General features: G+C 45.9%; 1 protein-coding gene across 2 annotated transcripts; it reads left to right on the top strand.

The window, feature by feature from the left end:
• Nucleotides 1-25,114: 25,114 nt before the first annotated feature.
• On the top strand, nucleotides 25,115-121,124 carry BRINP1 (BMP/retinoic acid inducible neural specific 1). 2 transcript variants are annotated; one of them, XM_039507086.1, is made up of 8 exons: nucleotides 25,115-25,464; nucleotides 53,235-53,502; nucleotides 82,748-82,938; nucleotides 93,126-93,295; nucleotides 94,662-94,767; nucleotides 105,352-105,588; nucleotides 110,180-110,402; nucleotides 117,230-121,124. In XM_039507086.1, exons 2-8 carry the CDS (start codon nucleotides 53,285-53,287, stop codon nucleotides 118,368-118,370), a joined length of 2,286 nt encoding a protein of 761 aa, XP_039363020.1. In that variant the 5' UTR covers nucleotides 25,115-25,464; nucleotides 53,235-53,284; the 3' UTR covers nucleotides 118,371-121,124. The 2 variants fall into 2 exon arrangements, with proteins under 2 accessions (XP_039363020.1, XP_039363021.1); XM_039507087.1 differs by lacking the exons at nucleotides 25,115-25,464; nucleotides 53,235-53,502 and adding an exon at nucleotides 79,599-79,634.
• Nucleotides 121,125-144,179: the final 23,055 nt, after the last annotated feature.

Raw genomic sequence — 144,179 nt, 5'->3', positions numbered from 1 at the left:
TATTGACTTGGCCTCTATTCATGCAGACAAGGAGCTTTGCTACCTTTTAATTACCATGGCTATCCTTCTCGGTATCAATGGGCCCGCTAGGCGAATGCAAGCAAGGATCCGCTGGCCCTGTCGCGATGGATTTCGGTCTATGGAGCTCTTCCTGCCACATGGCATTGGAGGAGATGTTTTGTTTTGCTGGGGTGTGAATCTCACGGTGGGGATGGCTCCTCCCAACTGCAGTTGATGCACTGGACGGTCTGGCTGTTGCTGTGTTTTCAACCTTCTCGACATGTTCAATGAGCGGTGTTATTTGGCAGAGTAGGCATGGCCGCCCGGGAGCGGGAGGGGGGCAAGTGGGGCAATTTGCCCCAGGCCCCGGGTCCTGCAGGGGCCCCCACAAGAATATAGTATTCTATAGTATTGCAACTTTTTTTTATGGAACGGGCCCCCGAAATTGCTTTGCCTTGGGCCCCCTGAATCCTCTGGGCGGTCCTGAGAGTAGGTGTGGCCCATTTGCAAGGGAGTGGCTTTGTACTTTGCAGAAGAAATGGAGATCACAGGGGAATGAGGTCAGTAGCAGCAGCTTTCCTCTGCACCAGAGATGTTGGGAAGGAGAAGCAGAGGACCTATAAACTGGAAGGTACCCTGTCAGCAACGTTTCTCTCTCACACACACACACACACCCCGCCTTTGTGTTTGTGCACATCGAGGAAGGGCACGCTGCTGCAGACTTTCTCAAACAGCTGCATGAGCCAGTCTGGTGTCTAGCAAAGTGTCTGGGGCAAATCATGAAATCTCTGCTTAGGGAGGTAGATGTTCTGTGGTTAAGGCTTAGGAAGGGAAACCAGGGGAGAATGGGCCATATTCTGCTTTGTGAGCACGCTGTAAATTGGGATTAAGCCAATTGACTTTAGTGGAGCTGGTTTGGGCTTCACACGTTGGATTCTGCTCCTGGCCTCGCCCACAGACTCACTGGCCAAGCCAAAGTGCCGGTTGCTAGTGTAGAAAAGTTCATTTAGCACTTGTGCGAGCTCTGGGCTTGACACCCTGAAGAACGAAGTCCTCCCTTCATCTACAGACCTGCTGTCCGCAGCACCAGGAACAGAGTCTCCAGGCCCATTCGGTCCTTGGTGTCTCTGCTGGGACGTCTCATCACGATGCTAATAAGGGCCAGACATGCTGGGTTTGTGTGTTAGATGCTCAGCGACTGGGGAGTTGACTGAAACCAGCCACACAGGCCACCGCCGGACAGTAACAAACTGCAAATCACTCGTTCCCTTGGAGTTGGATTGGTGAGCTACAGGCTGTGTTCCAGGGTCCATTCATTTAATCTGTCATTTTCCTGGCTCACTGGCATGCAGCAAGGTGTGATCTGGGTGTCAGCTGTTTCAGATGGCAATGGGCAAGAGGATGCATATTTTTAGTTACCTACAATGGGCAGAAATTCCTTGGGTTGGGTCTAATTTTTGCAGCATGTCCAGACACTAAGGACATGGATGCAAAATACATGTAGATATATTTCTCCCCCTACTGTCGTGGATTCAAACCGGTAGCCTAATAGCGAAATCATCCCATGTCTATCATCAAACCCCTCAGCTGTCCTGTCGGCTTAGCACTAGTCTCCTGGATCCCCTTTTGAGGAGGTGGGAGTGTAGCCTGTAGCCTGGATTTCTCACTGACCATTGCAAAGCACAGGTAGCTTGAGCTCAAGGCACAGAGGTATAAGGTGAAGGCCCCTCCTCTTGCCCTTGCAGAGAGTCACTTCCTCTTTTCGCAGCATCCCAGAGGGGAGAGGTGAATTCCAGCACTTTACTACTCCGGGGGAGACAATGAGCTGCCATAATCTCCCCCAGTTTCTAGCTGTTAAAATGAATTCTTCCCACATTAGTAAGGCTCCCCGAGGCCTTGCGAGAACAGGTGCTCACTTGACCCAAGTGTCACCTCCATCTAATATATCGCATCAGCCCCAGGGGAAAAAATGCAGCCGCAGCTTCTTCCCAACCGCCACCCTCCACCCCAGAAGAGGCCTGGCTCAGCGCAACGGCAGGAGGAGAGCTGTGTGCTGTCTTTGAAAAGAACAACAACAAACCAACAACAACGACAACAAGCAGCACATCATCCTGGAGGGAGGGAGGATTTGCCTCTCACACCACTCAGCCATCTTGGCTGGTTTCCTGCCTCCAGTGATGGATACTTCTTCAGAGGGCAGCAAAAACTACCATGAGGCACTGAATTGTGCAATGCAATTTATGGAGGCAAGGGGGTGCATGGAGAAATACCTTTCTGCCCCGGGGGGCAATCAGTTGAAATCCTGCCAGAGCTTGTTCTTCGATTCCTCTGATCTTATCATGCAGAGCTATCAGTGCTGGTATTGGTTCCAATGCTGGGAAATCCCCAGGTGATAAACACCTTTCTTGGCACTGGGAGAGGCATTGGAGGGAAGCAGGCACAGGAATCTGTTTCCTTTAGGAGACACCTCTGCTCTGAGAAAATCCCCAGTTCGCCAGGCCTCAACAGACCCTAGTGACTGGGAAGAGAGATCAAGCTATTACCCCTGCAATGGGTCTGTGTGAGGACAGGTCTGAAGCGAGACAACTCAGCTAAGGAAGACCAGGTCTAATCACCACAGAACATCGCTAACTAATGTCACTAGAAAAGCCCTTTGACTGGGTTCTTGTGGGGCAGAACCTGCAGCATCGTCTCAGGCAAATCATGCTGGGGGTTAGTTTGAGTAAAAACAAAGGGCCTGGGTGCTCCTCAGAGAGACACACACAGAGAAAGGACCTTCTGTGCATGGAGACGGGGCCCTGCTGCCTCCATGTCAGGATTACGCCTTCCCTGACAAAGCTCTGCAGGTTGGGGTATCCCCGTGTGCGGAGGGGTTGGGCAGACCGAGAGAGGAGTGGGTGCATTCTCCCCTCACCAGCCCCACAGCATTCAGGGCAGGAGTATAAACAGCCAAGAGCTGTGTTACATTTCCATAGCGCTCTCTCCTCAGCCACGACAACTGCCAGCAATGGAAGTACTGCAAATGCATCTGCTTCGGCCCTACGCTAGCACTGAGTGAGCACCAGAGGTCCATAGCTGGCTCGGAGGGCCAGAGCCTCTGTATAGATGGCCTTAGACTCCATCAGTTGAGGTCTGGGCGGGGGCAAAGGGGGGTAGACCCAAAGCACAGAGAGACATCAGGACAAACCTTGTCACCCATGAAGGAACAATTGAGGAAAACTTCACAAAGGGAGTTTCCCTTCCCTTTAGCCACAAGGGAGTAATAGGACTGCAGGATGAGGCACACCCTGCTTGAATAAGGTGACTAGATCCTTGCCACAAACCATGTTATACTGATTGCACGGAGGCGAGCCCAAGCCATAGAGTTTGGATTCTGATCTGTCAGTTAGTTGGGGCAGGAACTATCTTTTTTTGTTCTGTGTTTGTGCAGCACCTAGCACAGTGAGGTCCTGGTCCATGACTGGGATTTGTGTGAGCTACGCTAATACAAATAATTGATCATTATTATTAACATCATCATCAATTAATTTGAATACACCATACTTAAGGGGCATATGAGTACAGGGTTCTGGTTCTGGGCCGAAACCCAGTTCTGTGTCCTAACTGCTTGATCTGATTAGCATGTTCAGGCGCCTGTATGAATTAAATGCCATATTATTATATAATAATATGGCATTTAATTCATACAGGCGCCTGAACATGGCTGGTGCAGCCAAATGACCCACAACATGGGTTGATTCCACATTTCATGGCATGTTTACAACAAAGCCAAAAGGTGTATTTATTTATTATGATGGACAAGAAAGCAACATAGAGAGGTGACTGCATAATGCCCGGTGGATAATGCAAACAAATTCCTGTGAACTTTTGTTTGACTTTCTAATTTAATTAGCTCTTTTTGTGTTCACTTTATGACTGTCTGAATTTGAACAATCAATGGCTTAGGGAAAAAGTCTCACAGTTACGTGAGGTCTCACAGGAACCAATTTTTGAACCCACAGTTGCAAGTATTTGTCCTGGGAGCATTGGAACACGGATTCAATAGGGAAGCAGAATTGATATTGAGCCATGTGACTTAATTGACCAATCACAACTAAGAATGCAGGATCAAATTGTGAATGTTTACAACCAGTGGTTAGAGGGATTAAAAATCTGAAAAGATATTTGTTTGGTTAACTTGAATAATGAAGAAATCTGAGGAAATTGGGATCTGGTCACAGAATATTCCACCCTGAGAAAAAGAGGTTAAATTTGCTGGGAATTCTTCATTGAGCTCTAAGAATATCAAAGTTAAACAAACATGTAGTAAAAATATAAGATGACTGGAGAAAAAGTATAGGTATCTATACAAATAAACAAGAGTCATTCACTTATCTGGAGTAGTTTGGTGACAAATGCAGATAGAGAGCATGTACACTGATGCTTTAGGGAAAGCTGAGGCTCTGATCTCGCTGGGTGATTTTTGGCCATTTGCTGCACTGTGCTTCAGTGTCCCCATATGGAAACTGCAGATAATACTTAGACTCAGTAGTGTAGACACAGCCTATGTCAGCATAGCTAGGCTGGCGTAGATGCAGCGTACACATAGGGTATGTGTACATTAGAAATGCTACAAAGACACAGCTGGGAGCGCTGCTGCTGCACCACTGTAGCACAGACACTACAGCGACAGAAGGGGCTCTTCCATCGCTGTAGTAAATCCACATCTCCGAGAGGCTGTAACTCAGTTTTGCTGACATAAGAGGTAATGTAGACGTGGTCTTAGTCGCACAGGGTGTGACATTTTTCACACCTCTGAGTGATGTAGGTAAGCCGAGCTAACTTTGTATTGTAGAGCAGTCAGGACTGAAGGAGCCTTTCTGCCAGCGTAAGAACACCACCTCCCTGAACATTAGCTATGCTGACAGAAGCCCTCTTCTGTCAGCATAGCTGTGTCTACACTGGGGTTTTGTCGCCGTAGCTAAGTTGGTCAAGGATGGGGGTTTTTTTTCCATGCACCTGACCGATGTAGCTATGCTAGTATACATTTTAAGTGTAGAGCAGGCCTTATACCCACCATTGTAAAGCATATTGAGAGCCAGCAATGTTCTTATGACTCTCATCCCTCTGCTGTTACCAAGGCTGTGTCTACACTAGAGGTAATTCAGTGGCCCAGCTACGGCACTGCAGCTGGGATGTTGTAGCACCATAGTGTAGACACTTCCTACATCACCGGAAGGGTTTTTTCCGTCGCTGTAGTTCAGGGGTCAGCAACCTTTCAGAAGTGGTATGCCGAGTCTTCATTTATTCACTCTAATTTAAGGTTTGCGTGCCAGTCATACATTTTAATTTTTTTAGAAGGTCTATTTCTATAAGTCTATAATATATAACTAAACTATTGTTGTATGTAAAGTAAATAAGGTTTTTAAAATGTTTAAGAAGCTTCATTTAAAATTAAATTAAAATGCAGAGACCCCCGGACCGGTGGCCAGGACCCAGGCAGTGTGAGTGCCACTGAAAATCAGCTCGCGTGCCGCCTTCGGCACGCGTGCCATAGGTTGCCTACCCCTGCTGTAGTTAATTGACTTCTCTGAAAAGGTGCTACTAGATCAACAGAAGAGTTCTTCCATCTATCTATTGGTGTCTACACTGAGGATTAGGTCGGCTTAACTACTTTGCTCAGGGATGTGAATTTTTCAGACCCCGGAGCAACATTTTAATGTGTGGACCTGGCTGAAGGCATTAGCAGCAATTGAACGGGGTACCTCTCGCTAAAAGCATGATCCTCTACTGTTCATGCTAAAAGGTGACGCCCCCCTTCTGGCAGCTGTAGCAGACTCACTAATCTCTCACTCAGCCAAGCCTCACAGGGTAGCAATCTGGGTTACGCTATGGAAGTGCTAAGCATTAGTTTTATTTATTTCCCTTCCTACCATAAGCAATTAAACACGGACTATCATTCTATCCATAAACAGCAACAGCCTGAGGAGAGTGGGAAGGACAGGCGCAGAGAAGAGGCACTTTATCTTTGACACATGCTCACGGGCAGAGGGGTGAAGGTCAATGGTATTGCACTGATTAAAATGTTGACAACCATACATTAGGTTTTATGAAATTACCAATTGATCTGTGATTGCAGGGTCCAATCAATGCTCTGAAAATATACGGTGCAGAAAACCAGACAGGGCTAGGTTATCCTTTTGCATCTAGCTCTGTGTACGGGGCTGAGGCAAGATTCATCCCGATCTTCCCCTTCGCTCCCGGGGGGAGAAGTAATCTGCCACTGGCCCTCTTGCCTATTGTCTGTTAGACTACCCTGTCTTTTTGTGGTCAGTTTAGACTGGAAGTTCTTTGAGGAAAGGAGCATGTATATAAAGCCATGTGCACATCTATGGTGCTATACAAATAGTAGAGCCCCAGTTGAATTAGGGATCAGCTGGTAACTTTATCCACAAAAAGGAACATTTGGCAATATTTTAATCTATCCAAGGTCTCTGGAACCCGCTAATGAAATGCAGCCACCTCTGTTGCGGAACTTGGCAGCTGCTCAACGGACCAATAGAACTGAACACATCTGTATTTAAAAAGGGAAGGATAACATCTGTAAATAAGACTTCAGGGGGAATGTAGAGAGACCGAATGCAAATAACTGGAGATAGAATTTGACTAAGGAACTCTGGCAATCATGCAAAGTGCCATCCGATCTTTAATGAGTACAAAAGGACAGAAGAGCTCAAGGCAGGTGGAGCGGGGAAGATATCTCACTGACACCACGAGGGGCATTGGTTTAATAGCAATTCAGAATGTTGCCAACTCTATTTTATCACGGTTCTCATGATAGTTCATATTTTTCTCAATGCCTCAACTCCTGGAGTCCTGTTATTACCTGGAAATCTCATCTTTTATTTTTTTTTTAAAGCATGAGTTTCTAGGTTTTGTAACTGTGGAGAAAAACTTGAAACTGTGATTTGAGCGCACACTAAAGGCTCCAAAATCAGAAAGCAACTACAAAGGAAGCAGCAAACATATTTCTGTTTTCCTTTTAAACGGCTTTACATTTTAACAAAACCAAAATCAAGCTGCAAAAAATGATTTTAATGAGCACCTTTGTGGACAGAGGGGTCTGTGGGACAATAATGTTTTTATCTCTGTTGGTGAGTCTTTGGGCTGCTCTAAATGTGTGTATTAATAATAAGCCGTTCGTGGCTTCACAATGTGCGCATTCTCACAGGATTACTGTATTCAATGACTGCGTTAAACGGCCAGGGAAGCCATGATATATCTTCTTTTATTAGCTCTGCCAACACAATGGGCCACAGCCTTAGCTGGTATGAACTGGCCAAGCTGCACGGACTCGAATGGAGCTTAGCCTGTTTCATGTCTGCTGAGAGGCCTCATGGACTTTAAGGCCAGAAGAGATCATCAGGATCATCCAGTTTGACCTCCTCTACGTTGCAGGCCACAGAACCTCACCCACTCACTCCTACAGAAGGTTCATCAACTCTGTTTGAGTTACTGAAGTCCGCAAATCTTGATTTAAATACTTCAAGTTACATAGAATCCACCGTTTACTGTAGTTCAAACTAGCAAGTGACCCATGCCCCATGCTGCAGAGGAAGGGTCTCTTCCAATCTGACCAGGGGGACAATTACTTCCTGACCCAAAATATGGTGATCAGTTAGACCCTGAGCATGTGGGCCAGACCCACCAGCCAGACACCTGGGAAAGAATTCTCCATAGTAACTCAGAGCCCTCCTTGTCTAGTGTCCTATCTCCAGCTACTAGCAGTTGCGAATGGGCCATTGACCATTGTAGGAAAGCCCCTCATACCATCCCTGCCATAAACATATCAAGCTCAGTCTTAAAACAAGATAGGCTTTGTGCACCCGCTGCTCCCCTTGGAGCACTACCTCGTACTGATGAAATTCCTCAGTCTCACACCGTTCAGGTCTGATTTCAGACTTGCAAACAGAAGGAAATTTAGGGTAAACAAAGAACCGTTGGGACCAGATTTTCAAAAGGAAGGGGCCTCCTTCTGCAGGGGAGATTTGCATTTGCAAGCTGGGGCACCCACATCCGCGCACCTGCGACGGGCCTGTGGGCACAAGTGAAGTATTTACAGATCCAGCCAATCAGATTTCCACATATACCATTCGTTTTACATGGGACATGTTTTGCAGGCACCAAAAGGATACTTTAGAATCATTAGAACAGAAGAACGGCCACACTGGGTCAGACCAATGGTCCATCTAGCCCAGTATCCTGTCTTCCGACCATGTTCGGTACCAGAAGCTTCAGAGGGAATGAACAGAGCAGTGCAATTATTGAGTGATCCATCCCGTCTTTCAGACATAGCTTCTGGCAGTCAGTGTTTTAGGGACACCCAGAGCTTGGGGCTGTATCCCTGACCACCTTGGCTAATAGATAAGTTCATGGAGGACAGGTCCATCAATAGCTAACTCTTTTTTGAACCCATTTATACCTTTGGCCTTCACAACTTCCCCTGGCAATGAGTTCCACCGGCTGATTGTGCATTTGTGAAGAAGTATTTCCTTATGTTTCTCTTAAACCTGCTGGCAAATAATTTTATTGGGTGACCCCTGCTAGACCAATCTATTACTCCAGTAACACACAATCTAGGAGAAGGGAAGTGCCTGTATTTGTCCCAGAGGGATTTTGAAGCTACTCTAAAGGTCAAATTATGAGGTCCTTACTCAGGGCCAGATTCTGCCTGGGTCTCATGCTGGTACACAGTGTGAGGAAGTCTGCCACAGCACACCTTGCACAGCTGACAAAAGGATCAAGTAGAATTGCACTCTCTGGGCTGAGCAGAGCACAGAGGTAACGTTGTCCCTATTGCCTAGGGGACTGATACTGTCCCAAAGGGTGCATAGAAGGGAGGAGCACGTAGGATGGAACCAGCTCAGAGGGCGGAAGAAGTGGGCACTCCGTGAAGTGGCGTTATCAGTGGGCACGCTCCTTCTATGTGTCTAAAAGCTACTGGAGGAATTCTGCTTTCCAGGGGCAGAGTACCGCCTGGTGGTCTCACTGAGGCGCTGCACCTCCACACCGCCCCTTACCATGGGCTGTGCCTAAAAGATCTGATCTAATTATTAGTCAGGCAAATTCCCATTGGCCGCCACAATGGAACTGTATGAGGCTTGAGTGAAAAACAGCTGGCTGGGAATTTTTGGTGAAATATTTTTTCACTGGAAAATGCTGATTGGTCAAATCCTGAACTTTTCATGGGAAAGGAGTGCTTTAGACAAATTTTTTGACTCAAAAATTTTCTTTGAAAGAAAAAACGTTTTGAAAGTGTTTTGACATTTTCCTATTTTCAGGTTCGAAACAACTTTTTCTTTTGAAATGTAAACTAATTCTAATTTTTAAAAAAATTAAAAGTAGTCAGAAAAAAATGAAATATTCTGAAATGATTAAAATTAAACATTTCAATTGACCTAAACTATTTTTTGTAAGTGAAAATTTGAGATTTTGATGGATTCAGGATAGAAGAATTTTCACAAGAATGGGAAAAATGTTTCCTGACAAGCTCTAGTAAAAAACAACAAAAGATCTCAAGAGTTTGACTTCTTGGAGAAACCTGCAACTCCCTTTCACCCAATAATGAGGTCCTGACTCTGTTTGCAATTGCCTTGACTTGACTCAAGCAAGATTCCCATTGAAGTCATCAAGTCTGAAAACTGAATAAGAACCTAAGAATGTTTCCAAAGTGTTGGGATCTCTATTAGGTTACAGTCTCGGGAGAGTCACCTAATCAAAGTGACTGTCTTGAGGGATTACACTATTGAACAGTCAAGAATCCGGTTTCATTTATTTTATGATCTGTGTTACAGTAGCACGTAGAAGCCCCAATAAGGATAAAAGTCCCATTGTGCAAGATGTTGTAAACACATTTAAAATAAAGAACTGAAAATCTTAGTATATGAAGAGAGGAATGAGGTGGATATAACAAATGAATTGCGGGAGGACACAATACCAGCGAAGCAATCATGATTAGTTTAATAAGCAGCAGTCTCATGCCTGCTGTCTAGCCATTGTTGAGCATTCTGTAGGCTTAAGTGAGTTTTTATTTTTATGACAATTGTCTTGACGGAGCATATTGTATACAGTGAATATTATCTGATTGGGGAATCCATGCTTTTGATGGATCATTCGCAGACTCCTTTCTTATTAGAGATATTTCTCAGTTTAGACTATAAGTGGGGGGAAGTTTATTCTTAATAGTAGGAAACAGATAGATTAGCCTGTGTGGGGAATAAATCTCTTCCCAGTCTAAGGGCTCATTTGCAAAAATTTCAGACCAGGGTGTGTTTGGGGGATTTTTTCCCCTTTTCTTTTAACATATGAATCATCTGAAAACAGAACTTTACACAAAAATGCTGACAGACCCTTAACAGTAATAGCGGGACTGCCCAGTTTTCCTTAGGGCCTAGAGAAATCTTTGGTGCACACATGTTTTATTGCAGATTCTGTTGGAATTCATGGCATGACATTTTCAGTTCTGAGGCAAGATAGGGAGAAGCAGGAAAGGAAGGATGGTCTAGTGCACGGGTAGGCAACCTATGGCACGGCTGCCAAAGGGAGCACACGAGCTGATTTTCAGTGGCACTCACACTGCCTGGGTCCTGGCCACCGGTCCGGGGGGCTCTGCATTTTAATTTAATTTTAAATGAAGCTTCTTAAACATTTTAAAAACCTTATTTACTTTACTTACAACAATAGTTTAGTTATATATTATAGATATGGTAAGAGACCTTCTAAAAACATTAAAATTTATTACTGGCATGCAAAACCTTAAATTAGAGGGAATAAATGAACACTCGGCACAGCACTTCTGAAAGGTTTTCGACCTCTGGTCTAGTGGTTAGAACCTGATTCTTCTACTGGGAGGCCTTGGGTCAGTTCCCTGCTCTGACATATATGTGACTCAGTTTCCCCTAGTGCAAAACAGTGATAATAGTACTGCCCTACATTGCAGTGATGTTATGAGGATAAAAGTATTAAAAGACTGTGAGGTGCTCAGGTACAACGGGGGCCCTATATGTACCATAAATAGATCCAGTCCCTCCTACACCGGATCCAAATCTCCTACGGGGTGAATGTAATAGTAAGAGGTTGTTGCCATTGCATTATCTCTCAGGAGTGTGGTGAGGCTAAATTAATGTTTTTAAAGTGCCTTCGGCTGCTCAGATATAATGTGCAATAGCATGCAGCAGTACAGCACACACACACACACGTCTTAGGACATGAGATTATAACCGGCTGCATACTAGCATCCTGGGAAGGATTGAACATGTCTGATCTTCAGATCCCTGCTTCATGCCCCAGCCAAGTAAGCTATTATAAAAACACCCACTCCTTACCCTATGCTGTTGCTTTATGCAACTGTGTCTAGTTGTCCTCGTGACAGCATTTTAACCCAGGATAAAGCAAGAATCTCAAGATGCTGATTTATATCACAAGAGCCATGAGGAGGAAGCACCTGATTCACTGTTATCCTACTACACTCTCTACTATTTTCTTGCACGGCTGCAGTGATCCCTTGGCCCTGTATATGTACCTGATCAAAAGCCCACTGAAATCAATAGGAGTCTCTCCTCTGAGTGGGGACTTAATACAGTCGAGCATATGGAACCTTGGGTCTCTTCATCTTGAAAGATACTGTATAGAAATGTGAGATTTACTTTTAATTAGTATTATATTTCCTTCATTCACATATCCCATTCAGAGACGGATAGAGATTAATAGAAATCCTACAGCATATAGGTATATCCACCCACTGCAGTCCACTGAAATGAATGTCTAGTATGAGAATAAACCCTATCAAAAGACTAAGCACACTACAATCAGCCTTCTGTGCAGCAGCAAAACTTTCCTGTGCAGCTGAGAAGAGAATAAAACCCACTAGAGGAAGATAGAGACTCATTAAAAAGAGTTATAACAAATCAGTTATCAGTCGTTTAAAGAATAAACCTGTTAGAATAAACCTGTTAAATAAATCTGCAGCAAAGCTAATTAGGTCAGTGTAATACCAGCACAATGGCTTCCCTTTCTTCAGTGAATCCTTAATGATGGCATAAGCCTGTTAAAGGAATACACCGAGTATACAATAAGCCAGGTATTTAAAAGAGCACGTCGGTTAGTTCATTCTCCAAATTTGATCTATCTTAAAATTGCTACAATTTAGTGAAGAATGGCCTCTTGATGCAAAATAGCTACGGAAAAATCAAACTAATCTGTCATGCAATTTATGAAAAATGAAACCAAGGATGCACCCCCCAGCTATTATTTATGTAGGACCTGCAAAATGTGATTTTTCCCCCCCGCTCCAGAACCAAACTCCAGATTAACCATCCAAATCTATTCTCAGAACTTTAATGACTGATAATTCTTTGCTTTGCTTCTGCACCAATGGTCCAGCAATACTGACATAGATGAACACGATTTGCTGAGGAAGAGTCAACATGGATTTTGTAATGGGAAATCATGCCTCACTAGTCTATTAGAATTCTTTCAGGGGGTCAACAAACATGTGGACATGGGTGGTCCAGTGAATATAGTGTATCTGGACTTTCAGAAAGCCTGTGACAAGGTCCCTCAAAGGCTTTTAAGCAAAGTAAGCTGACATGGGATAAGAGGGAAGGTTCTCTCACGGATCAATAACTGGTTAGGAGGCAGAAAACAAAGGAGTCAATTTTCAGAATGGAGAGAGGTAAATAGCGATGTCTCCCATGGGTCTGTACTGGGATCAGTGCTGTTCAACATATTCAGAAATGATCTGGAAAAAAAGGGGTAAAACAGTGAAGTGGCAAAATTTGCGGATGATAGAAAATTACTCAAGATAGTTAAGTCCAAAGCAAACTGTACAGAGTTACAAAGGGATCTCACAAAACTGGGGTAACTGGGTAACAAAATAGCAGATGAAATTCAATGTTGAGAAATGCAAGGTAATGCACATTGGAATTCATAATCCCAACTATACATACAACATGATGGGGGTTTAAATTAGCTGTTACCACTCAAGAAAGAGGTCTTGGAGTCATTGCGAGTAGTTCTCTGAAAACTTCTCAATATACAGTGACAGTCAAAAAAGCTAACAATGTTAGGAACCATTAGGAAAGTGATAGATAATAAAACAGAAAATATCACAATGTCACTATATAAATCCATGGTACGCCCACATCTTGAACACCGTGTGCAGTTATGGTCTCCCCGTCTCAAAAAGGATATATTATAATTGGAAAAGGTATGGAAAAGGGCAACAAAATGATTAAGGGTATGGAACAGCTTCCGTATGAAGAGAGATTAAAAAAAGACTGGGACTTTTCAGCTTGGAAAAGAGACGACTAAGGGGGGGTATGACAGAGGTCTATAAAATCGTGACTGGTATGGAGAAAGTAGATAAGGAAGTGTTATTTACTCCTTTACATAACACAAGAACAAGGGGTCACCCAATGAAACTAATAGACAGCAGGTTTAAAACAAACAAAAAGTACTCCTTCATACAGTGCAAGTCTACCTGTGGAACTCATTGCCAGGGGATGTTGTGAAGGCCAAAACTATAATGGTGTTCAAGAAAGAATTAGATAAGTTCATGGAGGATAGGTCCATCGACGGCTATTAGCCAAGATGATCAGGAGTGCAACCCAATGCTCTGAGGGTCCCTGTCCTCTGACTGTGAGAAGCTGAGAATGTATGATAGGGGATGGATCACTCGATGATTGAAGCACCTGGCATTGGCCTGTCTCAGAATACAGGACACTAGGCTAGATGCACCATTGGTCTGACCCAGTATGGCTGTTCTTATGTTCTTAAGCAAGAAAATCAAGAAAATTATAATAATTGCTTGGCACCAATATAGGGTCTTTTGTTACAGCATGTATAAGGAAGGGTGGTTTTGAGATTCCGACACTGCACTGAAACTGAGTTCTGTTCCTGGCTCTGACACAGACTTCCTATGTAACCTTGGGCAAGTCATTTAATCCCTGAAATTTAGTTCTTCACCTGTAACATGAAGATAATAATACTCCTTTCTGCCTTTGTCTATTTAGATTTCAAGCTAGGACAGGCACTGTTTCTTACCACAGTTTACAGAGCACCTAGAACAGCAGGGTCTTGCTCTCAATTGGGTGTTTAGTTGCTACTGTTATATAAATAACAATAATAGCAACAGTATCCCTGAGCAGCAGGTCAGTATTACTACTTTTATTTTACATATGATGAAAAATGGAGCCAAGACTAGAATTCAGATCTCCTGGCTCTCTGCCCTGTATTCTAGCTACTAGAGCACACTGCCTCCAGAGCTGTGCTGGCTTATTTTCTTCCAGAAATGCAGCAAAAGTTAAATGCTGGGCACCTGGGGGAAAGGATCTGAAATGGTAGGCAAGAGGAAGAAATGTTTCTTTTCCCATTTCTGGAGAAGGTGTTGCCAGCCAAAGAAAACGGTGAAAACAAGAATTGAAAACTACATAAAGAAGCATTTGACAGCAGCAACCTTTTTAAGTTGCCTCCAGTGTATGTGTGCATAGCTACTGCCAAGCTCTGTCAGTTCCAGAGATTGAACACAAGGTGTGAGTCTGGCACAGAAGCAACAGAATATTGAAAATGACAGTGCTCTGTGAGATAGCTATGGCTTGGCTTGGAAGCCTCTACGGAGAACAGGCCCAAGCTGCCCTGGCAGCAAAGAGATGCAAGGATAGGAGGAGGGGAGATAGGAAATGAAGTCTGACAGAGCCCTGGAAATGAAAGTGCTGTCCAGGGTCCCACCCACCTATCACAGAACTGAGCAGCTGAGCAAGGGAAAATGGCAGCCCTGGGTAGCAGGAGAGAAGGAAGCAGATAGGCAATGTTAAATCATTATCGTCTGCATTACCACAACACCTAGAGGCGCCAGCTAAGCTCAAGGCCCCATTGCCGTCGGAGCTGTGGAAGCACACTGTGAGAGACAGGTTGTGGCACTCTGGGGGTTTACCTGGACCAGTAAGGGGATCTGTCACTGCCTGCCCTGTAACCCTGGGTGTGTCTCTGCTGTGCAAATTTGGCTCAAAGCCCTGCCACCAGCAGCCTGCTCACAGCACAGTGGCCTCACCCTGGCTTCCACTTGCCTGGTTACTCCTTGCAGGGGGACACCCACAACCCTTCCAGTCCAGAATCTCCCCAAAACCGTCTCCCCTGCAGCGTCCAGCCCTCCTTGCTAGATACTGAGAGAAGTGATTCTGTGTGCTGCTCCGCAGAAAGAGAGTGCACCCCAGCCTGCTAGCTGTACCTGAAGACTTCCCCCTTCAGTTTAACACACAGCACTGAGGTGGCCTTGTAATTAATCAAGGATGAGATTATTAACAAAAGCACAGAGGTGTAAGTGATAACAAGTGAGAAGGGAAGACACAGGCCTGGGTACAAGTGAAACAAAACAAGCTTCCCAGTGACTAAAACTTAACTTCAGCAAGTTACAATCTTTGTCTAAGCAGTTTTCTCACCTAGAGTCAGTGACAGCTGCTCTTGGTTTTCAGGCCAAGAGGATCCACTTTTCATAAACTCAAAGGGGCTCTGCTCCCCATTTGTCCCCAAGTGATGAATGCCGAAATGGCTTTCTGTTTCTACTTATATTTCCCAAAGTCTGTTATCTCTGTTTCAAGACCCAAGAAGTCTTCCTGGAGATGAAGGCTTCATTCCCCATTGTGATCATTAAACTGTCTTCCCTCTAGTTCTTTAGCTTGATGGCTTTGTTTACCTTATATGCAGATGCACTTTTCATTGTCCTCTGAGGTATTACCTGTCTCATTTACATTGGAGACACAGAAAAAACAGCAGGACAACATTCCTTTATCGATTGACAGACTGGGCTTAGGCACTGCTTGCAAAACTCCTTTTCAGACCATATATCCAGCATACATCTGTAATTCTTTATGCCCCACCTGTACATATGTCATGCAATAACATTAATGACCAGCAAATTACTGGTTTCCATATGGTACCTTACATGACACCTTTTAGATATAGATTATGACAACAGAGGGTTGGGGCACTGAGAATGTCAGGTGTTATGTGTTATGGCTAATGTGAATCTCTGGGTCACACAGGTCCTTGACACAATAGGTTTGCAATCAAAACAGATGAGACAGAATTACGACCCCTTTTGGGGGAATCAAGGCATAGAGCGATTAAGTGACTTTCCCAAGGTCACACAGGAATTCTGTGGCGGAGCTAGTTACTGACCCTAGATCTCCCGAGTGCCAATCCACACCAGGTCACCTCTCCTCTCTAAGCATGAAGACATTTAAATCATAACAGAGATAGTTGTAAAAATATTTGCTGATTATTATTTTTTCTGATTGAAAAAAAAGGGACAGTTTTCAATGAAAGGTACCACCATTTTTTCCCTGTTTATCATCAGCTATAGAACTGGCCAGGAAAGTTTTCCAATGAAAACAGAATAGTTTTATCTAACAAATATTTTTTTTTAAATGGCCATCTCTAAATCATATCGAACTTGAAAATAACAATATTTAGCCCTCTTATAATACTTTCAATCCCAGGGTCTCAACGTGCTTTGAAAACTTAAATCAAGGCTCACAGCACCCTTGAAAGGTAGATAAGTAGTATCACTTCCATTTTTAGAGAGGGGCAAACTGAGGCATTGGGTCACCTTCAGCATTTCGTCCCTATTGAGCAAAAAACTTAAACTTATGAGAGGCAGCATGAGCAGTGGCTGGTAGAATGGCTGGGGACTCAGAGGTCCTGTGTACTATTCCCAACATTGCCACTGACTTTGGGAAAGTCGTTTGACCTTCCCATGCCTCTGTTTTCCCTCCTACCCTTTACACTGTAAGATCTTTGGGACATATGCGGTCTACGTAGCTGTACAGCACCTAGCACAAGGGGACCAGGGTCTCTAGAAACTACTGAAATAGAAATAATAATACTGTGCTTCGGTCCTACTGACTTCAAGCGCTTTGCAGAATAGGGGCCAGGGAAACTAACTGAATGGTCCAAGGTGACAGTGAATCAGTGGCAGAACCAGAACACAGGAATTCTGACTCATCTTCTTCTGCTTCAGCCACTACTATCTAAAACAATATGTTTGTATACAGCTATTTGTAAATCTCTAGGCAAAGACCTTTCAACACAGTTCCTAAAAATTGATGGCATTTATTTTTTTTTTTAAATACGAGATGAAAATCGTCTTTGTATGAGTGGAGTCGAGGAGCCCAGGGCATGTGGCTACTGTTCACTAACAATAATCTGACTTCTCAGGGTGCTGGTATACGTTAGATATCGACCTTGTGACTCACAAGCTACCTGAGGCAAAGTGAGGCTATCTCAGAGGAACAGGAAGCTCTGAAATGTGTCATTCCTTAGTTGTATTCATTTCTCCCCCAGATAAATAGGGAAAGTGTTATTTTTTTCCCCATCTTTTTCTCTTTTTGAACCTTGTCCAGTGTATTGGTTTGTGGGAGGGTAACAGTGTTGGTTGGTTCTTGCCTGAGCTGTTGTCGTTCAAAAATTGCACAGACCACAACTCTGGTTTTGTAAAATCTTCAGAGTTAATTGAGTCCCCGTGTGAGACACTGAACTGACTTCCATGGACACTTGGATCCTCTATCCCCGTGAGATGAAATTCACCCCGTGAAGTGGACCAGCAGAAGATCTAAGGACCACTTCAATGCTTGTGCTGCCCCTACGCACAGAGGTGAATTGCACCATTGAGTACAGCGCAGGCATCAGGACCTCCCCAACACACACAAACACAGACACACACCCATCCACCAATGTACCTTGACCCTGTGATTCCATCTTACTGGGATGGGGAATGAAAAACCCAGCAAGGATGTTTGGTTTGGGGACTTTGACACCCAGCCACTAGAATTCCACCAACTGACTGACATAGGTCAAAAAGATAGCCACCAAAAGGCTCACCGCCGACCACAAGTCACCTGTGACCTGGCTCGGAATGAACCTAGAAATGAGACACCAGGGGTCAATGATAATCCAATCTCCCTGCAAATGACTTAAGGGCAGATCTAACTCCCACTGATTTCAGTGAGATATGGATCAGGCTCTTAATTTCTCTGTGCCTCAGTTCCCTTTGTGTAGGGTGGGGGAAATAATACTTCCTTTCTTCTACTCTTTGGATGTCTTGTCTAGCTAACCTGAAAACGCTTCGGGTTAGGCACCATCTCTTATTCTGTGTATGTACAGTGCCTTGCAAAACGGGGACCCAGTCATGGTTATATTTTCTAGGTGCAACTGTAATAACAAATAATAAGATTAATCACAATTTAAAGGGGCCTTTTAACATCTCCTCAGCTCACAAAACAAAGGAGACACTGTGGGCCAGATCCTGAACTGATGTAAACCAATGTAACTCCTGTGAAGTCAATTCAGCTACACCAATTTACACCCGTTGAGGATCCAGCCCAGCATAATTAGATTAGATGACTCCCATTTTAAATTGTGTGAAGCTGCACTTTAAGTGGAATGAAAGTTCACTGAAATGCATCAAAACAACCAGGGTTTTCACTCCACTCTATTGTAGCCGTGGTGTCACTACAACTGAGTTCATAACTGGGTTTCCCAATATACATACATGGTACAAGATGCACCAGTAACCAGCAAAGCCTTTCTGAGGGCCGTCAGATCGGTTTAAGTTTGAGACAGAAAAAGCAGTTCAGAAAAAAATGTTATGATCCTTCCTTCGATCCACCACCCAAACTCCACCCCTTCCTAGAACTGAACTGGCTCCAATCCCCATTTTTTTTTTTTTTTTAAGGCTCTGTGATTTTCAGATGGCTTTATTTCTTTTTCACACACCTTTGAACTTCTGGTTTCCAGCCAGGATCAGCAGTAGAAATGCTAGAAATCCGATAAGAAAGCCTTTTCTCAAAAGGTTTATATCCCAGTTCTGCAAATCCAAGAGGGTCAAGAAGCTCAGCTGTAGCAGATAAAATGTGAGCGCTTACTCAAACTGAAGTTGAGTTTTGAATCTCTGGAGCTTCACCCATCACTAGGGTGACTATTGTGACAAAGTTCCTCCTCTACCTTGGTGGGGCCTGCACTTATTGGCAGATTTGCTCGCCTCACAGATTCACCCTGTGGGTCGGGAAACAGCCCAGAGACCTTCCCCTCTGGTAGAAGCCACAGACCAGGTCAATTCCTCCTGTGTTTGTTCAGGAATTGGGAGGTTTGGGGGGAACCCAGGCCCGTCCTTTACTCTGGGTTCCAGCCCAGGGCCCTGCGGACTGCAGCTGTCTAGAGTGCCTCCTGGTACAGTTGCTCAACACCTACAACTCCCTGGGCTACTTCCCCATGGCCTCCTCCCAACACTTTCTTTGTCCTCACCACCGGACCTTCCTCCTGATGTCTGATAACACTTGTACTTCTCAGTCCTCCAGCAGTTTGCCTGCTCACTCTCAGCTTCTTGCACGCCTCTTGCTCCCAGTTCCTCACACGCACTTCCTCTCCTCTGGCTCCCCCTTGGCCTGACTGGAGTGAGCCCTTTTATAACGACAGAGGAGCCTTAATTAGAATCAGGTGCTTAACAACCTCACCTGACTCTTAGCAGGTTAATTGGAGTCAGGTGTTCTCATTAGCCTGGAGCAGCCCCTGCTCTGGTCATTCAGGAAACAGAAAACTGCTTATCCAGTGGCCAGTATATCTCCCTTCGACTACTCCACTGTTCCCAACTGGCCTGGGTCTATCACACTATCTAAAAAGGGATCCATTCCCAATATCAGAAGGATATTAAATTTAGGAATAGTGCAAGGCTGAATGAAGCCCAGTGCAAGAGTTCAGCACCACCCGTCCGGATTTGCAAATGGCAATGAACCCAAATGCATTTATAAGCAATGGTTTATGATCAACAAATAAATATGGCTAGTCCTAAAGAGACGGACATCCCTGCAATGAACACATCATGCCATCTAACTAAGATCAACACTTAGTGCAGTATTGTTTACAGAGGAGAAACAGGAAAAAAATATTTCATAAGAGACCAAGAGAGCACCAGAATATCAACACAGCACTCACAAAGCACATTTCATCCATTTTTAGCCTGTAATAAACAATGAGAGCTGCAAAACTTTGACAATAATACATTCTGCATCCTCAAGGAGGGAGACACAAGAGGATATATAGAAAAAAAAATGATTTCATGATAGCAACTAGTAGAACTCAGGGATAGGTCTGATTTTATTCAATAACCCATGGGACTCTGAAGTGAGCTTTTGCTGTAGAATCTCAAATACAAATAAAATATCTATAGTTTATTGTGGGCATATGTGGCTCTTTTCAAGTTTTAAAAGGGAACTTATAGCACACAATGGAATCCCATCTGCCAATCTTCCTTCGTCAGCTGTTTTGTGAACAATCTGGAGGCTTTTTCTGCTGCATGGATCATCTCTGTTTCATACCGTGTCCTTATAAACTTCTAATGCAAAGAACATGGTATATTTTGTTCCACTATTTTTCTTTTGCTCGCTGCCTGTGAACAAAAAAACTGTTACATTGTGTGTATTGTGCATTCATATCCCCATTGTGCTCCTGTTGATTAACTGGTTTCCATTTTCTCCATGGGGAGAGAGAGATGTGCCTTCAATGGGTTTTCTCTACCACAGAAGCAATAGATCTACTAACTATTCACTTGCCCTCTGCTATGCCCTGTTGTGCATATTTTAATATTATTCCTAAAAGCAGGCTAGGAGCACATCCAAATACAACTCTTCAGACACTGACACCAAAAGGGAAGATTGGACAGACCAAACATTTTGAGACCTCAGAAATAAGGTCTGAGGTGGAAAATTCTGGGCCTAATGGAGCTAGGCTGCTTTACACCGGGTGGGAATCTGGCCCTTGTTCATTGCACAAAGAAGGCAAGAAGCTGAAATATCCAAGACTAAAGAGAAGAGACCATTGAAAAGAAGAAGCTACTGGAGTAAAATAATTTTGCTTTTAAAAACCACATTCAGAAACCTTCTCTTCGACACATAAGAACAGACACATAGCTAAATATGCTGTAACCTGCTTAGGTTTCCAAAGCAGCAGATTAAAGCAGTGGACTATGCACAGAGTGTCCATTCAGATGGGCAAAGCTCATTGCTCACAACACAGCTGCGAGAGAACATGTTGAATACCCAATGCACCAAGTAATCCTCTTGTGATACAGACCCAGTGGAGGCTTTGCCTGTGCGTGGCTCTTACGTTATCCTTAGAGTATCACAGGTAACTAGCATTTCATGCAGCATTGGCATTCTGAGTTTATTTATTCTGCCCCTTTGGAAGAGGGATGGTAACTTGTAGAGAATGCTGGTGTGATGGGTAGAGGTGTAGTCTCATCTGGGTCCTGTGAGACCTTTGAAAGTTTGGGATTCGGATCCTGGTGGGTCATCCCAGCTCACTTCACTGTTTTCCATTGGCTTTTTCAGCATTTCAGGCCAACAGGGCCAGAGAATACTGAGTAGGAGTTTCCCAGCAGGTGCCTACTAGGCCAAGGGCCATTGCAATCCACAGATGGGTAATACCCCCTCTCATACTTGCATTGTCTGAAACAGCAACTCCCAAATGATTAGTGGTGGTGGGGAGATGTGCTTGGTGCCCTCTCTTCATTTAAAACAACCGAGTATAAAACAGAAGGAGCCACCTTAGATTGCAAGTAGATGCCAACAGGCACAATCAAAGAACATAGTAGTAACGTCATCAGGCACTTTAGTTTATTTTTTAAACAACTGCTTTGTAGACATGCAGCTTGTTTAGGGTCCTGGCCTTGAGGGTCTTAGTCCCTGTGAGTAGTCACTCACCTCTGCCAGTTGTCCCATTGAAACAAGTGGGGCTAATTTCATGAGTGGTGCCACTCCCTGTGGCAGAAGCAGGGGATGGTTGGAGAACATTTTTCTTGCAGTGAAACACTCATCGGGAAAAGTAAAACTCTGGTGTAGGGGCACAGTGTAAATGGGATAAGCTAAGCCTCAAACCTACCAGGCCAGCCTGGAGTTTAACCAAACAGCTTTTAATTCTGCTGGGGAAGTTTTGCAGAAGATTTAGCTTAAGACCATGCGTTGTAGCCTTGGGAGGTAGAGGGTGGGGGAGCGAAGGCTTATAGGACAGCCTGTCCTTGCAGGCTGTGAGAGGGGGTGGGGTGGATAACAGCACCACTGCTTTAGGGGAGGGATAGCTCCAGGGGCGGCTCTAGGAATCTGGCTGCCCCAAGCAGGGCGGCATGCCGCAGGGGGCGCGCTGCTGGTCGCCGGTCCCGCGGCTCCGGGGGACCTCTTGCAGACGTGCCTGCGGAGGGTCCGCTGGTCCCGTGGCTCCGGTGGACCTCCTGCAGGCATGACTGCGGAAGGTCCGCCGGAGCCGCCTGCCGCCCTGCCAGCAAAATGCTGCCCCAAGCACGAGCTTGGCGCACTGGGGTCTGGAGCCGGCCCTGGATAGCTCAATGGTTTGAGCATTGCCTCCCCCCCAAATAAACCCAGCGTTGTGAGCTCAATCCTTGAGGGGGCCATTTAGGGAACTGGGGTAAAAAGGTGTCTGGGGATTGGTCCTGCTTTGAGCAGGGGGTTGGACTAGATACCTCCTGAGGTCCCTTCCAACACTGATATTCTATGATTCCCCATGTCCCTAGCAGAGGCATCTGATTGTTGCTCTCTCTGCCAGGGCAAGATGAGCTATTCATAGAATCATAGAATCTCAGGGTTGGAAGGGACCTCAGGAGGTATCTAGTTCACTCCCCTGCTCAAAGCAGGACCAATCCCCAACTAAATCATCCCAGCCAGGGCTTTGTCAAGCCTGACCTTAAAAACCTCTAAGGAAGGAGATTCCACCACCTCCCTAGGTAACCCATTCCAGTGCTTCACCACCCTACTAGTGAAAAAGTTTTTCCTAATGTCCAACCTAAACCTCCCCCTCTGCAACTTGAGACCATTACTCCTTGTTCTGTCATCTTCTACCACTGAGAACAGTCTAGATCCAGCCTCTTTGGAACCCCCTTTCAGGTAGTTGAAAGCAGCTATCAAATCCCCCCTCATTCTTCTCTTCTGCAGACTAAACAATCCCAGTTCCCTCAGCCTCTCCTCATAAGTCATGTGCTCCAGCCCCCTAATCATTTTTGTTGCCCTCCGCTGGACTCTCTCCAATTTATCCACATCCTTCTTGTAGTGTGGGGCCCAAAACTGGACACAGTACTCCAAATGAGGCCTCACCAGTGCTGAATAGAGCGGAATGATCACGACCCTCGATCTGCTGGAAATGTCTGAACCTCCCCAGGGACAGGGATTATTAATGGCTATTTACAGCTTGGGCAGCCTTCGCTGCTCAGTCCGTGTGTATGCGGTGCCTCCCTTGGAACCAGAGAGCCCTGACCTCACGGCTGACCCCTTCGTGCCTTTTTTTTTTTTTTTGCGGGGTGGGGTGGGGAAGAGGGGGATAAATCGCACCACTGCAGCTGCCTTTTGCTGTCCAGAGACCCAGGAAGGGAGAGGGAGGAAGGGAGAGTTCCCCCCCTCCCCCGCCCAGCTCCAGCCGTTGGACCTTAGCCCATCTTGGGAGCTTGGCCGTGGAAGCAGAGGAGCCTGAAGGCACCAGGATTGCAGCTCGGGCTGCCGGCTGCCTCCTGATGCTGCTGGGCGCTTCAGACCTTTTCCTAGCACAGCGAAGCTCCATCCTCCGCAGGCGGCTAGTGCCTCCCGCTGCCCGGGCAGCGCTGGAGAAGCCCCGGCCGCCGAGGCTGGCTGGGTCGCCGAACGCCAGCCGGAGCTTTCCGGCCGGGGAGCCGGGTTCAGGCGGATGCCGGCGAAGGAGGAGGAGGACCGGCTGCGGAACGGACCACGGTCCCCAGCGGGGCCGAGCGGCGGCCTCTCTCCAGCCGGGCTCTGGCCGCCGGAGGGCTGAGCAAGGGGGACGTGTCCCCTGCGGAACTCTCCTGGGTGCTGAACGGGGACCCCGGGTCTCCGCAGAGCTGCCAAGCGCCCCGAGGAGCCGGGGGACGGGCCGGGGCGCCTCGCCTCCAGCGGGGGCTACGGGGAGTGCTGGCCACCCGGCCGAGTCACTGCCCCCAGCCCTGCCGCCCACCCTGCCCTCTGCTGCCTTCCCGTCACCCAAAGGAGGAGGACGCAGCGAGCAGCCAGCGGCCTGCAATCGCTGCAGGGACTCCAGATACACACACACACACACACAGTGGGGGCATTGCCCTGCACCCCCCCTCGCCATACACCCCCCACACCCCGCAGTGCTCTGGGGGCATTGCCCTGCACCCCTCCATACACCCCCCACACCCCGCAGTGCTCTGGGGGCATTGCCCTGCACCCCTCCATACACCCCCCCACACCCCGCAGTGCTCTGAGGGTATTGCCCTGCAACCCCTGCACCCCCCCATACATACACCCCCACACACACAGCCCCCCACCCCGCAGTGCTCTGGGGCATTGCCCTGCACCCGCAGTGCTCTGAGGGCATTGCCCTGCACACACCCCCATACACACACACCCCGCAGTGATTTCCCTGCAACCCCCCACCCACCCCCGGCCCATTCAGTCTGTGCCCAGGACCAGGCTGCACTCTCCGTGCTCCAAAGGAGTTTGCAAGAAGGACTTTAAATGTGAATCGAATCGAATCCCCAGTGCAGTGAGCGCCCGCAATCCCCAGCTCCTCTGCTCTGCGCTCCAGCTCCTTCCCGAAGCATAAGCTCGCAATAAAATAAAATAAAATGCAATGACCAGGGAGGGGAACTTTCGTTAGAAATCCCCCCCTCGCTCCCTTCTCTCCCCCATGCCCCCCACCCCAAATTCAACGCAAGCGAACCCGCCAGTCCCACCCACGGCTGGCCCTGGCCCGCAGAGCGGCCCCCTGCCCACCCCACAACCGCTGCCCCAGCTCGAGTCTGATCCGCCTTTGACACGTCCCGAGCTCTGTCTGCCCTGCTCCTCCGAGCCGGCCCCTCCCCCCCCTCGACCCCTCGCCCCAATTATGTACAAAACACTTTTTTAGAATAAAATCTCCGGGTTTAGGCTCCTCCCTGTTCCCCCCCCCATTCATTTTATCCAGGCTGCTCCAAGCCCCGCCCCTCCCGCGAAGCCCCGCCTCCCGCTTCTCTCCCGAAGCCCTTTCCATGTTCATTTCCAGCCCCCTCTCCATTCTCCCCGCTGCCTCGGCTGCTCCTTCCCCGATGGCTACAGACTGATCGGCAGAGGAGAGGGGAGGGGAGAAAAAAGGAGGAAGGAACAGACCAAAAAAAGAAAGAAAGAAGGAGAGAGAAGGATTTGCCTCTGCCCTTAATGCCTGCGATCTGGATCCAGGGAAGGGATTTTCTGTCTGAGCATGAAAAGTACTGCTAGAGCCCCAGTATTCCCACGCCTGCATGATCAGCACAGCGCCCAGTATGCCAGCTGGCCACAGCAGCGAGCCCACCACTTCCCGTCGAGCCCAATAAACCCCACCGGCGAGCAGCTCTCGGCCAAAGAGGAACAGTAACCTCAGGTAAGGGGAGGGTTTCGTTTCATCTGCATCGAATCCCCTCAGCTCCTTGCCCCGGTGCCCAGCTTTTGGACTGCGTTTCATGCCTTCGTCGTGATCCCTTCTTTACTGTAATGTCATTTTCTAGGGTGTCCTATTGAATCCCATTCCCCCCCCCCCCCCCGGAGTCGGTGCCGTTGAAACCACACACACACACACACACTTTGCCTGGCAGTCTCTTTCCCCTTCTCTCCCCCCACCCCCCCTTGGGTTTGCATGAAGTTAATGTGCTGTTTCAATGCAGAAGTCCTGTAACCTAATTAGCTTCTGGGGTGTGTGTGTGTGTGTGTGTGTGTGTGTGTGTGTGTGTGTGTGTGTGTGTGTAAGTAACACGTTTGTGGCTGTCCGGACATTTGCACGCATAGGAGTTGCTTCATGCAATGGGATCACGTAGCTAGGACAAGGTACATTTCTAAAATGTACGGGAGGAAGGGTGCAGCCTTCGGCTGGAGCAGGAGGTGGGGGTGAAAATCTACCGCTCTGTCTGGATTGCAGAATACTGATACATCCCGGGAAAACGTCCCCAAAGAGATGGTGTCATCTCCACTTAATCCACTGCTCCATTTGTGCAAGTGACAAGCAAATCCCGTAGAAGGGAGACGTCTGTAGCTTTAAATCCCACCCCGGGTTGATTGCTTCTACCCCGAATGGGAATTGGACGAAACTGAAATACAGCAAGGAAGGAAGGGGAGTTGGGTGGGGGTGGGACATCTGTATGTGCGGGGGGAGGGGGAGAGGACCATAGATCTGGGGGGGGGTTGTACCCCCCTCCTCTCCTCAGGGATGGGGATTTTTGTATGTATTGATGAGCCGCTCAGTGGTGAAGGCTGCTTGCAATGCTGCCTGGTAAAGGAGCATAAGTTTGCTTTTCCCAGTCCATAGGGGATTTGGGGAGGTCAAGTGAGAGAGCACTTCCACACCATTGCATCATCATCGCCGACAGGTCCAGCACAGATTCCAGTTTTTGGAGGAGCCAGGAGGCGTGTGGGGATGTGGGAGGTGTCCCTCGATAAAATACTGTGGGGGGGGGAAGGGGTGTAGGAGCCCTGGAGAGGGGAAAACAAACTGCAGACAAAATGCTGATGAGCTTCATGGATGAATGTAGACTTGAGATTGGCATCTGGAGTCGATGCTCTCGAAAGGACAGTAAGATTGCTCGTGTTAGCCCGGCTTTCCATCTGGGTTTATAATAATAATTCGTTAATGGGAGTTAAGCTGCTTTCGGGAGAGTTGCAGAGAAGTGTGTGGTGTGTGTGTGTGTATGTATGTGTGGGGGGCTGGCAAGTGGAGAGAAGATAATCAAGGTTTTGGCACAAGAAAGGTGCAGGGTTTTTTTTTTTAAATATGTATCCTAGTTTCTAGTGATTATCTCTCACCCCCCCCACCACACCTCACAAAACTTGGTCTCTTTCCCTCCCCCCTTCTTGTACACAAGCCACACACCATCTTGGACGCACACAACTCCCCACCCCATTCGCATGCACACAATCTTGGTTTCTCTCTCTCTCTCACACACACACACACACACACACACACAATTTTGGACTAACAATCTCCCACCCCCATTCTTGGTCTCCCGCACCCATCTACACACACACAACTGTCACTGCGTTGCCATTCTCACCGTTAGTGCAAATCAAATCTCCAGGCAGGTCTGGTGCCCCCCCCCACACTCCTCTTTGCACATCTCTAGGTAAGCAACTCGCTTGGAAAGCACAGTGTTCTGCTTTGGATTATCTTCCAGGCACTGATTTGGGGGTTGTCTGCTTCCACAGCCCATTGCCACTCAGCAGAAAATGCTTTGCACGATTTGTTGCGTTTTACTGCTCTTTGCATGGCCCCAGGACTCGGTGATTACTTCACCCCAGTGAAGGCAGACAGGCTTCCCAGGAGAGGGAACCATCCTGCACCCTACAGACTTTGGGCTAGAGACTGGCGGGATGGCTTGCAGAAATCACACCTTCCCTGTTATAGTTGTGTATATCGCTGTGTGTGTGTGTGTGTGTGTGTGTGTGTGTGTGTGTGTGTGTGTGTGTGTGTGAGAGAGAGAGAGAGAGAGAGAGAGAGAGAATATCTCTGTATTTGTCCACAGGACACACATAGTTTTCCAAGGTCCCACTTTACTCTAGTTCTACCTATTGGGGTCAGAGCAAAACCCTCCCGTCCTTGCAGCACAATCCCTCACCAACAGTCCTTTGCTTTGCTGCCCCCCTGGTTCAGGGATGAACACACTGGTATGGTGCTTGAGGGGAAGATGATGTCACTGGTTTAAGATGCACTAACCACCACCACCCCTCCTCCCTCCTCTCTCTTCCAAGGGCCTAGTTAGGAGATTGTGTAATCTCCCTAAGGGCAGGAATCTAATGAGGCCAGCTGACTGTCCTGGTAAAACTTCTGATTTCAGGGACACATTGAGAGGGTACTGCTACTTCTAAAAGCTGGTTCCAAGAGGGATTGTGAAAGGTTTATCCATGGTCTCCCCTCCTGACTGCCTCCCCCACCATGTTTAATACCTTGGAAGTATGTATAGAGCTAAATGGAACAGAGATGACATTCTGCTTCTGGTGACTGTTAGGTGGAACTGAGCATGACCATTGAGGGTTATTACTAAGATGGTCTTTATAACACAAATCTTGTTGTCCTCACTCAGTCGAAACTCCCATTGCCTTGCCCGAGAACATGGCTTGAGGACGCTCTGAAGAATTTGGCTCAGAGAAAAAACTGTGCGTGTTGTTGTGTCTCTCTGCTGTACTGAGACATCAGTTTGAATTTCCAGATGTGACCCAGACATGTACACTCGTATAGTCACATATGATGCAAAGGCAATGAAAAAATCAGATTTGGGGTTGCGAAAATCGACACTTCTAGATTTATGTCAAATATCAGCAAATAAATGTAAAAGGAAACCCTGAAGGGACAGGAGGGTGAATAAATAAATAACCCAACAAGTAAACAAATGCACGTCCCTAGATGAGAAATTAGAGCAGCTGAACTATGTTCGGGGGGAAAAAGCATGCAGCAACGTACGTGTGTGATATCTAATGTCCTTTGTGTGTGTTTGTGTGTATGTTAGAAACAAATGCATATACAATTTAAAACCTTTCTGGTAACACTGATATTTGCTAGCTCAGAGTCCCTGCGCCTAGTATCTTCATTTACACAGGGAATCAGTGTCACAGGATGGAATTGTGACTCCCAGAAGGGGGCGCTCTGACTCCATTTCAGTTGTGGGAATGCTTTGCAAAGCAGGAGATCAGCTGGCTCCACAGCAGCTAGGTTTCCAGTCAGGTTAGACATACAGTGTTTGCCTAGAATAGGTTTGGTTGGAGGCATGCAGACCTGCATGCGCTGCCCTTCTCGGTGGCGTTTTCACTCCTCACACAGTTGCAGCCAGTAGCTAATAATAATAGCAGGTAATAATAATAAATAATGACATATACACTGTCTTTAGTCTGCAAGGATCCCAGGTGCACTAACAGGCTCTGGGCCAAACCCTTTGTTGGTGTAAATCAGCAGCCCTCAGCTGAAATCAATGGGGTTATGATGAGGATCCGGCCCTGTGCATAAAGGAATCCCTTACCCAGTGCTGAAATGCAGCCACTTCTGGGATGGAGGCCAACAGCTAATCTGGGCCAGAAACACTACAGCTTTTAAGAGGGGGAGTGAAAAAAAATAGCTTCTCACATTGAAAGGGCAGAGATGAAGTTAGGGATATGGAGTATAATCACCCATAGTTGGGAATGGCCAGGCTTGATTAACAGCTCTACTCTTGCAAAATAGGGGTGGGATCTTAATTAGATTAAGCAGTAAGGACCTTGTGTCAGATCATCCCAGACCATGCAGAGGCTCCTGGGCATTCAGAAGTTGAGCTGGCTTTCTCTTCGGAGGGGGGAAGATCATGGTATGAAGGTCCTGTCTGGGAGTGGTTCATGGGGCACAATCTGGTCCATTGGTTTTATTTATCATCTGAAAGATGGCTTCTCCCATGAGCACCATATCTATGCTCAGATTGGTTCAGAGTTGACTCAGAGAAAAGGGCCCTTCCTACAGAGTTACACTTGCCACTTCCTGCAGTGTCCTGAATTTTCTGTGGAGGTTTCCGATATGGCTCTTTATGGGCCCAGCAGTGCTTTGTTTATGAGATCTGAGAAGAACGCAGCTCCGTCTGGCACGGCTGCAGGTTGTAACTTTGGTGGTGGGGACCCTTGGGTTCCCCTGCTGAGACTGAATCTAGGTTATGTTTTGCCCTTGTGTGCGGGGTTAGAGTGAGTTAATCTGATGACTTCAGTTTGGCATATGAGAGAGAGAAATAGTCGTTGACATCATCTTTAGACATGACAGTCTGGGCTCTTCCTTTTAATCCGGGAAGAGAATCAATGTAATTAGAAAAAAGAAAGAAAGAACGAAGGGCCTGATTCACTGCCCACTGAAGTCAGGGGAAGGACTCCCATTGACTTCAGTGAGCAGTGGATCAGAGCCTAAGCGAGGACGGAATCATCTGTGACATGTTTCTGTGAACAGTGGCTGGGGCTACAGACTAGGGGTCTCCTTGATACTTGTGTGGAGGGGTTTTAATACAACATATCTACCCCTTTGCACCTTCCCTTTGCAACAAACAGCTTTTTGTGCGCTGATGACGCAAGCGATGGAGCAGAAATCTCCTGAAGCACAACCAAAGGAGGGAAGGGTCCTTCTTTATTTGTTCAAATGGAGCACGTGCTGTAGGCAGAGCTTAGTGTTGTCTATCAGGTGTAGTGGGCAGGCGATGGGGCTTAGAAGTGGAACAGTGTTATTGAGGGGTCTGAACAATGTTGAGTGATGATGCCAGGTCAGTGTCCACAGCACAACTGAGTTGACTGGGTGATGTTGACTAGAGTATTGCTCCAGTCTGACAGCATGCAAAATGGAGCCCTGGCAGGTGTTGATTCTAAGGCCCCTGTTGACAGGGTTGGTTCCATTGACTTCAAAGAAACAACTCATTTAAGAGCTGCTGGATGTGACCCTGTGACAGTCATGGGAGCAGCAGCCCCGTCCAGAGCAGCTCTGACTGCTGGTCTCCAGACAGTGACTGGTTAGATGGGGTTCAGACTGCGTTCTCTTGTTCAGACGTGTGTCATTGTTGCACACTGTTTATACTGGTGAGATAAATACTTTACAGAGTACGGAAGCCCGGACATTAAGAGGACGTCCGACTGCTAGGCAAACGCTGGGCGCTGTTGTCTGGACAGGCTCCAGTGTTGGGCACTGGCTACTGAGGCACTAACGCAAATAGTGACCCTCGTGTATCGATGCAGTACTTTCATCTCAGAGGGTGGCAGGATGCTCTACAAATCACGTCACCCATCCCTGGATTATTGTGAAGCCAACCTGAGGTGAAACGTAGCGGCTGTTTAGCAGCTACCCAACAGCCCGAGGGCAGAAATAAAAGAGGGTTCTGTGCCTAAATGAAACTCTAGAAATACAGGACAGCAGTTTCATCTAGCTCTTTTTGTTTAAAAGGAAAACATAATATCGGAACGGAGAAAGAAGTCATGACATTGTTCATACTCGCATGCTGACCTGCACTCTCCAGCTGGGATGCTTAGTCTCTAGCGATCATGCTTTGCAGAGAGCCTGGCATGTCATGCAGCTCGCATAAAAGCAGCAGATCTTATCAGCACTCTGCCAACTCTGCTTTGAAATCAGGCGGAGTGAGAGCAGCACTGGCCATCCGGTAACAACATCTGATGCTGTCCCTGAGAGCTTGTGACGTGTTTGGCGTGGCTCAGAGGACAGAGTGTCGCCTTTTGCAGGCTGTTTCACCTGCACTAGTACAAGCGGAAGCCTTGTAGGTCTGACAAGTATTAGTACTGGTTGCACTTTTTTAACTCGGCCCAGTACCGCCAAGAGTTGTAGCACAGAGAATATACAGGAAGGGGCTAGGATCTCAGCTGGTGCCAATGGAGCCACTGGCCAGGGCCAGCCTTAGGAGCAGGCCGTTAGGATGGCCACTCAGGAAATCCCTGGTTTTGGTTGGAGTGAGGGTTATGCCTGACAGGTCAGTTCTATTTATTTATTACATCTTTTGGTTGGGTGGGGGTGGGGCACTGAAAACTCTTTTTGCTCCCTGGATGACAAACCCTCTCGTGCTGGCCCAGCCAGGGGAGCGCTGCCAACTTACACCAGCTGAAGATCTGTCCCTTAGGGTTGTCTTTGGACCCAGTATCACTCGGCCCCCTCATTCTGGAGTCTGCAATTCTGTAGGACCTTAATGATTCTGGGTGCAGTTATGTGTAAGCCCAAGTGATGTCATTGAGATGTCTATGGACCCCCACTGGGACCACGGGTGAGGTTGATAGACATACCACTCACAGCAGGTACTGACATCCGCAGCCGTTTGTCCCTGCACACGGTGGGTGCTAACCATGGTGGGGAGGCTGGGTTTTAAAAACCTTGCCCTTAAATGTGCTGTCATTACAAGTGCAGCCCGTGTGCGTCAGTCACGCTTGCGGAGGGACAGAAGAACAAACCAAGGTAGCTCGTAGAGTAGTTCAGAGTCAGGGCTAGAGAGGGGTAAGGAACGGAAACTAGTCAAAGAAGTAGGCAAAGAGATGAACTGTGATGCAGGTTGAGTCTTGAGACTGCAGGGCAGGTATGGACACTGGGAGAAGCAGGAGTGAAGGATGCCACCATCGGACAGTTGCGATTTGCAGTGGGAAGACTGTGAATGCAGGAATTGCAACATCATTATCAACACATGACTTCTCTTTAGAGCATGTAACCACGGTGAGAAAGTAAGGGAAACATCAGAAGCAAGCGAGATCCTTATGTGGAATGTAGAAAGAGGTGCTGAAGTTGTGTAGAAATTCCATTGATTCTTTGCATTAGTCTGTACTGTGAGAGACTTGTAAATATCGAGGGGGGGCACTTTTTTGCTGGCAATTGTGGGGTAACACCAGCAGAAGCTGAAGTTTACATGAAGCACCCTGAGGCAATGAAGAGCAGTAGCTTGCAACAATTGCATAGTGGTCATGGTAAAATTGCAAAAAGAAATAAAATATGAAATCACGGCAATGCTGCCGAGTGTGTATAATGTATCCTTCAGAGCACAGCTGTTCCTGGAGCTGCTGGCATGGATTCATATCCTGCCTCAGATTTGCTTAAACAAATATATATATATATATATCTCCTGTTGGCTTCACTGTTTCTAAGCACAGAAACCGTGATAACATGTGGCCCTGGGTGTTCATCTTGCTAAAGACAGCCTAGGAAATTACAGAGTGATGAGTTACACCCAAGTTCCAGGCAAACCAACTGAGGATATTTTTAAAGGAGAAAATAACACAGCACTTGGATAAGTCATAAGGGTTTGGGTCTAACTAGCACCTCTTGTTAAAGGGTAAATGAGGCCTTTCAACCCATTTAGAAAATTGTGACAATGTTCATAAAATAGTGGATAAAAAGGGACCTGGTGATTATAATTTATCTGATTTCCTCTCAGTCTCACATGTCTTTTGAAAAGGTCCCTCTTTAGAGACGTTAATCCCTCCTGTGAATTAAAAGGTAGCCAAGTACTATGAATTAAGGAGTCATCATGAAGAGCTGCAGCTCAGAGGGATGGAAGTTAATAATGGGGAAACCCATTGGTCGATATCGGATCAGCATTGCTCACTACTTTTGTTTGTGATTTGGAAGAGGATGTGATTAGCAAATGGGTGATGATGGAAAAGGCTAGTTAAAAGCAAGGACATTATGGGGCAATTTAAGAAGAATCTGATCAAACCAAAGGATTAATATGACATTTTACTTGGAGGAATATAAAGTTTAATGGACTTTGGGGAAAATAACCTTAACTTGCAGGATCCTCTGAGGAAAAAATATTTATGTCCTAGCTTAAAGAGAGCCCCTTAAATTAAGGCACTGAAACTGCATAGACCCTGATTTGGCAAAGTACTTATGCATCTGCTTGAATCTGTCCCCATGCATCAAAGCTCACCTTTAGGGATGTACTTAAGTCCCACTGACTTGAACAGGTGCTTCAGTGCTTTCCTGAACTGGGACCCCAGGACTCACTAACGGTGCAGTCCTGCAGACAGATCCATGCAGGCAGACCCCTCACACCTATGCAGAGCCCAATAGACTTCACAAGGAGCGGATTGCAGGGTCAAGGCCCAAAGAAAGTCCCCATGCCCTAGCATGTACTAGGTTCAGTGTGAACCCTGTGTAATAATAATAAATAACATAGGGAGATATACCGATCTCATAGAACTGGAAGGGATCCCAAAAGGTCACAGAGTCCAACCCCCTGCCTTCACTAGCAGGACCAAGTACTGATTTTGCCCAGATCCCTAAGTGGCCCCCTTAAGGCTTGAACTCCCAAGCCCTGGGTTTAGCAGGCTAATGCTCAAACCACTGAAGTTTAGTATCTTTGGTTGTTCCAAAATCCAGGTCAGGAACGGTGACAGGAAATTCCCCATGGCATTATAAAGACCTACATATCTTCACTGATAGAATCAATGGAGATGGATGGCAGCTTATAGAAGGATACTTGAGGCATTAAAAGGAAGGGTAGAAAATAACAGAAAATACATTATAACTGAATGATACTAATGCATTTTCAAACTGCTTTACAAATATTAACCAATTAAAAAGGAGAGAGGCTGAAAAGAATGGGTTATTTAGTCTGGAAAAAGAATGGCATTGAGGTACATGATATACAGTTATTTGAAGGAGACAGTAGAAAGCAATCAGAAATATTTGTACTCTGTGATGCGACAAGAATTAGGGAATATATATCAAAGAGCACAACATTTAAAACAAATGAAAAGGAAATATATTTTTTCAGTGAATATTCAAGCTAAATAATGCTCTGCTGCAGGGGGTCATTGTACGTGGCTGGATTTGAAATGTAAAGGTTGGGTTGTGGCAACTGGCAACTCTGCGATCGAAGAGAATGAGAATCAAATCTCATGGTTCAGAGCATGAACTGATCATTTTCTGGGGTTAGGAAGGAATTTCTCTCTCTGCACAGAGCCTTCCACAGCTGGTAAGGGGCTTGATGCTGCTCCCACTGAAGTCAAAGGGAGATTAGGAATTGACATCTCTGAGTAAAGGGTCATCTTCTGGGCATTATAGGAAGGTTTCAGTCACTGAAACAGGCAGGATACCAGGCCACATGGACCAGCAGCCTGATCTGATGTGACCACTCCCATGTTACTATGTGAGACTCGCTCATTCATTGACTTCAATAGGGATTGGAGCAGGTCCTAAAATGGGAGCTCCTAAGTAGCTGTAATGAGCCTGAGCTGCAAATCTCAAATCCACGGTATCATTATTATTATTTTTATCATGGTAAGGGCCTCAAGTGTGGGCACAGCACATACACATGCTGCTGGACACGGTACATACACATAGAAACATACAGCCCCTGCCATGACGAGGTTACAACCTAAGCAGACAAGGCAGGCAAGGAATGGGGGAAAGGGTCTGCCACCACCCTTCTTTTACAAACGAGGGACGGAAGTGAGAGCTCAAGGGCTCAATCAAACTCCCTTTAAAGTTCACTAAAAATCTGTCCACGGACTTGAATGGGCGTTGGATCTGGCTGCATGGGACAGGTTTGCTAAAGAGTGTTCAGCACGTTGGGGTGTCAGTGTGGGAATGACACGGTTCTTGAAAGTCTGTCCCTGAGATCTCTAAAAGAGTGAGGTCTATGTGACTTGCCCAGGGTCACAGAGGGAGTCAGTGGCAGAGCCAGATCTCTAGACTCTCAGGGTAGAGTCTTAAAAAGACTCTCCTTCCTCTCCTCAGAGCCGAAATTCAGGGGATTCTTTGGATCTGGGATTTCGGATTGGGCCCACCACTACTTACAGATGCCTCTATATATAGCGATTCTGCCTTTGTCATTGCAACTCTTTTAAGGCAAGTGCGGATGATTACACTGCAAAGGTGGCACCACACATCAGGTGTATAAAAAAGATACATAGACATGCAATCAGCTGTAGAGACAGCGACAGCAGTGAGGGAGCCAGGGAAGAAGGCAGGGTAACTTTTCAGAGCAGGTGGAAAGGATGAAAGGGAAGCAGCTGCAAAGAACGCGTGAGCTCTAGATGGAATAATCAGCCGACAGGAGACATGCGATCTGGGGGATCTGACAGGTAGAACATGGAGTTCATTGGCAAGGCAGGTGTAAATGCTGAGATAAGCTGCCGTTTAGGGGTGAATGACTACTCAGCTTATAGGATAGGAAATAAGGGGGAGATGCGATGGGCAGGTGCAAAACCCACGATAAGGTATTATGTAGGTTTGAATGATTACTGTGTTTATAGAGGCTTGCATGGAAAGGGGAGGGCGGAGGAGAGGTGCGAACAGGGAAAGCTTTCCTCATGCAAAATTAATAGGAGAGATTCAGGCAAGAAAGTAATCATTGGGTAGATTGGCCTCTCCCTGCATTCCAGGAAGCTTGTTTGCCGATGATGGAGGCTGGGGGTGGAAGGGAGTGAGGATTTACAGACAGGGATGGCAAGAATGGGAATCTGTGCAATTCTCCATTGTTGTTTTTCTTGAACAAATGTAGTAACAGCAGACTGGGGGGGCCAGGTCCAGATTTCAATCACACGGATGGCAAAGCGGGAATAACTCCATAGGCTTCAGTGACATTACTGGGGACTCACCCCCATACAAATGAAATCAGAAGTTTGCCCCTTGTCTCGGTGACTGGGACGGCGCCTTAGCAGAAAGCATAACTTCTTCGTCGGATACCACTCTAGTGAGCCTAACTGAAGTATAGGAAGGGGGCAAGGGAGGGATTCATTCCTCCCCATGGCTGCTGATCAGCCAATGCCCTGAAGCATGAGGCTCGATGGCCCTTAAACATGTAGGTGAGGGATCGTTACTGTGAAATGACTCTCAGCTTGGTCATGACTTGAGACCAAACCCTGGCACTCCAGAGCTAAGAGCTCCTGCTGCTGCTAAAGGATTAAGGCCCAGGTCCTTAAATATATTTAGATGCCTAACTCTCCTCGCTGGGAACCAGAGCAGGCTCATACACTGTGTGGATCAGGCACAGTGGGGGAGGCTGAGCCCACTGAATGGTGGGTAACATCTGTAAATGCTATTCTTGCCCATATGCTAGTCTTATCCATAGCTGTCCAGCCCTTCGTTTGGAATACTGTTTAACCCAGCGATGTCTGATTGCTGAAAGCAGGGAGGCACTGACCCTCTTTGCTTCATATCAAACCCACTCAGCAATCCCAGGTTCCGGTTTTTCACTTGAATCCCAATATTCTTGGCCTCTTGTGCCATTGAGGAGAGGGCAGGACAAAAGAGGGGAAGAAAGAGACAGACCCCAGTGGAAACATCGGGTGGAAAAGAAAACAGAGACTGGAGCAGAACAGGAAAGGAATTTGGAGGGGAAAGGAAGGAGCAGAGATAGGAAATGGGGTAAATTCTAATGAAAAACGCTTTCGAATTTGAATTCCAACTCACTTTTATCATGGTTTTCCTATCCCTCAGAGAAGGCACTGGCACAGGTAGATTTTTTTTTTTCAAATTGACTCACTCTTGGATAATAAACGTAGGTTTAAATTACAGGGGAGAATAGGTTCAGGAACTCAACAGCTCACCAGATTCACAGAGCTTCAGTCTCCCTGCAATTCCCCATGCCTGGCAATGAGTTTGTACAGGCTGTTATTATTAATTATTAATTATTATTATTATCTGTTTTATCATAGTGCCTAGCAACCCCACCTAAGATGGGGGCACCAGAATGCTAGGCCCTGTACAAACACACAGTGAGAGACTGTCCCTGCCCAGAATTGCTTAGACTCTAAATAGACAAGACAGAGAACAGGTGGGAGAGGGAACAGAAACGTGGCAGAGAGGAAGTGACCAAGGTCACACAGCAGGTCAGTGGCAGAGTCAGGTAAAGAGTACTTGTTTTTTCTGACTCCCAGGCTAGTTCCCTCTCCACTGAACCACAGGCTAATTATATGCACTTTCTATCATCCTTCATTCCTCCTTTTCCTGCACTCTCTCTCCATTCACCCGTATCACTGTCTGTCCCCCTCCTCGCTCCTTTTCATCCTGCTTTCCACTCCCGCTTTCTTCTCGTCACTCTCTCCTCCTTTAGATGCTCATTAATGCTCTAGCATGTGTTAATAATGAGCCTTAGCCAGCATCATCTAAGATGCGTCAAGGAACAGGCCGTGGTGGGTAGAGTGGGAGAGAGGGAGGGGATGGAGGAGGAGAAGGAAACTGATTTGTGGGTGGCTCTGAACTTATTTCAGTGTCTGGCCCTGGATTCCAGCTGAGGCTCTGTGGTAAGATACAGGACCCAGTCATATACGCAGAAGCTGCTACAGCACAGCACCCTGCATCACTATGGAAGCAGCTGAATCCAAATGGAATAAGAAAAGAGCAGAGTTTTGGACTTTGGCTGTGGCTAGAAAGCTGGGTGGATTTATCTCCTGGGGGCAGCCAGCCGACAAAGGGGAAACAAAGGTTCAAATGAAGCATGAGGGAATGCAAGACATTTTTTTTATGAGGTGGGAGAGGGGAAAGCAGAGCCTATATTATCTATGCAGTGAAAAGATCTAGAACTTGGCTACAATGTGTGTCTGGGATTTTAGTCATCCGTGTGGGTTTCTGCATGGGGACTTCTTCCAATCCTAGAATAAAATCAGACGTGAGTGTGAATATTCAATCAGACACAGGGGTTACGGTGCTCTCTGCTCACTGGGTTTTGCATGCTGGCGGGGATTAGACTACCATCTGGTTTGCACAATGTACATCAAAGGATTAGTACCTGAATCCAAGACACTGCTCTAATTCCTGCTGACTTTCTGAAGTTCTGCAAAATTACTTTTTTGTTATTATTTGGCTAATAGATTGATGTGGACAAAAGGACATGAATGTTGGGATGAGGCACATCTATGGGACAGACAGGCAAAAGAGCTGGCGGATTAAGATATTTTCGTTGCTGTTAGCGACCTGTAGAAGTGAGCTGTAAAAATATCCGATGTGATGTAGGAAGGCTGGAGGCAAGCACCTGCTTTAGTGCTTAGAGTGCTGGGAAAAAGGTGTTGCCTAGACTGTCATTTCAGTTGCCCAAACAAGGAAGGATGAAGCTGGTAGGTGTATGTACACCTACATGATGAGCTGCCTGTGACAGAGCAGATACAACTTTTAGATAATGTTTTCACCTCTTAGCTCATAGAGCCACCTTTGGAATACTCTGTAAATGGCCTTGTAATGTGATAGACAACTTTTGGCCTTGTCTATGGATATAACTGCTCCAAAGCACCCTTCTTTTCTTGGGGTAGCCTCACAAGACACCTTTATGTACACATGAGAGAAGGTGATGGCAGAATACGGGTTCTGCATTTGATTCACCCCATTGTGAGAGAATTTTCTTTTAAGTTATGCCAGGGTTGTGACTGGAGAGGAAGAAAGTTTTCTCCTTTTCTGCTGCAGTCCCCATCATGTCTCCGCCAGCACAGCTGTCCTGGCTGGTAGATAGTCTAGCCAATGTGGAAATCTCTCCCTCTGGAGGAATTTTCTAGCTACTTTGACCACACTTGGACTTTGCCCACTGACTTCAGAGGAGCAGATTTTGGCTGGGGTCAGGCAGCTGAAGAAGCAAATGTGATGTCTTCTCTGGGTCGGTTTCAAGCTGACTCACTCAGTGAGACACCAGAAGTATCAGGGACACGCCAAGGTGTGATTTCCACCTCTACCAGTGGTGCTGGTAACATCTCGCAGAGGTCTATTCCGTGCATTATTGGTGGAGGATGCCAGCGGGCCAAGGTGCCCATTTAACCTACTGGTCAGTGTATTTTGTGTTCACTTTGATGCGCAACCCACAGAGGATACGAGTCTGTCAGAACCCCCACTACAGCACCTTGTTAGTTGTAGGGCTTATATGCTATTGAGATCCCTGGTTCAATGCCTGGTGTGTCAACCAAAAGGTTGTCCCTCACGCCAGCATTTCGCAAGCCAACGACTGCCAGGCTCCTGCTCCAGGACCCACTTTTAGATTCTGATAGTCTAGCAAATTGCTCTCTAACATTCTGCGGAGGCAGTAGCCTTTGCATTTTCAAGGGTCCTAGGCCTTCCCTGACCTCCTTTTCCATTGGGGCATGGTACAGAGAATCCACCAGCCTTCTTGGTCAATGATAAAAGAATCAGCATGGATACTTGGCCTTTCCCCCTTGCCAGGAGGAAATCATTGGTAGTCTCTTTATATTCTCTGTGGATTGGGCAAAGAAGGAAATACATGAAACACTGGGCTGGAAGGCAGCTTTTCATTCCTCTGTCAATGCTTGACATCAGCACCTCAGTAAATAATAAATGGTATCAGCTGAGGTCTATTTTCCCCAACAACTTCTTTTCATCCTTGAAAAACTAAAATAAATAAATAAAAAAAATAGTTCAATGGATTTTACTCGAACTTGCCAGAATTATCCCCCTGAGGCCTGAGACGAAGCATGCAAAACTGCAGCCGAAAAGGAGAATTTTTCAGAAAGTTACAAACATGGAGAAACGTTGGCCTACAATGGAAGTCTCAATGTAACCTTAACAATGGTACGGTTCATTATCAGCAAAAAGCTGTAAGCCATAATGCCAGGCCATCTGGAGCAGCGGTAGACCAAATGGGGAGGGATGGGGGAGAGAATCTGCATGCCAAGGTGGAGTTTAAGCATATGTGTGGGGTAATTTATTTTGGAAATAGACATGATTGGCCAGAAGGCCAGGCTGCAATCCAAAAGTAACCAAAATATTAAAGGGTGTATGTCATCCACTGTAAAGGGTAAGCAAGTTTTCCCTGGCTTGTCGAGAGCACCAGCCAATCCATCCTTCCTGGGTAGCAAAGCAGAGGTGCAGATATCTGTTCTGGGTGCCATGGAAACCTAGGGTTGCCAGGTGTCCGAGTGAGTGACGGTGAGGAGAGCGAGAGATGGGGGGGAGGGAGGAAGGAGGGAGGAGTGAGCACAGGTGGGGCCTCGGAGGAGGGGCGGGGCAAGGGTGTTTGGTTTTGAGCAAGTAGAAAGTTGGCAACCCTATGTAAACACCTCCTTGCCAAAGACTAGGATGCTAGGAGCCTCAAGGTACCTCTTTGCCCTCCTGGTACTGTAGGATGTGCCATGAGGAGGAGGAGTGTGGCCATGGAAACCTCCTTTGCTCTGCATAGCCAAGCCCCTCCACGTCTCAATACCAATGCCTCGCTTGCCTTTCCCACCCCAGAGATCTCTGTGCCCGATCACGGCTGTCTCCTGTGTGCTGTGGGAAGAAGGGATGTTCTGTGTCCTCTCTCCCCTCTGGCGCATCCACGCAGTGCCATGCACAATTTAGCCCTTCATGTCGCATTCGTGCCCTTTCTTTGTATACATTGTGCTATACACTTTCATTTAAAATGGAGTCCCTGTTCACACACAATTCAAGCCCTGCACACAGATGCTGGCAGCCCGATAGCGCATAAATATCAGTCCCGAGACCCCGGTGCCCTCAATCTCTTATCGAATCACAGTGAACACACAGAAACTCTTGGAGATATTTTCCTCCATGAAGACAAAGAATCAATACAATTTCCTTGTTACCACCTCTGCTCTGAGCTGTTGCTCTCTTTCACTTATGTCTCTCTGCTGCACTTGTTTTCAGCCCCATACTTCCCTCCACCCTACACAGACAGGGTGGTCTAAATTCACATGTATCCGCACTGCAGGCAAACAATCATGACACAGAGATTAAACGAAGCCATCATTTGTGATAAAGACACCAGGTAAAAGTTTTAAAAGAAACTAAGTCCTATTGAAAGTCAATGGGATTTAGGATCCTAAATCACTTAGGCTTCTGACAATGTTACCCACACATTTTTACATGGCATGTGAAAATGAATATGAATACTGAATGGTCAAGCATACTTCGCCCTAGACAAAGGATACTGAGGATATGGTACATGCCCAAGGAGCTTAATATTAGGATGGATTCGAAAATGGAATTTCCTTTCTGCAGGAAATTCTGCCATTTAACCAAAAATTCATTCCAAGTTAGGACAATAGTTCTACATTTCCCACAGAACAAATATTCTGAAAATGAAAATTCTTGATTCGGGACTACAGAAATGTTTCCTTTAGATAATGTCAAAACACTATAATAGTATAAAATCATGTATAAATATAATGTAATATTAATATTTTAATATGACATGAAAGTCCAAATGAAATGTTTTGACATTATCAAAACAAAAAGAAAGACTAAATAGTTTGTTTTGATATTTTTTCCTCAGAGAAAACTTCGCTGAAATTGACACATTTCAATGTTGAGGACAATGCATTTTCAAACAGAAAAACTCTCATATTTTTTTTTTTACCAGCTTTACTTACAGTCTATCGAAACAGACAAGCAACACAGCACAGACAATAAAATTCCAGAGCAGAGCAGTTTCAAGGCCTGGTCTTTGTGCTGTGTCAGGGTTGGGTGCAGCCTCAGTGCTGAGTCCATATTCCAGGAGTCAGCTGCACAGTGATCTCCCACCTCTGGGTAGCCAGTGCCCGCTGCTCCTCACTGCCAGGCTGGAGCCTCCACATTTATTTGACAAATAAAATTTGCAGAATTTTAAACTATTGTGCATAGATTTGGGGGGGCGGTTTGCAGAATTTTTACTTTTTTTGGCATAGAATGGCCTCAGGAGTAGAAAAGTAACAGATACATATTTTTCTAGTAATTAAATAATCCTCTGCTGGTCCTGGGTTAATTCAAACTTTTGATTTAATTTAGAATGAAGTTTAATACAATATTCCACTGTATTCTTGCAGTTAGATCTAAACCATGCCCACTGACTTTAATAACCTTAATGCCAGACTCTACAGCACTAGGAGCAGTAATTTAGGCAGTGCAGACTTGTGGCTAGAGCAGGGATCTGGCAATCAAGATTCCTGAGCTTCTATTCCATAATCTGCCACTGGATTTGTGTTACTTTGGGCAAGTGATTAAGGACAATTTTTTCAAACCTGGGTGCCTAAGGTAAGGCCCCTCTGTCAGTATGTAGCCACCTAAATAAGTGGCCTGAATTTCAGAGATTCTGAAAATTTGGAGCTCCCAGGGAAGCCAATGTTGTGGACCCTGATTCACCCTCATCAGCCTTTACTCCCTCCAGTGGGATTATTCCCATGAGTAAGGGTTCACCAATGAAAAAGGGCTCCACATTGCATCCCACTGTGTTTCTGTTTCTTCATCTGTAAAATGGGAATAACTGATATATATACACACACATATTATACTTGTTTGGCTTCTATCTCTGTGCTATCTAGCACCTCACAATCTTTAATGCATTGATCCTCCCAGCACCCTGGGAAGTAGAGCAGACTATTATCCCCATTTGACACAAAGGGAATTGGGGCACAGAGAGGCTAAGTGACTTAGGCAGGGCCACACTGGAAATCTGTGGCAGAGCATGGAACTGAATCCAAATCTCCGGAGGCCTAGTATGGTTCCCTATTTACTAGATCACCCATCCTACACCCCTACTTACCCACCTGTTGTGATGCTTGATGTACAAGACATCATGACTCTTGCAAGCATCATATTCAACACTGATCAGTTACCAAGGGGAACATTAAACACATGCCAATGACCCTCACTAGCCTGGTCTCCATGATCTGAAATACTTCTGTGTTCTTTCTGCAAAGGGCTCAATCGAAGACCGGCTAAAGCTTCCTCAGCTTGTTTCCAATACCCTGACAGGAATGTTGCACGCAGGGAAAAGGCAGTGGCTGGCAGAGCCCATGAGTCTAAATTCATATGAAGACTTTATAGCCAGTGCAAATTATTCAGTCATTCCATGTAATAGCACAGGCGGATCAGCCCTGGGCCAGAATTCACATCAGCCAACAGTCCAGACTCCTTTTCCCCACCCCTCCACATCTATCTCTGGGTTCATTTGCATTTTCCAGTGTGTATAGTGACAGAACCTGATGTCCTTAGGAAGTGCTGAGTTAAACGGGGCTTTTCATCCCAGCAGCCCGGCCTGTCATTATCCAAGCAGCAGGAGCTCTACCTGGAGAAGTGATGGGCTGTGGATTTTAACCCTTTGTGCTCCTCAACCCACAGCTGAGAAGAGAGGAAAGATCCTGGTGATTGCTTAGCTAGGTAGCCCACCTGGAAGGTGGCGCTGAGTGCTGGGAGATCAGGAAGCTCTTGTATTTAAAGGGATCATTGATTTATTCCAAACCCTTGGGACGCTAATATTAGTGGTGTCATGGTAGAGTCCCCAACCGCTCTGGAGCAGGGACCATGTCTTTGTGTCTGTGCAGTAATGAACACTAGGACAGTAGAAATGTCACTATGAATATCAGGCTAAAGACAATGTTTGCAGCTTTCATATTGTTCATTTTGGAGCAGAGAGTCAATTCTCACTGTTGGGTGCAATGCCAGGTCTGTTTTCCCTCTTCCCACACCACTCCCCATCGGCCCGAGTGGTTGCAATGGAATGGTGTGCAAAAAGACAGAGTAGTTTTCTTGTGAGAATATCTGGATCAAGCATGATAGTGGGAGCCAAAACCTCTTGAGCTCTAATCTGGGCTGTAACATAGTTTCTGTGTGACCTTGGGCACATCACTTAAACACACTCTGTGCCTCAGTTTCCCCAGCTGATAGTGAAATAGTGATATAGTTTTACCTAGCTCATGGTATATGGCTAATAAAGTTGGACGGGAACCAGATTTTCCATGTGGTGGAAAATTCCAGAATTTTTTTTTCCATTTGAAAATGGAACTAAAGAAAAAAAAACCTAAAAAACAAACCAACCAAACAAATAAACAAAAAAACCCGCTGAAATTTCCACCAAAAGAAAATTCTGAAAAAACAAACACATTTTATATTGCTCATAACATTTTGTTTCAGTAAAACTGAAATGTTTCATTCTGATTTTGACTTTTTAAGATGTTTATATTACATAATATAAAATTTAAAACTTTGAAACCAAAAGTCATTTTGAAACAGCAAATTGAAACTGTTGGGTCTGGATTACAATACCCTAGGAGCGGAGATACTTGGGTTTATTAATGCAGATCTGATTTGAACCAAAAGCATGGCCTTGCATTCACAATTGCTATAAAAGCAATGAATGCCAGATGTACAGAAAAAGATACTGTCCAATTACCTTCTCTTGGGGCGTAGGCATGTCACAATGGATTTCTCCTACGAGGCTCCAGCTATGCTTTACACTCTAGCATATTTATACCTTTTTCACATTAGAGCAACCATCCAATCAATTATTAAACATTGTGTCTTGCATAACTTCAGTTTACATAACTTTTGCTGTCCAAGCTATTTCCATGTTACCTCACTCCACACAGAGACCTTCCTTGCTTTCAATATGGTGACTTTTTGTCAGCCCCTTTTGTATATTTATTGTCCTGATTAACTTTCTCTTATCTATGCCATTTAACACAGTACAAAACATCACCTTTTCATCCCACATAGCAGATTAATTTAGCAAGCAATGCTCATGCTAAGCAAAGAATAGCCTGAAAGCAGTTAGGTTAGCATAAATATTACCCTGGTCTGTCCAGACTCATTCACTATACATGACCAACACTTCTGATATTTCCAACAAAACATTCCATTTTTCTCTTTCTTTCTTTCTTTCTTTCTTTCTTTCTACTGGAATTTTGTCAAAATTCACATGTTTCTGTGAAACATTTTTGCTTTTGACAAATTGGCATTTTATCATGAAAAAAAAAAGTTTAATCAGAAAATGTCCAATCAGCTGCAGTAATGAGGCTAAGTTAATTTTGGAACAGCAGCATGAAAGAAAGATAATCTAATGGGTATAACACTGGACTGGAACTCAGGTGACCCAGTTCAATTCCTGGCTCAGTCACTGGATCCCTGTGTGACCTTGGACAAGTCACTATGGGTATGTCTACACTAGAAATGGTGCTGTAGCTGCACCACTGTAGAGTTATAGTGTAGAAACTACAGTGATGGAAGGGGTTCTTCTGTCACTGCAGTAAATTCATCTCCTCGAGAGGCAGCAGCTAAATTGACTGAAAAATTCTTCCATCAACCTAGCGGTGTCTATACCGGGGCTTAGATGGCTTAACTGTGTCTCTTTGGGGTGTGAATTTGTCACACTCCTGAGTGACATAGGTTGATCTAAGGGTATGTCTACACTACCCGCCGGATCGGCGGGCAGCAATCGATCCAGCGGGGAGCGATTTATCACATCTAGTCTAGACGCGATAAATCGACCCCCTAAGCGCTTTTCCGTCAACTCCTGTACTCCACTGCCGTGAGAGGCATGGGCAGAGTCGACGGGGGAGTGGCAGCAGTTGACGCACCGCGGTGAAGACACCACGGTAAGTCGATCTAAGTAAGTCGACTTCAGCTACATTATTCACATAGCTGAAGTTGTGTAACTTAGATTGATCCCCCACGCACCCAGTGTAGACCAGGGCTAAGTTTTATGTATAGACCAGGCGTTACTCTCTCTGTGTCTCAGTTCCTCATCTGTAAAATGGGTAGAGAACTATTTCTCTACTTCATAGGGATGTTGTGAGGATAAAATCCATTAACGTTTGTGAGACCGATATTCTGGTGATGTGCGGGCACATAAGTGCCTAGATGGATGCTAAAAAATCCTATGTAAATACTAGCTCTTATTATTTCGGTGTAACCTAACTTATCACGAAACTATGGAGGAGAGGACTAGATAATATTTGGATAATATTTTAGATAATAATTTCACATTATTAATAATAATTTCAGGTTCAGGACAATGTTTGACTGAAAACCACCTAGGCCATACTTTTGTGAGGCTCAGAAAAGTTTGGTTAACTTAGTGTTATTATTATCTATTTTCATTTTGTCCCTGCCACTTCACTCCCTGGCTCTCTCTGGCACCAGAAACAGAAGAGCCAACATACTGGATGCAAGGTTATTGGCAGAGTGTTTCCAACTCAGATGGAAGCAGGAAGTACCGCCGGTCTTGCAGAAAGGCTAGTCCCATGTGGTTGCCAGCATTGCAGAGCTAACTGGCTAAGTAGTGGAACTGGTGGGACTTATCTGAATGGAACTTCTGAGACCTTTGAGGTTCATCTCTTGCTACCTGGAACAGATGAGTGTGCTTGGTGTCAATCCGCATTTCCAGAATATAAGTAATTGGTGTCTCCTGGGATATCACATTTGTAACTATGGAGCACACTCAGAAATTCATGGCAACAGCTGGGCTGCGCCTTCCATCCTTTTACAGTAGAACCTAAGAGTTATGAACAGCTGAGGAATGGAGGTTGTTCGCAACTCTGAACAAAACGCTGTGGTTGTTATTTCAAAAGTTTACAACTGAACATTGACTTCATGGAGCTTCGAAACTTACTATGCAGAAGAAAAATGCTGCTTTCCCTGGTTTTACTAGTTTACGTTTAACACAGTGCTGTACTGTATTTGCTTTTGGGGGGGGTGTCTCTGTTGCTGCCTGTTGTGTACTTCTGGTTCCAAATGAGGTGTGTGGTTAGCTCGTCAGTTCATAACTCTGGAGTTCGTAACTCGGAGGTTCTATTGTATTCCAAACACACTGATCCCCTATCATTTGAGATATAGGGACATCTGATACTTACCCTAGGGTGTAGGATAAAGACTTGAGCAGCTCCAGTTGCATCCAGTTGAGGGCAGTGGCATGCATGTATACCAGCCATTATACTGAGAGTGTGATCCTGCAAGGTGTGGCCCCTATCTAGCAAAGCACTTAAGCGCGTGCTTTAAATTTAAACACAGGGGTAGTTCATTAGGACTTCAATGGTGTGAGTGCCATGCTTAAAGTTAAGCATGGGCTTAACCTGTTTGCTGAATTGGGGCCAGAGTGTTTAACCTCTTTCAGGATGTAGCCCTAATGTCTCCCATGACTGTCTCCTTTGCTAATTTATCAGCATCCTGTGGCAAGTTGTGAAGTTGCCGCAGCACAGAAGTATTTCAGATACAAATAGCATTTGTTATTCCCTTCCCTCTGGTAAAGTGCAGCAGGCAAAACACCTCGCTCAGCCTGTCAAGAACCAAATGTGGGACACAAGGAAAAATTATTGGTGCATGAAGCTAAAAGAGATACAGGACTCATTTCTTTACTGCAAACAATGTGTGCTGTAATTTCTCTTTCTTGAGGCTGCATTTCTGATGGCAATAGTCTACAACAAGGAGCATGAGGGAACACTGGGTAGGTGTGAAGGATCTCTCTAATTTATCAAATATAAGGGATAAATTGGAGGCGAAGAGGTTAGAACAAGGGCCTTGGTGGTATTCCAAAGAGGGTGTTTAGAGCTGATAATTGGGAGTCAGGATCTCTGGATTCTTGTTTCCCCCCTTCAACTGGCATCTTTGGCAAGTCAATGTCCCTCTGCAAAATAGGGATAATAGTTTTGTTCTCTGTAAAATCTATCACCCGTATCTATCTCACATGGTATCTGAATACCTTACAACCATTATCTTCAGAGCAGTCAAGCACACACCTGTTTTTTCACTATTTTTATTTCAGAAACAAACGGGGATCGCGGTGGTTAGGTACCTCACTGAGACATTGAGAGCTTCCATTTATGTTTGCAATGCAATTCCAACTCCTTGGATCAAAGCTGCTGTCTTATGGCAGCAGAAGTACAGAATATCATGAGCAAACGTGCAGCTATCGGTCATGATGAAATTAAATGTAAATTCAAACATAGGTAACTTCCATTTAACACAATGGATTGGCCTCTTTTTGCTACAAAACCTCAGAGTTCTAAAAAAAAAGAGAATTACAAGGCAGGGGACAAATTTTAAACATTCAGGCCTGACTTCCCATCTACACGAAGACCACTTTACATCACTCTGGCAGTGCAAAGGGGCCATAATTTGGGTGTAAATTTACACCAACTTAAAGGCAAGTTTACATTAGCAAAATGGTGTGATGGAACTTGACTGTAACTGAGAAGTGGGCCCTCAACATGCTGTCCATACCGTGTGGACTGTTCATCTTAACTCTGATCAGTATCCCACTCACCTTTCATTCAGATTCTTTAAGGAACATTATTCTGGCACACTGTGCATGTTCACATTGGCTATATGAATTTATAAGGGTCTGGTACCAGGCCGCTGTGCCAGGATGTTCTCGACTGAATACATCTGCCATATGATAAACAGGGATCACCGGTTCTTTGTGTTAAGTATTATTGTGCCAGTTATTATTAAGTATTTCTCTTACAGCAGTGCCTAGAGAGCCCAACTGACTGCAGGGCTGTATTTTGCTAAGTGAGGTAGAAACATACAGCAAGAGACAGTCCCTGCCCCAAAGAGATTACAGTCTAAAAAGGCCAGGCAGGTAAACCACAAGGCCATCGCCATCCTTCATTCTAAGGCATTATTATTGCGCCAGGTGTTATTTTTGGATAGATTTGGACCCAAGGGCTATAAATCTGGGGACATCCCTCCCCTCTTCTGACTCCCACCCAATCTCTGCAAAGTCTCTGGGATGGTTCCAGGATTGGGGCAGCTCCAGAATGCCATATTACACATTAATTTGAGACTTGAGGTTGTTAGCAGTTAGATTTAATAGACCTCGCAATATTGCCTTAAACACAAAATAATCCCACTTAGTAGGTTTTTATGGCTTCCGCGGGGACCAGCCCTGTAGTGCGTATTAATGTTTAATGCCAAGCAACATCTTTTCAGCAGCTATGGGGAGAAAAGACACTAATAAAAAATTTAACTTGATTGTGATATAATTGTCTAGACTGGTGGTGAAAGTCATGTTATTTCTTCTTCCTTTGCCCCGACTTCTGCTCCTTGCTCTGAACGCTTTTTCTTCCAGCCTACATCCAGAACCCAGGTTTGCCCACATCTTCCTACTGCCTGGGGGGGATCTGGTCCCCATGTTGATTAAGGTCTGGCAAGTGATGACTGTTTGGATGAAGATCTGTATGCAGGGTTAGGAATCACCCGAGCTCTTTTCATCATTACCCCAAGCCTGACCTCAACAAACATGGTGGAGGGCAGATAATCATTCTCTGTGTGTTCCTGTCTTTGGTCTCGGGTGAACAGAGACAACCAAAATACTGAGCAACGCCACATCGGAGAGAGTAGATGGCTGATGTGACTGAGGAGTATTACAGTCATTCCACCTAGCATTCCACAATGGACATGAACTGGACAGGGGATTGGAGGTCAAGTATCACTCCACACTTTAATACAAAAAGCCCATCCTCCCAGCACGGTAGGAATTCAGTAGAAAGAAGAGGGCTTAAAGAACTGACCCAAGGAGGCTGACAAATGAGGTAGTTACTGGAGGATTCAATAACCAAACAACAGGCATAGTTAGGTCTGTGCGTGCAGTACAGCTGATCATTAGTGGAGACGGATGCTGATGCTTATCTAATGGAGAAGGAGGGTGAACTTATAACTTTTCATTGTGTGGTGGAAGCGTATCATTTGTGCTCAGAACCTGAGAAACAGAGGTGTGGCCTGAACAGATGACTAGAAGCTAAGCACTCCATCCTGAGTTCTAATCCTGACTCTGAACCCAGGATCAGAAGATATCTAAGAACATATGAGTTCTCCTCATCCAGCCTCAGACATTAACTCCTGGGCAAATCATTCATCTGTCTTTAGTCTTACTATTAATTACTATTGTGTGCAGAGCCCAAAGCAGCCCATCAGGATCAGGGCCCGTTGTGCCTGGTGCTGTAGAAACATCTCAGAAGCCATAATCCCTGCCTCAGAGCACTTACAAATAGTTAAGCAAAAGAAGGAGGCGATTACGTTTGAAAACAAAACAAAACAACATTTTGCCATTTTTATTGAAATTTTGAAAAAAAAATAATTTGACATGGAAAAATTTGAATTTGAAATTTTCAGCCAGCTCTGTTTACATTCTGGGAAGAGACAGGACAGGAGAGCGGAAGAAAGGGGAACCCAGGTTACAAGGATAACCTCCTGAGCTATGATACAAAGTGGTACAGAGTACGTCCTGTTGGGGCTGTATTATTATTTCCATCTTTATTTTAATCACTTCCTACATGCTGTTTATTAATTTGTCTCATTTTTGCCTATTTATTTTAACCTCTGCCTATTTCTGTTGTTTTTTTTTCCTGTTAAACATCTGCCTGTAGTGTTTCCGTGATATTTTATTGAAACCCCTTTTTTCATTTTTATATACATTGGTGTAGCTGCCTACCCAAAGACTCTACCCAACTGCTCTCGGTAGCTCTGTTTCTTCTCCCTACCCCCACCTCTGTTTCTCTATCTGCCTTGATTTCCCCATGTTCCCCTACCTGACAGGAGCGTCCTGAGCTGTCTGGAAAGTATTTGGAAGATTGCTCATGTTGAGGACAGCCATGATATTCATAGAATCATAGACTATCAGGGCTGGAAGGGACCTCAGGAGGTATCTAGTCCAACCCCCTGCTCAAAGCAGGACCAATCCCAACTAAATCATCCCATGATATTGAGCAGCAGCATGGTCTAGTGGCCATGAGACTTGGGTTCTGGCCCTAGTGGTGCCATTGACCGTCTGTGTGACCACTAGTCACTTCACCTCTCGCTCTATGCCTGTGTCTCCTCTTCCACCCTTTGATTGGCTCATCAATGTAGTTTGCCAGCTTTGGTACATGGACTGTCTGTGGCCATTGGTTTGTGCAAAGCCTCACACTATCTATCTCGGGACGGCTATGGAGCACATCTCTGTAGTTTTGGAGCGAAGCACGCTCAACATCTTTGTGAGGCAGGGAAGATTTATCCCCATTCTACAGGGGGCACAAAGGAATTGGGGGCACAAAGTGGTTAAAGTGACTTGTCTAAAGTCACACAATGAGACAGGAGAGGCAGAGGCAGGGATTGCAGTTCTCCAGCCTAGAGACTTAACCTTCCTCCTCACTAGGCCTGCTCGGCACTACCACAAGACAATTAATAGTAATATGCCACCACAGTAACTGGAGGGAGGTTCAAACCCGTCCAGTGGAGAAAGCTAACAGAGACTGTTCTAGGGTGACACTCATTGCCTCTCTTATGTTTAATGCTTTCATTTTTCATGTGGTGTAACTTTAGCTGGTGGGGGATTGTTCAACAGAACATTTTAAACAGGCTACATGGAGTGTTTAGCTTTCTACAGTGCCGCAGAGCTCGCTTGCAGCAGCACAAACATATGCTGTGCACACGTGCAGACTCCCACATGCTCCCGTCACACACTCACCGCCACCAACGCCCAGTCACACGCTGGATTTTGCTGCACCCGCGCAAACACATACACATTCACAATCACATGCTGTAGCCGCATGCCGCTCTCACACATGCCTTCCCGATAACATAAATCCATATTCACACAAACACCAGCACTTTAGATCTCTCTCTCTCTCTCTCTCTCTCTCTCTCTTTCACATGCACACACACACACACACACAGAGGCACTTTGGATCTCTCTCTTCCTCTCTCTCACACACACACAAACACCAGCAGTTTGGATCTCTCTCTCTCTCTCTCACACACACACACACACACACACACACACACACACACACACACACACACACACACACACACACACACACACACACACACCGGGAGTTGTACCTGTGCACGGCACACATGTCACCCTCATATACAGCCCCGCTCACACATATCCCTCTTCCAACAAAACCTTATACAGCTGGAATTTAGAAAAGACGACTTTGTCAGTGATGAATAGATAATTGATACAATCTGGGACCCTGTTGTGCCCTCCTGCCTTGTATCTTTGTCACGAAACGGAAGGGTAAGGACCATCCTTGCTGTGTTCCTAATAACCCCATTCACCGCCCACTAACGTAAAGCCAAGCATCACCCAGTAGGGGGCGTAGTGCCAACAGTGCGAGTGGGGAGGCAGCAAGAGCTAATGGGGAGAGCACTGGGATGGGAGTTGCAAGTTCCGCCGCTGCCCTGCTGTGTCTTCAAGCTCTTCAGGGCAGAGCTGTCCCTTACGACATGCACGCGCACTGCCTAGCGCAATGGGGCCTTCACCTTAGTTGAAGCCTCTGTGCGCTACTTTACTAGAAATAACAAAATAATGGTTCATTTGCCCCCACTCCTCAAAGGCCTAGTCTGGCAAGCCAGCTGCCTGGTGTGATCTTTATCTTTCAAAGTTCTGCAGGATTGTTTTTTGTTGTTGTCTCTGAAAACAGGCTACTTATTCTATTTCATTTCTCTTTTTTTGGCATGACTTTAAAGTAAGAGCTCAGGTTGCATGGAGTATGGATTACAGATCGTCGGAGATAGATGAAAGCAGAAGACACATTTATCTGGCACCGCATTAAAGGGATGATAAACATATAATTGAAGCCCGGGGTGCAGCCACCTTGTGCATCCGGCCTCCTCTCCCCACTGCAGCATTGCAGAGAACTTCCCTGAGAGAAGTAACTGGGGGAACAGGGTGAGGTGCATTTGGGTCCTGACCTAGCAGTTTCACAGGGCAATGCATACTCTGAGAGAAGGGATAAATGCCCCACAGAAGTACATATCAAACAGTTAGATACCCAGAACCACAATACAAGTAGACCGAGGGCATTTAAAACCTGGTTTAAAGTTTGTTTTCATGTTGTGCCACGTATTTGAAATAATTAACAGCAACAAAAACCATTTCTATGATTACATGTGTAACCATTTTTCTTTCTTCTCTCTCTTTTCTCTTCTATTTCTTTCCTCTGTTCTTGCTCTCCTCTCTCTCTTTCTTTCCTCTTCCCCTCCCTTCCTCTCTTCCTCCACAGGACTCCATAGAATGGAGCAAGAATGAGAGGAAAAAGGCAGACAGAAAAGCATGAACTGGAGGCTTGTTGAGTTCCTCTACTTCCTGTTTATATGGGACCATATAATAGTACAGCCCTCCCACCAGGAACCAGCTGTTACCAACCAACATGTCTCCAAGGAATTTGATTGGCTTATTTCAGACAGGGGGCCTTTCCACCACTCGCGGAGCTACTTATCCTTTGTGGAAAGACATCGTCAAGGATTTACAACCAGATATAAAATATACAGGTATGTCGGTTTCTTACAGAGCTCATAGCTTTGCAGGCAGTGGGAACTCTGAGGGGTCACTCTTTCAGTCACAGTAGATGCTGGTCATTGGTTGAAAGACCCGCCAATGCCCTCATTCAGTCTGGGAGTGCTTCTGGACTATCTGCTGCCTCTCATTAACAATGACATCTGCTTCAAAGACTCAGATACAGTAGATGTTAAGCTCTGATGTAAGCAATGAAGGTGTGTGAGTACTCAGGTGATTACCACAACATAAAAACAATATAGAGAGACGGACAGGAGCTCAGGGGAGAACCTGTTCGATGTGCATGTGAATGTGTCATATATGGGCAAAGATTAAATACATGGACGCACAAACGAGCACATCAAAATGCATCCAGCACTGTGCACACGAACTTGAATGCAACTCCATATGCACACCCAGCTATCTACCTACTATGCATGCATTCACAAGCTGACATATCAATCTATACAATCACAGAAATGTCGGGGCAGGAGGGACCACGCAAGGTCATCTAGTCCACCTCCCCATGTTATGTTTAAGTATACCTCGTACAGACACATACCAACATTCCAGTTTTCACACAACTAATATTTACCTCTAGAAGTACTACCCACCCCGAGAACTCCAAAAACAAGTGAGCCTTGCCCCCAAAACCATGAGATTGGCTTAAAAATCAGGAGACTTTTTTTTTTTAACAGAAATAATAAGTGTTGGGCTCTTTGCATTTGCCTTCTGCTTTCTAAGCCTTTAGGCTTCATTCACTTCGTGTTTTCAGCCTTGTCTCTGCAAAAATCTTATTTTTATTAATGGAAGCTGAGATTCTTATGCAATCTCTTGTTTATAGAAGCTGAGGAAACAACCTCCCCTAAATATTATGATAATTGTGTGGGAGGTGGTAGGGCTCCTATACACACGTGCATATCTACACATGTGGATGGGCCCTGGAATACAATTGCATAAGGCGCCAATGAACATGCCAATATGAACAAATAGGTAGGAATGTAACAGGGACGTAAATATAGCTCATTGCACTCACACTCAGTAAAAACAAAAAAGATGGAGTGCGCACACACACAATGTTCCCTAGGAGGCACTATTCCAGAAGCATCTGCCGATGTAGAATAACCCCACAATATACTGGCTGAGACGCTGCACTGCACCTCCAGCAGGTACGGCCCAGACAAGCATAGCCCACAGACACTGTTCTACCTTCCCCATTCAGAACTTCTCGGGGAAAGAAGCATCCTCCTGCTGCTCCAGTTTTTGCTGTCCCATTTCCCCCACGGGCTCCACATCTCCTTGCGGCAGAGAACACATGTATTTTGTAGGGACTCCGTTTCTGCTCTTGGGACACCTTCAGCACCCCCAAGTGTATCAGGGGCTTCAAGGAGAATGGTACAGGGCTGCTTATGACTTTTCTATGCAGTGTCTGCTCCAGGAGAACTCTCCCTGGCCAGCTAAGGGGCTTTTATGGCCCCGAAGGCCACCCCACTGGTATAAAGGGGCCATGGTGGGAAGGAGGATGCCTCCCACTGTATGCCTGATACGTGCTCAAACACACCCAAGTCTGTCTATACATATGCATGAGCATAAATCAGTGAATGCTCACAGTAAAATACACATAGACAGGTACGGGTGAAATGTGCCATGCATTGCGACATTATTTTGTGGAGCTAAATAATGGCGTTAAATGGAGGTGTGGGGTTAACAGCGGAATGAGGGAGGTATTAAGAGGCACCCAAGGAAGTTTGTGTTTTCAAATTAGATAGGAAATGAGATGGAAATTCATTGAGGGGTCACGAGAGACAAGCCCTTTGCAGATGGCAGAGATTGCAGAGGAGAAGGCTCTCGTACCTAGCGCAGTGAGATAGCGTGACTGGGTTGATGAGAAGTGGCAGGGTTGAGAGTAGCCAGAGAATCTCTGTGATAGACCCCAACAAATCCATAAAGGATTAAGGAAGCTGAGAGCAGTTTCAAACCAGACCCTAAAAGGCATAGGGGAAACAGTAATGGATCTCTTTGTCTGTGATGTTTCTAAGGCATCTGCCACGTAGTATCCCAAAGGATGGGAGGTGAGCAGTACATTCTGCAGCTGCTGGAATCGAGAGAGCTGGGATGATGTCATGATTCACAAGACATAGAAAACGTGAGGTGGGTCAGAGAGCTCACAGCTAGGGGATAATGCCACGGTTATGGGCAATGGAGGTAGTTGGACGGTGTGAGGCAAGAAAGGACATGACAGAGTTGGAGTCGTGGCTACGTCTTCTCCCCTTGCCCAACTATCAGACACAAATCACCCCAAGGCCAAGTTCTTCCGAACGAGCAATAATAGTAAATCACTATAGAGCATGCAGGACGCTGAGCTCCGGAATGCTACCCTCTGCTTTAGGTTAGGAGCCTATAAAGAAGCTGAGCTCTTTTGAAAATCCAGGCATCTGTGTCAAAACGGGAGTTGCTGGGAGCGGCTCCCTTTTGAAAATCTGCTCCCCTCGGCCTTATCCTGCTCCCGCTCAAGTCACTGGGGAAAAAAACCCCAAACCAAAACCAATCTGCCATTGATTTGAATAGAGCAGAATCCAGCCTTTATTTAAATGTTCAGCTGGGTACTGAAGACTTTTTAAAAATCTGGTTCCAATTGTGGGTGCTGAGCACTAGAAAATCGGGCCCATATTTCCAAATCCTCAGCAGGTGGAAATCAGTGTGGTCCTTTTAAATTCAATGGAGCTCTGCCATTTTATAGCCGCTTAAGATCTGGCTCAGAGCCCTCAAACCATCCAGAACATGGTGTGTTGTTAGCATTGGGGTGGGCAAATCTCATTTTGCGGGCTCCACAATCTACTGCCTGGGTCTGCCAAGCAAGCTGGAGTTCACCAAGTATCGGATTCCGGTTTAAAGACAAGTTTCCTCCTCAAGGGTGATTCTCAATCACTCTTTTTATTCACCTAGCTAAAGGGAAGCCAGTGCTCTGCATTAAGGATAGCGAAGCCACCCTGAGACTCTGGGGTGGAACATGGGAGTGTCCTGTCTGTGGAGTGTTGAGTTTTCATTGGAATCTTCCCCCTCTGTGCTTTGTTTCACAGAGTCTTTGTGTTCGTTGCTCAGGCTCTCTGCACCTTTTATACACTGGGTCTTGCCATGTGCTTTGCCCTCTCTGCCCCTTTTCCCACGGCATCTCCAAAGCCCGGCGTCGCTAGAATTCGAATCAGCCATTCCGACCCGTGAATTTCGAGTGGGTTCGAAATTAGGCAAAAAAAGAGCTCACCCGTCCCTAATTGGAACACTGTCGCCTGTTTAGTGGTGATTTCCCCAGAGTGTCTTGCTGTGAGGAAACATGGACACAGCACATTAGAACCGTGTCATTTACATTGAAAACCCTCCGAGATAAAGCCACTGCCAATGTTACGCAGCGACGTCAAGCAAAACACAGGATTTTCTAGCGTCTGCAGCCAGCCTCACAAAAACCAGCCCCTCGTTCGCCCCTGTCGTGCCACAGCTGAAGCTCAGACGTTTACTAGAAGGCCAGTTGGCAAAGGCATCCAATGCAAAAGGACCCTTTCCCTTCTGCAGAGTTCCTATGGAACTGAACAGCCACTGATATTCTTTCCATTGAATGTTTAAACCAAACTCTAGAATTCTACCTTGGCGACATAATTCTCTGTTACATTCTGTAGGTGGATAGAGTGGATGTCTCTGTTTATTATACTCTACAGGATTTTAGGGTAATTTCCTTAGAACCCTGAAATGATTGTACCCCTTAGTTTAGATCTGTATCTCACATTTGGTCTTGAGAGGTAGAGAGAAGATATGGAGAGCTGTTTTGTATTGAGTGTTGGGTCATGGGCGGTATAGATAGAGCCAAGAGATGAAGAATGAGCATTATTCAGAATCAACCCCACGATAATGAGGCGGGTTCACGGTGCGGTTGAGGATGGAAAATGTTGCACTGATGACTGTCCTATGAGCTGTGATAATGTGTATGGGATGGTGGTGCTGGTTTGTGGGCTGTCTGCATAGTCATATAGGTGGAAGGGCACACAGTACTGGAAGCACAGTTTAATAGCTAAAGCTCAGGAGTAAGAAAAAATTTGAGTTCTGTTTGTGGTTCTGCCACAGATTCACTTTGTGGCCTTGGGCAAGTCAGTTCCCCACTCTATGCCTCAGTTTCCACACCTGTAGAATGGAAATAACAATACTTGCCTACTTCCCAGAGACATTCCAAGGCTTAATTCATTAATGTCTGTAAAATATTCTGAGATCTTTGGATGTCCAGTGCTATAGAAAAACAAAGAATAATTCTTTTACTGAGTGGCTAATAAAGGATTGGCTTGATAGGGAGCGGGGTATAATTGGGAGCGGAAAAGTGGAAATTCCAAATGCATTTATTTATTTCAGTTCCTAAAGAAAAAAGAAAAAAAAAGTGTCCATTCCACTCTAGACACTTTATCGTCTCTTAAAATCACATACATCACCGTACAATAAACACTGGCAAATTAAATGGATGACAATACAAAGCTATTTTGTTACATAAGCTAGTTACAAAGAGGGCGTCAAGTATATAGAAGAAGAAATGCAGAATTAGTTGTGGGTTACAGTGAACAGATTAATTAGAGATGGTCAGGAGGATGAAAGCCAGAAACAAAACAAAATCAAAAATAAATTTGAAACAAAAAAATTCCTATTTTTTGTTGAAATTTCAAAATTCATTTTTAAAAAATGTAAATATTTCAGCTGCCCTTTATAGTCAAGATGTGATTCGGAAATAGTTTATAAAGAGTTGAGAAATGATTCATAGATGCCACATGCATGTTGCAGACACTAATGTGTGTGATAGCGATGGTTATAAGCACATCAACAGACGGTGTTATAGATGGCTATAAAGCAGGGTTATAACAATCTGTAGACTCTATAACAACCAACTAACCATTAAAATATCTATGAATAATGCATTAACCCTTTATAAACTATTTATAAATGCCCTCAGTATGAAATACGATCAACATTTCAACCAGCTCTATATTATAATATTAATAAGACATATCAATGATATGTAGATAGTCAGCTTATCCGACATTTTCCATAGCTCATCAGATAGATTCGTTGTTAATATGAGATAGGCCAGAAAATCATTCCAGTTCTCATACGATGAGATCTGCATGTCCATTCTGGCCCCTTTGCTTTGGGTAAGAGGCCTGGAGTGGCATAAATGTGCCCTAAAAATCCCTGGGAGCATTGTGAGGTGCTCAACAACTCTGAAATCCGATAGGAATTGATATATCTAATGTTAGGCACTCAACATGGTTCCATTTTGGCCAATGCATGCCTGTGGCTAGAGGAAAAGGAGTCAGCAAACCAGAAGTTTTTTCAGTTTTGCCATTGCCATCTTCCTGGCCCATTCATTTGTTCACGTCACTCCTCTTTTTGAATCCCTTCGCTGTCTAGTGCATCACATTTGAACTATTGGTCACCTCTTTCAAGACTCTGTATAAATGTTATCCTCCATGTTGGCCTCCCTGCCACCTGCCCTGCTCATATTCCTATTCTAGAGTATGCCACTCTCTCCATCAATCCCCTCCCTCCCTTTAGCCACACAGCCCTGCGTGCATGGTCTGACATCCCTGGAGTCATCCCCAAAGCCATATTCCCTTTACTCCATGCCCTTCTTAAAACCCACTTCTGCTGTGCTGTCTATAGAGCATCTCACATATTTGTATAGAAAATCCCTTTTATTGTTCCACATCCCTGACCTCTGTCTACTTGTCTGTGCAGCCATCTTGAGATAGTCAGTTCCTTGGGCTGTCTGCCTCTTCTTCTATGTCAGAAAAGTCTTTAGCTCATGATGAGCGCTGCCACAAACAAACAGAACACTCATCAACTCCCTGGGTCTCTTTGGGTGAGTCACCTCACCGCCCTGTGACTCAGTTTCCCCATCTGTATGTACTCTGGCCCTCTCTAGTTGTGGCTGTCCACAGAGAGGGAGCTTGGTGAGCCTGTGATAGCCTTGCCTAGCAGAACAGGGTCTTTTAAAATGAGAGGTTCCACATTCAGTCCCCACAGCCGTGGACCCTCTACATGGTAAAGGGTTAACAAAACCCAGCTCTGTAATGCAATGTGAGCTCCGTGGGTGACAGGTGCCATATGCGTGAGGTAGCATTAATTCTAGCCTTCATTTTCAGCCTGCAGTGTGGGTTTATGTGCCTGGGCAGCCGTGACAGGGGTGTGACAACTGGTCTATGTCCATTCAGAGGGACAAGCACCATTTTCTAGCCAAACACTGAGAACTTGATGCACATTTATACTGAAGTCCCTTTAGGCCACTCTTGATATGTAAAGGGACTTTCAAGTGAGCATAAATGTAACCTAGTCCCACTTTTAGTCCCTTTATGATGCCAGAGAGGTATAAAGAGGCCAGAGTGTAAATGAGAATCAAGGCCAGAGTGTAAATGAGAATCAAGTGCTAATTGTTGAAATGGGGTGTGTGTGTGTGTGACAGAGAGAGACACAGAGAGAGGACGAAAGCCAAAGCTAAAATCTTCTCCATCCATTCAGAGTGTGCCCATTCCCAGTGCCACTTCACCAGGCTATTGTTAGGTTTCATTTTCACTCTCATTCACAACCCATCTGGATTTGCAGAAATCATTAAATAAAGACTGCAGAACAGAGTGTCTGCATGCCAGGGAGGAGATTCACACCCCAGGTCAGTCTGCAAAATAACACTTGTCAAGTCAGACACCTTCCCCTCCTACCCCCCAGCTTTTTTTTCCAGCAAGTTCCCTATCATGTGAGCAACTGTGGCATTTCTTCCCACTAAGAAAGCTGCAGAGAAGAAAGAGCTGTCGTTCTGCATTGGGAGCATTTATCAGCATTAGCAGAGAGGTGCCTGCAATGGGCTGCTCGCCCCAGCCCAGGTCTAATTATCCACTTCACACTGTGTCCTGTATCACTTACCCAACCTCAGAGACTCCTTGCCCAGTACAGTGCCGCACAATGTGCAAGACTCTGGTGGGCATTCTCAGACGTTGAAAGGAAATTGACTTGACCCTGGCCTTTTAGACCCCAAAACAAAATATGGACACTCCCCAACTGGATAGTTTAGAAAATAACCCACGACCTACCAATGAGCTGCCTTCTCAAATGACAGGTTAGGAGTTTGGTGTAGTCTCTTCATTGCCTCTGTGATGCAACCTGGAACTCATGTCCCTAACTATGCCTTATCTTAAAGGCTCTCTGTCTCTCACTTATACCCCATAACAAGCTTTCTGGCCAACTATAGCACCTTGGATGCCAATAACATCTGAAGGAATATCACCAAGACTCCTCTTCACTGCATTCAGGAAACCCATTACTCTTGTATACGTAGACAGGCTCCATGATATTTCTCATTCTCTGCTTTGGTTTGGTTGTTTTAGTCACACTGCAATTCTGGCGACAGCAAGTACGTTTTCACATGAGGGTTTTAATCTCCCAGCGTAAAGGAGACATTATCTTTTATGTTTCTAAGCTGGAGGTGAGGTTTTTTTCAGCAGTAATGTAGCAGGTGAAGGACGGAAGGAGAAGAGATGAAAGGAAGTTCTTGTTGACTGTGTGGAATAAGCAATGGGATGCTACAGAGCACTGCATGTAAAAAAATAATGAAATTTACATAGTTTACATTATGCATGTAAACTAGTGATGTACATTGGTTTTTAATCAGTAAACACCTTGTAAATAAATGTGTGTAAACCAGGAATTTATATCAATTTACATAATGTGTGTAAACAATGAAACCTTCCAGTGTTCTCCTCAATGTAAACGTTCAGCTGGAAATGACACTAACACAAGTTTACGCAACTTTATGAGAGAGATGCAATTTACATTCCCATCTCACTGCTCTCACACTGCAGCTTGGCAAAGATGACACATTCATGAGACTGGCGTAAACCAGCCAATTACATCACGTAGTTACTCGTTTACCCACAACCTTCATTTTTCATGCAGTTCAGGGACCAGTGTTGTTACATTCCCTGCATAATGAATCTCCATGCGTATGGATAACCGTTCATATATTTGCATAAAGGAGAACAAAGGCAGGGATGGAGGACGATGGAGCTTGCTGGGGCCTGTATAATACTCTGCAAAATCCTGGTGGTTGCTGGGTCATACACCCAAGGAGTTTGGCCTTCATCTGGGTTTGATGAACAGCTGTTCTGGCTGCATTTGGATTCAGATGGTCAGGGTTTCAGAATATCAGTGGCAGCTGTGATATCAGACATCCCTCCTCATCTTTAATAATCTTGAGGGGCTCTGACTGATGAAAGCATAAATTGTGCCAAAAATTAATAAGCTTAGAAATCATTCCAGGCTAACGGCTTAGAGCCAACCATCTCTCCAAACTTTGGGGAAGGTCAGGTCCTTCTTTGAATTTAGCACAGTTCAAACCCATGTCTTCGGGAGGGTGGCACAAGGAGCATAGGACTGGAGACAGCACGTGCTCTTGGGCCTAGAAGGGAATTCTGTCCCCTCTCATTTCTCACCTGCATGAGTCCCTTTCTTATGGAGTGATGAGGGATCCACTCTCCTCTACGTACACCAAGTTTTGGGATTATTCACAGTTCTCCACCCACTGGTCCTCTCCGCATTGCTCCATAGTGGATCTCTCTCGCACTTAGCTGGGCTTTCCATGTTCATTGCAGATGTCTGAAGGCAGGCAGACTGAGGCCTCGTGGCTTAAGAGCCGTTTCAAGGTTAACAAGCCAAAGAGAAGCCGTCACTCAACCTTGTGGGTAGGCTTTTAATTCCACTTGTAAAACAGGCAGATGCTTATTTCTGCAGAAGCAGTTATGTAAAAAAGGAGTCATCAGATGTTTGATGCAAGGAATAAATTTGTTCTGGCACCAGTAGCGCATAGGGGGATGCCATGACTGTACCTTTTATAGCTTTTTCTATTTCTGGATCCCCCTATAATTTTTTCCCCTGTGTTCCAAGTCTTACTTCTTCTTCTTTTATTCTGCCTGACTACCGCCCCCTGACCTCTGTAAGTGCAGCAAGATAAGCCTCACTGCAACAGCGATTGGAGACATCCACGCTGATTTCCTATGCTCATCTTACAGACCCACTGTTGGACAATGCAAGTTCAGTCAGAAACCAAGGGCCGGTCTCCTGGAAAAGCATGATTGCAAGAAGGTATAAGGGAATCGGCAGCCCCTGGAGACAGAGCAGGAGGGAGAGGGATTTTGGTGAGCCTCAGGTGACAGGGATTCTTCTGCAGGCAATGAGAGATCCATTACATCTTCCTTCAGGGCAGATCGTGCAATGTGCCGTGGCTTATGTGTGCACACAGAAGATGGCATGCAGCCACCTGCACCTCTCTTAAGGAGCTGATTATACAGGTATATCAGGGCTTCTGCAGCAGGCAGTAGCAGAGGTGTCATCTCTCGATGGTGGCGCAGGTGATGCCAAGTATCTGATGCCAGGATCACGCTTCAGGGCCGTTGTTAGTTGGTGACCATGCTCTGTAACTGATCGCGCACTGGCGTCTCTCTCTCTCCAGCCCTCGGAGACTATTTCCCATACACCTCGCTTCACAGAGCTCCACCCGGACACAAGTCATTTACAATAAAATATTTATAGGAAGCTGCAATGAGGCCAACTTCACAGGGGAGTCATTTGTACTGGTTAAATAACTTCTCCCATCAGGTGAGACCTGTGGATGGGGGAGGAAAAGTCAGAGCTGACAGATCTCAGCGCATTTGCATTCCATGAGCCTGCCTGGTGTGGAATCAGACTGCAGTGCAGTGCAGACTGCAGGGGGGATGCTGGGTCCTTGCAGCTGAGGCTTCAACCACACTGTTAAATGGAGAAGGGATGACCCCATCTTCATCCGGCCTGGGAAATCCTCCTCTTCCTTGACCTGCTCCTGCTTGCTCTTGGTAGGCATTCCTCGTGGTCTGGAATAAATGAAGGCAGCTGTGAATAGGGCCAGATTAAGGGTATGGGATTGTCAAAAGTGTCCGATGGATTTAGAAGCACACGTCCCACTGAAAATATGCCACAGTGCGTGCAGGCCGATGGTCCCTGCTCCTGGAGTTCCAGGATGACATCAGAATCTGAGCTCCCATTAAACAAACAAACCCAAGCCCTAGTGCTTGTAAGCAAAGGAAAACTTGAAAACATGACCCAGGCAGTGAAGTCTGCCTGAGTCTGCAGACAGGCCCCAGCAGAGGGAGGAGCAGCAACCTCTAGAACCAGCAGGGAAGCTTCTGGCCCCAAACCCACCACCAGAGCAGACCACACCTCTAATTGTGCCGGATGCTCCCCCTTCTGCTGCTTGTGGTTGGAAATGAGGGCCCTGTGACCACTCCCGCTGTTGCTGGCGTGGGCAGAGCCCCCACCACTGGTCCACATTCTGCTGGACCTCCCGTGCCTGACTGTGCCTCCTCCAACTGGTGTGTAAGGAAAAAACAACCCAGCCTCCCTTTCTAATCGAGCCATCGGGTTAGACGGGACGCCTAGTCTAACCCCCGGCCAAGATGCAGGATTTGTTGTGCCTAAACCATCCAAGATAGGGGGCTATCCAGCCTCTTTTTGAAACCGTTGCCTCTTGTCTTGCCCTCTGTGGCAAGAGAAGACAATTTTTCTCCATCTTTTTTATGGCAGCCTTTCAGGTATTTGAAGACCGCTATCGTGTCCCCCCTTAATCTCCTCTTTTCCAAACTAAACACACCTGTAATAGGGAGCCTCTTGGGTCCCTCTCCTCATTTAAAAGCTGTCTGGACAAAGCACTTGAGAATATACTTTACAGAACAATCCTGCCTTGGCCAGGAGTCGGGAGGGGAATGTACTCCATGTCCAATAGGCCTTTTCCATCTTTCACGTGGATTCACACAGACACCTGATTCCTTATCTTCAAACTGATTGGCCCTGTCTGGAGGAGTGTGGTGTGACAGCTGCCAATCAGCTCTCCTGGAGCAACTCACCCAGTGAGGGCACAGTCAGCGCCCCACACTCTGTCATAGCATTCAGCCTCGAAGCACAACCCTACCCCGCCTGTCACTGGTTCTCAGCCTGCTGTGCCGGGCCAAAGGGCCTTTGCTAATACACCTTCTGCTAATGTTTTACCCTTCTTTAGAGATTCCAGTCTCTGCCTGGACCCTAATCGATTCTTAAGGGCTAAACGGTGCCTGTTAGGCACAGCCCATTGTAAGGGGCAAAGTGGAGGTCCCTGCTCTATTCTGCCTCCTGAAACCCCCTAGCTACATAGCAAGGGGACTGTTATGCCCCTGGAAAGACTACAGCATACTCTCCTCACTGCCTGCTGATCAGGGGTCAGAGAAGCGATGGAGAGGTGGCCTCTCAGCCATCCTGTTCAGGAAGGGTCAGGGAGGATCCTAGCTATTCTTCCCAAGGCAGAGCATCTAGGAACCAGCCCCTGGATTCTCTCAAACTCAAGGGACGCTATTCTGGGCAGGACTTCTGGGGAAGGGAAAAGGTTCCTTTATGTCGCGGCCACCATCTTGGCCATCAAAGCAGGGATCTTCTGAGCTGAAAGCAGGAGCTGCTACAGCTTGAGCTAAGGAGCCAGACTCTGTAGCTGGCGGCTGTGACTGACTTGCAGAGGAAGACACACAACACACATGGACCAATAGGTTACACTGACTCCTCTCCTGTCTTCCACCACAGCATGGAGGTGTAAGTGAAGACCAACCACAATTCAACCCTACATGGGGGAGAGAAGGTAAATTTGGACAGTTGTTTTTCAGTCATGCATCCAGCACAGCCTGTTCCCATTTTTTTTCTATCTTACTGTTTCCTTCCACCTCAGCAAATGAGAGCCCCTCTGCTGAGTATTCAGCATTAAATATTTCAGTATTGGCTTCCAGCTCTTGAGCAACACCAAAAAGAAAATTACTTTTTACTTCCCTCCAAATGTCTGGGTTCTCCTTGGGGAGTCCGCACTCCGAGTCTGATCAGCACTAATAAGAGAGCAGTGGGGAAAGAGGGAAATATAAGTTGCAGGGTTGATGGGGAGAGGAAGGGAAAGAGAAGGAGGTTTGTTTGGTTCCTCCCTCGTTCAAGCTGAAAGAATAATCCCTAAACAAATATAATATACTCCTTGCATTTTGCATCTTGTTTTTCATTAGCAGAATGTGAAATTCTGAGATGTATTCACGAGGCAAAATGACACGCCAATTTCTTTGCAGTTATGTTTCCCTCTGGATGAAAGGCGAGCATTTGAGATTTGGTATAATGAACCAGCACAGCACAGATTTCAGTGTTGCCAATTCTTGGAATTTTAATGAGAGTCTCATTGGGCCTGGTGTTTTTTTCTGGAAGCCCCAGCACCTGGAGTCCTGTGATTATGTGAGAATCTCAGATCATTTCTTTTTGAAGTAGGTTTCTAGCCCTCATGGTTGCAGAGAAGAACTTGAAAATGTGACCCCAAAATATTCAGAAAGCAGGAGGCAAGTAAACCCCCCAAATATATTATCTATTACAAATGTCATGAATTTTACATGAATCCCATGATTTTTTAACTCTTGATGTTGGTGATAGTGCTATAACGCTTATGATGCCATTTTTGTTATCTAATAGGATGTCTTACATAAACTAACAAAGCCAGCAAAGATTCCAAATTTTGAATATCACACGCAGACATACAATTCAACCACAAGTGTAAACATCTCAGAGCAGCACTGACTCGCATTGTGTTTGCACAGCACCTCGCCTAGTTGGGCCTCCCTGTTTATCAAGGATGCAACTGCAACATAAATATGACATAAAATTATATTCATACAAATAATATAAGTAACAACATCAATAATATTGATCATAATAATATTGGTAATAGTTTGAGTTTAAAAGTAGCCTCTTTGTAAGCATTTGTACTAGTAAAGCTCAGTTGCTTGAATGTGCATGAAAAAGCAAACCACAGAACAACATCTACATACAATTAAACATTCATTTATTCTAGCAACGTCCAACCTACCACCATATTTTGCACCAAACAGTCACATTATCATGGAAACACATAAAAATACTCTAGCGCCATCTAGCTAACTCCCAGAGCAAGTCACAACCATTCAATTTCAGATGAACCTTAGGCTGGTACATGATCTTGGGTGAACACCAGATTAGGCTAAGCTTTGTAAAGAGACGACGTAAACAGCTGCACAAAGGAAGCCATGTGCAGTCACAACTAGTTTTATGGGTCCTGCAAAATCCAGGAACTATGCTACGTGTTTCTGAGCACCATCTACTGGCACCGTATCTCTTGTCTAATTATTTACATATATACAGACACCAGAGCACTCCTGTAACAAGCTTCATTTTGAGTTTTTGGATTTGTTCCTATGCCAAACTCAAAGCGACCATTAGAGTTGCGAATGCAAGGGAAGGAAGGCTGTGTCATCACTGAAGTTCTAGTTGGACCTGGTGAGGGAACATGATGTTCTAGGTGGCTGCAGAGTTCTTACACTATTGTCACAATTTCAGCTGGATGGAACGGTTTCCGCTAAATCACATTTTGTCAAACCATGCTGTTTCGTGAGAACCAAACTGTTTTGCAGAGACGTACCGGTTCCAATGAAGCTGTCATTGGAAATGGTTTTGAAGACTTTCTGGTCCCTTCTGACCGGAGGCAGAGAGGGAGTGAGCGCTGAAAACAGCTTGTTTCAATGTTTCCAAAAAAATGTTTTTGTTCCAATGTGGAATGAAAACAAATGACAAAACCTTGAAAGTTGCTGCGAACCAAAACTCTCATCCTTTGGACAGCACCAGTCACAATCAATGCTTGCCAGGCTCTCAAGCTTTGTCTAGCTATGGTAATAGGCAATGAACCATCCAGTGTGCCTGTGTGTGCTGCCCTCTACTGGGTGGAATTGGGACTGCTTAGCGCCATTAGGCCCTAAGGTGTTAACAGTATAAACGCCAGGGCTAGAAGACCTAAACAGATGGTGCTCTCTGCTCCCTCTGTTGGGGAGAAGGGGAAAAAGCCAGCTCTGGCCAGCTTCATTCACCTGAATTATACTATTGTTTACCCATAATTCCACCGGTTGTTGCTTTGATTGCAATGTGTTTCTGTTTTGATGTGTAGGCGTGATAATAGATTATTATCATTACTATACTTGGGAAATGAACTCAAGTAGTAGGGGCCCATGCTATGACCACCAGAGGATCTGCATCTGTCCTTGATGTCACCCTGGACTACAGCACCGCCAACACATCCCTGCTCCGACACAGGTGCTAGCACATGGACAAGGAGGAATAGTCTATGCAGGGACCACTAAGGCCTGTTCAGCACCCAGTATAGGCTAGGGCTACCCTAATTTGCACCTAGTTGCAATGGCCCCCACGGACCATTAGGGGGATGGAGAATCATACAACCCCCTAGTGGCCTCAAGCCACCTCACTTGGCCCATCTCTCTGCATCCAGAACTGTTCTGGAGACAGCTCTCTGCTGTGGTATTCTCCAGGCTGGGACTCACACGTGCACTATGGTCCACTTCCGACAGCCAGCCTAGCTGGTGCAAAGAGGCCATGGTGCAGTGGTGGAGATGCTCCGTGGTATGCAGTGTTGCTATGAAGTCATAGGTAAGCCACAGATTTGTTATCCTAAAGTGTAGCGGGGTATGTGCACGAGGGGGCAGGAGTGTAAAGGATCAGCCAGCATGTGGAGACATTTTTAATGGCTCTATGATGCCTCCTCTTCTGTCTGTGCTAGTGGAACTCCTTCTCTTAGCATGATAGATTTTATTCAATTGTTAAGAGCTCTTCATTTTTCATTTGGGAAGGAAAGTTGGAGCTGCTTCCAATCTACAATCAATCAGCCGCCATAGCAGAAAAGATACAAGGAAGTGCTCTTGCTTTGTGGATCCTTCATCTTCCTTGTGAGCTCACAGAAGTTAATATACTTCTGAATGGGGGAGAGAGAGAGAGACAGAATATGCAGCCAGCACACCACCTGCCTAAACCCTGCCAACTGCCTTGTTGTTAGTGTAACCCTTCAAAAAGTCTTCAGAACAACAACACACACTATGGGCTTATAGAGAAAGGAAGCAAATCACATGTAAATGTACATATGGCCAGATTTTTAACGGTATTTAAGAGCCTAAAGACGCAGAGGGATTTTTTTTTCATTGTCTCATTGTTTCCATGTATTCCTCCGTCTGTTTGAATCCATCTGTTGTCTCTTGCTTTATATTTAGTCTGTCAGCTCTTTGGGGTAGGGACCGTGTGTGTGTTCCATGCTTGGTCAGGACCAAGCACATCGGGGTCCTGGTCTGGGATTAGGACTCCTAGATGCGATGGTAATACAAATAATTAATAATAATAGTAATTTTCAGAAGTGCCCATGTGTCCACATCATATATCTTTCAATGGGAGTTCGGTGCTTAGCAGCACTTGACAATCTCACTACACACCTATCTGCATCTTTAGGTGCCTAAATATCTTTAAAATCTGGCCCTTAGGAAATTGATCTTCCACTTGTGTTTTCAAAAATGACAGCCATCGCTTCATCAACATATGTAGGATGTGTTGCTGTCCTAGAAAAACACCCAAATAAGAGAAATATTAAGGGCTGGACTCCACTTCGGCAGAACTGTAAACCCCTCAGGCCATGAAGATGTCTCCTTTCTGTGTCTGTACAGCACTCATCACAATGAGACTCCACTCCCAAATAGAACCTTTGGGCGCTACCATAATATACATATTTATTCCTAATAATATCAATAAATCACCAGTGACATCCTCATCCAGAAAGGAATAATAACAATCACTTCTATAACTAGGCTTGGAAGGATTAGATTTTTGTCGGCAAATGTCGGTAAATGTCAATTTCACCGTGCAGGCAGAAACTGACAAAATAGCTATATTTCCATCGATAATCATCAAAATTTGCAGAGCGAGACCAAGTAAGAAAACACGCTCCTTGAGAATTTGTTGCATTCTGATTTAAGGATCTTTACTTTGTATATTTTGACATGTGATGTTGACAATTGGCGTTTTAACCGTTATAACGCTGTAACTTTTTGAATCTCAATGTCTATTGACATTGGATAATTATTGCCTGACCCCCTTCTCCCACATAAATGCCCACAACTGTGAAAATTTAAATAAATACAAATTGGAAAAAAAATGCTTAAAATCCACAACTGAAAACTTAAATAAAAAAACCAAAGCTTTAAAATAAACATTGATATTATCCACTGAAATTATTTTAAAAAAATAGAATTCAGACAAGCCTATCTATAGGATCTTTCATCTGAGGATCTCAAAGCACTTAACAAGTGTTAATTAAGCCTCCTAATGATAGCTGAGGGAAGGATTTTTTAAATGAATAATTTACTAGTAAAATATAATGAAATTCATCATATTTATTATTCATGGATATATTCGTCAAAACACAGCAGCTTGGTTGTATTGCTAGGTAAATCATTTATAATGTGCATATATTCCTCAAACAATTTATACAGAACTATTTTGAAATGTGTAGAATAAGCTATTCACTGATGATTATTAACCAGCTTAACTCACAACTCCCCTGTGAAGCAGGGAAGTATTAGGTTATAATCTCTTTGAGGCTGGCACTGTCTTTTTATTCTGTGTTTGAATAGTGCCTGGCACAATGAGGTTCTGTTCCATGAGCGAGTCCCTCTTTAGGTGCTACAACAATACAAATTAACAACAACAACAACAACAATTTATTTTACACAAGATTTAACTTAGGTGGAGAGAGGTCAGATGACTTGCCCATAGTCACACAGAAATTAAGTGGCAGAGCCAAAAGAGGACACAGGAATTGTTATTTCCATTTTCCTGCTCTAACTATTAGACCACACTCTCCATGCAGAGCCAAGAAAAGAACCCAGGTGTCCTGGCTCCTCATCACCTATTCAATCACACTCATCTCCCAGGGCCAGAGAGAGAACATGGGAATCCTGACTCCCAGTCCCCTGGTCTAATTGCTAGATTACAGTCTCTTTTCAGTGTTAGGAAGAGAACCCAGGAGTCCTGAAACCCAGTCCCTTTCAAGATCCCTTTCCTTCCGTCTCCTGTGACAGCAAACTCCGGTAAGCTGGCGTCATTTGAAAGCTACATCAGCAGAGAGAAAGCACAAGGCTCACACTCCTTCTGACTTCCACTGACATTCGTGCCCAGCAATCCCAGAAGGCCTTTCATGCCTTTACTGGTGTCAAATATCACAACCTCTCCCTCGGGTTTTATTAGGAAAGCTGATGCCGAATTACCCAGCCTCCTCCCACACAATAAAAAGTGTTTATAACCCTGTAAATTCCAACATATCAGCAGCTTGTTACGAAGAGAAAAGGTCATTTGGAGAAAAAAAATGTGTCATTCCCTCGGAAATTCTGGCTTAATATATACGAGGGAGTCAGCACTGGAAAAATATTGCTTGATATGATAAAGTCTCATAATAGAAAATGTTGCTGCAATACAGGGCTCGTTTCTTCAGATAAATATTTAATATAGATCACTAAAGATTAATTGAGAACAGAAAAGAATCTGTCCTATGGTTGGTGTAAAGAAAACATCTTCTCGTTAATTTATTATGGAGCCTGAAATGAGAAAAAACTCATGGAGAGAAGCGCAGGGTGCAGTTTCCATAGAGAAACAGAGCATCACATTAGAATTTATTTAGTGTGTAGGCAGAAGCCTTCCCATGACCAGCTGCACCGTGGAGTTTGCCTCATGGAAAATCCCAGTAGGCAGAAGTATGCCTGTAGAAAAACGAGTCCACAGACTCAGAGAATCTTACTGGGAATAATTTGACCGTTTCCTGATAATTCCTGGTTTTCCAGAACTGGGAAAAGACCAGGTGGAAATCTCTTCAACATGGCCTGGACCAGTTCTCATTTAATGGACTTTCTAGTACATCTAAGTCCTCACAGAACTTTATACTATAAGGATGACTCTCAGCCCAGGTCCAGAAGGTTGGTGTATGGGAGATATCATCAGCATGTCTCTCTATTGGTACTTTCACATTAATAAAAGCAATAGCTTCTTGGCTAGGAATGGCCAAAGTGGTGGACCATAGACAAAAGGCAACCATGGAACTCTACAATATGTCTTGCCCACTGGGTCCCAGCATTCATGCTCCATTTTGATTCAAGTGGCTCCACCACACCACATGCTGAGATATGTAGTTTATATGGGCCATGGCTCTGTATTAAAGATGAGAATATCTGCAATGTCTTCCATTTGATGGAAATTAGGGGCCACCGTTTGTTTCCTGGCAAGCTGCTAGCAAAATTCTCAATTGGGCACAGTTCGAGCACCTTGGTCTGTCTACAAGGAAAGGGGGATTCATTCATGTTAGAGTAACGTAGCAACAAAAGCCAGGTGCCAGGAAAGGGAGTCTTGGCTGGTTCTTAAAGGCTTGTTCTGCTTTTTGACTGAAGTGTATAAAGGTTTTTCACTGGCCATTTCCTCAGGGTGTTGCATACAATGTGTGGGGATCATTTAATTGGTGGCTGCACTCTCTGGAGTTCTCTTGGACTACCGAGGCAGTGAAGGAAGAATCTAGGGGCCTAGGAATGAGGCACAAGCCTTCTGTGTAACATGGAGTGCGGCTGAGTTTGGTTGGATTGACAGATACCATGCAATACTACTTTATTTCCAATAGCATCTTTCATACAAACCGCATCCCTGACCACTCTGCAGCACTAACTGGGACACTTTCAGAGATAAATCATAAATAATAGCAGAGGGAACACCAGGAAGGGGGAAAAAAAAGATATGATGTCAGCTGAGATTGAAATGAGATGGGGCATCAATGAGACGCAGAGACATGTGAAGGGTGATTCCAAATGGCCGAATCTGCTGAGGTGAAGCATCTCGCTCTAACCACGTGTGAAGGGGGAGGAAGGTGGTACTTAGATGAGGAGCAGGCATGGGGGAAAGGAGCAGAGATCTGAGATCTGAGAGAGAAAGAAGAGGGGCATGACACTGGAGAACCCTTTTGGAATGCATATGGTCTGGACATGAGAAGTAGCTTTGCTGTGGAGAGACTTTGACCTAGTGCCATCAAGCCTGTTCGTCGGTCCGTGTCTGGTAGCTTACTAGGTGTTGCTTTCTCTGCCCTCTTGATTTGGCTTTTCCACTAGACAGAATGTTCTGGAAATGTGTGTGTCAAACGTTCCACAGAAAACTACGCTGCACACACAGTTCTCCTCCAGGAGGGAGGAGGAGGAGGAGAGATCGAACCAGATGGGAAGGATTTAGTCATGTTGCACAACGTGCTGCTGGAAGGGGATCAGATACTAGGGTGATGAGGGTGGCATGAAAAGAGAAGAGAAGAGAAGAGCTTGTGTTGACATATATCCCTCCACCCCAAAATCCCTACTATTCCTAGCTGTTCTCACAAGGCAACTGAAGCCTTGCCTGTTCTCTGTAGTTCCCTTCCCTTCCGGTTTCAGAAAGTCCAGACTATGCACAGTATTAGCTGACTCCACCTCTCACAGCTCATCACGTGAGCCTTAACTACCCACATTGGCTTTTCCTATAATCACCTCAGTGCCTTTTACCCCACTCTCCTTTTTCAGCCTCGCCAGGTTACTGCCAGGGCTGGTTGGAATCTTTTCACATTTGGTTGAGGGGGAAGGAATGAAAAAGAAATCTGTGAATTCTCTCCCAGCTCTCTCTCTCCTCCCCCCCCCCTTTTAAAGACCAACTCTAATCACTATCCTTTCCTCCAAATCTCTCCTCAGGACCTAGTTTTGCCATGATGCCCAGAAGAAACGGGTCAGGGTGCGGTGAAGGGATGGCAGGCACATGGAGGCGTATTGATTGTAATAGATACAGCACATTTGGGCTATATCCCTCTCCTCTCCCATGTGGGCTGCTAGGCTGATTGTTTTCTTAAGTCCTTAAACTGCAGATGACAAGAATTCAGGGGGACTGTATGGAGGCCCGTTGGCTTCAGCACGGCCCCGTGTGAGAGTTGCAGTCCACCCATGTGACCTCACTTGCCAGATCGGGAACTTAGATTATAAGATCTTGGAGGCAGGGAACGTGTCTTTCTCTGTGCAGACAGGACCCAGCCCATTATGGCTGCTACCAGAATACAAATAATGAACAAACAGATGATAACAATACACTCTAGCTCAACCCCAAGGGGTTATGCTCAATGCAGGCATCACTGGGTGAAATTCTGTGGCTGAGGTTATGCAGATCAGAGTAGGTCATCACAATGGTCCCCTCTGTCATTAAAATCTGTTAATCTAATAGTAAGAGGGGCGAGGAGGAGAAATTGATTACTGACATGAGGAAAGCCATCCCTGGGATGATATGGAGCTGATAAAGTGGTACCTGTTCACCCCACACAGTATCTGCTCAGCTAGCCCCTGTTAGAGATGGTACCATACCACCTCGAAAAGTCCCTTAGCACCTTGCATGCCCTATGCTGTGGTCTTGCCCTCCCTTTGGCGCTCCCACTGGAGCGAGTCAGAGCTATAATCCATGGACATGAAAATGATTTTATAAGAAGATTTAAATGCAGCCCAAATACAATGCCAAACAAAATCGGAAACCAATCAGTCAGAGAAACTCGGCTCCACCGATGAGTGTGCGACTCAGAATGGTTCCGTGCTCAGGAAGATTGAGGCTCTAAATACAGCCACCACCTGCCCTTTAAAGTACCGGCATCCCCAGGAAAGCAGACAGACAGATGGAAAGATGAGAAAGACAGAGCACCTGATACTGCTCCCATTGAAAGTCAACAGGCGTTTTGGCATTTTGGATTGGAGCCAGAAACACACTTTCAATACTGGATACTGGGGTGGGGTGACCAGACAGCAAGTGTGAAAAATCAGGATGGAGGTGGGGGGGGGGTAATAGGAGTTTATAGAAGAAAAAGACCCCAAAATCAGGACTGACCCTATAAAATCAGGACATCTGGTCACCCTAGTCTGGGGTGATTGCACCACCGAAGCAGCTAGAGATGGGTAAATACCCCAGCAGCTGGATTTGGTTATGAGGATGGAGGCAGAGAGCTCTATTTATTGTTGTGAATCCTGTGAGAGTTGGTGTTGGTTTGTTTTTGTTTTTAAGCCCCAGCTCCTAGAGTCACATGTTTGTTTCTCAGCTTTCATTATAATAATAAATAATAATAATAATAATCTGTCTCTCATAGCTGCAGAGAAAAGCTTTAAAAGAGGATCCCTAAAAGGCTCAAAACCCAGAAGGGAAATAAAAAGAACCCAAAATGTATTATATTTTTTTTGTAAGATCTCATGATTTTTTTGGGGCCTGACTCATGGTTTTTGAGCACATGGGGTTGGGAATACTGCTGGGCATACAGACAGCTCAGCAGCATATTTCTCTCTGGGTAGCCTGCCCAGCTAGGTGGGTGGGCATATGGGTAGAAGGAGGCAGAACCATAACTCTCTCTGTTCTGCCCTCTGTGGGTCACCAGTCACCCCTCGTGAGTAGTTAGTTATCAGAGGGTGTACTCTCCTTAGCAGAGATGAGCAACGCTCTGGCCTTAGCCCTTATGCAGTGTCTAGCCCAAAGCCCCATGCAAGCAAAGAAGGATCCTGTACAAGCATTGGGCAGGGGGGGGGGGGGACATTATCCTGCCTCTTTAAACCCCAAACAAAGCACAGCAGGGCTTTCTTCAGCTAAGCAACAGCATGAGCCAAGCCCAACCCAACCCAAAGGTCTGAAATAGGGGTCATTTAACAGAGGTAAAAGTGTGCCCCGCCCCATCCCCTTCTCAAGATCATTTCCTGCTAACAACAAACACAACCCCCAGCACCACCTTACTGCACATCCCTTTTATAGTGTGCTGGGCGAGGCTGGGTAATTAATTAATTGCTCCCAATTGCCACAACCCTGCTCACACATGCAAAGCCCAGCAATCAGGGTAGGTAACTGTGCTCATTCCTCTAGCAGAAGCAGATAGTTCACTCTGCCATCTGCACAGGGCCTGTACTTCCTATCACTATGAGATAGCTTCACACACTGCCTGTGATCCTGCTGCCATTTTCAGAGTCTCTGTATTTGCACGCAGTAGTGAAATCCTGGCTCCACTGAGGCCGATGGGAATTTTGCCATTGAGTTCAATGGGGACTGGATTTCACTCCTGGATATCAGTGCCTGTGTGATTTTTTTTTTCTTTACAGCTGAAATGACTGAAGTGATTCATGTAAAGAGGTGTTTGTGGGGCTTTGTGTGCACAGTCTGTTAGCTTGCATTTTGCATGCACTGCAATCCCAGTGCAAGCAGTACTGAAAACCTTTCCTTTAGCCTCCTCGTGCCTCAGTTTCTCCACCTGCAAAATGGGTACTATAATATCTCTCTGCCATTACAAGGATACCATAAGACTCAGCTGGTTAATAAAGTAATTTGTGATCCTCAGATGAAGGGCACTTGTGATGGCTAAAATATCATGAGGATAATAATCTATTCATAAAAATACACATATAAAGATTAAGAGAAACAAATACAGGGGACTATAAATTCATATAGATTCAGCTGTAAGCAACTCTTCCCCACACCCTAACCTTACAAAATCCCCCCTCCACTCTCTGAACACAAGAACAGGATGGGGTCAATATAGCTTTCCCAAAGGAAGTGTTTTGCATTTCATTAGACTGATTTCTCAGCTTCTGGGGTGTTTTTTTGTTTTTTGTTTTGGGGTTTTTTTGTTTTTTGTTTTGGGATTTTTTTGTGGCAACTAAATGCTGGTGTGCATTTGCATCACCTCTTCCTCGCGTGGATAGAAAAACAAATCCAGCACCTTTCCATTGGCAGAACTCCAGCAGATACTGCTTCACGCTCTTCTGGAGCTTGTGCACTGCTACCTAATCGTCCCATGAGAACTGGGATTCTTGAGTTACAGCTGAATGCTGGTCTTAAAGGGACCTCATTACAGCTGTCATCTGCCTCTGTCCACCCTTAACTGCACTGAGCTCTATCATCATTTCACTCGGATCAGTAGGAAAAACATAGGAAGCAGTGTGGCCTGATGAATAGCGCAATGAGCTGGCTATGAAGAGATGTAGGTAGGTTCTTTTCCTGTCCCCACCATGTCTGTGTTACCTAGGGCAAATGGTTTCATCTCTCTGTGCCTCAGTTTCCCCCATCAAATAGACATCATGAGCCTTTTTCCATTGATTTGAAGTGGCTTGATTTTTCAGAAAGTTCTGAGCACCTACGCTTGGAAATCAAACTCCTTTCAGGTGTGTCATGCTACTAACCCAAAAATGGAGACAGCCACAATCATGCAACCTTTTGAAATGTCAGGGATCTGCAAGAAAAACTGATCTTTGCTGAGGTGTAGTTTTGGACTGATAAATTGGGGGAATGTCAAGTTTTATTGCTAAAGAGAGGAGGACTGTGTTGGGAGTGAAATTGGGCCAGCGCCGAATGGAGGAGGAGAATTCCATTTCGTGGTAATTTTTGCAAGGTTTCAAAATTTGGGTTTTGTTTCATAACAATCCCGGAAACCTTTCAAACATTTTCCCCCAAATGGAATTGTATCAAAATGCCCACTTTTGGATCAAAATCTGAGCTTTTCGATTCCCATAGGTGTGTGCCGCCTGGTGGCTAGGGGGCTGGCCTGGGATGTGGGAACCTCTGGCTCAAGTCAAACTTTTTTCATTCCAGATCACTCCAGAATGATGCGGCAAAGAGCTGAATGGCTGTTGGCAGTAATGGGAACTATTTGCAAAAATTACCCAGTATGGACAAGGTTATGGTGAAGGTCGGAGTTAGAAAGGGTAAATCCAGTGCTGCTGGGGATGAAAGGTGCACAAAGAATATCACATAAAAACACGAGGGGACAAGTTGACAAGTTTAAATAGCCCACAAGATGATCTCGCTAAGACCAGATCCCTGTGGTCAGAGGAAATGGATTCCAGCAAAATTTGCCAGATCCAGATAGTGTAATTCAGTGTACCTTTGCTGACGTCAGAGGAGCTTTGACAGGTTTGCACCACCTGAGGATCTGGCATCCCCAAAAGCTAAACGAAATGTGTTCCAGCAGATTGATCCATTTTCTGCCATGCAACCTAGCACCTTCTGCTCTTCCTGTTTCCTTGCTCAAACAAAAATGAGGACTCAGCCAAGTGACAACACATTTTAACTAACTTTTAAAGCTGTGCAGCCAAATTTCCAAAAGCGGCTTCTAATTCTCACTGTCTCACAATGTTTGGGTGCCCAGTTTAGGACACTGCATGGCCCCTGGTTTTCAGAGGTGCTGAGCACCCCCCCTTGACATCAGTTGGAGCTATGGTACTCAGCACTTTTTGTGGTCAGGCCTATTGTGTGTCTCAAATTGGGAACCCCCAAAATGGAGACACACAAAATCAGTGGCTGCTTTGAAAACATGTGGCCCCCTGTCCTGGGAGTTTTGAGATTCAGCATCCTTGAAGAAGACTTGAGCATCCGGAACCCACATATCTTATTACTTAGACAGCCCTCGTTTTTGAGAGCCTCGTGGTCATCAGTGGATTTTACCCCTGTGAAGTAGGGGAAAATGATCCCCATTTTACTGACAAGAAACTGAACCATAGAATAGATTACATGACTTAGTCAAGGACACACTAGAAATCTGAGTTGGGAACCAAACCCTTGTCTTCTGCCTCTCATCCTAATGCCCTATCCACTAAATATTGTCCTACCCTCCCTAGGCCTTGGCTCAATAATACAAAATGTATTCCACTTTCTTCTCTCTTTTTTTTTAATTGATCTTCCCGGCACCCAATAATTAGGTCTCACTGATAAACAGAGCGAGGCTCACTCGCTGTCCAAACACACAGAACTAGACTCGGAATCATGCTTGTTTGATTGCATTGTAATTTAGTGCTGGAACAATCCACTTACCGAGGTGCTCTCAAGGTCACACAAAATCCACCCAACTTTGAAGTCATTTATTTCTCGTCGCTGTTTGCAAAATCCATGTTGTTCTTGGCATCCCCTCCCCCTCCCATCAAAACAAATGCTGTTTTTCGGCAAAATATCAGGGAGCGAGAAACAAAACAACAACAAAAATGCTTCCTACCAGTGACATCCAAGAGACGGTGGAAGAATTGCCCAGGGAAATAGGAGGATTTGCTGCTTGAAACGCTTAAGACTAGACTAGACACAGGGCTAGAGAACACACCGCTGACGAGGGGCAATCCTCGCTTGGCCAGGGTTAATGGGAGGTAAGACTAGATAATTTAGTGTGTGAGGAGGAGGAAGGAAGAGGGGTTACTTCAAAGGCTTATAATTCTGTGGCAGCAGCCAGCCCTCACATGCAGCCTTGCCCTGCAGAACACCCCAGCAGTAATGGCCTGCTGTTTACTGCCCTGATCAGTAGCTCTAACATCGGTCTAGCCAGTTAGCTGTCATGTATCTGTCTGTCTCTCTAGCTGGCAAGTGAACTCCATCTATCATGTCGGATCACTTTTGACTTGCACTATTTTTCTTTTTAAATGTTGATCTGGGATTGGATTTTTTTTCTTGGTGTGCTAATCTGAGCTGTATTGTGTATCTAATACAGAGGCTCCAGGCTGACCATTCAAAGAAGACAAGGGGTATCTCTGCACTGCAGTTATAGACCCATGGCCAGCCCATGCCAGCTGACTTGGGATCGCAGCGCTTGGGCTGCGGGGCTGTTTCACAGCTGTGTAGACATCTGGGCTCGGGCTGGAGGCTGGGCTGTCGGACCTGGCGAGATTCTACAGTAACTCCTCTGGGAACTTAATTCCCTCATGCCCCTTTGAAAATCTCAGCCTTTAATGGCCTAATGCTGCCATGGACGGAGGAGAGGCCATGCTGCAGAGAAAATCCCTAGACAAACTGCTCAGCCTGGATTTGTCCTGGGCATTTCAGGAAGGAGCAAGCTGGAAAAGCACCTCTACCACCCTTTGAAAGGGGGCAGGGAGACCTCTCACTCTGTGTCAGGCCAGCTCAGTGGGCAGGTGCCACAGTCCTGCTGTGATCCTGCCCCTCACCGGGACCTTTGGGGGTATCTGGTGCCTGCAGCAATCTCAAGGAGTCTTGCACTCAGGAGCCAGGAGAACTATGCATGTATCCAGCCCCGGATCAGGGGCGGGAGGCGGGGGGGAGAAAGCGTGGTCTTGTGTAAAGACACTGGACTGGGATACAGGAAACCTCGGAGTGCATTCCTGGCTGTGCCACAGACTCTGTGAGTGACCTCGGGCAACTCAATGAGACTCTCTGTGCCTCAGTTCCCCATCTGTCCTATGGGGCTGATAATACTCCCTATAGCTCAGGGCTGCCATGAGGATGCCTGCAGGAATGCTTGTGAGGTGCTTGGACACTGTGGAGACCGGGGGGGCAGATAAGCACCTCCATAGCGGTCTCTCGCCTCCGCACACAGAACTATACAATCTGGCTCTTAGAAAGTAAGACCTTCGGAGCAGGGTGTTTGGCTCATTCCCTTGAGCGCACTAATGTCACCCCGTCAATAAGAACAGCAACACTGAGGTGCTGGGGGGCACAGGAGGCTGGCTGGCAATTGGAAGTCCTGGGGTTTGGGGTTGTGTGGGAGGGGCACAGGCTGACAGCTCATCGGCTGTGGGCAGCATGCAGCAGCTGGTGGCTTTTAAGCCGTGTTTTAAAAGGAGAGGGGGAGTGAGCAAACTGGAAGGGAGGTGGGAAGTTCAACCTGGCTACGGCGACAGCTCCAAAAGGAGTGACTCTGCCCTTAGCCCACGTGGCTGGGCCTCGTTGCTGGAGCGTATGTTGTGCATGGGATCCCCTTGCTGTCCTGCAGGGCCCATAGGCAGCAACACCTCCTGGGAGGAGGAGAGTGAGGTGGGGAAGTGGCCTAGTTAGCATGGTACTTCTGGGCTTCGTTCAGAACCTTTCTGCTCTGTTTCTTTAACATATTCAGTCCTGCTCCTTGGTTGCTGCATTTCTCTTTGGTTTCAAACCACGGCCCCCAAGGTCTGCGCTGAACTTGTTTCTTCACTTATGTCCTTTGGTCGCCTTGGCGGTTTGAAGATGGAGAATTTAATTTGCTCTGACGGCCTCTCCTTTTCAGATGCCTCCCCCCAGATAGAGATGTACGTGCCCTTGGATTCTCCTATCTGTAGAGACTCAGTGGGAGCTCTGGGTGATGTCCCCGGTCTGTGCTTTCAACTCTGCCTTCCTCCTCAGCATTTTTTCCTTTTGTTTTCCCCCTCGAGGGAATATACCACTAACGAGTGTCGAGACTGTCCCCAGTGACTCCCTCCATCTCTCAGACACACAGTGTGGACTGCTCACTCATTAGTGCTAGCTCAGAAGGGGTGAATCAATCTAATCTATCTATCTATCTCCAGACACCGCCCCCACATCTCCAGACACTCCCTCTATCTATCTATCTATCTATCTATCTATCTATCTATCTATCTATCGTTACTGGGACAAGGATGGATAGACAGAGTGAGAGTCCTTTCACTGAAAATATTCTGCTACTGGTGTTGGTCCCTCCTTACTGGCTCTCCACTCCCTTTCCCCCATCGGGTATTAGCGTCTCTTTAACATGGACTCACAACACTGTTCCATGGCCTTGCTAGTTCTGTTTGCCCCACTGAGTTCTACTTAGGCTACCCTTGAAAAGAACTCAGTTGCATCAGCTAGTGCAGTCTCATGTCGTGAGTGGCATTAGCTGCACGAGACATCTTGCATTTCCATCGCAGGCTCCAGGGGCCTGATCCACAGCTCACTGATGTCAGTGGGGTCAGATCAGGTGCCACATTCACAGCACATCACACCAACATGCCACTGTGAGCGCCATGAACACCTGAGGCCTGTACTCTATGCAGCATGAGCATGTGACAGCCAGACTTTGTGCTCCATGCAATGAACAGCGGTGCATTTCTGGGGGGCCATTCAAGGTACTCGTTATTTGGAAATAGTTTTGAAACCAAGAATCTGACTCCCAATGTGTCCCATTATAGGCATAACTGATCCATTGGGTTGTTCTTGTTACTGGTTGCTGGGAGGAAACACTCCGAGACTGGTGGCAGAATATTTTCAGTGAAAGGACCGTGTTTCTGGGATCTGCTCTTTCCATAGCCTGAGTGTAGTGATTTTAGGGCACACTGTCAATGGAATTTTTGGTTAGGTTTTTGAAAGTCTGAGGATTAACAAGTGGGAATTAGCTCTGGAGTTTGCATTTTAAGTTAAAAGGCTGGTATGTTGCTGATATTATTGCTGTAAGTCACCCTGGTGAGTGATGATGGGACCCAGTCAAAATAAACACATGCGTAATTACATTCATTAAAATAATCTAAAAGGCAGCAAGGCCCTGTGGCTAGAGAACCAGACTTGGAGCCAAGAGCCCCAGGTTCTGATCATGGCTTTGCCGCTGAGTGCACGAAATCATCTCCCGGCACGTCAGTTTCTCCATCTGTACAGGGGGATGCCAATACTTAGGGAGATAGAAAGTCCCACCTATTGTTATTCCTATTATTTAAACTAATGTTTTATCTGATTTACTGGAATAAATGAACGAGAAGGAACAGCAGCCTGTGACTCAATTGGACATGGCAACATGTTGCTTAAGATAGTGCCGTGGGTATTGCAGGAGCGTTGTAAATACCGGTTTTCTTCTTAGGCCTTCTCCAAGATTTTGCAAAAGAGGCTAGTAATGTCAGGTGCCTCGGTTTTTGGCTGCCCAACCTGACATACCTTAAAGGGGCCTGATTTTCAGAGGGCAGGTGCTGGGCAGGTTCTGTCCATGTTGTTGTTCCAGGATCACACTCCCCTGCACTCCAGGGGCTGGAAAATCAGGACATCATGAGCGAGCTTGTGCTCTCCAACTTTTTTAGCTGGGTTTTGCACAGTCAGAGAGGATGGAAACACATGGACATGGGAATTGCCAGATTGGATCAGAACCAAGAGTTGTCTGCTCCAGTATCCTGTCTCTAAGAGTGGCCCAAGCCAGCTGCTTTAGAGGAAGGTGTAGGAGCCCTGCGGTAGGCAGATGTGGGATACTCTGCCCCCTACATAGGGGAAGCCGTACTTCTGGAAGCTCATCTGAAATTTACCTTTGAACTTGTTGAGGGTCCCCCAGCACCAGCTCAGACCCTGCTCCTTAAGGCGTGTTGGCATTGTGCAGTAACTTCTTGCTTCTCCTCTTCTTCCTCTCCCTCCTAGGTCTAGCCTCAGAGCCTCACCTGTGTATCGATGTGGGGATGCCCTCCAGTATTTTCCCCTTTGCCCTCATCTGCCCCCTTCCTTGGTGGTTCTCCCCTCCTGTCCAGACTCAGAGCCTCACCTGTGTTGTGTTCCTCTGTTGTCGCATAGGGAGTTTGCCCGTTGGAAGGTGAGGAACACAGCCATCGAACGGAGGGACCTGGTCCGCAATCCAGTGCCCCTGATGCCTGAATTCCAGAGGAGCATCCGTTTGCTGGGCAGGAGACCCACCACACAACAGTTCATTGATACCATCATCAAAAAGTACGGCACCCACATCCTCATCTCTGCCACCCTGGGAGGTAGGTGGCAACCGGGGTATTTTCTTACCCAGTCACTGTGACGGTGGGGAGAGGGGATGAAGCATGCTCGTCCAGCTCCGTGTCACTTTGAATGTAGGAGAGACAAGTTGGGCGAGGTAAATCGCTTTTAATGGACCAACGTCTGCTGGTGGAAGGTGCAAGCGTTTGAGCTACACAGAGCGCTTCTTCAGGCCCGAGGAAGGATGTAGGTCGGTTGGTATGGTGATGAGTCAGGGTTGTCACATGTCCGCTCCCTGAAGCCCCATACTCTCCTCCAGATCTGCTCAAAAGCCCAGGCTAACTCTGAATGGCCTCCCTTGGCTTATGAAGCAGAGTGTGTGGGGGTGGGTGTCGGTAGCTGTGATACCTGCGCCTGGTGTGACAATGGAATGTGTATTGGTGTGTGTGACATGAGCGCAGGTGTGCTTTGTTTGACAATAGCATGCGTGGAGTGTTTCTGTGATCTGCGTTTACACACACTCGCTATGAGAACGGTGAGTGTTGACATGATGTGTGCGCACACGTCTGTGCCAGGTTTTGAGTGCACACAGTATGTGCGTAGGGTGGGCAGTCGTGCCTAGTGGTCAGAGCAGTGGTGGTCAGGCCAGGAGCAGCACCCAAGCTCAGAGCTGGAGTCAGGGACCAAGAGTCAGAGCCCAGGGTCAGAAACCAAGCAGTGGACTGGGCAGGAGAGGAGCAATGCTGGAAACAAGTAGGATCAGGGCTGGAGCAGCGCTAGGAGCAGGGCAGTGATTACATGAGCGGGCGTGTGAGTTGAGCAGCCAGAGATCCGTTGTGGCTGTTGGACCTAGGGGCTTGTTGACTTCCTCGGCCAAAGGGTGGGGTGTCAATCATTCAGCTCTGTTCTGCTCATAGGCTGCCCAGAGACTAGGCAGGCACAACTGCAAGTCCTCATCCCTGACAAGATACGTGTGTCCACACTCCTGCTGAGGGCTCAGATGGAAGGCCTTGGTAATATTTTGCAGCCTTAGCGATCCCTGAAGTTAAACTGAGTAGCGCAAGTGCTCTCGGCTGAGGCAAACCCACTGTCATAGCTCCCCCTCATGCCAGGACAAGGCATTGCAAGGGGTTCTTCCACTCCAGCATCCCCTTATCCATCATTCTGGTTCTGCAACCCTCTGCAGCTTCTGTGGCCCGGCCCTCCAGCCTGGTCACCTTTCAGCTCAGCCCCCTTCCGGGGGTAACAGAAAAGTCCAAACAGAAAACTCAGAGTCTAATGGCCTTTATGCGAGGCCTTTGGCCCCCATCTGGATGAATGGACTATAAAGTGGATAGAAAGCTCGCTAGATTATCAGGCTCAATGGGTAGTGATCAACCGCTCCATGTCTAGTTGGCAACCAGTATCAAACGGAGTGCCCCAGGGGTCTGTCCTGGTAACGGTTTTGTTCAACATCTTCATTAATGATCTGGATGATAGGATGGATTGCACCCTCAGCAAGTTCGCGGATGACACTAAGCTGCAGGGAGGGGAGATAGATGCACTGGAGGGTAGGGAGAGGGTCCAGAGTGACCTAGACAAATTAGAGGATTTGGCCAAAAGAAATCTGATGAGGTTCAACAAGGACAAGTGCAGAGTCCTGCACTTAGGAAGGAAGAATCCCATGTACTGCTCCAGACTGGGGACCGACTGGCTAAGCAGCAGTTCTGCAGAAAAGGACCTAAGGGTTACAGTGGACAAGAAGCTGGATATGAGTCAGCGGTGTGCCCTTGTTGCCAAGAAGGCTAATGGCATATTGGGCTGCATTAGTAGGAGCATTGATAGCAGATCGAGGGAAGTGATTATTCCCCTCTATTCGACATTGGTGAGGCGACATCTGGAGTATTATGTCCAGTTTTGCTTCCCCCCCACCCCAAAAAGGATATGGACAAATTGGAGATAGTCCAGTGGAGGGCAACGGAAATGACTAGGGGGCTGGGGCACATGACTTACAAGGAGAGGCTGAGGGAACTGGGCTTATTTAGTCTGCAGAAGAGAAGAGTTGGGGGCGGGATTTGATAGCAGCCTTCAATTACCTGAAAGGGGGGGGGTTCCAAAGAGGATGGAGCTTGGCTGTTCTCTGTGGTGACAGATGACAGAACAAGGAGCAATGTGGGAGGTCTAGGTTGGATATTAGCACCTGCCTCACGGCCTACGTGCGCCTGCTGGCAGGCGGGCGGGCGCCCTCCGGGGGCAGAGGCCCTCCACCTCCTAGTCCGCGGTAGCCCGCGGCGGCCGGCGGAGAGCGGCCACGGGCGGCGAGAGTAGCCCGCCGGGGCGCGCGCGCGCGGCCGGCCGGCGTCTCGCGCGCCACGCAGCCGGTGGGGCGCGGCGCGCCCACCGCGGCCGGGGGGGAGCGCCGGGGCCGGGGGTAAGCGCGCACGCGGCCGGAGTTCCCGGGCACCGAGTGGTGGGTGCGGGGCGAGGGGGCGCCGCGCCGGCGGCCCGCGCTGCGGCGGGCCGGCGCGGGAGCGGCCCGGCGCGCGCGGGGAGCGCGGCGCGCGGCGCGGGGGCGGCGGCGCCCGGAGCGGGGCGCCCCCGCGCGGGCGGGGGGTAGAGCGACCTGGCGGCGGGGTCGGGCGCGCGCGGCGGGGCGGGGCGCTTCGCAGCGGAGGGGCGGCGCGATAGCGCCGGCGCCGGGGCGGGCGGAGCGCGCGGGGGGGGCGCGGGGCAGCGCCCGGGGTCCATCGGCGCCGCCCGGCGGGGCGGGGCGCCACCTAGCGGCGGGCGGGGCGACCCCCGGGGGGGCCGGCGCCGCTTCGAGGGCGGCAGCGGCGCGCGGCGGGCAGGGAGAGCCCCAGCCCGGGGTGAGGGGGGGGGGGGGGGGGGGGGGGGTGGGGGGGTGGGGTAGGGCGGGCCGCCTCGGGTCTCGCTCCGCCTCCCTGATTGTGGCAAGCTCTGCCACCACGCTGCAGCTGGGGCCCCCGCCGGCCCCGCGCCGGCCGCGCTGCCGCCCTAAGCTGCAGCCTCAGTCCTGTCCCTCCCCGTTTCTTCCTCCGTCTAGTCGGGCGTTGGCGTTGTGGCGTGGTTCCGCCGGCTCCCGGGTCCCCCCGGCCGGCGTCCTCTCCCCCGGTCTCCGTGGCGGCCTCTGCCCGTCTCCCGTCCAGGCTGCTCCTCCTCCCTCCTCCCTCCCGGGCGGGGTCCGCGTCCTCCCTGGTCAGCCCAGACCCAGCAGCAGAGCAGACTGCAGGCTTTTGGTCTGTCAGCCAGTTGCATGCCCAGCAGAACTTCCTGGGCGTGGCTTCCTCTGCTAGTAGAGAAGGGTTAACCCCTGCTGTACCAGTGCGGGGCTGCCCTGCCCCGTCACAATTAGGAAACACTTTTTCCACTAGGAGGGTGGTGAAGCACTGGAAGGGGTTACCTAGGGAGGTGGTGGAATCTCCTTCCTTAGAGGTTTTTAAGGTCAGGCGTGACAAAGCCCTGGCTGGGATGATTTAGTTGGGGTTGGTCCTGCTTTGAGCAAGGGGTTGGACTAGATGACCTTCTGAAGTCTCTTCCAACCCCGATCTTCTATGATTCTATGATCTGGGACTTACCTGTCTTTGTTCTTTCAGTCCTGAAACCTGTAGGAGGACTGACCTCTCCTCTTGGTTTTCCAGCCCAGGGACACCATGTTAGGCAGCTAAGGATTGATCCTTCTAATCCCTCACTGCTTCCTTGGGATGCTCCTATTTTGTCCTTAGCTCTTTCAGGGCTAAGGTCTCCACTACTCTCACTCCATCTCCTCCTGCAGCTTCCTCCCAGCCTGCCACTGAGGAGTGATTTCCAGGCCACTGCCAGTCTCTCTGGCAGATGGATTGTAATTCAAAAAGTCCCCTCTATCTCTCTTTAAGGCCAGACTCCCCCAGCTCTCCTCCCTGGAGCTAGGGTGGTAACTTAAGCTGGTTGTGGAGCTTTAGCAAGCTTCTCCTTCAGCTGGCCTCTTCCTCCAATTAGTCCTCAGGCTCAGCAGCCCAGCCTTCTCCTGCTGCTGTCTGCCATGCTATGAAGGAGAAGACAGCATATATGCTGATCCCCTTCCTAAAGCTCATCCCAATTGGCTGGGAGCAAGGGGAGCCTGGCTCCACCCACCCTGCAAAGCTTCTCATCACAAGCCCTTAAAGAAACAATAACAGGATTTCCTCCCAAAATACTACTTACTTCTAGGACCACTTCCTTTCTACCAGTATCTCCTATTTCCTAGGCCCTCTCATATATCAGATCTTAAAAGGCAATGCCACATGATGGGGGTGAACTGAGCCCCATGTCTTACTACTTTTAACAGTACCGAGTACTCCGTGTGGCCTTAGGTACTGCTATGTGCGAGAGAATGACAGTATGGCCCTGAGTATGCAAATACCAATATCTGAGTATGTGAGTTTTAAAACGAGGTGGATATGCTGCAGTTTTGAGAGGGTGCATATGGGCATGTGTGCATGATGCCTGTGTAATGATAATCGTTCCAGATTAAATATGTTAATGCCAAACCCCAAATAAGTGCACAGGCAGCATTTGAAAGAACCATGTGAACTGGATATTCTGCCTGGGTGATTTTCTCTCTTGGAATAGACAGAATAGCAGCCTGGCTGGTATAGTGCCTATAATAGCATTCCCGCCTAACCTTTACGCCCTGCCTTGTTTCTTGAAACCAGATGCGCTCTCTGTCTGAAACAAACTGAATACAGAAGGAAAACAATCTTCTCCCACAGGGGAAACTCACTGGACTTGGAAAAATCTTAGAGTGCTCTATGAAGTAGCACACCAAGGCATTAGGCAGGAATGGAGACACTGATGGGGGACAGAGAGAGGCCTGAACTGGATACAATAGTTAAAGGAAAAAATATGGGCCACATTTAAAAAAAAAAGAATAATCATTAAATTCAATGCAAAATATATACCCAGGGACTGCAGACCGATCCCGGTATGGGCAGCATACTCCAGTAGATCAATAAGATGGAGAACTGCGGGTTCAGTCACCAATTCGCATGCCCGGTTTCTGGAGCTGGGTAGAAAATTTCAAATATTTTGAAAATGAAAAATGGAAGTAAATTTCTCATGGACATTTTTTTGCTTCTGTTTTCTTTTTACCGCCGGTAGCTATTATGCGTTTTGTACATAGGGTTAAATAGCATGTATGGCGTGTAGCAGGAGCTGCACTGAGAATACTGCAGTGACAAAGAAGGCATCTTATCTTAAAGTTTTGTGCTGCTGCGCATCATATTATCTGAGCACTGTCCACATAAAATAGATTGGCAATAGCGAAATCCTTAGTGAAATTCCTCGGATTTCTGGCTCTTGTTCCTCTGGGGGCTACGGATAGCTCTTTAAACATACTGTAAATGATCAGCTATGTAGACAAGATTAGCTTGATTTGCATCCCTGCCTGCATGACTTAGGTGCCAGATCCTCAGATGGGGTAAACTGGTTTAGGTCCATTGAAGTCATGTGGTCCTAGCCATTATTGAATGCAGCCCTAGAAGAATCCTTAGTCCAAAACTGCCGGTTCAATGCATCCAATCAAATTCCACCACCCCAACCACATGAAATGTTCCAATACAGCAAAGCACATGCTTAAGTGATTTGCTGGATAGAGATGATGTGTTGAATCAGGCCCTAAAAGAACTCTGTACAGAGAGAACTCATTTCTGTTGAGGAAATGTCTCCTTGGATTCATATTTTACACAGTGCAAGGCAGTGAAGGAAGAAACCACGGAGGCGAATGGAGTTTTATTTGTGGTTTTATTTTTCTTCCCATTGGCAGCCTTTTTCTCTTCCACGTCCCTGGAAATTCCAAATAACAGAGACCTTCAATGGTGAAATATATTTTTAATTTCACCCGGGTGAGGTTGTGAATTATTCACAGTGGCTTGTTCCATCTCCTGTTTTTACAACACAACATTTTTAAATATGCAGAGGCTTGTAACGAGAGCTGGTGTTGGACAGAAGTGCGAAGTGTTCAATCAGCCCAGAGCAGCAGGGTTGGGGCAGGCAGGGCACGAGGAATGAAGGATTCATCTTGGCAATGACCGTGATGAAGATGAAGCAGCTTTACACTGACCACACGGTGTGCATTGTGCACGGAGGGGGACATGTTCCGCTCAGAGTTTGCAGGCTAAGCCAGATCCCTCTGACATCAAGTCGATCGTCGCTTAGGAGCCACTTTAAGACCTTGGACCACATGAAAAAAACAGCTACCCAGAGAATTGTGCTTTTTATCCATTCAAATCTCAGCCTGACGTTTAACCAGCTAAAGAACGAGAGACAAATGTGCAAGACTCCTTGTTTGCATAGCAGCTGTTGGGAGGGGCTCAAGGAGGTCTGAGAGATGGAGCAGGCCATCCTGTATCTAGCAGGGTTGCTGCCTGGACACCTCCCACAAGAGAAGGATTTCTGATGCCTTTCTGTTGCCGAGCAGCTTGTTTCCCCCAGAGCCCGATAGAGAACCAGCTCTGCTCCAGTTTAGTTCTGACAAAGGGATTGGTGCAGGGTCATTTCTAGGGCATCCACACTCAGGGATGAAGTACACAGAGCTGAGAGCTAATTTGCAGGGAAAGCCCTGAAGGGAAGACAACTTTGAACATAGCATCCGCTTAATAAACGAGAAATTAAGACTTAATAATGCAGCAAAAGTCTATTAACCCCTCTTGATCTATGGGCCGCTTTCGCTGGCTCTCTTTCCATGGGGATGTTGGGCTTTTCCCAGTCTTAGGCACATGCACACAGCGTGGGTTTCAAGCAGCGGGCTCTCCCTGCCCTCTCCTGCCATTGTATCGCACGTCTCAGGAACGGGGCATGTCTCCCAGGATGTGCACTGAATGAAGCACAGAGAGGTTTCTCGTTTTTCCCCCTCATCCTCTCTGTGGTGAGACTGAAACACTTTGGAGGGACAAACGACGGCTTCTTTGGGAATAGAACACAGATCTCCAGGTGCCATAAAAGCTTTGGGTTCTCCAACTGCTGTCTAGGTGGTAGCTTCATATCGCCTAGTTACATGCTGGTCTGGGACCCTTGCTGCTACCCCTCAGCTCTGTCAATGTAGAGTCCATTTTTAACATCCTAGCATGCTAGCAGCTTCGGTTACTGCCCAGTAGCTTTACAAGGTGGGGATTTAACCGGACGTTTTGCTTTCTGCCAGGTCTCCATGGCTGCGTCTACACGACGAGCTAGGGGTGTGAGTCCCCAACTTGTGTACACATATTTGGGTTATCTCCTGAGAGTTAGCATGAATACAAATAGCAGGGTAGCCGTGGTAGTATGGGGAGCGGCAGCAGAGGCATGGCTGAGCTGTGTCGAGTACAAAACTGCCTGAAATCAGTGACTATATACTCAGCGTGGCTTGGCCGTTCCTCCACTGCCACTCCCCACACTTCTGGAGCTACGCTGGATGTCAGAGTATCAGAAGGGTCGCCGAGTTAGTCTGGATCTGTAAAAAGCGACAAAGAGTCCTGTGGCACCTTATAGACTAACAGACATATTGGAGCATAAGCTTTCATGGGTGAATACCCACTTCATCAAATGCATGTGATGGGAGAGCTTCTCCCGGCTGCGTAGTTAATCCACCTCCATGAGAGGCGGTAGCTGTGTCACAGGGAGAAGCCCTCCCATCAACATAGCCCTGTCTGCACCGGGGTTAGCCGATAGAACTACATCGCTCGAGGGGGGGGGATTTTTCACACTCCTGATCATTATATTTATACTAGTGCAAGTTCATAGTGTACACGAGCACCCCCAGTTCAAAGCGCTGTCCCGGCGAAGCGTTCCACCAGTGATTGTTGAGTAACAAAGGCCTTGATCTTTCTGCATGGCAAGCAAAACCAAGGTGTGGGCTTTGCTAAAGAACACAAGGGAGTTCCCACATCCCACTAGAACTCCACAGGAGCTGCGTGTCTAACTGCCATCCGGGAGATACCCGTCCAGGTGCCACGTTCTGCTATGTATAGTACTCTAGTCTGAAATGGACACAGACAACCACATTGATCTCTGGATACATTTGGCCCAAGCTACAGCCTTTATTGCCTATTAATCACATTTTCCCACAAGCACCTTTGCATTTTCTCCCAAGCTTTCCCCCTCATACAGAGGAACTCACTGTACAAATCCACAAAGTCACTACCTTATCTTCCTTCAAAGCTCTCCTGGAAACTCACATGCGTTGTGACGCCGGCAAAACACTTGACAGCAGCTAAGCAGCTGGTGTGCTGTGACCGCTGCTTATCATGTTAATCACATTCGTCTTATTACCTGGTGCTTCCACCGTCTGTTTGTTGTATCCACCTGTTGTCTCCCATCATATGCTTAGATTGTAAACCCTTTGGGGCAGGAAACATCTTCTCTGTTATGTGTGTGCACAAGGCCTAACATGGTAAAGCCTTGATCCACAGCTTGGGCCTCTAGGCATTCCTGTCAACAGATTAATTGTTGATTGTTATTAATTATTATTGTTGTTATTATTTAGAGCTGAGGGGGGGATTCCCATGGAAAATGTTGAGGAAAACAATGTTTTGGTCGGAATTTTCCATAGAATATTTTTACATCCTGGCAAAAAATCAAAATATTTTGATTTGAAAATGCCACAGTTTGGCTCAGGGGAGTTGTAGTTGGGTGCTGGAAGCTCCCATTCTTTGTGGCTTAGATTGGGTTCCCTGGTCAGATGTTTGCCATGATGCACCACAGTCTTCCTTCCTGGTGATGGGACAGGGGTGCATCATGGGAGACCTTGGCCACGGTGCATCATGGGATATGTGGATCAGCTAGGGAGTCTGGCCCATATTGGAGAATAAGGCCGTGAGGAAACTGAACTACAATTCCCATTAGCCACAGTAGTATTGCCAAATCAAAATATTCTGGGGTTTGGTTTTTAAATACAAAATTTGGAGACACATTTCATATACATTTTTTATTTTTTTCAAATCAAAGTTTGTCACAGAAAATGTCTGTTTTCCACAGAAAAAAATCAGTTTTCTCCTCTAAAAAATCAAATGTCCCTAAAGTAAAATATTTATCCATCAAAACAGTAGTGATGCAACTTTTTTCATACAACCCTAGTATTATAATGATCATCATCAGCATAAATATCAGTCCATCTGTTGGATACACAGGTTGGATTACAGCAGGTGCTACTTACTTCCACCCCAATTAAACTTTGATTCTTCTCTTAAAGCTAACCAGATAGAAATGGCACCTTCTGCTCCGTGTGTACATTCAAAATCAGATTTCCTGTCCTTAGTGAGAAAAATATGATGGTTTTGCCTGTCACTCCTTTCAGTCTTGCAGAGCTAACAGAGCTCAGAGAAAGTCAGCTGGATTGTATTCTGGCTCAGACATCATGAATAGATGTTTTTAACAATAAACTGTGGTTATAAACTTTGTTCTGTCTTCTTTTCATCTTTCTTTTCTTTTCATTCAGAATATTGCTATTGTTCATTAACGTTTGTTGCCTCTTGGGACTCTAACGTCTGTACTTCCTGATTCTCTGTCATTTCCAGGGCAGCAGGGCTCTTGTTAATACCGGGCCTGATTTCCCCACACTCCTTTGTCCTGTTCAACACCTTATCCCTTGCGCTTGTACCCACACAACACGCATCACCTGTGCTCTCCAGGCCTGTAGGAAGAGCAAGTGGTTGCTTATGCTACTTCTCTTTGTTTTTTTTCTGCTTGTCATCTCATCCCTCCTACTCCCCATTCTTCTCAACCACTCATCTTGCATAGCCACTGGATGCCAGATGACACTCATTTACCCTTTAAACACAGATCCATTCACTCGTGAGCTAAATGTAACTTAAACCATCATTTATGCCATTGAATTAAGATAAGAGACTTCCACGAGAGTTGCATCTTCGTCTTCCACCAAGTCTAAATATTGGCCCCATCACTCCAAATGTACCCTCAAAATGACAGGCCTTGTTGCTATTGTTCCGTTTAATGGGCTAGTTTCCCAGTTGGTGTAAATCAGCATTGTCTTTAGTGAAGTTATTCCAGTTTACAGCAGCTGGGGATCTGCACCATTGGCCTCAATGGAGCTATGCTCAGATTTTGAATCTGGCCCATTGTCCAGAAGAATAGGACTGGATTTGTTGCACAAGGCATCTCTAGGGGTGCAGAGTTTAGACTGCACAGGTTCAGCGTGTGATACCATCGGTACCTGTGCACACAGCCCTGTGGGGTTAGCAGCAAACCTTCCAATGTAGCAATCTGTTTCCTTTCACTGCAGGGGAGGAGGCCTTGACCATGTACATGGACAAAAGCCGGCTTGATAGGAAGTCCGGAAACGCTACCCAAAGCGTTGAGGCACTGCACCAGCTTGCTTCCTCCTACTTCGTAGACCGCGATGGCACCATGAGGAGACTCCATGAGATCCAGATCTCTACCGGAGCAATCAAGGTATTGCATCTGCTGCTGTGGAGATTCCAGGGAGAGAAATGGACTGGGGAATGACAGCCATTCCAATGCAATAGTGATGCCAGTCAGGGCTTGGCCTTTAATATGGTATTGCTGCTGGGTAGGCACCAGCCATTCCAACGTGGCATTCTCCCCAGGAAAAGGCAAATTATTGCCCTGTGCCACTGATGTTAGATGGGAAAAGTCATTCTCTTGTGTGCCTCATTTTGGGTAGGCACACATCATTCCGGCGTGAAAGTGATTTTGGGAAGGGGACACCCAGTGTGGCATTGATGTTAAAGAGATCATGGTCCTTGCCGTGTAACAGTGATATTGGGGAGGGCCTGGCCGTGGCAGGTCAGCAGCAACAATGGAAATGGGCAAGCAGTTCTGCAGTGGCAGCCACCCTTGTGTGTCTTCCTGCAGCAGGTATTAGTAGAGTTTCTACTGAACAGCTCTCAGGTGAACTGATTACAAGAGAATGAGAAAAGCCCACAATGAGGCTTTACAAAGGCTTCCAGAGTGAAACGGATGGAGATAGAGCGCTGGAGGGGGAGCGGGGGAAGCTACTGGGAGGAGGATACAAAGGAAAGGAAAATGGATCCACAAACAACGGCCTCCTCCTTTGAAAGCACTCAGTCTCCATTGGGGAGGGATTCCATTGTCAGGGAACATGCTGCAGGGAAGGCAGTCGGGATGGAGACATCACTCTTAGTCATCACACTGAAAGGCTCCGGCTTGTGTTATTGTTCTGTGGTGTCTCCTGGCCCAGCCTATTCCCTCAAGGATGGGAAACTGGATTGAGATACTGAAGCCCTGACAGCAGATAACCACTCTTTGTGAATTCAGAAAGGGCAGGTCTCCTCCGCCGCTAGATACCAACAATAACAACAGCTGCGCTACAAGCAGCGGGAGGATTTTCTGTGTCTCCATCTTTCCGTAGTATGGGCTTGTGTGGTGGGGGGTAGGACGTCACTCACCATATCTGGTTCTCAATCCATGTGCTCTAGATTGCCACGGAGAGAAAACGGGATAATTCCTCTCCTGGCTTCTGGTCTAAGCCAACAGAGATCTCCAGTGGATCAGCCTGCAGGCATCCCCTCACCAGGCCCAGATGCAGATGCAATAACATAAAACAAGGGACACTTTGCAGCTGGACAGAGTCTGGGAGGTGGCTCTTCTTTCACGTTTGCATTTCTAACCTGGCCATCGGGGATATTTGGCTCTTACCCACGTCATGTAGGTTGTATTTTCGTGAGGGTGGGGTGGGGGTGGGTGTCCATCAGCCAGTGGAGATGTCAGGGGCTGGAGTGTCCTGGAAATGCTGCAGACAAATGGCATGTTTCCTTTTTTTTGCACTCTGCTCTAGGTAACAGAAACTCGGACTGGCCCCCTGGGCTGTAACAGCTACGACAATCTGGACTCTGTGAGTTCTGTCCTTCTGCAAAGCACTGAGAGCAAACTCCACCTGCAAGGTAGGAATCAGAAGAAAGGAATGAGTGACTGTCGGGGGGAGGGAGGAATGACAAGAGGAAATTAAAGCTCATACCCTCCTCTTCCTCCTTCCTCTTCTAGTGTTTGTTACATTCACTTGCCTTGTCTTCAGTTACATTGTAAGCTCCTTCGAGCAGGGACAGTGTCTACTTATGTATATGTACAGCACCTAGCACAATGGGACCGAACTGCAAAGGCATTCCGGTGCCTAAAGATGTAATTAGGAACACAGTGGAATTTCCAAAAGTGCCTACATAATGTAGGTGCCTGAATCCCGTTGGCTTTCAATGGGAGTTAGGCACTTAACCTGCTCAGGTGTTTTGGTACATCCTACGAGGGTACCTAGATGCGGCTTTACGTGCCTAAAGGCCTTTGCCATTTTGGCCCTGAGTCCTCTGCATGCTACTACAGTTCAAATAGTGGTAAACAGTAACAATGGTTGAAACAGGGAGAAAGAGAAAGAGAGAAGGACTGAGAGAGAGAGAGAGAGAGAGATTTATGGCAGGCTATGGACCTGACCCAAAGCCCACTGAGGTCAATGGGAGTTTTTCCGCTGATTTCACTGGCCTTCGGATTGGGCCCTGTATCATTACGCCAGTGCTCTATGATTTGTATTGGCTGCCTATTGGTTTCAGGCAGAGTTTAAGGTTTTAACCTATATAAACTTGACCTTGTCACTCTCGCCGCTTGTCTGAAGTAGTCTGAGTCTGTTGGCATTCAGGACAAGCCATGAGGTTCAACTAGTTTTTTTTGGTGAGGGGGAAGAGGGACTTGGGAAATGAGAGAGAACTGAATGAGGGTGGAATATTCTGCCTTCATTCATTTTGTTTGGTTAGTATCTTGACTACAAGGGTGAATCTATGCTGCTGCGTTTGTTATTCATAGATAGATAGATAGATCGATCTAAAGGCCTGATCCAAAGACTGGATGAATGGAAAGGATCCCATTGACTTCAGAGGACTTGGGATCAGGCCTCAATGAACAATAATGCTTAAAGTCATCCACGGTTATTAATAATTAAGAATGGGATTTTCAAAGACATTGGCTGAAAACCAATGGGTGCATATTGTCCTCTGGCCCTTTTGAAAATACCAGGGAAGGGGTTATCATAGATTTTTGTAAGTAATTTCCTCTAGATTTACAGTAAGGTCATAGCCTAATTTTGGCAATTAATTTGGCAATTGATCTTTGATTATCAGCAGGTAAGTATGTCCAGTGGTCTGGGATGGGATCTGAATTACTACAGAGAATTCTTTCCTGGGTGCTGGCGGGTGAGTCTTGTCCACATGCTCAGGGTTTAGCTGATCGCCATATTTGGGGTTGGGAAGGAATTTCCCCCCAGGGCAGATTGGCAGAGGCCCTGGAGGTTTTTCACCTTCCTCTGCAGCATGGGGCACGGGTCACTTGCTGGAGGATTCTCTGCAGCTTGAGGTCTTCAAACCACAATTTGAGGACTTCAATAACTCGGACATAGGTTAGGGATTTGTTATAGAAGTGGATGGGTGAGATTCTGTGGCCTGCATTGTGCAGGAGGTCAGACTAGATGATCGTAATGGTCCCTTCTGACCTTAAAGTCTATGAGTCTATGAGGTTTGACCTATTACTCTGATTTCACGATAATGTGGCCAATCTTCAGATATGTATACCTGCAGCAGATACCTCTGCTGTATAATAAATTATGGTTGATTAGGATATGTTTGACCAACCAAGGGAAGGGAAAGAGGGAAGCCTTGCATTGCTATTAGAGCTGGCCAAGAATTTATCGTCAAAGTGTTCTGTTGTTGTTGTTTTGTTTTGTTTTGTTTTTTATGGAAACTGAGGTTTCCACAAAATCTTCTTGTTGACATTTTTTGATTTTCCCAAAGGAAAATAAAAAGGAAATATCTCATTTTGACATTTCCAATTCATAGTTATTGGGAACTTTATATTCGATAAAAAAAATTATATTTCAAATGTTTGTCCTTATGTGGGCCAAAAGAAAAGGAATATCATAATTTCCAGTATGGCAGAAATTCCGATTTTTGCCTTTCACTTGTTCAGAGTTAGGGTTAGCTATGATGGGAGGAGAGCTTCCAAGTGGGCTTTGAAGGGACAATACAGCCAGAGGAAATAAAGGCAGAAACAGAATGAGCATTTGGAAATGGGAACTTCATTATGACTTTCATGGAGCTGACTCAATGGAAGAGGGGAGAGAGTGAATGAAGAAAGAGTAAGCGAGAGAGAGAAAATAAAGAGCAAAGGGAAAGAGAGAAGGAGGACACAGTGTGTGAGAGGGAAGGGGGAAGGAATAGATAGAAAGTTTCCCCTTGCCACTCCATCAGCCAGTCCCCATGATTATCAGGATCTGAATCAGTCTCTGGAAGAAAAGAATGGGGATGGTGGGAGTTTGTCCGGCTGAGAAATTCAGAAAACTGCACCATTTCTGACCATCCCAGTAGTCACTGCTATTCAGAAAGCCAAGGTTGAGCAGCACTATGGAGCTGAAAAGAGGAAGCCAAAGAGCAAGAGAAACAATGGAAGTGGGGGGGCATCTGGAAAGATGTGAGTTATGTCGTATCTTGTTGCCCTGAACAGTCTCTGTGCAATTTCAGTACAAAGGCATTTAAAAATATATATAGATTAGGAACAAAATGAATCCTAACAATGCTGTTGGTCCATTACTAGATGTAGATGGTGGAATTATCAGTAATAATGCAGAAAAATCAGAAGTGTTCAATAAATATTTCTATTCTGTATTTGGGGAAAACAGCTGATGTAGTTTCATTGTATGGTGATGACAACATGCTTTCCGTTCCATTAGTAGCTCTGGAGGATGTTAAGCAGAAGCTACTAAAGTTAGACATTTTTAAATCAGCAGGTCCAGAGAACTTGGATCCAAGAGTTTTAAAAGAGCTGGCTGAGGAACTCACTGGACTGATAATGTTGATTTTTAATACATCTTGGAGCACTGGGGAAGTTCCAGAAGACTGGAAGAAAGCTATGTTGTGCCAATTTTTAAAAAGGGTAAACAGGATGACCCAGGTAATTATAGGCCTGTCAGCCTGACATTGATCTCTGGCAAGATAATGGAGTGGCTGATATGGGACTCAATTAGTAAAGAACTAAAAGGAGGGCAATGTAATTAATGCAAATCAACATGGGCTAATGGAAAATAGAACCTGTCAAATTAACTTGATATATTTGTTTGATGAGTTTACACATTTGGTTGATAAAGGTAATAGTGTTGATGTAATATACTTAGGCTTTTGTAAGGTGTTTAACTTTGTACTGCATGACATGTTGGTTAAAGAATTAGATAAATATAAAATTAACATGGCACACATTAAACGGATCAAAAACTGGCTAACTGATAGGTCTCAAAATGTAACTGTAAATAGGCATAATTGAGTGGGTCTGTTTCCAGTGAGATCCCACAGGGATTGGTTCTTAGCCCTATGCTATTTAACATGTTTTACCAATGACCTGGAAGAAAACATAAAATCATCACTCATAAAGCTTTCAGAGGACACAAAAATCAGGGGAATGGTAAATAATGAAGATGACAAGTCTGACACAGAGAGATCTGGATCACTTGGTAAACTGGATGCAAGCAATGTGCATTTTTATATGGCTAAATGTAAATGTATACATCTAGGAATGAAGAATATAGGCCATGCTTACAGAAGGGGGGGACTCTATCTTGGGAAGCAGTGACTCTGAAAAAAAGATTTGGGGGTCGAGGTGGATAATCAGCTGAACATGAGCTCTCAGTGTGATGCTGTGGCCAACAGAGCTAATGCAATCCTGGGTTGCATAAACAGGGGAATCTTGCATAGGAGTAGAGAAGTTATTTTACCTCTGCATTCTGCATTCGTGTGACCACTGCTGAATACTGTGTCCAGATCTGGTGCCACAATTCGAGAAGGGTGTTGATAAATTGGAGAGGGTTGAAAAGCCACAAGAATTATTAAAGGATTAGAAAATGGGCCTTATAATGATAGACTCAAGGAGCTCAACCTATTTAGCTTAACAAAGAGAATGGTAAGGCATGACTTGATTACAATCTATACGTACCTACATGGGAAAAATATTTAGTAATGGGCTCTTCAATCTAGCAGAGAAAGGTACAGCATGATCCAATGGCTGGAAGTGGAAGCTAGACAAATTCAAACTGGGAATAAAACGTACATTTTTAATAGTGAAAGTAATTAACCTTTGAAACAATTTACCAAGGGCCATGGTGGATTCTCCATCACTTAGAATTTTTAAATCCAGATTGGATGTTTTTTCTAACAGATCTTTCTAGGAATTATTTGGAGGAAGTTCTCTGGCCTGTGTTATGCAGGAAGTCACACTAGATCAGCGGTTCTCAAACTAGGGCCTCCGCTTGTTCAGGGGAAGCTCCTGGCGGGCCGGGCCAGTCTGTTTACCTGCCATGTCTGCAGGTTTGGCTGATCGTGGCTCCCACTGGCCGTGGTTCGCTGTTCCAGGCCAATGGGAGCTGCGGGAAGCGGCGCAGGCCAAGGGACATGCTGGCTGCCCTTCCTGCAGCCCCCATTGGCCTGGAGCAGCAAACTGCGGCTGGTGGGAGCTGCGATCGGCGAAACCTATGGATGTGGCAGGTAACCAAACTGGCCCGGACCGCCAGGGGCTTTCCCTGAACAAGCAGCAACCCTAGTTTGAGAACCACTGCACTAGACGATCATGGTGATGCCTTCTGGCCTTAGAATCTATGAATACTGAACACAGTCTCACTCAGAAACTCCCATAATCCCTAGAGAGAGAGAGATGGTGGAGGGGAGGAAAAGGGGGAGATGGTTGGGGGAGATTGTGGTGGTCCGAATGGAAAGGGAGGAATAGAGGGAGCGGGAACAAAAGATAGAAGAGGGTAGTGGTTGGGACGGAGAGGACAGGAGAAGGCTGACAGAAAGAGAAGAGAAAAGGAAAAGAGGAAGGTGCTGGTTGCAATGGGACTTCAGACAAGTGCTTGCTGCTGGGATGCATCTCAGCTGTGTGAACTGGTTCAGTGAACACTCATGGTGAGGGCCTGTGGAATAACAAGATAACCAGCACACACAGTTTACATGCTACAACACAGGGCAGACCCAACACTGGCCAACCCAGAGCTAAGGGAAAGGCACAGGGTCAGGGAGGAATAGTCTCCTTTTAATAAAGCAAAGTGACCTTTAAAGCTACACCTTAATGTTATCCACCCAATCTGGAGGGTGGTTCGCTGAATAATTATTTAGGCTCCTTTCTCTCCTCTCCAGCTGCTTTGTGAGAGCTCATTAAGAATTAGTCACAGGGCTGCAGGTAATGAATCGTGACTTAGTCTACTTTGATCTGATTAGCAGCCAAGCATGAGCTGCTGACAGAAATCCGTGTTCCTGCCTTCGTGTCGCTCTGCTCGGAGGCCAGTTCAATAAAAGAACAGCGTCTTCATGACAGGGAAGATTTCTGATTCTCAAACAGCCAGCCGGAGCCAGACCATGACTGAAGCCTACGTGTGAGAGCAGCTCATTCTCAAGGACGTGCCTAAGCCCCTGGCAGTCATAGACCCAAGTTATAATGTTCAGATCCAGAGCCAAAATGCCTCAAAGGTCATACGAAGGCTTTGGTTAGGCCCTTTACAAGATGTAAGGGTCTGCTGCAAGATTTAGAACTGGGTCTAAATGTCCTCAAACATCAGAGTACCTGGACTGAGTAGAAACATTCACTGATGAAAGAGCATGTGTGTTTGCGTGGCCGGGTGCCAGCATGTGTGCATTCATGTGTGTCCGCGTTCTTCTTATCTCGTTGGCCTGCTCAAGGCATGCTTGCCCACCCTCGTTGCAGGCTGTAAGGAGTTGAGCACTGGCCGATTCTGTTGCTGATTGCAAAGGAACTGGCTGTTGGAGGTGTTTGGCTCTGTGCTGGCGATTGCAAGCAGCAAGCAGAGCTGGCCAGAAAATGGAATTTCCATTCCTTGGGAAATTCTGACATTTAAAAATTGTTTTCATTCTGAAACGGAACCAGAATTTCTAAATCTCCAGCAAAACAAAAAGTTCCCCAAACCATTCCATTCGGAAATGTCAAAATGCTTTTCTTTGACAGCATCAAATCTTTTCGCTCCAATAGGGTAATCATGTTTCCTTTTGATAACGTCAGCACAGTAACCTGAAACACTATTATATTGTATTTCTATATTATATCTATTAAAATAGTTAATATGAGGGGAAAAATCAAAACGAAAGGAATTGAAATGAGAAAGTTGAAATGAAACATTTCAGCATCACCTTAATGAAATGAGAAAGTCAAAACAATTCATTTACATTTTCTCCCCATCCACACATTTCCCACAACACATTTGGATCGCAACAAAACTGCATTTTTCCAGGGAAAACTGTTCCGTCAACATTTTTGTCACTCGGCTCTAATTGTGGGGCTGTGGGAAGGTGTGCAATAGGCTTTTTAGATATCTCCAGGCCAAGGCCAAAACACCTCTCCAGGAACCCTTCCTAAGTGAATTCATATCCCTTCCCACACCAGCTCCCATATCCTCTCTCTGCTCCTACCTCCGTTTGACCAAACCTCTGCTCCTTCCAGACTTTAAAGAGGGCCTTTGCACTTCCTTGTGTCAGACATTCATCCTATGATGGATCCTGACCCATGGGTTACCATTTAAGGTGTGCAGTCTTCCAGAAGCATGATGGGTGAGAAAGCACAGGTGTGCATGCCTGTCTCTAGTCTGAGTGTGTATGTGTACCTCTGCGTGTTTACATGTGAATGGGAATAGGAGTGTAGGTGTGTGTGATTATATTCCTACAATCTTAACATTCAACCTCCCCTCTCGGGGATCTTCTAGCCTGGAGAGTAATCTTTGTGCATAGCAGGGAGTCCCTGTAGAAAGACATACATCTTCTGCAGGCTGGGTGGAATTTTTAAGCTGCAGAGCTGTATTTCTTGCATCCAAGTCCGTGTTTTGGAAATGCGCAAGTATGAGTGCATGAGTCCCTGAGCCAGTCAAGCATTTAAGCATGTGCTCATCTTTAAGCCATATTAGTAGCTGCATTGAAATCAATAGGACTGCTCATGTGTTTAAACGCAAATACATTCTTAAGTGCCTTGATAGATTGAATCTTAGTCTAACTGATAATCAGGCCTGCACTTACTCACTAAGCTCCCTTTACACCACACTGACATTGTGAAGGGACCTGTAGAAGGGTAAATTGACTGCAGGTGGACCCCTCATGGCTGGGTGTGCGGCTTTCCTCATCCAGCACACACTCACGGCTGGGTGTGGGGGCCCCCTCATCTAGAACCCCCTGCTGATGGTTGTTCTGGCCCAGCAGTGGTTTCTCTTCTTGTCACTCAGCCCTCTAGCCAGGGTCTGCCACAGGAGTTTGCTTCATTCCTGTGTCCTCCAGAGACCTTCCCTCCCTCACTCAGATTTCCTTCTCGCCATGCATGGCCTCCCTGTTCCCTCAGGTCTCTCCACTACCACAAAAGTGACTGCAGAATTCTTCACACTCTGCCTTCTGCTCCACACTGCTTCTCTTTGTACCGCTACCCAGCTCCTCTCCAGCTAGTCTTCATCTTTAATTAAGTCGGGCCTACCCTCTAGGAACCCACATGAACCTTTTCACCACCTGCGTGGGTAGGCACCCCAGCACCTGGCCTTAAACTGAGTGTAAATGAGTTTACGCAGTGTAAAGCAGTCTTAGTGTAAATGAATGTTAGGACCTGCTTGTGCGCATCGGTGAGGGTGCACATATTTCTATGGGTGTGTGTCACTATAGGAGTGTGCATGTATTGTATGGGGAGGGTTGTTTGAAAAGAGTTTCTGCAGCTTTGGCCATGCAGTATATGTTGTGTACATGCATGGGAGTGTGTAGGAGTGCGCATTTGTGGTCTGTGTGTGAGGGGGAGATGAGTGTCAATCAAAAGTGCACACCATGTGTCCAGCTATGTATGCAAATGTACAGGGTGGTTCCTTACAGGTTAGCTGGGCTGTTATGCATCAGAAAGCAATCCCCATTAGCTGGGACGGGGAAGCATGTTGATGCCGCTGTCCAACTAAGGTTAAAAAAGAAAGTTTGGTGAACTGAAAAGTATAACAATAGTTTAGGCTTTGCATACAATCTCGGAGGCCAGGACAGGCCATTCCTGTAGAGTGTAGACAAAGGACTGGGTCAAGTCCATGGAACCTAGACTGTTCCTTTAGGGTCCATGGAAGGTGGTGAGTCCAACTCATGGCTGGCTATTGCCCCAGACCCTCTGAATCTAGGAGCACTCAGGGTCTCAAAGATCTTTCTCCAGGTGCTTTGAAAGTCTTAATATCCTTAGCCGCTATGTGCCTTAGTTTCCCATCTGCAAAATGGGCATAATAACACAGCTCCGTACTCACTTTCCATTGCCAAGGCAAGTGGAGTAAAGTCTTGGAGCCTGGCAAGTGGAGATCTTCACCTACCTCCAGTATTGAGGTTTGAAAAGGAAACTCCCTTCTATAGATGGATAAGATGATAGTGCATGGCAAAATCCAGCAAGGTGCTGAGCACCTGCAATCCCTTTTGGAGTCGAAAGGAGGAATCCTGAGGTTCTTCTTGAGACCCATCCCAGGAGAGATCAGTAGGACATGCAGGGGCTCACCCTCTTTTTGTTTTTGCCCCATTGTCTGATGGGGCTCCCCCTGCCACCACACACCCCCCCAACCCTGATTCCCACAGAGTATGCATGACGGACATGGTTTTCATCGGTGTGGAGAACCCATAACTTCCAGGGTAGTCGATAGTGGCTACAAATGCTCAGTGCCTCTGAAAACCAGGCCCCAAACCTTTTCCTCATGCATGTGTCCCAAATGTTACCTCTGGCTGAAGACAGCACTATATTTATTCTGCCTGGCAGCTGCCACTGCTCTGCGCTTGGTTGAGAATTAGGTCAGACAATTGGACAGCTCACTGCCAGTGGACATGGCATTCTGCATAAACGATGTCTTGTGCACAAGGGGGTAAGAAAAGGAGGTCTGGGATGTCCCCTTGGCCTTGGTTATTCTCCAGTACCTGAGCTATTGTGTCCTGCACCAGAGAAGGGAAGGGTGTCCATTAAAACCAGCACTGAGGTGGGTTCTCAGGAGCTCCCAACCACCTTTCTATCGCCTAGAGTGCAAATGACTCATCACGAAGATGGGGGCTGAACTCCTGAATGAGATCACAGCCCTCCTGCCCTTTCTCCACAGTTTCACCCTGTGAATTATTGTCTTATTTTCATTCCACGCCAATGAGCTGTCAGCGACGGATACTGTAATTCAGAGCAATAGAAACACAAACAGATGGGTAATTGACCCGCGTGCCTTCATTACACTGGAGTTCAGCACTGCTGTTCAAGCCATAAACTCCTTTATCTGCCAGTCTGAAATCCCTGGGCCTTTTATGAGGAAAGGCGATCAGGCCAGGCTTCTTCGTTCAGTTATTGTTCTCCCCTGCCTCATGCACTTCAGAAAATGACAGAGTCTGACAAGCAGAACTTATCAGGTACAAGGAAACAGCTGTGAATCCTACAGGGCCCCGGGCCATCTGTAGGGAGCCCACAGACTTGGGCTTTAACAGGAGAGCACAGAAAAATAGCTATAGTGTGTATGCGTGTATGTGTCGGGGGGAGAGGGTATGTATGTAGGGCTAGATTCTCAGCATGTGTAAAGTATCAAAGCTACATTGAGGTCAGTGGAACCATGCCAGTCTCCATTAGTAAGAATGTGGCACATACTCTTTTTGTTGGGATTTTCAAATGAGATGAAGGGAGTTAGACACCCAGCTCTCACTGAAATTCTGTGGGACATGGGCTCCAAAATCCCTAATCACCAGTACAAATTTCCCCCTATATTCTTTTTCTTTCTTGCCTATGGTAATTCTTTCTGTCTACCAGTCTCTAGCCTTTCCTTCTTTCTGTCTTTCTTGCATAGGTCCGACGTTTCCACACCATGAGAGATATTTAGTCTCTAACAAAATAGGTCAGCATGGCATAATGCTCATTATAGCTGAACTAGCGCTCGGTGGATGAGGCTGAAAAAGTCCATCCGAGGAAAAGGTATAAAGGCCAGCACTGTGCACCAGGGTGGAACACACTGTAGTGGAATCTGGGGAGTTGAATAGAGACAATCTCCTCCCAGTGTGGGATAGAGGGGACTCTGGGGTTGGGGTAAAGAGGCAGCCCCTCGCACACAGCTCTGTGGGGCTACAGGTTTTTAGCAGGCTTTTTCTAGCACCTAATAGTGTAACAATGTCAATTTCACCTAATGGACCCCCTCCTTATATCTCTTCTTGCAGAACATACTGTGGTATATTTTCCAAGGCTTGTGAGCTGGTACCCCACGCCATGACCTCCTTAAGTCCAGCAGATGCAATCTGATCTCAGCTGAACAGTTGCAATGCACTTGAGACATAAATCTTGTACCCCAAATTCCTTTCTCACGACAACTAGGGAAGAAATCGTATAGCAACTTTTAATTCCTCTGTGTCACCTTCCCAAGCTGTTAATGAAACAAGTTTAAAAAAAGGAACAGCAACCCGCAACATTTATTTTCACATTCCCTGCTCTTGTCTCTGCACCAGGTCTCCAGATCATCTTCCCTCAGTATTTACAAGAGAAATTTGTCCAGTCTGCGTTGAGTTACATCATGTGCAATGGAGAGGGGGAGTATGTGTGTCGGAACAGCCAGTGCAGCTGCCAGTGTGCTGAAGAATTCCCACAATGCAACTGTCCCATCACCGACATTCAGATCATGGAGTACACGCTGGCAAACATGGGCAAGTCGTGGACGGAAGCTTATAAAGATCTGGAGAATTCAGGTAACCCGGCAAAAGGGCTGTTTTCCAGCTCCTGTGGTTTTGATGTAGTTGTTTTAAGAATGATAAGAGCAAGGGTTGTTAGGAAAATGGGTTTCTCTTCCAGAAAACATTTTGACTTTTCATTAAACACCTCCCTCCCACACTGAAAAAACCTAAATATTTTTGGTCTAATATCTAGACGCTTTTGTGCTTCAGATGTTCATTTTTTGGGACAAAAATTTGAAACTCAGGCCTAAAGAGAGGCTGGGAATGGTTGGGTCATTACACTAATTGAATCTATTTCCCTATGTTAAGTTCTCCTCACACTTTCTATGGGTCATCTTAATTATCCCTTCAAAAGTTTTTTTTCTCCTCCTGATGGTAGCTCATCTCAATTGATTAGACTCTTCCTGTTGGTATGCATACTTCCACCTTTTCATGTTCTCTGTATGTATAAATATCTCATGTCTGTGTGTTCCATTCTATGCATCCGAAGAAGTGAGCTGTAGCTCACGAAAGCTCATGCTGAAATAAATTTGTTAGTCTCTAAGGTGCCACAAGTACTCCTGTTCTTTTCATGTGAATTAGACACTTTTCATGATGAATGTTGTTTCGTAGAAAACCCAATGTTATATCCAAAACCAGCTTTGATGGAAAATTCTCTATCGGCCCTACTAGCATTCTAAACGATCTATTTCATCATTAAACAGGAGCGATATTTAGCTTTGTTATAGATTAGCAGAATGTAAATGGTGCAGAACGTATCTTTAGCTCTCCCAGAATTACACACTCCTTAGTGGTGTACTGGCAGCTCATGTGCAAATATCACAGGGCAGATTAAGCCCCTTTGTGACAGAGATGTGCTGTGGGGAGATGGGGGCTGTGGGAAGCTCTATCTGAGTGCTGGTGTCTGGTGGCCTGACGTTCCTGATTTTCATGTGGTTTCGTCTGCTGGCTTTATTGGCGTTTTGTCTGTGTGATGCTGGCGTAACAGAGATCGGAATCGGGCCCATTATTGAGCTTTCATAAAGCATGATGCTTTCAGGGGCTCTAGGTGGGATGCAGGAGCACTGGCCCTTGTTACACCCGTGGGGAAGGTACAATAAATGCTCCACCCAGCAGTCACCTGAGCCCTAGAGGGGTGGAGTTATGGCTCCTGCCTGGACACACCCTAATCCATGAAGTGCTAGCTGGTCCCCTCCTCCCCACACTACATGCACTTGTTAGTGCTTGCAGCCAAATTATACCTGCCTCCGGTGTGGGAATGCAAGTTGTCAGGAAGGGGCTGCCCTCCCAGGGGCTTTCCTTTTGGAGTCATGTGACACGACATGCACCCAAAGCAAATTCAGAGCCCATTTGGCTTTTGGCCAGCTCTGCGGTGGGTTTGAAATTAATGGCGTTTCGTGCAATTTGGTGTTTAAATCGTAACTGCTCTATTCGGGCTTTGAATGGACAAATGCTCCTTTGTCCAATGAGGAAATGGCGCGAGGCCTTGGATAAAATGCTTTTAATGAAAACCTCCCTGGGGGAGCCTTCACAGCATCACAGCCACGCTTCTCAGCCGGTCCTTTGCTACTCCTTGTTTTGTAGGCTCCTGACCCCTTGATGGTCTAACTTGGGTGCCCTACAGAGGACCTCAAATGATCTGCCAAGGGCTCGTCTATATTTCAGTGCCTGGAAACTGCATTCACTGTTGCTCCAAGTGGTTCTGTTCCCACACCGATCTTATACCCAAGGAACCATTGGGCCAGATCCTCAGCTGGTGCAAATCAGCATGGTCAATGGAGCGATGCCAATTTACGTTTCCTGAGGCGCTGACCCAGTGACTTAAATGGAGCTGTCCTGATTTAAATTGTTAAGAGGAGAATCAGAATCTCACATCCTAACCATTGTTGCCATTAAAGACCCCAGGCATATCTTGCAAGTATAGAGGTGTTAAAACTGGCCAGCATCATCAGAGTTAACTATATTCTGTCTCCCTAAATTCCTCTTGCAGTCTCATTTGAATAGGGGGTTTCTCACTTCATGTTGTGTTGCAGTGCACACTTAAATGTCTGCCATGTTCCTTCCCAGAGGTGGATGCCTTTCAATGATGGCTGAAGTGACACCTATTTGTACTTTGTATATCAAATTGGTACATTTCAGTCCTCAATTTGTTACATTCCATATAAAGTATTCCTTGAAGTGAAAAGTGCCATTAAATCTAAGGTTTAATTAGCATTTTGCTTCACTGCGTTAATAAAACTTCCTTATTTAGTTAGTCTTCATCCATGGAAAAACATTTTGATGAAAATCTCCAATATTATCCCTTAGGCCTTCTTAACCAAAATGGGAACGGGGTGTAACTGTGAATTTAAGATGCACATCAGCTAATGGCAGTGGAGTGCAACTCAAAACATCTAACATCAGTTCTTGCTTCTTCCACAGACTCTCTGTGTGATCTCAGAAAGTCATATGAGGGCAGATCCTCAGCTGCTGAAAACTGGTGTGGTTTTTTTAAAGCCAATGAAACCATACTGACTTATACCAATTGAGAGTATGCCCCATAATTGCTGTGTGCCTTAGTCTCCCATCTGCAAAATGGGCATAACAACACAGCCTATTTCTGTCTTATCTAATTAGCAGAGCTGGACAATTTCCCTTCAAATCTGTTTTGGAAGAAAAATTGGGTTTTGAGTAAATGTGGGGAGGGAGCGGTGGCATGTAACGGTGTCTGCTTTCCCTGGAAAATTCCAACTTTTCATTGAAAGACTCAACACCTGAAAACCTCAAAAATTTTGGCTGAAAGCGAAATAAAATTATTTGGAAATATTACCATGGTGCCTCATGGGAGTTGTAGTTCAGGTACCTTATGTCTCCATTCTCCTCTGTAGGCTGGGCTTCCCAGCCAGACAACATCTCCCAGGATGAACCAGAGTTGCAGAACTCCCATGATACACTGGGTGACTCAAAAGGGAAGACTGTGGTACATTGTGGAAAATTTTCTGCAGGGGGAGGGAGGAATAAAATTTCAACCAGCTCTACTACTTTGAATGCAAACTGTTTGGAGCAGGGTCTTTCTATCATGTGTGTTCAGTGCCTGGCACAATGGGGTACTGGCCCCAGCTGGAGTTTCCTAGGTGCCATTTTAAGATATACAAATATTAACTAAGAAACTGGTTTTCTTCAAGTCAACCTTAGCTTTTTGAACCAACACCCTGCAGCTTTTATTTTGCTGGCTTTGTTTTTCTCCAGACGTGTTCTGCTGGTATCAAAATACACACAATGAACTCAAATTTCAACCCCTAGTCTCTACAAAATCACGGCACATCCATCATCAGAGAGAAAAGAGCTCGGCCTTTCACACAAACAGGCTTTGGAGGAAATTGATTTGTAAGGGGCGGGAAGCAAATGCAGAGCTTTTATTGCTAAAAGGTACTAGGTATAATCAGTGTGGTCCGCAGAAGCAATTATACATGATGATAGTTTCAGAGGACAGGGGAATGGGAGGGAGTCATTTTGGGGGGAGGAGGAGAAAGGGACTGAATGCCACATTATAAATCGAGTGGATTGCAGATGACTAAAAAAAGAACATCTCCCAGCTGCCTTTGGGGAAGGAATGTAGGAAACCAGATGTCCTATGGTCTTTATAGTGTGGTGATAGTGATTATTTTTTTTATTAGGTGCTCAGATTGTATGGTGATGAATATCTGTCTACCTCCCTAACTACCTATTTGGCTAATACATAGACTTTCTCTATTAGGCTGCTAGATTTGAGTTAGAGGGTTGAACAATAGGAAATGTGTAGTAAAAAAAAAAAAGATCATTTATAAGGAATTTTCATACCACCGGTCCAAAAGGGAACAATTTTTCAGTTATTTGAAAAATTTCAGGAAAATCTCTATAGAAATGTTTTGGTTTAGAAAATGTTTGTTTCTCGGATTGTTCGCTTTCTGCTTTTTTTCTCCCTCTCTCTCCCCCCCCCTTTTTTTTAAAATTTATTTTGCCACCAAAAGAGAGAAAGGGAAGGGAGAGGACATGAAAACAATAAACTGAAAGCCAGAAAAAAAGTGACGATGTTTTAATTTTCTGATGTGGTAAGGCAAAAAATGGAAAATTTCAAACAAACCAAATTTGTTCATGAAAATTTCCGAACTTGAAAGAAAGTCCATTTTTAAATGGAAACATTTTTCACTGGAATAAATTTTTGAACAGCTCTAAGCTCTACATTTTCTCTAGTGGAATCCCCGATCCCATATAACTAGGGCCTTGCTGGGACACCTTTCCCATTTACCAACCCCCCGATGCCTTTGGTGACCTGCCCAGGTTAAGATCCCGTGCCCTGGAGTATTAATTCTCCATCTAAGTCCCGCTGCTGCAAGTATAAATGGAAAATATCTCACCCATAACATGCATTGGCTATAAATCCACCCTTACAATAGCAATGACAGCCACAGAATTAGGGTGCTTCCTGGAGAATAACGACCAACCTGGGGATTAATGCTCATCAGCTTCTTTCAGCTGGTCATTACTGCACCTTGACTGCTATTGCTTCAATAACTAGTATTAGGCTTTGTGCCTTCAGTGATGCACGAGTGACTCAAAGCCTGTCACTTTGGTTGTGTGTTCCTAGATGAGTTTAAATCCTTCATGAAAAGGCTACCTAACAACCACTTCCTGACCATCGGGAGCATCCACCAGCACTGGGGCAATGACTGGGATCTTCAGACCCGATACAAACTCCTGCAGAGCTCCATGGAAGCCCAGCGGCAGAAGATCCAGCGCACTGCCCGCAAACTCTTTGGCCTCAGCGTCCGGTGCCGGCACAACCCTAACCACCAGCTGCCTAGAGAAAGGTACTTACACCCCCACCTCCTGCATCCATGGCAGGTCCGTGTTGATGGTCTCAGTGAGAAGCATGGGGTGGGGGGGGTTGTTTTGCTTTTTTTTTTTTTAAATACTTGGTGCCTCTTTCTTCTTTTACAAAGCTCACAGCAGTGCAGAGAAAACGGTGGACCTGAAGTGATTCAGGCCCCGGTGACATAGCTACAACTGAGAGCGTGAAAGAAGGAGAGAGACATGCTCAGAATTATTGAGGAAATGGGTGTTCTGTCACAGGTATAGCAGCTGTAGCTATTATATAGTAATGGCTGACTCCTCCCAGCCTTTCCGGGTGGCAGGATTCAGTGCTGTCTCCCACCCTTTTTTGGAGTTCTGTCTCCATGGTTTTAATGAACATTTCTCACCCTATCGTAGCTCTTGTCTGGAACTGAGGAGTGTCGCTTGAAATCCTGGAAATAATGAGCTCTGGTATCTCCTCTTCCGAGCCTCGCTGGGAGCGGATGGGCCAAGTTAGCATTTGTAGATGAACTGCTTTTTTTCACCAGCTTGATCAGCTGTCTGTTCTATTTCTAGAGATAATTAATTGGCTAACTAGAGGCTCTTGTATCCATTTTATCCATAGGGCAATGAGCATTCTGAGCTTTCACTTAGCCATATACAGTCAATGTCATGCTTCCAGGTCCTTAAGGCCTCTTTAATAACAGAGGACTTTTGTGCAGGTGGACAATATCCCAATGAGGAGACCAGGGATAGTTCAAGGTTAAAGGATTTTTATTTTCTTCTGGAGACCATTTTCAAACTGACCCATCTAGACGGTTGGCTAAGTCGTTACAAACGAACCTAGCTTATGCAGAAGTAACATAGACATTCGTATATTATCTTTGAATCGTGCATCATCACCACCACCAAAAGCAGAAAACAGCACCTAGCCAATATGCAGCCAACCGTGCGGGTACAAAGCTTTATATAAATATGTCGTTAGCATTTTGCTTCTATTTGAAAAAGCCAGCCAGGCAGAAAGGGAGCCTCCAACAAGCACTATAAAAGCTGGGTAAGGGAGGATGAAATGGATGCTGGCAGCTGAGTTTTTAACTGACTGATGTGTTTGATTTGTTTAAGTCAACACCACCAGGCATATTATCATTTCCACTCTTATGTGTCATCCCGCATTTGTAGTAAGTTGGGGGACTGGCTCGGCAGACAGATCTGGAGAGAGGGGTATGTATTTCAGTGTTCTTTTTAGTGGGGCTAGGACACATTCTCATTTTCTAATTGTATATATTATATAGAGACAGATGCTTATCATTCATGCCACTGGCTTTGAAAGGATGGAGGGGTTATATTAACAGCACGTCTCTCTCTCTCTCTCTCGTGCACAAAAGCATAATAGAAAAGTACATTATATATTCAATAGCAACCTAAAGGAGAGGGAAATAGAATTGCCATTCACTGCCCTCCAGGAAAAAGAAGAGGAAGTGTTTCCATGAAAAAGAGAGGGTATAGATTTTTGTAATTGGAATGATACTACTATGACCTTTGTCAGTAGTGGAGAAAGAAAAGAAAAGAAAAGAAAAGAAAAGATTTGCATTGATTTGCTTTTTCTTAAAAGCACATTGTCCATATCAAGTTCATAGGTTTTAAAAAAGAAATGACTCCTTAATTCTTGTAGCCTATATTAAAGCATGTAGTAATTTATTTAAATTTGAAAACTGAATGGGCACACGTAAGTTTATTTTAAAACTTTAGAGTTAATAAAGAATACGCACAGAGGGCCATCTCGCCCGGCCTCTAGCCTTATTGTCATTAGCTAAGAATACATTTCACAGTCTTTAAGAATGAAAATAGTAGCACACACTTTCACTTCACTAAGGCATCAAGCCATCATGGCAACTATCGCTTGATGAGAAATAGGGGGCTGATTCACAAAAATATTAAAATCCCCCATCCCCTTTATTTTTCAATGAACTGTTGACACAAATGTGTAATTAAATATTTCATTTCACATTTTTACTAGCGCACATAGCTACCATCCAGATGGACATCTCATTTCCCTTCACATTTCCCCCAAACCTGCCCTTCAGCCTTGCCCAACGAAATGAAATTTGGAGTGAGTCCAGAAGGTCAACAAATCTGAACTCTTTTAAACCAGAGGGAGGGGAGCGAATCATTCCAAAGTCAAAGGTCCCTCAAAGAGACCACTCTGCCTGCAGCTCCCTTTATCTCTGGTGATGGGTCATCCACTGGTCTCAACTGCAGCCTGGTGACACAAATAGAGAGAACTGACAGAAATGTAAAGAGCTAATGGAGTCTCCACCATGCATGTTGTGTGTGGTTTGCATTTTACAGGGCTTGAAGAGCAAACACTAGACTGGTCAGTTTATCGTCCATCTCATTTTCGGGTTCTAATGTGCCAGCACAATGTGCTTAGTGTTCACAGTATTACAGAGCAATTGTTTGAATCTGACAACAAAAAAACATGGAAATGTAACCCCCACTTATAATCTTTTCTGGGGAAGAGGGAGCAAAAGACACCCATCCAAAACATACTGGTTTACTCTGACATTTGCTTTCAGATGATGTCGGTCTTTCTTGATTGTTTCTACATCTATCCAATCTCTCTCTCATTGCACCTCTTTCTTTCATGCCTATAGCTTGTCCCTAGGCATGCGCTGGGTTTTGCTTCTTATTTTATTTATTTATCTATTTAGTGCAGCCATCAGCAGATGGTATTTTTTCCCCTGTCCTGCTTGCATCTCCGTAGCGCTGAGACACAGAAAACACTGTACCATCCCCTGCTCCCTTCCCATCACCGCTTCACAATGCTGATTTGAGGAAGAGGAAAATTGCTAGTTTCCAGATCTTGGCTGAGCCACCTTTCCTGTTCTTCACGGCCTCCTCTTGGACGGGATGCTCAGCGAACGAGTGGGTGGGAAGAAGGGCAGTCTGCATTTGTACAATCCAACCAGCATCGAGGCTGGACGAGGACATAATGATCTGATTCTGTAATTGCCATTGTGTGGAGAACAGGCCTGTCATGTTTCTCTAATTCCCATCAGGTCAACTCTTACTGTTCTGGCTTATTTCTCTCTGTGTGTGTGTGTGTGTGTGTGTGTGTGTGTGTGTGTGTGTGTGTGTGTGTGTGTGTGTGTGTGTGTGTGTGTGTGTGTGTGTGCTATAAATTTGTCTTTTCATTGCACTGAGCCATTTGTAGCCCAGACGAATATCCATGTAGATCATCTTCTGAAATGTGCCTGGTCACACACAACCAACCTCCTGCCCCTCTTAGTCTCTTGCACTCACTAGAGTGGTTTGACAGTAATCTAATTCCACTGACTTCAGTGGTGGGGAGGGATAGCTCAGTGGTTTGAGCATTGGCCTCCTAAACCCAGGGTTCTGAATTCAATCCTTGAGGGGGCCACTTAGGGATCTGGGCAAAAATCAGTACTTGGTCCTGCTAGTGAAGGCAGGGGGCTGGACTCAATGACCTTTCAGATAGACCTATCTCCATATATTATATTAACATCTGGAGTTACACCAGTGTAAGTGAGCACAGAATTAGACAGAAAGGGCCTGATCCCACACTCTGTTCCACCAGCTTTACATCAGTGTAACACTCATTAAGTCAGTGGAGTTACCTCCACATAAACCCAGTGTAAAGGAGCAGAGAATCAGGCCATATATTTATGTGCACAGGAAATCTCTGAGTGCATGATGCACAGGGAAGGCCAAATTCAGCCCTGGCATAAGCAAATCAATAGAGTTGTGCTTACACCAGAGCTAAAACTGGCCCCGATGTTAAGGTATAGGCATATGTAGCTGTTAAATCATGTGTAGTATATGTATTTTTCTCTATTATTCATATGAGAGTGTGCATGGTGGTTATTTAAGTCTATGTACAGTGTGTGTGTTTATGTATATAGAAAACCCGGAGATATAGTATGAAATGTATGTTGGCACATACACGTGTGCGCACACACTCACTCTACAAACACCCATAACTACCCAATCAACTTGCAATGAACCCCACCTATACACATACACCCACTACATAAACAATATTCTCACCCGTCGCCCTGGCATTGTTCCTATGTCAATGCAGCCCTTTGGCCTCTCATGTGTTCATAGCTTGTGCTGCATGGTGGGTATGACAGGAGCTGGGGAGTCATTGATACTTAGCTTCAGCAGAAGCCCCTTGCCTCTGTCTCCATGTTAATGCTCTTCTCTTCATTGCCAGCTCACATTCACTCAGCCAGTTACTCTTTACCAACATGCCAAGAGGCTGGTTTCAGCTTCTTCTCCAGGGGGGCAAATTTCTTCCTGCTCTAGGGGGCTGAGCGGCTGGCCCTGGAAGTGCCATTTCACTGCAGGATGAGTCTCCATAGCAAGAGTCTCCACACTAATGAGTCTCCATAGCAAGATATATGCTGAGGCCAGTGCAAGGTCAGAGGGGAGGTGGCTTACAGAATTGCTGGGCAGAAGAACACTCTAGCTGTACCCCTATCCTGCAATGCTCCCTACACCAGGCAGCACAGAGCTGGTGAAGCCAGCTGTGCACTGGGGTCAGTGTAAAACCTGGACAGGATTTGCCTGTTCCCAAAGGAGTCACTCCCTGGGGCCTTGCTGCAGCTCTAGCACCAAGCAGAGACACAATTCAGTGCCAGGACCAAGCCACATCTGCTTTCCAGCTATATGGCCCCGGTCCCTTGCGAAGAGTAATAAATGTGTTCTCCCAGCAAGCCTAGGGGGAGGAATATCCCCACTGTACAAACAGGGAACTTAGATGCAAAGAGATGATATGACAGAGCCAAAACTTGAACCCCTGTCTTTCAAGCTCCAGCCCTGTGCCTCATTCCTGAGTTCATCTTGCTGCCAGGGGGCTCTTCTGCTGTAACTGTTGTGGTGGAAATTGCAGTGTAGGTGGGAGCTTGGAATGTATCTTTAAGACACAATAGCTGCTGTGAGCCTGGCAACCTGTGATTTCCCATTGTTGCCATTGAGCAGGGCGCTCCATCACAGGATCCTCGTGCTTCATCAATGAGCCTTTCACCCATGCAGACAAAAAAAAAAACAATTTGGCAGATGGGCGGGTTGTTTTATTTCCCATGCACCTGCTCTAATGCTGCAGTTTTATATTTAGATTGCCATGTACAGCAGAAGCAATGAATTGTGCTTCCCTTGAGGGGAAGGTGATCCATCCATATTGTAGTCAGGGGGTCTAGTGGTTAGAGCACTTCAGGACAAGGGGGACATGGATGCTGACTCCTTCCCTGACTCAAGCATAGTGTCTTACTTTCCAGTCCGGACAAGAAAGTGACATTTCTAGACGTCAGTGTCTTGTTTCCAAGTTCCCTAGCCTCTTTCTGCCTTTTCCCACTTGCAGGACTGTTCTGGTGAGCTGTTATGGGGGAGAGAGACCCTGGCAGCTTCATGCCAAGTGAGGGATGTGCTAAGGGTCCCTTCACACTTCTCAGCCTTCAGCATTTTCCTGTTAATTCATTTCACTCCCCTGTCCCTCTCAGTCTGAGCCTTTCACTCTGTTTCTTTCTATTTTCCCTCCCTTTGCACAGTTCTCCTTTCTTACCCCCACCGCTTCTTTTTCTCCTTTTGTCAGTTTCTCTCTTTCCATTTGCTTTTTTCTCTCTTCTGTTTTATTTCACACTCCCCCTTAACCTCTCCCTCTTTCCATCTCTGCTTCCAATTCTTTTCCACTTCTCTTCCTTATTTATTTCTTCCCTTCCATGCCTCTGTCTCCTCCACCCTTCTCTCTCACCCCTCCCTTCTCTTCTCTTCCTTGAGTCCTCCTGCTGTTCTTTGCTGCTGTATCATTTAAAGCCTTCTTTGATACAGCTCACAGCTTAATGATTCTTCGGCGGTCAGGCTATGCAGGTGCCATGAATTTCACTAATCCAGCTCTGAGAGCCTCTGTCCATAATCACTCCTCCTGTTCTGCAGGGACTGAATCCTAATTTGTCATTAGCCAGGCCTCTCACTACAGCGCTACCCAGAACTTTTTTGCCCAGAGGAGACAATGAAGTATTCATTAGTGAGGGGGGAGGGGCAGCTGCGCAGGGATTTCTGGGGAGGGCTGGTTAGAAAGGAAATACTGCATGGAGGTACTAAGTGGTGGCCAGTCAGAAAGGCAACATTCCAGGGGTGTTGGAGAAGCCATATATGGGGTTACTACAATATAGAGTAATAGGGGCAGGCACTGAGATAGTGGGGTGCTTTAAGGATGAGGGTATTACAGCAGAACTATCACCACACACCCAAGCCTCTGGCTTCTTTTCTGTCTTCACTGACCTGTGCACCATCAGCTGATCAAGGTTCCAAAGGGGTTTGGCTCCTGACAAGGGCTGGCTAGGAGGATGCCCTGAGTCACTGCCCAGTCTCAGCCTAGAGAAGCTGGTATAACCTGCTGCAGTTGGTAATGCTCCCAAAGGAACCAGCTGCCAGCTGAGGACCGTCAAAGGGGCCTTTCCCTGCAACCCCATGCTAGGGTTGTCAGTTCCACTCCTACTAGCGACTCATCAGCACTGATGAATCCCCAGCAAGAAATTGAGGCCAGCTGGTTTTTCTTTTGCATGGTCCGTGCAGCACCAAGGGAGTGATGCAGGATAGGGAATCTGCCCCAGGGCTATTTCTTACAGGGCATTTATCCTCCAGTGGAGGAGGAGGACCTGGAAGGAGATTGGGACAGAGTGTATCAAATGCCAGACACCAGAACATGCAGCTTCTGAAACCCTGCCTCACATACCCACCCTACCCTTAATAGGGGCCCAGCTTCAATTGTAAGAGCCCATCTGTACACTTGAGGCTAAAGTTCTTGTTTTCCTGTTTGCAGGACAATACAGCAGTGGCTTACCCGGGTTCAGTCCCTGCTTTACTGCAACGAGAATGGGTTCTGGGGGACCTTCCTGGAGAGCCAACGGAGCTGCGTGTGCCACGGCAGCACCAGCCTGTGCCAGCGCCCCATCCCGTGCATTATCGGGGGCAACAACAGCTGCGCCATGTGTAGTCTGGCCAACATCTCCCTCTGCGGCTCGTGCAACAAGGGCTACAAGCTGTACCGGGGCCGCTGCGAGCCGCAGAACGTGGACTCGGAGCGCAGCGAGCAGTTCATCAGCTTTGAGACAGACTTGGATTTCCAGGATCTGGAGCTGAAGTATTTGCTGCAGAAAATGGACTCGCGTCTCTACGTGCACACCACCTTCATCAGCAACGAGATCCGCCTGGACACCTTCTTCGACCCCAGGTGGCGCAAGCGCATGTCTCTCACCCTGAAGAGCAACAAGAACCGGATGGACTTTATCCACATGGCGATCGGCATCTCCATGCGCATATGCCAGATGCGCAACAGCAGCCTGGACCCGATGTTCTTTGTCTACGTCAACCCCTTCAGCGGGAGCCACTCTGAGGGCTGGAACATGCCGTTTGGGGAGTTCGGCTACCCGCGCTGGGAGAAAATCCGCCTCCAGAACAGCCAGTGCTACAACTGGACCTTGCTGCTGGGCAACCGCTGGAAAACCTTTTTTGAGACTGTCCACATCTACCTACGCAGCCGGACTCGGCTGCCCTCCCTGCTGCGCAATGAGACTGGCCAGGGGCCCGTGGACCTTTCTGACCCCAGCAAGCGTCAGTTCTACATCAAGATCTCTGACGTGCAGGTGTACGGCTACAGCCTGCGTTTTAACGCCGACCTGCTGCGCAGTGCTGTGCAGCAGGTCAACCAGTCATACACCCAAGGTGGGCAGTTCTATTCCTCGTCCTCCGTCATGCTCTTGCTGCTGGACATTCGGGACCGAATCAACAGACTGGCCCCCCCTGTGGCACCGGGTAAGCCGCAGCTGGATCTGTTCTCCTGTATGCTCAAGCACCGCCTGAAACTGACCAACAGCGAGATCATCCGCGTGAACCATGCACTAGACCTGTACAACACCGAGATCCTCAAACAGTCGGATCAGATGACAGCCAAACTCTGCTAACCCTGACTCTTCTGTGGACACATCAGTAACTGATCCTTTCGCTGTATAAAAAAATGAAAAGAAAAAGGAAACAAGGAAAGGGGAAAGAAAAGAAAAGAAAATTTGTAAAATGTAATTAATAGACAAAAAAAAAAAGGTGTGGGGGGAGAGGAAATTCTTCATTTGTTGGAAACTAAACCCGTTCTAGCAGCTGTATAAAACTGTCAGGCATGTTTGTTATTTCTATAATCCATCATAAATGGGTCACATCTTACTCTCTCTCGACCTTGAGGGTGTTGCTTGTTAGGACTCAGGTGCTGCAAAAATAAATCAGAGGGAGGATCAGAGCTGGGGGGAGGGACATTTCGGTAATGAATTGTAAAGATTTCTGCTATGCAGGTGCCAAGACAAACAAACAAACCAACAAAGAATTATATATCAATGTAAAAGAGCTGCCATTATTCCTAGTGGGAGTAAATGGTCAAAAGATAAAAGATATTTCTTCTGTTGAGATTTATACCAGCCTGATGTTTAATTATTCACCCCTCCTGTGATGAACTTTGTCTCTGGAAGGGAGGTGATGGCAGTCCTTTGAGAGTAATATCCATGCTTGCACACACAAGGAGGAGTGAAGGACTACATTTTCCAAAGAGACTAGGAACTTGGAGTGTCTCCATCTTTCAGCGCCCAACTGGAAACATCTTCCCAGTGGGCCAATGCTCAGCACTTTCTGAAAATCAGCCCCTTTGAAGGATCAGGACCTCTACTGGGGCAGATCCCCAGCTGCTCCAAATGGTCAGAGCTCCATTGACACCATTGGTCATAGCTCCATTGGAGTCAATGGAGCTATGAAAATTTACCCCAGCTTCACAAATGCAGCTACACAAATGTAAGGTGTCTCAAGTCAAGCACCAAAGAACAGAGGCACTCCAAATCATTAGTCACTTTGGAAAATATACAAGTTGAGGTTTTTTTCACATATACTATACACACACACATACACACGCACAAACATACACACACAATCCTGTTTTTGTTCCCCCTTCTTTCTACAGACAAAATCCAGGTTTCATCTGCTGATACTAAACTCTTTGCCCCATAAGAAAGAAACAGATTGTTGCAAAAAAGAACAGAACACACCAATCTCCCAAAATCACAACAGCAAAACAGAAGTAAAATAGCTTGAATTATCAAAATGTAACTAAGCTGAGTAAAGTTTTGCACTGGGAATATATATTTCTATTATTTTTCTAAAATCCCATAGAGCATATAATTGAAGATTTAGGGTGCAATCCACAACCTTCTGAAGACAGGGTGAGGGGGACTCTTTTGATTGATTTCAACAGGTTTTGGTGAGGAATCACTAAAAAATAAGGAGGTGTAACAGGAGAAATACAGCTACTTGACCTGTCAATTTAGGCAATAAAGCAGTATTTTCGTACAAGCTGGAACTGAGACCTTGAGAAAGACCTGAACCTAAACCATGGGTCTTGATCTGGTCTGTGGTTTAAAATTTCAGCTCAAAAAAAGTTCAGATTTGAACCCCGAACCCTGAAATTCAGACGTGTTTTGATCTACGGTTTTGGACAGGCCCATGGCAAAGATGTGGGGTTACATTTTGTAACGTAGGTGTTTTTGAAAATGTTGTCCATGGACCAGGCATCAAGTTGGACAATTAAATCTGGATTCAGACTCAGAGTTCAGTTTGCAAGGTTTTGGTTGAGGCTCATCTCTACTGTGCACCAAAATGGAGGGAAGAGGATTAGCTAACCTTGAAAGAACCATACACTCATTTAGAGAAACCCACAAACAAACTAGCTAGCGGGAGGCTATACCCAAACTACTCTGAGCTGCTACCAAGAGAAGAAAGAGTAAAAGCCTGCAGTCAGCCCAAGCTGTGTGTATGATGGGGAGTCAGTTACATTTGTGACACCTCTTGTGTTTGCTTTCTAATGTGAGCATGTTCCCTAGCAGGAATATGCGTGGAAACAGTCACTTTTAAGGAAAAACTGGACAGTATTAATGAGAAGCAAATTTCACATTTGTAATTATGAGTATTTTCAGTAGAAACTGTGTTTGTAAAAATTACATCCATCCAGTCAAGGACCAGGGACATACCATGTAATCTACCCGACTGACCAAAGTAGCTGAAAGTTAAGGAATAATAGTAATACATTTAAAATATCAAATATTATTCTTGAACAACCTACAGACCAAGAAGGATTCACTGGTACGATCTGGTGAATAATCTGGAAGAGTGAAATTTGCTAGCAGAAAACGAAATGAAATTCATCAGAAAGTTATTCCTTACTAATTATTCACCCAGGTCTAGTCACCAATAGCAAGAGGAGTTGCCACTCAACCAGAAATCCATAGGGTCATCAGCAGACTCATTTTCCAAAGCCTGTCCTGTGTTTGCAGAACAGTTAGGGCATGCATACATCTCCTATTGACTTCATGCGGTGCTAGATCCCATTAGGCTGAAATTGGTGGTATCAAAGTGGGAACTTTAGCTTTGATATGGCACTGGAAGCCACCAGAGTTTTCAATCACTGTTGTCTAGATCTGCTCTAAGCAAATTTAGAGAACACAGGGGTTAAAATGTCAGTCACTGATGACCCCTAGCACGTCAGGAATTGCTACCACTGTTGAAGCTGGACCCTGGGTAGCAAAAGAGGGAAGTTTTATTTGGAAAAAGTCTAACATAGATGCCCCCTTGGTGTCCAAAACTTTTTTAATGAGTCATGATGTTATTACATGGCATCATTATGCAATGCCAGATCAATACCGTGTAGAATCTTTGTCTGGCATCAACAAGGAATGATGTCGCAACATGGCAGGGTGTCATTGCATCGTGAAATGAAGACAAAATGTTGTGGATCAATTATTTTGTCTTCGGGATACAAAAAATTACAACTCTCCGGCAGCTCAGCCAGCATATTGGGCTTAAAACGAGTCTCAGACTCACAAGAAAAAGAAATAAACAAGGTTGGGTTCGTTAGACAAGCCTTGATAGAGGTGGCACTTGCACCATGTTTTGCTCTCCTAGGGCAGCTGGGAAGGAAACAACCAGGTCCAGTTTATGCCGCGAGGAAGATTTCATGCTCTGGTTTACTAACGGTAAATGCGCCTGGTTTTGTACAGTGTTTTGTGCTCTCTGTTTCCTCTACTCAGCTCCCTATGCTCCGTGAAGAAGCACATACGACAATCTCATCCAACACACAGGGAAAGCCGGTTGTACTGGCTCGTGTTTCGGTCCTTTGCAAGCTGTGAAAGGTGTAGAGACATGTCACATCTTTTAGGTCGTGGCAGAGGGGGAGAGTGCCCTGTATCACTCTAGAGGGGCCCGCACCAGTACTTGCCTTTGGAGAGAACCATGTCCAACCCCCAGTCCTTGGCCAGATGTAGGCTCACCATGACACAAGGTCTAGGAGGGAAGGATCACTAATGGGGAAGAAATAGGGGTACTCCAGAAGGTCCCTCCACCCAGACAACTAGATGCACCCAACGTGTCTGACTGCGCAAGTGTGACATTGTTATAGCCTTATCCTCAGCTACCTCTCCCTTCACTGTAGGGAATTAGGGGACAAATTTTAAGTCTACATCTAGTCTAACCTCGCCAGTGACTGCAGTGCAGGATTGCCCCTTACAACATAGTCCCTAGTGCTTAATTTTCCCTTGTATTTACATTAGGGATCCAAAGTAAAAACAAAAGCAAAACCTCCTCTTCTCAGAGGCAAAGAACGGAGCTTGATGGGTCTTCGTTATGCTCCTTCCAGCAAGGGGTGGGAGTGGGGAGAGCACTGCTGAGACCCATTGCTCACGGACAGAGGGGAGGAGCAGCTATGAGCTTGCTGGGAAATTTTGTAAATTCAATTACAGCCTTGCCAGCCTGATGTGGCAGCAAGTGGATAACGTCAGCAGGTCTTATTAATATGCTGATGCTAAGGCACTGGGAGCGTACAGAGTGCCCGTTTGGATCAGGGCTCGGAGCACAGCATGGGGTTGCCATGGAAACGAGGGGAGGCCATTAATTAGCTATCAAATGAAATCACTGGGAAGAGTCTGGACCTTCACATCTCTGCCCTCATGAGCGGCAAAGGACATGACCCTACTCACCCCGCCAGCCAGTCTCCCTTCAGCAAGTTCAATGGCAACCGGAGCAAGGCATAAGACCTGGCGCAAAACAGCTTTTTGCAGAGATGGGGTAAGAACGGGTGGATGAGGGTGAATGAGAGCAGGGAACACAGGGTGGAAACCTTCCATGCCAGGGTCCAATTTTATTCCTGTAAAATAGGTACAAGGGTCCTGCTGATGTTTCAGTCAACAGGCGTTTTGCCATTGACTTCAGTGGGGTCAGGATCAGACAAAGCATGAGAGTGGGACTCTTAGTAGCTGGGTGCATAATGCCGGTTCTTGTGCGGCTGAGCTGATACCAGTGCTCTGATGCCAATGTCCCTTGGTGCTCTCGCTCCCAGGCCCAGTGGCCGGTTTCCCCCCTGGAAGCCAATGATGGAACCTTCTCTCCCTCAAAGGGTCCAGGAAATATGAGAGAGGAATAAGAGTTTATTGCTCAATTACCGCCCTTCATTCCTACCTACTGAGCCATCAGCCACCTTCAGGCCAATTTGTGTGTGCATGTCCTTGTGACAGCTGCGATGGTCTTAAGTGCTGTGTTTCTTTGCCGTCACAAACAAGCCGTTCCTTTCACCCACTTGCCGAAAAGCACTTATGAGAGCATTCTGCAGATGGTGTCTGGTGCACAGGGGACCATCAGCTCTGATTCTCCACTCCTGCTACTAGGAAAGAGATGCGGCAGCGGTGACGCGAGCTGTTTACTCCTGTCTCACACTAATGCATTTTTCTTGATGAATACACCCCTTGGTGGTTGGTGAAAAGGAAAAAAAATGGCACAGGCATTAGACACTGCTGCTTGGTGCCTGAAAGCTGAGAAGCTCAAGGGTTGATCTGGAATGTGTCCAGCTGGAGGGTGGAGGATTAGGAAATAAATTGAAATTTAATGAAATTATTTTCCAGAGTTGTTTCCATTGTGCAACCCTGTTATTGTTTTTCCTAACATTTTCTGCCATAATTTTTGCCAATAATCTTTTTCATTTATTTTTCTTTATCAAAAACTGTCGTTTTGTACCAAAAACCAGATTAAAAAAAAGGGAGGGAAATGATTTAAATGGAAAAATGAGTGAAAAAATATATAATGGGAAATTTCACAACCCCCATCCCAGAGCGTTTTGATAATGCTGAGACGTTTTCATGAAAAGGCTTGTGTTTCAGAAAGGGCCATTTTTTTAAAATGTAAGCTCCCTTCCCTTCCCGTTTCTGCGTGAAAAACATCAGCCAGCTCTCTCAGGAAACCAAACCAGTGTGTGCCCCTTGAATATCTGGGACAGCATTCAGACATAGAGGACCTAGGTCAGGAGCAGAAAATGTAATCAGCAGGGCCACTGTCTCCTGATTTATTTTCTGAGTGAACTTTGTGCTAGTATAGTGTTATATTGAATGCCCCAAACCTCTTGTTTATGCACAGAAGATAAGATTCTGTCTGGGCAGCAACAATACAAACTTCCCTGCACTCCTGCCTGCCAACGTGCCTGAATCCTGACCTGTCAGGGTGAGACGGATGGTCAGTCTTCATGCTCAATTCCATCATTGGCCTCTCAGCTGAGTGTCAGCAAGGATTCTAGTTAATGCCCAGTGGGTTTTATGATGTGGACTCCTGTCTGCTGTGGGCTGGATTTAGACCGCCAGTGGATTACAGCAGGGTGCTGAACCCTCAGTCTTTTTCACCCTGGGCTGGACTGGTACTTGGGAAGAAACGGAGATGCATGGGGATACACACACAACCGGAGACACTCATGAACACTCCAGGAGTAGGTTTCAGAGTAGCAGCTGTTAGTCTGTATCCGCAAAAAGAACAGGAGTACTTGTGGCACCTTAGAGACTAACAAATTTATCTGAGCATAAGCTTTCGTGGGCTAGAACCCACTTCATCGGATGCATGCAGTGGAAAATACAGTATGAAGATATATATATATATATATATATATATACACAGAGAACATGAAACAATGGGACCTCCAGGAGTAGTGACTTCCTCAAAAATCTTCCAGCCAATAGTTCCCCACAGACAGAAGAGCCATGCAATAACTGGAGTCCAGATCCTACTCCCATTGACTTCAACCAGACTGGGATTTGACCCAGGCCATTTGATGTCAGGGACCAAAACCCAGCACCTTCCATTGACGAAGAAGTCATGGAAACACTGGGTGTTTGAGGCATGGTATCTAATTCCACCCATCCAAGGAGTTGTTCAGGGACCAGGAGCTTCTTCTCATCACCTGCTCATCTGGAAGTTCACCCATTGTTCTGGGTTATAAAGTTCTTGCCATGTTAAATTGTCTCCGTGCATAGATCAGAGGTCAGTCCACATGGTCCCTTGGCACTAGGCTCATCCCATTTCCTCCTTTTCTCCCTATAGTCTCCTCTTTACCCATCTCTCCCTCTCTTCCTGTCTCTCTTACGTCTTTCATCTCTGTCTCACTCCCTCCTCCCTTTCTCACGCATAACCACAAACAGAAGTTTGAGAGATGGGAAATTCAAGGTGAAGGTGGCTCAAAGAGCGAGAACATCAAGGATGAGGGAGGTCTGGCCACTTGTGTATAATCCTCAGGTAGGGACTGGTCAGAAGCGGAACCTCTTGCTGTAAGAGGCTTTCGTATGTAGGGGACTGGTACCAAGCTTGCCCAGGGCAATGGAAGGAGTGGGAAGAAAGAGAAGAAGTAACAGTGAGATTGTAAATTCAGGTCAGAGGTGAGTCTACCAATCTCTCATATGCCAAGGGTCAGGTTCTCAGTTACACTAAGGAAAAACAAGAGGTATTTTTCATTCATGTTACCTCAATTGAGTTAGCTTAATGCAACTGAGAAACCTTGGCAAGACGCAAGCCAACTCATCTGAAGACATGTTAGCTGGATGGGCTCTAGACTCGGGGGGAAATACAAACTTTGTGCCCAGTGTAAAGGAGAGGGCTCAAAGTCAGTGTAAATATAATTTAACCAGATCTGGTCAAAAATAAGATAGGGATTTCACAGAAAGGTTTGAAATTTCAAAATTGTTTCCACTTTGCAGTGTCCAAATTGTCCCCCTTTCTCCTTTTTTTGAAATTTTCTAAGATTTTTTTTTACTGAAATTTTTATTGTAGTCCTGTTCAAAAATTTCCATTTGCCAGAATGAAGGTTTTCAGCAAGAAAATGGAGCTTCCAGTAACAATAAATAAAGAAAATAAATAAAGAAAATGGAAATCTATTATAATAAAAATCTTGGTTAAAAAGAAACACAGAACATTTCACAAGAGATGGGAAAAATTCAATTTCAACAATTTTTTTGGGCAAAAAATGTTCTGTTTTTAGAGACCATTTTTTGGCAGAAAATCTTTTCAAGCAAATATTTTAGCCAGCCTACAATTTACATTAGAGCATAAAAGGGTCTTAGTGCAAATGAGAAACAGGGCCAGAAACGTAACCGAGAGTAGAAATCTGTCTGGTCCCACCTGGTACCTGAATGTTCCATATGGGAAAGATGGCTGCTGGGTGTGTTATGGAATAACAGAAATAAAATTATTATTTAATAATTGGTCATTCACTGTAACATTCACTAAGTAGAGAAAAGAAGCTGTGGGGTCTTTTAACAGCGTGTGAGAACAAATCAGAGGTACAGTTGGTTGGAAAATAGAATTTCTGTTCCATGGGAAATTCTGATGTTTCAAAGTTTCTTTTAGTTTCATCCAAAGATTTTCCACCAGTTCTAATGAAGTGGTTTCATGATCAGGGTTTCAGAGCAAATGTGTGATATGCACACGCCTCTTTGGTACTTCCACTACATATGTTCTGAATACGCTCCACCAACACCGTTTACAGGGTTGGTTTTTGGAAGTGGAAAAAAAGCCCAGTCAGGGCTCAAGAGCACAAACATGTCTCAGTGGCTAAGTTCTGCTAATGGAAGAGCAGTTTGTACTGAGGGGAACTGAAGGTCAAGAAACTGAGGGGCACTGGCGTGAGAGAAATGCTGCCAAAGGACCCTGGGGCTGGTAAATTCAAGAGGCAGAGATGCAGTGTGGCCAGAAAGACAGAAATGATTCTTACTTATTATATTACAGTAGCACCTAGAGGCCACAATGGAGTTCAGGGCTATACATTTGCATAATTAATAAGAGCTTACAGTCTAGCTAGACAGGACCAACAAAGGATTATCACGCTCATTTTGCAGGTGGGGAATACGGACACAAGGTCAATTAAGTGACTTGCCCATCATATACAGGGAGTTTACACAAAGTCAGGAATGGAACCTTCATGTCTTCAGACCGCATCCAGTGCTTCAATCCTCAAGACCAAACTCAGACAGGACAGCAAGAAAAAGGACAAGCTTTCGTCTACCTTCTCTGACAAACCCGGGTGTCAGGATCGGTCCCATTTCCCTGCAAGTTGCTTAGCAACATATGGAGAGCAGTAAAGAGCTTTGCCATGACATTAATTGCTGCTGTTGCAGTCCTGTGACAAACCAAACTTTCATTTACAATCCTGACTCCCTCCCAAGGGACCGAAGAGCTGGGGATAGAGGGGGAAGTCTTTGCTGGTTCTGGTGGAGGGAGCAAATGCAACAGAAATTTGCAACAATTAAAGAAAAACTTATTCCAGTTTTGTATTTGGAAATAGGGGATCACACCTTGATCTCAGTTACCACCTGGTTACTGGAGCACAACTCCAGTTACTGTAGTGCATGGAGGTGTAACGAAAGCTGGGACTTGGCTCTGTGTTTTTGATCTTATGATACCGCGAAATTCAGACCAGGATTTGAAACCTTTCCTTTAAAGCATTAGGCTCCAAGGTTTTGTTTTGATTAATTAACCAAGCAGGGGCCAAAGACCCGAATCTGGATTTCAATTTGGATTCTGACCCTCCCACAAAAGCTGAGATGGAGTTTGAACCCAGGATTTTGATCCAGGTCTAATTTCTGTTCATTATGGCTCGAATTTGGATCTTGCACTAGTGAAAAGGCTACTAATTTCAGCTGAGTTAAATCCTAATTTACACTAGTGCATTTGAGAGCAGGATCAAGCCTTTTGTCTGAGGAAGAACTGTTCCATACTATTGACCTAATTAATTAGTTAATTTGTTCATTGAGCATATTTAAAGCCACATGTAAAGCCATCGCAAACCGAGAGTAACTACACTAGTAGTAAAAAAAAAGGACTCTATACAAATAGGAATGTAGGAATTGTCATGTGAGCTCAAACCAGAGGTCTTCTAGTATCATGTTTCTGACAGTCTACCGTGATAGATGACTCACAGGAAGGTACAGGAAACTCTGTACAGGACAATTTTGGAATTACTTGCCTGTAGTGTATTTCTTCCTAACCCCTGTCATTTAGTGGCTGGCTTATCCCCTCAAGCTTGCGGGTTTTACATCTCTTCTTAAATATAATGTCCAGCCTACTGTAGCTGGGAACACTCTCACTGTCCATAGACATGCCTAGGTCAGATACTGAAGTCCAAAACATAAAAAAATAACCTTTCATAGAGACCCAAGACCAATGTTGTCAAGGTTGGGCCCTGATCAGGCCAAGTTAGGACTGAAAGAGACACACTTCCCTGTCCTTGCTTCAGTCAGAACTGGCCTCTAATAGGAGCAGCCAGCCATTTTTTATCCAGCCTACTGGGCCCGGATTGGCTTCTACCTGAACCCAGCCCTTCTAGGCACTGGAGGACCCACTCTCTTTGGTTCTGCCAGCATCTGATCATGGGAAGCCTCTCAAGGCAAACCCTGGAGGTCCAAACTTGCTGCTCTTCCCTTACAGCAGGTTACCTTCTGAGAGTGGGGTGTGTCAGGGCGTCTGGGCCACAGGCAAGGGACAACAAACACCTGGCACACCTCATCACAGCCTAGTTTGAATCTTGCTAACTTTTATTCTCAATGCTGTCTTGTGGCAGGGAGTTCCACAGTTTAATTATGTACTGTTTAAAAAAGAAATTTTCCTTCCATCAATTTTACCTGTGTTGTCTTTCATTTTAATGGACTATTCCCTTTTTCCTGTAATAACAAGAAAGAGTAGATAGGGGCACCCGATTTGCCTTCGCTATGCCATTCATTGATTTGTATACCTGTTTCATGTACCTTTCTCCATTTCTTCTCTATATACTAACCAGTCCCAGTGTTTTTCATTGCTTTTCATATGGAAACCCAATCATTTTCATTGTCCACCCTGCGGTGGCGTCACATTCATCTTCATTGCTGAGGTGAAGACTGATGCAAAAAGCTCAGAGTAAACTGGCAGCTCACTCAGGAAATTGCCTCTGTAGATAAGAAAGTCCTGCAGTTTGCTCTGAAAGTCAAGATAATTGGGCTTAGGTGGATCAGTTCAGGGCTCAGGCCTGCAAGATGCCGAGCACTCTGGCCCCGATCCAGCAAAGCATTAAGCACATGCTTAACTCTAAGCACAGGGAAAGCAATAAGTTCTGCCTGTCCTTAAGTGCTTTTCCAGACCAGGGCCAGAGCGCTCGGCTTCTTGTAGGTCTGACCCCTATATGAATTCCTGCGCTCAGAAGCCTATGCCTCGAGAGCCCAGAGTTTAAAATTAGTCCCATTAGCATGAATTTCCCCGCTAAACTCAACTGCTGGGATGGTGCATAATGAGATGAGACTCCAAGGCAGTGAGGACCCAAAGCATATAGGACTTTATAGATCAAGACAGACACTGTGCATTGCCCCCAGAAACAAACTGGTAGCCAGTGAAGTTTACAGAGCATGTGCATGGTATTAATAATAATTTCATTATGGTTATTTGTATTGCAGTGGTACCAAGAGCACTCAGTCATAGGCCAGGAGCTTGTTGTACTAGGTGCTGTACGGACACATACGAAAACAAAGTCTCTGCCTTGAGTTGCTGCTTAGAACAGCATTAATAAAGGGGCAGCTGCCTCCTGCACTATCTGAGTGGTTTTCCAGGGCAGTGTCATATCAATATCTTGCAGCCACCCCAGTAAAATGGGAAAAATAAGGAGGTCAGTCAATGACATTAAAGGTCATTGAGTTGGGGGGAGCCACCTTTGGGACTCATTGTGATAGACACGCAACATACACATAGTGAGAGACAATCCCTGCTCCAGGGAATATACACTCTAGACATGTAATGTTATGAGAAACTTGCTTAATGTCACCTAGGAGATCAGTGGTAGAGCTGTGTGTGGGGAAAAAAGAGAGGGCTCCTTTTTTAAATCCCCTATCCAACGGACCACCCTCCCTTTCTGCATTTGCAGCTACAGGAGCTAAGGTCATACGGTGAAATCAGGTCTCATGCCTCGGGGTGCAAGCTGATCATGTGGAGGAGGGGGGCTAAGGAAGGCATTTCTCTACACAGTGCACCATTGGCTCAATGGAGTACCTTGATTAGAGAATTTCTTTCCTATTTCTCTGAAACATCAGGTGTTGGCCACTGCCAGTGGCAGGATATCGGGCCTGGCAACCCCGAAGTTCCGGTGTTCTTCTGTAAAACAGAAACGCCATCTTCCCCAATCATTATGCATCACACATCAATCGGCTGTTCATTAACGTCCCTGACCTGAATCTGTCACTTTACAATGAACTCCTTTAGGATTCAGGGTTTACTGCCAGATAAATGTTTTATTATACATGGAAGCCTATAATAAGCTGATTAAAAAATCCCCCCCACCCCCTTTCTGTGAAGACTTAATATGTACTTTTCTGACATCAGATAAGTACAGAATAAAACTGAAACATCATCCAAAATACCGTATGCAGAGAATCCTGTCACTATAAAAAGCACCTAACACACTATCCACTCTTGTGCACTGACTTGGCTGCCTATGAGGGAATCTATCCTGGACTTTTTTGATGCTTTAAAAGCATTGGGCCATTTTCTGACCTGCTCTGCATTGTTGGTGCTATGGGCACCCAACATCCACAAATAGAGCTGGTAGGAAAACAAAATGTCTGTTCTGCAGGAAATTCCAACGTTTTGATATTGCCTTTTGACTGAATGCAAAGTTAAAATTTCAAAATATACCACAAAACAAAAATTTCAAAATATACCAAAAAAACAGATATTTTGTTTCAGAACCATCGAAACCGTCTTATCAAGATGTAATATGTTGATAAGGTCAAAACATTTAGATTTTTATGTTTATTAGGTTATCTACTATTATATTAAAGTGCAAAGGATAAAGTCAAAACAAAATGTTTCAATCATTTCCCATTGCAAATTTCAACAAAATTGCTAAGTTCGCAGGAAATGTTTAATCAAATCAGCATTTTCCAATGGAAAAATGTTCCCTCCAATTTTTTTTGACCAGCTGTATTCATAAAACTGGCCATGGGTGGGACTTATCCCAATGTACAGTGATCCTCCAGTAACGTACAGCTCCTTTAGCAGCACTTACCTACTTCCCAATGGCTTAAGTAGTGCATGGGGCTGGGGAGGAAGAAATTATGATTGGGGCTTCCTTGCACTGCAGTGACGTCCGATTGATACACTGATCCTTAGGAGTTACTGGCAAGCTAGATATTCCCAGTTACTCCTGGGGCCAGCCCAGTGCACACACTCCTTTGCACTCCTACTCTGTTCAATCTTTGGCTGCAGCTGGGAACTTGCCCTTGGTTTCCATTGTAAAATAGCGAATGCTGCCCAGTGGCTTAAGGTAAACACCGGGGGTGAAATCCTGACCCCATTGACTTCAGAGGGGCCAGAACTTCACCTTATGCGTATCCTGGCTATGGAATAAGACATAGGTAGTGCTCAATGGTGTAAGTTTCATGTGGTTTAGGATGGACTGTGTACTCGTGGATATGATCAGTGCCCAGCACAATAGGGCCCTGTCATAAACATACAGCTAAGGATAGCATAAAATCCCTCTTTATCCTGTAAAGGGTTAATTCCTCTTTTACCTGTAAAAGGTTAAGCAGCTCAGATAACGTGGTTGGTACCTGACCAAAAGGACCAATAATGGGAGAAGATACTTTCAGATCTGTGGGGGAAAGTTTTTGTTTGTGTCTTTGTTTTGTTCCCTTCGAGTCAGCAAGGAACGAGGGCAGGAAAAATACATCTCCTTAAGCATATCTGGACTAAGCATCTAGTATTGCAGAAACAGTAAATAATATCAAAGAAATGTATTAGATTATCTTTTGTTTTAGCTTGTGAATTTTCCCTGTGCTAAGAGGGAGGTTTATCCCTGCTTTTGTAACTTTAAAGTTTTGCCTAGAGGGGACATCCTCTGTGTTTTTTAGTCTTTTGTTATTCTGTAAAGTACTTACCATCCTGATTTTACAGAGGTCATTCTTTAACTTTTTCTTTCTTTATAATAAAGTCTGTTTTGTTTTGTTTTTAGAATCTGATTGGGTTTTATAGTGTCCTAAAACCCAAGGGTCTGATCTGTGCTCACCTTGTTACCTATCTGGTTGGTAGAGTATTCTCAAGCCTCCCCATTAAAGGGAGCGACAGGCTTGGGGGAATATTTTTGGGAAACAGAAACTCCAAGTGGTCCTTTTCCTGAATCTTTGTCTAACTCACTTGGTGGTGGCAGAATACTGTTCAAGGACAAGCTGGAATTTGTGCCTTGGGAAAGTTTTTAACCTAAGCTGGTAAAAATAAGCGTAGGGGGTCTTTCATGTGGGTCCCCACATCTGTACCCTAGAGTTTAGAGTGGGGCTGTGTACTGGTGTGTATGACCAGTGCCCAGCACAATAGGGCCCCAATCTCGGTTGGGACCAAAACACACTTAATTAATGTATTAAGGAGATGGACTCAGATAGCCAAGAGTAAAATGATACTAAACAAAGCTCTCTAGGACCAGAAAAATGATGATGATCCCATGGAATAGTTTAAAGTAGGGCTTTAGAAACTATAACAGCTTTAAAAGGACAGCTATTTTTAAAGGCCTGTGCCTGATTTGTTGACTATAACAGAGCTTTATAAGGTATCTGGTGCCATCGGCAAACAAAAGGATCAGGTTGTTCCTCTTAATCAAAGCTCACTATATCAATCAGCTACTGGATCTTTCCCAGAACAGGTGGAATTACGAGCCATGTTTCTCTCTCCAGTGGTACGGTTTGCTCCATCCTAATTAGTGCAGACCAGCGGAGTTAAGGCGATCAAGGGACACTTTAGATGCAATTTTATCATCAAAGTTTAAAAGGCAATGAAGCCCCAACTTTTTTTCTCTGTGTGCGTACGTCTTCCTTTTGAATGATGATCAATAGCACTTTCCCTAGAGGAGGTGGGCAAAGCACCTTTTACAGTCGATAATTGTGAAGGAGCTAAATCCTTTCTAATAAAATCTTTTAAAATCTTTATCAAATTTCCACTGTAAAACCAACTTTCCTGGGAGGCCTATAATTATTGAGAGACAGAGACGAGATGAGTGTTATCAGCCTCTTTCAAATAAACAGGAATAATTTAAACCAGGGACCTGAAGGACAGGAATATGGAAAATGAAACCAGAGCTAAAAAAATGAAGAAGGATCAATTTCTTTAAGGAAAAAAAAAAATTACATTTTATATTATCCAAACCATAAAGCAAACACACATTCTGTGATTTCCCAGAGGTCTTCATGTTGATTCTGTTTGTAAAACCCACATCTCTATACACTGTATCCCCAACCCCTCTCTTTGCAACAGACATTGTATAGTCAGATGGCAGGATATCCCAAGAGATTTGTTCCTCCTGTTGCTGCTCCTCCTTCTCTTTCTCATGTCTGAAAGTCCAATATTTATCATTTGGCATCTTCTTTATTTTTCTTTGATCCTCTGAAGAAAGAAAAATCAATTCCCACCTCCCCCACCTATGCATGGTTCCAAGAGCAAAGGCTCCTTGGTCCTAAAACGAGCACCAAAGGAAGTGGAAGGCAACACACAGCACTGGCAGCATGACAAGGATAGTGCACTAGAGGCAGCTGCCTGGGTAAGGAACATGAATGAGACATGAAAGGGTTAACTGCTTTCCGAAGCTGCTAGATAACATTGCACCGACTTTTAGGTGCTTTCAGCCAATGAGCTGTTGCTCTGTGGGTGTTATAATGCTCTTTCATATTTCACTGATTGAGTGTCTTGTCACTTGACATCCTCTGGGGGAGCTCAGTGAGTGGAATCTCATCTCGAAGTAGAATTAGTTCCAGGCTGCTCATGTAGTTGAATTTAGCCCTTTAAAAATTGCTTTTAAAAATATTTGTGTCAGATCCTCAGCTGGTATAATCTGGCAGAGCTTGGCAGAGTTATGCCAAATGACACCAGCTGAGGATCTGGCCCATTACAGATACACTAAGACTGGAAAAAGCATGCTATACATTGTGCCATCTATGAGACATACTGCCATGTTGTCGGCATTTTTGTTATGCTAATTGTCACCAGGTGGCCAGTGTGAGCCTAGCTACGTGCCGTTAGAAGCCAGAAGGCTCTGGGAGGGTTGGCAGTGCAAAGAAGTTTTCCCAGGATGGAGGCTGATTAGTTTTTTTATGTGAACTGGTAATAGAATAAAATATCATTTTTTTTCCTTCAGTTCTAATCTGTTTTGTGTCTCCATAGTCTACAAGTACATATGGAGATTTCATCTGTGACATTGGTATTGAGGTACTTTCTCATTCATGGAATGGCGCACAGTTATGCGCAGGTGGTAAACCTGTGTAAGCCACCTTTTAGATTCATCACCAGCTGAGGGAGTTCTGCTTTAGCCCGATCGATCAGGGCTAGTATTTTGGGAGCTGAAAATGAAGTCTGGCTCCTCACTAAGGTGGGCTTGAAATAATGGCCCAGTGGCCAGGGCCTTGAGCTTGGGAGACTCAGGTTCAATTCTCTCCTCTGTCGCAGCCTTCTTGGGTGACCTTGGGCAAGTCACTTAACCTCTACCTGCCTCTGTTTCCCCATCTGTAAAAAAAACAGGGATAATACTTCCCTACCTCACAGGGATGTTGTGAGGATAAATACATGAGAAAGTAGTGAAAGTACATTAGTGATGAGTTTAGAAGTCTACTGATAAAAGGGCCCTATTAGAAATAGGGAGCATAATAATCAGAGCAGCTTTTTATATTGGGGGGAGGGAAATGCTACTATTTCCCTCCACTTTTCAGCTCTAATAATAATTCTCTTCTGCCTCCAACATGGGGATTTGTGACACATGACTGTGATGGAGGTAAACCAGGGATGAATGAGGTTTAGTTTTAAAATCTGCAGGTCTCCTAGAAGCCCAAGATCACTCCTGTTCTACTCCTGTGACCATGCAGCCCTGCCCCATCTTCAGGCCCCACCTGTAGCAGGTGCTTGACCAATAGGAGATTAGGGGTTGATTTCATGTTTTGCTATTAAAATTATGAATTACTGTTCTAATGCTGTTAATTATTGTTTTCTACTGTAGTTGGGGAGAGGGAATGAGCCATAGGGGCTGGTGGTGGCTGCTTCCCCAGTGTCTGATCCAGATGGGATGGTCACGTGCTCCCCCCTTCCCCTGAGAGTTGTTGCTCAGCTTGTACTGAGCATGCTCACATGGACTGAGAGTGCTCAGTAACATCTGCTGAAGCCGCTACCCTTAGGACTCGACTGGCTTGTATTAACAGAGAGGCAGTGAAAGCAACTACGCCCTGTATGAGCACATAGACTCAGCCACAACCCGAGGTGCTTCAGCGAAAGTCGCTTCCCTCCGGCAGTATTCCTGCCACCCGCTCAGAGCTCCCCTTCCCTCCCCACCTGAGAAATACTTCAGATGGCCATGAAATCCCCTCAGCAGGAGAAGCAGCCATTAGCCTGCAGATTTACCAGCCCTTTGGAACTTAACCTCTGGCCTCTTTTCACACATGCCTGCCCATGGAGACTCAACTCGCTCTCATTCTCTCAGTGCTGAGGTGAGAGGAGAGAAGCCAAATGTGAAATCTCTTTCACAGCTCCATGCTAGAGCTTAGCCAGTTGAAGTCCCCTCAGTGAAAGAGGTACGGGTGGAAGTTGGGGAGAGGGAGGAATGACTCCAGGGAGAGCTGACTTGAAAGCATCAAGGGGACACAGGCCTGGGACCGCTCACAACTCCTGTTACAGCTGCTGCAGTCTGTACTCAGAGCAGTGCTTATCACCCCCCAGAGCGCAAGGAGGTTTCAGAAAAGTGTTCAAAGGGTATGTCTACACTACCCGCCGGATCGGCAAGTAGTGATCGAGCTATTGGGGATCGATGTATCGCATCTCGTCTAGATGGGATACATTGATCCCCAAACGTGCTCCCTGTCGACTCCAGAACTCCACCAGGGCGAGAGGCAGAAGTGGAGTCGACACGGGGGAGTGGCGGCCGTTGATCCCGCACCGCGAGGACGCGAAGTAAGTCAATCTAAGTCGATCTAAGAGACGTCGACTTCAGCTATGCTATTCTCGTAGCTGAAGTTGCGTATCTTAGATCGATCCCCCACCCCCAGTGTAGACCAGGCCTAAGAATACCTCAATAGCAAAAGTTTATAATAAGTAATATCCATTTATTTGTCCATCCCATATCTGATCTATATCTTATCTCCCATTCCTGGGCACCTCCTAAGGACTTAAAAACAGACAATCTCTTTCTTGTTCTTCCATCCCAGCCTCTAGGAGAAATAGCTTGATTAGTTTACAGGGCTTTTTAGTTTGTGTGTGGAGAACTATGATGAAGCACTGAGCTTTTCATGTAGTTCTGAGAGCAGGTAGATGGTCCCAGGTAGATCATTCTTATTTCTTGCTGGAGGGAGTTACATAGGTGATGTATAGCTATTGAGTACATTCTGGCTAATGCAGAACCATTCCCTCTTGGTCAATAGTTTCATTGGTTTTGTGGAATGTGATTGTCATGAGACGCTGTGGTCGTAGAGAGAGAGAGACTCTCACTCATGCAGCCTGGGCTTTGACTATGGAAAATTAGCCTTGAACTGGAGTGCGCAGAGTGGAGCATTGGGGTGATGTGTCTGCTGCTACCTGTGTTGCTGAGCTGACTGATAAATTTTACACTGACTAGAGATTTTTCAAGCTGTAGCTTCTTTCCTAAATTTTATACAACATCCAAGCCTAGAGGTCACAAGTGGATGGGTCACCACGGCTAGGTCAGTGACTGAAAAGAAGGGCTCAGCCTTCTGGCCTGACACAGGATTAAGGAAGATGGGAGAAGGATTATATTTTTTAACATCCAGTCACCCTGAGGAGTCCAAAGGGACCCCCAAAGTTATGGACCAATTAAACTATGTGAGGACATATTCTCTCAGTAGTGGGGGATTTTGTATAGGAGGTGACTTCTCTGAAGCAGTTCCCTCTTCTTAACAGTATCACCTGCATCTTACCGCACTTCAGCTGCTCTTCATCCAGGTGCTGATTTCAGCCGTGCATTGTGAAAGCTGGAAAATGGCATGGCTCCCATGTGATAATGAGGAGGAGGTGTCACCTGCCATCTCATCAGCTCTCCCAATGGCTTCAACTAGGTGTCAATTACATCAGGGAGAGGAAGGAACCTTGTGGGACTCCACACGTGCGGACTTTGGAGGAGCAACTACCCATGCAGACCCCCTGGGTCTGGTTTGAAAGGAAGGACCTGAGCTGCTTTATTGGGGTGCTGTTCACCCTCTACTGGAGGTAGGCCAGTACATTGCAAGCAACAGTATAAAATGCTGCAGTAAGGATGAGCACAGATACGTGTCATTTCGTGTAATAATTTTGCTCTCCCCGCTTTCACAGGCAGGGACGCAGACGCAGCAGCAGCTCCGAGCTGCAAGCGCTGCTTTCTGAAAGGACTTAGCAGTGCATTCTGCCCTACTAACAGTTTTCTGTATTCTACTCCCAAGCTTAATTATTAATCTTATCCCCAAAAGTGCAGCCATGATGAAGCTGAAGCGCATGTAGGCATTTTTAAATGTAAGTGATGTTGCAACATTTAAGGGCTGTATATTGCTTCTGTTTCTTCTGACTAGATCTCTCCATCTCTTTCCCCCTTTTCCCTCTCTCGTCCTGGCTCAGTCACTTCTGCATTGTTCTCTCTCTGTTATTACCTTTCACCTGTTGATTTCTCTCTGCATCGCAGTTTCCTCTTCGTTGCTCTCTTTGGGCCTTATCCAAAACCCACTGAAAACAACAAGAGCCTTCCTGTTGACTTGAATGGGATCAGTCCCCCGGCCTATGACATGCCCCTTCCCAGTGCAAAAAAATCCTCAAAACCATGGCTTTGAAACCTTGAAAATCCCACCTCACCATCCCTTCTAGGGACAAAGGTGCACAGGTCTCTGTAGGAGGCAGGAGGTGGTCAAGTAACCACATGGATAGCCTGAAATATGCAGGGAAATCCCATGAATCTTGGGGCATCTATATAGCGATTAACCCTGCCACACTATTCCCTGGGCCCCTGGTGTGTTAAGATCAAAGCCTATCATTCCGACCAATACCCTCTCATGGTTTCCTCGTACTCTCTCGCCAGTCTGTCTGTATCCATCCATTCTTCCGGCACCGTGGCTCACTCAGGAGTAGAGTTGATCCAACTGCTTGTAGCAAGTACCTTACAGCATGTGACAAACGTACCCTTGCACACATTGTCCATGCTGCTTCCCCAGAACCATGACCAGCAGCCTCTGTGCAGACGCTGCCGAAGGGCTGTTCAGTGCCTGGGGCCCATACGTCAAATGGGGAGTGAGGGTGGCATTCAGACTGCTGAACGGTCAGCTTTTGGACCATGAACCAATTCCCTTGTGCACCGAGGAACATTACGATGGGCCTTGCGCTGGAAAAGAAGGCCACCTACTGGAAACCTAGGAGCTGACTGGCTGAAATAGAAGGGACCAGTCCAGGCTTAGCTTTGAGCCTTGCACAAGATAGTGAGAGATCGGATTGCTGTTATGGTTGAGTTACAGTAGAACCTAGTGACACTGGCAGCAAAGTGCATTGGGTGAATAACACCCCCTGAAGATGGCACTAGTGTTACCAATGGGCTTTTGCATTGTGGGACATCAATGCATCACTGCCAAGCTTCCTCCCTCCCCTCAACACTGCTAGATGCTGCTCCAGGGCGATCCCACCTTGTTCTAACCACAGGACATGCAAATCAATGCCCTGAACCATCTGGCAACCTTAGGCTCAGAGTGGCCTGCTGGGCTGCAGGGAATTTCTTGAGAGACACCAGGACTCTTCTAAGTAGGGTCATATTAAGCACAGGTCCCATTGAACTTCAGATCTGAGTCCTGCACGACCATGGTTTCAGGTCCAAGGGGATTTAGTTCCATTAGGTTGGGAGGCACCACTGGAGATAATGGGATCCAGGTGGTGGCAATTTTGGTGGGGGCCCCAGCTGCCCTCCGTTGCCTCTTGTGAAGTGAGCACACTACCCTGATATATACTATGCAGCATGATCTGAGACACTCAACCTCCCCCAGGAGGAGGGTAGGCCAAGCACTGAGGCAGGTAGGCGCCATAGCAGGGTGTGGCAGCAGTAGTTCTTGCACCCCCTTATAGGAAGGGAGAAAAGACAATCCCAATACCCCCTCCACACCTGAATGGTGGTGGGCAGACACAGCATGAGCTACCTCTGTCCAGACCAGGGGCAGCTCTAGACATTTTGCCACCCCAAGCACGGCGGCATGCCACGGGGGGCGCTCTGCCGGTCGCAGAGGGTCCAGTGGTTCCACGGCACGCCTGCGGGAGGTCCACCGGAGCCGCCTGCCGCCCTCCCGGTGACTGGCAGAGCGCCCCCTGCGGCATGCCGCCCCAAGCACGCGCTTGGCGTGCTGGGGCCTGGAGCCGCCCCTGGTCCAGACCCTCCTCCAAGTCCTCTCTTCTTTTTCTTCTGGAGACCCTTTGTCTCCCCCATCTGACTCTGGGTAACCACATGCCCTACAATGCTTCCTTCCCACTGAGCAGCAGTCGCCTATCACCATCACCCAGGGGCAGTGTTTCCTAAAGCCTTGCCTTGCTGTCACTGACGGTCCCCTCACACCCACAATCCTTTGGGCTTTCTCCCATGCTGCCACTCATGCCTGGGAGAAGCCTCCCAGAAACACCTGAAAAACTAACCCACTATCCTCTTTCAAAACTTTCCTTTGCCGAGAAGCCTATAAAAAAAAATCTTGATGAGGCTAGGCTGCTGGTGTGCTAAGATCAATGCCTGTCCTTCTGACCACTATCCTCTCATTGTTTCCTCATGACAATCAGATTCCACAAAACCAATGAAACTATTGACCAAGAGGGAATGGTTCTGCCAGTCTGTCTGTATCCATCCGTTGTCCTTAGATTGTAAATTCTTTGGGGTAAGGACTGTCTTTTTGTTCATTATCCATACAGAGCCCAGTGTAATGGGCTCCTGGACCATGACTGGGTCTCCTAGGAGCTACCAGTTTGAGTCCCCTGCCCATACTTGATGCATCAGCGTCTGCATGTGAGAGCACCCATCCCAGTGCTTAGCAAGAACATGGGGGCAAAATCAGTGCTCTGGAGACTGAAGTCTAGGGCTGCTTACAGGCTTTTCATTTCAAGAATGCCACACAGCAGGGAAGATGATGGACCTCTCTCTGTACTGCACCAGCACATTCATTTACAAAACTGAGCTGAAGACAAATGCACACAAGCTTTTCTTGACTTCCCCCTGGTATCTTGGAGGCAGGACTCCAGATTTTAACCATATGACATGGTATGATAAGCCTTACAGTAAAAGCCAAACAATGCAATTGCATCCCCAGGGCTTAAAGCCTTGATCTTTGTTCAGAGTTTTCCCAGGTGGTTGTCAGATGGACCTGTAAGCAAGACTGAATGAGGAATTTCAACTTCCCTGGAGCAAAGTCAATGGCACAATGGGCTTTTGAACCATTTGTCTTCTGCTCCTGGGGTGAAAGGAGTTCTAATCTGGATGTAATTGCAAGTGAACTGAGCTTGGTGGTCTCAACTGAACATCCGTCCACATCACCAAATCACCAGTTTGGCATGATGCAGCATGATCAGAGGTGGGCAGAGATTTGGAAATGCAAGAAGGAAAGACTCGGGTATGTCAAGGATTGTGTGTGGAAATTTACACGTCTCCTGTCTGTACTATCTCTGAGTCCCACATCAACACTATCGACTTTTCACTTACCAGTACATGAACATTGCAAATTCATCGGCTATCCCCTAAAATTAATAAAACAAATACAAAGATATAGTTGAAGCTGTCAGAAAATTCACTCAGGATAAACTAGATTCTCCCTGCTAAGGTAATACAATATGCTGCTAAATTCTTTCACTCAGGAGGGAATAAGGGATATTTGAGCATAAATGTATTATCCACAATAGCACAGCCTATTCCCCTGTGGATAATACTATTAGTCATACATTTCAAATTAAAAAGCATATGCTTTTTGTCTTTCAAATAAAAGAGAGGGCTGCCCACTTCCTTCACTCGACTAAAAACAAAAGCTTTTAAAATGATAAAACAGCATCCGTTTGATAAAAACAGCCATCTGCACCTGATTTAGCTAAGTGTTAGGACTTCAAAACAAATCACTGGTTTGGGAAAAAATTAAATACAAGCAGAGAGGTTTGTTAAATAGGACCACAAATGGTTTTGCATAACCATTCATATTACTCCTAATTCTGACCCTTAATCCCAGCTCTGAATGAGGAGGATTCATTTAAACAACATCAGATTTTATGAGTTAACAAGGCAGGGATTTGGGGGATGGGGAGGGAGGAAGTAATTTTTTTTTTAAAGTGAGTAGCTATCAGTTATTTGTACACTTTCAAAATGTTATGAAAATACACCCAGGTCTTCAAGTACCAGATTTCCATAACTCAGCGTGATATTAACAAACATCAGACTCCATCAATGATTTGTTCAGCATGCATCCTTAAAGCATGTAATTAAGATAACACGAGATAACATCGGCCACAAAAAAAGAAAGAAAAAATGCCACTGTAGTTTTCTGAGTAAGCTGCATTGAGATCGACCCTCTGAGGTCAGGACATGGCAGCGTTGTGGGAACAGAGAAAATGCTATGCTGATAATGCTATAAAATGAGATGAACAATGTGCTGCACAATCATGCTCAGAACAATCACAACTAGTACAACCAGAACAGCAGAAAGATAGGGCGGGTAGGAAAATACTCCTATAGAAATAGCTAGGCCGACCCTTCTGGGAAAGTCCTCGAGAAATAGAACCTTTCCTTTGAATTTTTAAATCAATCATGGATATGATTCTCAATTAAATTCCACAGGATATTAACCTTATTGGTTTAATTCCTGTTCAGTTCTATAAGACTCTTCCATAAAGAATGTGTGTGTATAAGTGCTGGTAGGGGTAGGATGGCATGTAAGACTCAATCAGCAATCACTATTTTAGTGTGCACTTTTAAATATCAATCTGACGCCCTTTTAAGTCTATAGGACGCTTTCTATTTACTTTAATGGGAGCAAGGTTGTGCCTATATATGGCACTTTGTAGCCAAAGATCTCAAAGTACTTTTAGTAAACATTTATGGCTGTGCATGCCTCTTTCTTTGGAAATCTCTCTTCATCTGTTCCTGGCGATATGTTTTTGTACTTGTGAGAGCATGGCTGTGAATGTGTTTGCTCTACATGTTTTTGGTGTTACTGCAGCTGTTTTTCTTTTTCATGTTGGGATAAGCGTGTTTGCAATATTGGCTATGCTGCTGTACATGCATGGGGTTAGCTGTGTCTGCAGAAGAGAATTTTCAGCACTGCCGGATGAAGAGAATTTCTTTTCCACTGGAATTTGCTATCCCTTTGGGGAAACTTGCCACACTCCCTCTCTGTTCTAGAGAGACAGAAATAATATTTTCAAATAGCATCAGAGAAGAGAGCTTAAAAAAAAATCAATCCTAGACTATAGGATGCAATGGCAGGAGGTTCTCTGAGTTAATAACCCCCCTTCCCCAACCCCATCCCCATCCCCACTGTCTGGCATAAAAAGTAAACCAATTTGTCACTGCCTCTGCATAATGCCAGGATAAAAGTGTGTGCTGTTCCCATTTCTTTGCCAGAGGTCACTGGATACAGTGTCTCAAAGATTGTCTGGAGGAAAACAAATGAGTGCTAACATAATAAATGGCAAGGGAGATGCTCTGTCGTGACTTGTAAGGACAGGGGCGGGGGGATGATGGCTTTCGGAAAAAGGCTGTGTACAGTTCATCCAGCACGAGACTGCTTTAATCAGTTTGCAGGGAGCTCACTGGCTTCAAGGACAGATGGATAATACATTGTTTCGCTAGGGCTGATAGTGAGATAGAGAGTATGTTTGAATGCACTGAAACGGCAATTAAGCAAACTAGTGTCCTTGGGCAGCTGCTGAGGGTTAGGCAACTCAGAGTTTGACAGCGCTTCAGTCTTCCCCACCTGGCTTGAAGGATACACAGAAAATGTCCCATTGTAGGAGCGGATAAGACCTGGGCACACGTCTGGGGACACTGTTCTTCCCACAGACTCAGTAGGTCTCAGCTTCAAAACCCAGGTGCTGACCTTGACATGTTCTATCTGCTAAACCCTCATCACAGCAGCAGATGGAACTGTGCTACTGCAAGTTCTGCCTTTGGGAACCTTGGCTTGCTCCATGTATCAATGCTCCAGCCTGTTTTCACAGGATTGCTGGGCTGCTAAAAGGACAAGTTTAGCTTCATGGGATGCAAAAGTGGGGTCCTGCTTTTGATACTCTAAGCAGCACGGGGGATGTTTTCTTTGAGCACAGTGCAACCTCCGCTTGCATGCGGTCTGTTCCATGAATTACCATGCACCCAAGCTGTTGTGTGACTGGTGGTCTCCGAAGAGCACTAGAGAAATGATAATGTGATGTCTGCCATCACCACCGATTGAACCAGGGACCTCCAGTGCTATGAGAACGAGAATCTCTACATCTTGACCTAAAGAACCAGGCTCTATATCTTCGCAACAGAGGTGTAACCTTAATGGATCAGATGCAGATGGGATCTGTAACACAGGCAGGCCAGACCAGAGAGTTACAATAGTTTCCTTTATGAATGGAAAACCTGTGTGGTAAGTCCAAAATTTCCACATGGAACCAACATTCATAGAATCATAGAATCTCAGGGTTGGAAGGGACCTCAGGAGGTCATCTAGTCCAACCCCCTGCTCAAAGCAGGACCAACCCCAACTAAATCATCCCAGCCAGGGCTTTGTCAAGCCGGGCCTTAAAAACCAATAAGGATGGAGATTCCACCACCTCCCTAGGTAACCCAGTCCAGTGCTTGACCATCCTCCTAGTGAAATAGTGTTTCCTAATATCTGACCTAGACCTCCCCCACTGCAACTTGAGACCATTGCTCCTTGTTCTGTCATCTGCCACCACTGAGAACAGCCGAGCTCCAACCTCTTTGGAACCCCCCTTCAGGTAATTGAAGGCTGCTATCAAATCCCCCCTCCCTCTTCTCTTCTGCAGACTAAATAAGCCCAGTTCCCTCAGCCTCTCCTCATAAGTCATGTGCCCCAACTCCCTAATCATTTTCGTTGCCCTCTGCCGGACTCTCTCCAATTTGTCCACATCCCTTCTGTAGTGGAGGGCCCAAAATTGGATGCAGTACTCCAGGTGTAGCCTCACCAGTGCCGAATAAAGGGGAATAATCACTTCCCTCAATCTGTTGGCAATGCTCTTACTAATACATCCCAATATGCTTGAGCTCATCCACTGGACAGCAGAGTGGTACCTATGTGCTGAAACTGAATTGCTATTTCAGAGCAAATGGTTTCTTGGACTAATTCTGCCTCTTTCTCTTTGCAAATTGTCCATCAATAACTGAAAGCATTTGTTATTTGAAATTGTTTGTCAGCTATTTTCCA

Source organism: Mauremys reevesii, linkage group 19, assembly GCF_016161935.1.
Source record: "Mauremys reevesii isolate NIE-2019 linkage group 19, ASM1616193v1, whole genome shotgun sequence".
Lineage (NCBI taxonomy): Eukaryota > Metazoa > Chordata > Testudines > Geoemydidae > Mauremys > Mauremys reevesii.
This window is presented reverse-complemented; position numbering and strand designations above follow the sequence as displayed.

Coding starts and splice junctions, on each gene's coding strand:
- BRINP1 (XM_039507086.1), top strand. CDS start 53,285: ATGAACTGGAGGCTTGTTGAGTTCCTCTACTTCCTGTTTATATGGGAC. Junction 82,939..93,125: donor CATCTCTGCCACCCTGGGAG/GTAGGTGGCAAC, acceptor CTTTCACTGCAG/GGGAGGAGGCCTTGACCATG. Junction 94,768..105,351: donor GAGCAAACTCCACCTGCAAG/GTAGGAATCAGA, acceptor TCTCTGCACCAG/GTCTCCAGATCATCTTCCCT.